The sequence below is a fragment of the Orussus abietinus genome, unplaced genomic scaffold, assembly GCF_000612105.2.
Source record: "Orussus abietinus isolate OABI.00-Male unplaced genomic scaffold, Oabi_2.0 scaffold192, whole genome shotgun sequence".
In the NCBI taxonomy this organism is placed as follows: Eukaryota; Metazoa; Arthropoda; class Insecta; order Hymenoptera; family Orussidae; genus Orussus; species Orussus abietinus.
Window position 1 is genome coordinate 37,276 of NW_019394461.1, and position 142,556 is coordinate 179,831.

The following is a 142,556-nucleotide window of genomic DNA, read 5'->3' on the forward strand; positions in this document are numbered from 1 at the left end:
GATGTTCATTTTTAGTATTTTCACCATATCCGTGTTACAGAATCGATCCCAAAAATATCAACCAATCACATGAACGTGTTCACCGCCAATTTAACTTACGTCGAATGGTGATTAGTTAATCGCGCTGTAAACAAATGTGGTGAACATTTACATTTTTAACCCCTGATTAACTTAGAGGTTAACTTAAACCTGCAGTTAGGTAATCGATGATTTAACTGAGGTTGGTGGAACCGGGCATAAATATCGTCTAATCCAACCCAATAAGAACACGCCTAATTTATTTATTAATTTTATACAGTCGTCTCTCTCGTAAACGAAAATTTGCGTTATGGGAAGTGGAACTCTAATCCAAGATTAACTTTAACCTACGGTTAGATAATCGATGATTTCACCAAGGTTGGTGGAACCGGGCATAAATATCGTCTAATACAACTCAATAAGAACACGCCTAATTAATTTATTAATTTTATATAGTCATCTTTCCCATAAACGAAAATTTGCGTTATGGGAAGTGGAACTGTAATCCAAGATGGCGGACACGGCGAGAGACGGGATACTTCTGAATAGGAAACGATCGGTCCTGCGGGCTCGTCAAGGTATGTAAATGGTACCCTAACCTCGAAAAGAGGTTTCCCCTTCATACCCTCGATCCTCCCAACAGGATTTGGCGAGATCTTGGCACTCGTGGACCGACCGAGAGCCCTAACCTAACTTTACACACAGGCGATCGGGAACTCCACTTTGTAGAACGTTTCTCGAGCGCTCGAGAGTTTGAATATTATGCGGTACTTGACTAAACTTAAGATGCGCCGGTTAAGGACTCGATTAGAGGTTAAGTGTCTAACTGAACGAGCAGGGAAAATAAGTATGAACGACGGTAGGTCGTAATGCTACGTGAAGGGGACATGCTGACGTGATTCTAGAACAAACTCTCTTTGGTCATACGATAGTGCCTCCCTCGACTGTTTCCGCGAGTTAGAGCGTACCCGAACGCATTCACGAGTCGATTTCCGGTTATATAGTACAGTGAGGTTAAAATTTGCCGGATTTTCCACCGCCAACGCATTCTCCATAAAAGATTCCATCGAAAACCCCTTTTGCAGAATCTCCGTACGACGAACGGTTACCGAGATATTAGCTCGGAATGATACCCAAGGTCACGTGACGGGAAAGAAGAGGGGGTAGGCCGTCACGTGACCTCGACTCCGCGAGCTGATTGGTCACAACTTCTACGCCGGATATCTCGGGAACCGTTGCTCCCACGGGAGTGGTGTAAAGGGCATTTTAGTCCAAACTCGGCACAAGGAATGCATTGGCGATGGAAAAATGACCTTTTCTCGTTATTCTGTACCGTAGGAATACTTTTTGTACGTATATGTGTGGTTTTAGGACGTCTGCCCGAATTCACGCGTCGTATGTGTTCCCCTCATGTTGTTCTGCATTCTTTCCGGAAATTGTTAGCGAGTAAGTCTTTCTTTTGAACACTCTTCGAGACGGGAGTCCACAGTCCGAAGAAAGTGTGGGACGGTTGCGTAGGCACGAGACTTCTCCACCTCCGGACTTTCCGACACACCGTATGCCTCCCTTAACTCTGGTAATAATAATTCGCTTCGTCCTTTGTCACATCCTTATACGCCGTGTGACTTCATCAGTCGGTCCAACCGACTAGGGACAGGTAGCGGTCATCTTTATAAAAATAAAGTCTCTTTAATCCGTAGAGCTGGAAGAAGGCGCTACTAAAAGAATTATTCCGACTCTCCCAGAGGGAGAATTCCGATCTATCGCGTTGCACTTTCCGAGGCGAGCAGATCCCAAATGTGTGTCGCTTCCATCCATCTTGCGGCATCATCCAAATCCGTAGACATGTTGGAAATGTCTGGCCAATACAATCAGACACAACGGGAGTTGACAATCTTCTGATGATCCAGAAATGGACAAGCCATCATCAAAAGACGTGATGGGGACGTTTAGCGGCGGTTTTTTTTTCAGAAGTGCAGGGTGAGTTCACTCCGTTGCTCGTAGGACTTGGACCATGATGATCATCAGATTATTTTGTCTCATCAAATTCCGTTGCTCGTAGAACTTGAACTAAGGTAATCATCAGATCATCAAGACCATTAGCTACGGCTGGGGCGGACAGTCCTTGGTTGTGTGATGCAAACGCTATGCAAATTAGCGACAACGACCTGTCCTCATCCTCTTCCATGAAATCATCATCCAAGGACCCATCACGTCTTTAGCTACGTCGATCTTGGTGATTGTAGGCCCAGACAGTCGCGTGATGCGTCATCCAAAATAGCGACGATGAACTGTCCTCATCCTCTTCCATCAAAATCATCAGCCAAGGTCCCATCACGTGATGCGTCATCCAAAATAGCGACGATGAACTGTCCTCATCCTCTTCCATGAAATCATCATCCAAGGTCCCATCACGTGATGCAAGCGTCATCCAAAATAGCAACAACGACCCATCACGTGATGTAAGCATCATCCAAAATAGCGACAACGCCCTGTCCTCATCCTCTTCCATCAAAATCATCATCCAAGGACCCATCACGTGATGTAAGCGTCATCCAAAATAGCGACAATGACCCATCCTCAGCCGCTTCCATCAAAATCATCACTCAAGGACCCATCACGTGATGCGTCATCCAAAATAGCGACAACGACCTGTCCTTACCCTCTTCCATCAAAACCATCATCCAAGGACCCATCACGTGATGTAAGCGTCATCCAAAATAGCGACAATGACCCATCCTCATCCTCTTCCATCAAAACCATCATCCAAGGACCCATCACGTGATGCGTCATCCAAAATAGCGACAACGACCTGTCCTCACCCTCTTCCATCAAAACCATCATACAAGGACCCCTCCAGCTCCAATCCCCGCAATCCTCAGAGACAATACGGATACTCCTGCAGGTAGTTCTTGATAAGAGGCGGCAGGTTATCAGTAGGCAGTCTGTTCTTATTAACAGCCAGTCTGGCCAGGTGCGAGAGCGAGCACACTTCCTTGACGAGGGGTTTGGTGAGATAGATCTGGCTATAAATCTGCCCACTATAATCCACCCAAACCTCGCGTTGTTCCTCCAGCCTCTTGGAGTACTCCACATAGTACTCCAGCATCTTGATAGGGCACTCGAAGAGCGGCATGGCCAGCGCCAACCTGGACTCGGCATCGAGTCGGAACCTCCCCAGGAAGTAGTGGACCCTGACGGAAGTGGGTCCCCTGGCAGTCTGGACGGAAACGGCGAAGGTGTACCTGGAGTCCGAGCTGTCCCTCAGGAGCCACCTTCCAACGGGTGCCTCCTTCAGCAGGTTCTCGCTCTGCTGCCAGCTGAGGCCCTCGTGGTACCATCCGGAGATCTGCAGGAGCCGCTTGGCCTCGCAGAGTCTGTTGACCACCTTGTCTAGGAGGTAGCTATCGAAACCCCAGGGACAGGGCATCAACCAGGAGACCGGGGTCGTGGGGGTCTCGTCCCTCCTGTTGTCGTTTGCAGCGGGCTGAGCCCCTTCTGGTTGCACCAGACCACCCCCGTGGAAGTTGTTGCGGTTCCGCGCGCTGCTGGCGTTGCATCCTGACTCCGTGGTAGCTGTGATGTTCACAGTGCACTGGCCGACGTTTGGCGGCAGCTGGACGGTGGCATTGACGCGGATCTGCACGGATGCCTGGCCATTCCCCGGGTCAATCCCCTCCAGACAGGAGGACACCTGCCCGGGCCCGCTGTGCACCTGGCACACCTTCTGCTGGACGACCCCACAGCAGCAACAACAGCTCCGCCGTTGTCCAGCACCCTGGTCCTGCGTGGACTTGTGTTTTCCTGGCTGCTGATGATGTTCCTGGAGCGATAGGTGGTCCTGGTTCCCATTCCGCGACCCGAAACGACCGGAGCAGCTGTTACTGCTGGAGTCGCCGCTTCCGGAGTTGGTGTAGCAGGGCTCCTGGAGCCGCAGAAGGTCCAGGCTCTCACTCCTGCAGCTGTTCCTGGAGCTCCTAGGCGATGGGCTCCTCCTGGTCCCCGGCAACTCTTGACAACCACTCGGCAGCGTGTAGGTCGCTGACTCCGGGCTTTGGAACAGCAACCCTGGGGAGCCTATGGAGGATAAGTGCTCAGGGGAGAGCGCCTCCACGTCCTCCTCGTCGCTCAGGAGGTTGTTATCTTCTTCTGGGTCCGAGGTGGACAGTCTCTTCTGCACAAAACAGCCGCCGTTCGTCAGTTTTGGCCTGATCTCTATCCTAGGGGCCTGGACCAGGATCCCGGAGTCGCTGGTCTGGATCAGACAGCCTCCGGATTGGATGCTGGGGGTTGTTATCGTCACGCTACCGCCGGTCAGGTCGCAGGTTGTCGTTATGTGGCATTCTGGAGCCAGCGGGGAGGAAATCGAGGATTTGGACTGCTGAGAATGGCGAGATCCTTCGGATTGGGTCGTTTGGTTCGACCTGGAGGCCGTTTCTTGGTACCGGAAGGCGTTTTGCCGATTTCCTCGGTCTTGATTGCTTTTGATTGACTCCTGGACACGCGAATTCTGGATGATCGCCGGACCGTGGATGATGGTTGGAGCGTTTATTATGCACCCTCCACCGCTCGTGTACCCTCGGGGGACCAGAAGTCCTCCTCCGTAGTAACCACCACAGTCCGGAGCTCCACCTACCAGCCGGTCGGTCGGTAAGGTAGAACAGCAACCTGGCGCCGGGAACCGGTGCCGGCAGTTCGGGCACATCACCGTCAGCATCCTGGATGGCGATTCGTCCCCTTTGGCATAACCTCGAGCCTGGATTGTGTACCCTGCACATGAGATGACATCCATCATTTTCAGTCTCTTATTAATTTGGTAGCCTTATAATTACAAATATTTTGTTATTGCTAATTATTCGGTCGGGTTTAACTAGGAATCACACTTGACTGCAGAAGGACCCCCTGCGCCATCTACGATTTCCGCGTCAAATAAATTTTCTCGCTCAAATGTATTAGCTCGAAACCGAGTTTATTCATTCAATACCCTTAAGGTGAAGTGAAACACCCTTAAAATCAGTCGATTCGAGTACAACACTTTTTTTTTAGGGTATTAGACCAAACTGCCCGAAACTTTGACACGTCACTCCTGATCATCTAAGAATTGTCCCGACACATTCAAAATTTGGATTTTTCAAAAAAATTTCTTAACAGCCCAGACCAGAACCAAAATGGCGTCGAGCTCTCATATTTCGATCGAAATACAATTATCGAATGCTCTGATATGAGAATCGAAAGGGTCAGGACAATTTTACGACAATTTAGAACACTCTGGTAATCGATAAACTCGCATTTGAACGGGATAAAGGCAAAAAAAGTGTTGTATGCGCTTCTATGCTAAAACGATGGGAATACGCGGTCTCGGAGTGAAGATTTAATTGACCTGGAAATCACAGATGGCGCAGGGGGTCCCTCTGCAGTCAATTAGGGCCCCAGAAAGCACGAATCCAGAGGATTTCTGGAGTTTTACTTCGATTTCTTTATAATTATTGTACGAAAACGACAGGTGGAGTATGCCATTTGGTACAATACCCAATATAATTCGACCCAGCTGTCGATATAAAAACCAACGTCGGCAACGTAGGCATTCAGAAAAATCTTCTTTATCGACGTCGAACAAGTTCCTCGACGTGTTTCACTTCACCTTAAAAAAAGTGTCTTATTCGAGTCGACTGATTTGAGGGGGGGTTCACTTCACCTTAAGAGACATTATAGGTATAGATTTCGACCGGACAAGAAAATACAGATAGGAGTTGAGGGTTAATTAAGTCGGCGGTGTAATTTTAGGATCACCGAGACGTCGCCTCGTTCTCGGAAAGAAAGTGCCGGGACAAAGAATGTCCGGCAGAGAAGTTGACCCTGAAGCGGAACGGAAAAGGGAAAGCATTCCCGACTTAACCTAAAACAGCTGGGAGCAGTTGGGAACAACTGGCAGCAGCTTGTACACGGACAAAAAAGGTGTTTGCAATTTGGGATACTGAACCATAATATTCGTTTAATTGGCAAAACGATTTTCTAAAATTAACAAAATGACAACCGAAGCACCGAGTTTGGTAAAGTGAACTAAAATTCGGTTAACTGTTGGTATAACAAAAAGGTTTCAAAATGTTGGTATAACAAAAATGTTTCTGGACAAAAGTGATGGCATAAAAAAAGTTTCATAATTTAAATGTTGAAAAATGGTGTAACAAAATGTTTCCGAACAAAAATGTTGACGTAAAAAACGTTTCAAAATTTAAATGTTGAAAAATGTTCGCGTAACAAAAATGTTAGTATAAGGAAAATGTTTCAAAATTTAAATGTTGAGAAATGTTGTTATAACAAAAATGTTTCAAAATTTATGTTTCAAAATTTAAATGTTCAAAAATGTTGGCATAAAAATGTTTCAAAATTTAAATGTTGAAAAATGTTCGCGAGAACCAAAATGTTCCAACATTTACATGTTGAGAAATGTTGGTATAACAAAAATGTTGGCATAACAAAAATGTTTCAAAATTTAAGTGTTGAAAAATGTTGGTATAACGAAAATGTTTCAAAATTTAAATATTGAAAAATGTTAGTATAACAATATAATGTTTCTGAGCAAAAATGTAGCAGTCCATTTTCAAGCATTCCCATTAGTTGCAACAAGTAAAATTTCTTGTTAGGATTGTGAATCCTTTTTTCTGCGTGCAGCAGCTGATAGTAGCTGATAGTAGCTGGCAGCAGCTGGCAGCAGACGGGAAGCGGCGATCGCCGCCCACGCACCGTCGGCGACGCCGACGTCGCCGACGACCGTGACGTCGGCCTCCGCGTCGTTGGACGTCAACTATTTTCACTGGTTCGTGCGTCAACTTCTCGCGAATTCCGAGTATATTTGGGGCTATATCCGTAAATGGATCGGCGTCACTTCGGGTCGCCTCGAGTCACCCAATCGGCAAACGCTCCAATTAGAAATTATATTTCCACGTATCGTCCCAATTAGAAATTGTATTTCTAGGTAACGTCCGAATTAGAAATTGTATTTCTAGGTAACGTCTCAAGTGGATATTACATATCGTGGTGACGACCCAATTAGAAATTGTATTTGGAGGCGACGTCCCGATTAGAAATTGTATTTCGAGGTGACGTCCCGTTTGGAAATTGTATTTGGCGGTAACGTCCCAATTAGAAATTGTATTTCTAGGTAACGTCTTCAGTGGACATTACATATTGTGTTAAGAACCCAATTAGAAATTGTATTTGGAGGTGACGTCCCGATTAGAAATTGTATTTGGAGGTGACGTCCCGATTAGAAATTGTATTTCGAGGTGACGTCCCAATTAGAAATTGTATTTCGCGATAATGTCCCAATTAGATATTGTATTTCGGGGTAACATCCGAATTAGAAATTGTATTTCTAGGTAACGTCTCAAGTGGATATTACATTTCGCGGTAACGAACCAATTAGAAATTGTATTTTAGGGTAACGTCCCGATTAGAAATTGTATTTTGCGGTAATGTCCCATTTAGATATTGTATTTCAAGGCAGTGTCCCAATTAGGAATTGTATAGCACAGTAACGTTTCTATTAGAAATTATATTTTGAGGTAACGTCCCCATTAGACATTATATTTCTCGGTAACGGTGCGCGATAGAGAAAAACGTTTCAAACAAACGTTGTTCCTCGTGTTGCTATGAAAAACTTTTGCGGGAAACATTTTCTTGCGTTACGCCTGCTTTTCGCGAGAAATTAGATTTCTCGTGAACATTCAATGGAATAAGGATGAGTTGCAACGCCCTATCACGTGACGTTTTTCTATTCAAATATCCACAATATCGAAAAATGTTTCTAACAAAATTTGTTCCTCAGTTTACCGAGGGAAACTTTTAGAGGAATCATTTTTCCATGTTAAGTCTACTTTTTGCGAAAAATTGAATTTTTCGTGAAAATTCGAAGGAAAAATGATGTATCTCAACGCTTCTCCAGTTTCGCCTGAGGATTCTCCGCTCAAGAATCCACAATATCGAAAAATGTTTCCAACAAAAGTTGTGCCACTCACTGTTCCGAACAACTTTTGTTTCACTTATTTTATTGCAAAGTGCATCGTTTGGTCGATAAACAGATATATCGAGTAGAGGCGCAACGCGCCGTTTGGAGGATGCGAGTCGTTCCATTTATCGCAAGGGAAGGTCGACAGCGAGAAGTACTTCTCGTTTAATATTCTAATGTCGAAAGAAGCTAACGAAGAAAGGGAAAACAAGAGAAAAAAAAAAGCAGATAAACGGCCGTGATTTTATACGAGTTCCTATATTCCCACTCGGCCCTGAACTGGATTCGAGCGATCGCTCGAAGTGTCCCTGAATCCGAGATCGATCGATCGATCGGCTGTAAAAACGATCAAAATGACGATTCCAATAATCGAGACAAGGCTGGACAAGGAACCAAAAAATATCACCGAAGAATATATATTTTTAAAAATTCACCTTCGAACTTTAACCAAAATTTCAACATTGTACATTTGCATTCTAACCATGACGCTTGAATCTCCCAGCACCGAATTTTGTAACAATTGCAACAATTGCGAGAAACTAATTTAGCAATTATTCGGTTAAAAATGTTATGTTGCGTTTTCTGGTTTTTTTTTGTTGTTAGTACGATCATTACTTTAGTAAAAGGAGAAGTTTATCGGCAAATCGTGTTTTTCCTAGAGAGTGGTTGCATTTTCCGCCGCGCGACGGCGCTGGCGCGCGGAGAACCTCTCAGTCGTCAACGAACCGCCGGACAGTGCGGACCTCCGTCTAAACTAACGATTAACCCCAAACGAAGAAGTTTTTTGAAAGAAACAGGACTTTGTCGCATTTGAATATTTCTTTTCTTCGAAATACGTCGAGTGATAACGGTCTAAACTGTTACAAACATTTAGAATCGTGAAAACAAGCACGCAAATGTCCCTATCTGGAATTCCGCGAACGTAAAACTCTAGTTTCACAATCTCATTTGTTTTCGATGTAACTTTTGTCTTATCGGTTAAACACTCCCGAGAGATAAGGTTAAACAAATTCCACTCGGCGAAGAAACGCGAACGTCAATGCCAACATTTTTTCACGTTCTCCCACAATTTGCAAGAATTTCGATAACCTCAATCCGACTCGCTTATGAATGCAAAAAAAAAGACAATTAATCGCGAAAATTTATTCGAGTCAAATAATTATTCTTTGAATTAACAAAATATTTCTTTGGCTCTGTTCATAAAATTATCTCTTCGAATAATAACAAAGAAATATCCTGTTAATTCAAATAACAATTATTTGACTCAAATGAACTAGAATAAATTGAATGCAACATTTATTCAAAATTATGACAATTTATTAGAGTCAAATAATTCCTGGAATTAAAAAAAATTTAACTTAGGTTCAATGAATTTCTTTTTTTATCAGTGTAGAATGACCCTTTCATATCATCTTAAACATTGCTAATAAATTGTAAATAAATTGGAATAAAACGATATTTAATCCTGAAGAAAGAATAAAGAATGTCAATTTATCAAAAGAAATTCCGCCCTAGAAATTAAAAATAAAAAACAGTATAAAAAAAGAATTACCTTTTCATATCACCTTAAACATTGCTAATAAATTGTAAATAAATTGGAATAAAACGATATTTAATCGTGGAGAGAGAATAAAGAATGTTAATTTATGAAAAGAAATTCCGCCCTAGAAATAAAAAATAAAAACAATATAAAAAAGAATGACCCTTTCATATCACCTTAAACATGGTAAATAAATTGTAAATAAATTGGAATAAAACGACATTTAATCGTGGAGAGGGAATAAAGTATGTTAATTTATGAAAAGAAATTCCGCCCTTGAAATTAAAAATAATAAACAGTATAAAAAAATAATGACCCTTTCATATCACCCTAAACATTTCAAATAAGTTGTAAATAAATTGGAATAAAACGACGTTTAATCCTGAAGAAAGAATAAAGGGTTTCGATTTATGAAAAGAAATTCCGCCCTTTAAATTAAAAATAAAAAGCAGTATAAAAAAGGAATGACACTTTCAAACCACCTTAAACATTGCTAATAAATTGTAAATAAATTGGAATAAAACGACATTTAATCGGGGAGAGAAAATAAACGATGTTGATTTATGAAAAGCAATTCCGCCCTTGAAATTAAAAATAAAAACAAGTATAAAAAAATTCCTCACGCAGAAATGAAGTTTATTTGGAGCGAGTAAACTTTCGGTCCAGATAAATCCCATGGTTGATTCATTTCCAGGATTTTTTACCAGCGCGTACACATGTCAGTGGCAATAAAAAACACGAGATAGTTTCGAGGTCATCATCTTAATGCCGCTCTAATAATAAATCTTACGGAGCGATTTCCTGACCGACCGACATCATCGAAACACTCGGCCGATAACCCCGACTTTTATCGCCCAGATTTAACCACGTCGAATTTATTAAACGTGACACTTCTCTCTTTTCTTTCTCTTTTTTGTAATCGTCGACCTCTTTCTCAACCTTTATACGTTATTTATGATCGGTATGGGAGTGCGAGAGGTCGTGTAAACAGCCTTTACGTCGATTTTCTCGTCTCCACGAAATGATTCAATTTTTGAAACCATTCCGCCATTTTTTTTAAATTAGTGAAAATCTCGACGAAAATTTACGCGATTTAAATTTGATAGTGTAAATTCCCATTGGGGATACTGTAAAAATGAGACGAGTCATGAAAATAGACTTTACGTCTATTTTTGCGTCTCCGCTAAATAATTCAATTTTTTAAATCATTCCGCCATTTTTTTATAGCAGCATTTTCAGAATTAGGGAAAATTTCGACGAAAATTTACGTGATTTGCATTTGAGACGGTAAATTCTCATTGGAGATACTGTAAAAATGCGACGAGTCATGTAAACAGCCTTTACGTCCATTTTCGCGTCTCTGCCAAATAATTCAATTTTTTGAAACCATTCCGCCATTTTTTTATAACGCCATTTTCGAAATTAGGGAAAATTTCAACGAAAACTTACGTGATTTGAATTTCATGGTAAAAGTGCGATGGCATTTGACGGTAAATTTCCACTGGCGAAAATGAGAGGGGTCATGAAAACAGCCTTTACGTCCATTTTTAGGTCTCCACGAAATAATTCACTTTTCGAAACCAAGTCCGCCATTTTCATATAACGTCGTTTTTAAATTTTATTAAAATTTTGACGAAAATTTACACGAATGAAATACTGTAAATTTTCATTGGCGAAACTGTAAAAGTCTCATGAAAACAGCTTTTACGTCACTCTTTTATCTTTGTCGAAACAATTACATTTTAATACCTTGACCGCCATGTTTGTATAACGCCATTTCTTAAATTGCTGAAACTTTCGACCAAAACAGTATACAATTAGCATGAAATACTGCAAATCTCCATCAGGAAAAAGCGCAAAAACGTTTTATAAAATCATCGAGCAATTTATGTTCCCCCTAAATTGATCGATAACCCCCGAATCGATTTTTTTCTCCTTGGCAGCGTCGAGTAATGATCGCGTGATCGCACGTGACACGTTTTTGCAATCTTCTAGGAACACAGTTGGCGAGGATCGCGCTGCTTCTGGGAAATTGCGGAAAGGCTTCGGAAATAATCGGGAAACGCAAGTGGGACGATTTCGCGCGGACTTCCGAGACGTGTCTGAGGTATTCTTTTTTTTTTTTTCTTCTCCGCGACGTGGGAAGGGGTGACGTGGTTTTACGATCGACGCGATTGGCACGGAACGCGGTCGCGTGCCGGATCGCATGCCAGACATTCCCTGCCGGAAGTACTCGCAACCTTTTGATTCATTCGAGGTACAAAATAGCCCAGGAAAATACGAATAGAAAAGTCCTTTGCAAGAATTCTCTGCGAGGGATGGTTCACGAGATATTGTGAAATGAAGTTGCTGAAACGCGTAATGAGTATATTCTCAAGGAGTCAATATGTCGATGATTTTGAGGTACGAAATAGTCTATGAAAATACGAATCGAAAAGTCCTTTACAAGAATTCTCTGCGAGTGATGGTTTGGGAGATATTGAGAAATGAAGTTGACCAATCAGGCGGCGGATCCAACGGAAAGAGACAGATATTCCTCCCGAAAGTCCTTGCAACCTTTTGATTCGTTCGAGGTATGAAATAGCACATGAAAATACGAATCGAAAAGTCCTTTGCAAGAATTCTGTACAAGGGATGGTTCACAAGATATAGAGAAATGAAGTTGCTGAAACGCGTAATGAGTATATTCTCAAGGAGTTAATATGTCGATAATGTTGAGGTACGAAATAGTATATGAAAATACGAATTGAAAAGTCCTTTACAAAAATTCTTTACGTGTGATGGTTTGGGAGATATTGAGAAATGAAGTTGACCAATCACACGGCGGATCCAACGGAAAGAGACAGATATTCCTCCCAGAAGTCCTTGCAACCTTTAGATTCATTCGAGGTATAAAATAGTCCACGAAAATGCGAATACAAAAGTCCTTTGCAAGAATTCTCTGCGAAGAATGACTAACGAGATATAGAGAAATGAATTTGATAAAACACCTAATGAGTATATTCTCAAGGAGTCTTTGCAATATGTCGATAATTTTGAAGTACGAAATAGTCCATGAAAATACGAATCGAAAAGTCCTTTACAAGAATTCTCTACGACTGATGGTTTGGAAGATATTGAGAAATGAAGTTGCTGAAACGCGTAATGAGTATATTCTCAAGGAGTCAATATGTCGATAATTTTGAGGTACGAAATAGTCTATGAAAATACGAATTGAAAAGTCCTTTACAAGAATTCTCTACGACTGATGGTTTGGGAGATATTCAGAAATGAAGTTGACCAATCAGGCGGCGGATCCAACGGAAAGCATCCCGGCGCCAACGGAATGTCAAGGCTGACAGAGAAACTGCATCGCGACCCGGCAAAGGTGAAAAGAGAAAGGAGATGCCATCAACTGCAGTTTCCAACTGAGCTAAGTCACATTTGCAATTGAAATCGAGTCCTGGAATCCCGTTTTACAAAATCCTTCGCGACAGAAATAACTCGAGGAATCTCGCTTCCAGATTCATTAAAAACAATCGCCCCCTTCCCATTCCAAGTAATTAGTTCCACTGACTACGTTTCCATATCTCTCCAATCCGGGATTTATCGGGTCTAGGATTTAGTAAATCGGAATTCAAGTGTCGATCGAGACGCTCATAATAGAATCTGCGTATTTATTAATGCGATAGAGACATGCGATTTACTAAATCCGGGATTCATCGGGTCCAAACTTATTAAATCGATATTAAACGTCGATAGAGACGCTCAGGATTGAATCTGCGTATTTATTAATGCGATATAGACAAGCGATGTACTAAATCCGGGATTTATCGGGTTCAAACTTAGTAAATCGGCATTAAACGTCGATCGAGACGCTCAGGATTGAATCTGCGTATTTATTAATGCGATAGCGACATGCGATTTACTAAATCCGGGATTCATCGGGTCCAAATTAAACGTCGATCGAGACGCTCAGGATTGAATCTGCGTAATTATTAATGCGATAGAGACGTGCGATTCCAAAATGGCCGCCGCGCCTCCATCAGATCCCAGTTCCTGGATTCTTCGAGCTTATACAGTTCTTCGAGTTTAATTGTTTCCGAGTGTTGCGGCCGTTTTTCCCTTGGTTCACTTTTTCCAATTGGGTTTCTCGCGGTTTTTGCCGTTAATTCGCCTTTAACGTTAACCCGCGGCCGTTTGTAGCGCCGAGGTGACGCGTAAAAACAACCGGCAGCGCTCGTTTTCGTCGAGTTCCACAATGACGAATGCGGTTCCGGAAAGCGGCGCTGCGACCTCGCGGCGTTTCGCGGAAGCTTCGCAATCGGCACAGCTGAGCATCCGCGGCCTTTCGTCCGACTTAAACTCGGCAAGAAGAACCTTCATTACCCAACTCCGCTCGGATTAGTCACGGTATCCTAGCGGCTGTCCTCTCTGGACTTTCCTTTTGGCCATTGCGACGGTTACCACGGAAATGGACGCCATCTTGACCGTTAATCCACCGACCGTGACCACGGGTCCATCTCTTATGCCCAACTACAAATATGATAAATTACGCCATAACCGTTCCCATGTAAACGGTTACCGAATTTATGAGCTAAATCGTTCGATTTGAACGATCGTCGTGATTGGGTTACATCTCCGTGGCAACGGTTGCTAGGATGATGTAACCAGGGATCGCCATGGCAACGGTTGTTAGGATGCTGTAACCAGGGATCGCCATGGCAACGGTTGCTGCGGAACTTGTAACCATAGCAACCGGGGTCTCTTAAGGGGGGTACCTTAAGGGGGTCTATTACGTAAAGTAAATTGAGTGAAAATGTGAAAAATGAGGAGCTTACGGTATTACGGAAGGTTTTTGGTGGTGAAAATGCGAGACCATTCATATAGCGAATAAGTAATTCGGCGAATAAACCCACGTGGGATGAAAGTGCGAGAAGTGAGCACTCTCGTCAAAAATACGTAATAAAGGCCCAGGTCACCTTAAAGAGGTCTATTACGTAAAGCAAACTGAGCGAAAATGTGAAAAATGAGTAGCTTACGGTATTACGGAAGGTTTTAGGTGGTGAAAATGCGAGACCATTCATATAGCGAATAAACCCACGTGAGATGAAAGTGCGAGAAGTGAGCGCTCTCGTCAAAAATACGTAATAAAGACCCAGGTCACCTTAAGGGGGTCTATTACGTAAATCAAATTGAGTGAAAATGTGAAAAATGAGTAGCTTACGGTATTACGGAACGTTTTTGGTGCTGAAAATGCGAGACCATTCATATAGCGAATACGTAATTCGTCGAATAAAACCCACGTGAGATGAAAGTGCGAGAAGTGAGCGCTCTCGTAAAAAACACGTTATAAAGACCTAGGGGGTCTATTACGTAAATTGAGCGAAAATGTGAAAAAGGAACATTTTCGGTGGTGAAAATGCGAGACCATTCATATAGCGAATACGTAATTCGTCGAATAAAACCCACGTGAGATGAAAGTGCGAGATGTGAGCGCTCTCGTCAAAAATACGTAATAAACGCCCTGGTGTACTTTTATAGTCAAAGATGTCCACGGGTTTCCCGGTAAGGTCGGAGCGTCGTGATTGGCTGGCCGTCAGCCAATCACAGGCCGGCTTGGGTTTTCGGAAGCTGGCGCGCTCTCGAGACGTCGATTTCGCCACCTCTCGATTCCGGTAAATCGTGACGAGGGAGAAAGAGAGAAAGAGAGAAAGAGAGAAAGAGAGAAAGAGGAGACTAGGAGAGGGGGCCTCGCGGCGAGTTTCCTGGTAATCGATCCACGGGCGCGCGCCATTTCCAGGAACGATCTATCGGGCCGAGAGAGCCCGAGAGAACGCTACGTCGGCCCGGGACTATAAAGATTCTTCGCACGCGATCGCCGCATCGCCGCCCGAGGCGAGGCGAGCCTAACCTCTCGCCGATTCGTTATCGGGGAACGCATGAAGTGCACGAATGCGCCCCCGCGCACCTCTTCCGAGAACCTAATTTTAACGGCTCCACCCAAAGACCTATCGAAGCGACTCGAACCTAACCTCGTTTTGCCGCTTTTCGATTCCACGCCGTAACGTTTCATTTTAATGTTGTAACAAGTTGCGACGTTTTATTTTTATGTTGTAACACGTTGGAACGTTATATTTTTATGTTGTGATAAATGGTAACGTTTTATTTTAGTGTTGTAATAAATGGTAATGTTTTATTTTAATGTTGTAACAAGTTTCAACGTTTTATTTTAATGTTGTAACAAGTTGGAACGTTTTATTTTAATGTTGCAACAAATGGTAACGTTATATCTTAAAGTTGCAACAAATGGTAACGGTATATTTTAGGGTTGCAACAAATGGTAACGTTTTATTTTAGTGTTGTAACAAATGGTAACGTTATATTTTAAAGTTGTAACAAATGGTAACTTTTATTTCAATGTTGCAACAAATGGTAACGTCGCCTCGATTATTGCTCCCGTGAAGTCTTTCGCGATGCGCTCTGGGGGTCTATTACGTAAAGCAAATTGAGCGAAAATGTGAAAAATGAGGAGCTGACGGTATTACGGAACGTTTTTGGTGGTGAAAATGCGAGACCATTCATGTGAACTGGCTCGGCACAAATTTTTAAGCGAAATGGGGAAGCATCGATATACAATTATCGAAGGCTCTGATATCAGAATCGAAAGGGTCAGGACAATTTTACGACAATTTAGAACAATCTGGTAATCGATAAACTCGCAATTTAACGGGATAAAGGCAAAAAAAGTGTCGTATGCGCTTCTATGCCAAAACGATGGGATTACGAGGTCTCGGAGTGAACATTTAATTGACCTGGAAATCACAGATGGCGCAGGGGGTCCCTCTGCAGTCAATCAGGGCCCCAGAAAGCACGAATCCAGAGGATTTCTGGAGTTTTACTTCGATTTCTTGATATTTATTGTACGAAAACGACAGGTGGAGTATGCCATTTGGTACAATACCCAATATAATTCGACCCAGCTGTCGATATAAAAACCAACGTCGGCAACGTAGGCATTTAGAAAAATCTTCTTTATCGACGTCGATCAAGTTCCTCGACGTGTTTCACTTCACCTTAACGAACGCATTTGAGAGGCGGAAAATCGTAAAATAACGGCGGAAAGCCGACGAAGGGAACGGGTCCAAGCGAGAGCCGCTTCTTTTGAGAAAGATGGACTATCTCCTTTCGGCGAATCCGACCGGCGAGTTTCCGCCGTTAAACGGAGACTCGGTGGAAACGGATTTTACAGGTCGCCTTTCCGAGGCGACGCTATCGGCGGGTTTATCGGACCTCCGGTAATAATTCCGAGAAGCTTTCCGGCTTCACGGTAATGCGACGGCGTTTTATCCAAAGCGGAAGCGGGAGATAAAAGTGGCGGGAAGCGTGTCGACGTGTTCGTCCAAGTGAGTGAAGATGGCTTCGGATCGATTATCGCTAAACTGAACGGGAATTTTCAAGAAATCGAAGTAAAACTCCAGAAATCCTCTGGATTCGTGCTTTCTGGCGCCCTAATTGACTGCAGAGGAACCCACTGCGCCATCTGTGATTTCCAGGTCAATTAAATTTTCCCTCCGAGACCTGGTATTCCCATCGTTTTGGCATAGAAGCGCATACAGCACTTTTTTGCCTTTATCCCGTTCAAATGCGAGTTTATCGACTACCAGAGTGTTCTAAATTGTCGTAAAATTGTCCTGACCCTTTCGATTCTCATATCAGAGCCTTCGATAATTGTATATCGATCGAAATATCAGATCTCGACGCCATTTTGTGTCTGGTCTGGGCTAAGTAATAAAATTTTATCCAAAAATCCAAATTTTGGATAAAATTTCAGGACAATTCTTAGACGATCAGGAGTGACGTGTCAAAGTTTCGGACAGTTTGGTCCAATACCCTTAAAAAAAAGTGTTGTATTCGAATCGACTGATTTGAAGGGTCTTAACTTCTCACTTAATCTTAATTTACGTACATTCCACTTCATGGGCTCCCTGGGTGTCCCCAAGGTTCCCGTAAACGCGGACGACATAGCCCTGTAAATTTGGGAATCCTCGAAGCGCGGCCGGCGGCCATCTTTATGCAAACGCGTCCGAGGTTTGCGGAAAAGGCTCGGCCGTGAGATTCCGCTCGGGGAGTTCGAGCTTCCCCGAAGTCGATAGAAATCGATCCGGGCCGAAGTTCAGGCCGATGAATCGCTCTCGGTCCTTCCCCTCCACCGGCGAGCGGCGATTCACGGTCGGGGTCATCGATTGGCGAACCTAACCTCACCCGGCGCACCTAACCCAACTCGGCGCACGTAGGCGCGACGTTGCCAAGCTTCCGCCATCATCGGATACGTCCGAGCTTACACGAAGCGGCCGCGTTTCCGCTTAATTCGCACATTTTTCAGATTGTTTATCGACGATCCATCGCGATTAAACGCCGATGGAAACGCGTCACCTCGATGACGCGTTGGCGATTAAATCCCCGAATTTTTCGTCAAAGAAATGGTGGGTCATGTTTTATCGAATCATGTTTAATGAACCTCGTTTCTAATTAAATTTTATTCAAAAGTAGATTGTTTAAATAAATAAATTACGTTCTACAGTGACGAGTGGGCTGTTTGATTAAGAATACGGATTTTTCCTTAAAAATAAAAAATGGTGGGTCATGTTTTATCGAATCATGTCTAATGAACCTGGTTTGTATCAAATGTTATTAAAAAGTCGATTGTTTAAATAAATTACGTTCGATGATGACGCGTTGGCGATTAAATCCCCGAATTTTTCGTCAAAGAAATGGTGGGTCATGTTTTATCGAATCATGTCTAATGAACCTCGTTTCTAATAAAATGTTATTAAAAAGTAGAGTGTTTAAATAAATAAATTACGTTCTACAGTGACGAGTGGGCTGTTTGATTAAGAATACGGATTTTTCCTTAAACATAAAAAATGATGGGTCATGTTTTATCGAATCATGTCTAATGAACCTCGTTTCTATTAAATGTTATTAAAAAGTAGATTGTTTAAATAAATTACATTCGATGATGACGCGTTGGCGATTAAATCCCCGAATTTTTCGTCAAAGAAATGATGGGTCATGTTTTATCGAATCATGTTTAATGAACCTCGTTTCTAATTAAATGTTATTAGAAAGTAGATTGTTTAAATAAATTACGTTCGATGATGACGAGTTGGTAATTAAATCACCGAATTTTTCGTCAAAGAAATGATGGGTCATGTTTTATCGAATCATGTTTAATGAACCTCGTTTCTAATTAAATGTTATTCAAAAGTAGATTATTTAAATAAATTACATTCGATGATGACGCGTTGGCAATTAAATTCCCGAATTTTTCGTAAAAAAAAAGGATGGGTCATGTTTTATCGAATCCAGTTTAATGAATCTGGATTATATTAAATGTTATTCAAAAGTCGATTGTTTAAATAAATAAATTACGTTTTACGGTGACGAGTGGGCTGCTTGATAAAGAATACGGATTTTTCCTTAGAAATAAAAAATGATGGGTCATGTTTTATCGAATCAAGTCTAATGAACCTGGTTTCTATTAAATGTTATTCAAAAGTCAATTGTTTAAATAAATAAATTACGTATTACGGTGAAGAGTGGGCTGCTCGATTAAGAAACCGGATTTTTCTTAAAATAACAACAACAACAATGACGACGACGACGACGACGACGACGACGACGACGACGACGACGACGACAACAACAACAACAATAATAATAATAATAATAATAAATGGGCCATGTTTTATCGAATCAAGTCTAATGAACCTGGCTTCTATTAGATGGTATTCAAAAATCGATCGTTTAAATAAATAGTCTACGATAATTAGTTGGGTGCTCGATTTGAGTCTTGGATTTTTCCTTTAAAAAAAAGTCGAATGAAAGAACCTGGGTTCTCTTTCGATTCGCCTACTCCGTGGCGAAACTTTTGAATTTTCTTTGTGTCAATTCAATTCTGATGAAAAATCGAATTGAAAAGCTCTTATGCGAAATTTCCAAATTTCCTCCGTGTCAATTCAATTCTGATGAAAAATCGAATCGAAAAGCCCTTTTGCGAAATTTTAAGAGATCATTACTTTTCGAAATATTCATTGTTAAGATTGACCAATCACGTGACGGCTCTAGGGGAAAGTAGAGAAGCGGTTCCGGGAAGCTCGAAGAACCGGACGCGCGTCTTCTCTTCCGTCAAACCGTGAAGGCCGACCCGGAGTTCCCGGATTTCCTTTCGCCGATTCATTCCACGGAGGAAATCGATTCGAAAAGCTCTTCCACGAAAGGTAATCCGGTTGACCAATCGCGTGACGGATCTAGGAGAAAGTTGAGCCCTCGGAAACGTGCCTTTCTGTTGGTCCGACAAAACGTTTCCAAAGGAGACCGTAACACGTCAGTTTCCACAAAAAGCGCCTTTGAGACGTTTTCAAATTCAGCTAAACGTCACAGATGGCGCCATGGGTCCATCAGAGTACAAAAAATCATGAACTCACGGGATTTCGACAGTTTTTCATCGATCTCTACATCGTTACTTTACCGAAACGATATATGGAACGCTTCAGTTCGTATAATTATCAACGTAGACTGCAAAAGACTTCAGAGGTCTTTAATTTCGCTTTTGAGAGGTTTCCAAAATCAGCTAAACGTCACAGATGGCGCCATGGGTCCATTAGAGTACAAAAAATCATGAACTCACGGGATTTCGACAGTTTTTGAATGATGAAACGATATATGGAACGCTTCAGTTCGTACAATTATCAACGTAGACTGTAAAAGACTTCAAAACACAAATATAAATGTCGGTAACGTGGCGCGCCAGCTTATGTTACCACTTGAGTATTCAAAATGGCGCGCCCACCAAAAAGGGTATAGATGAATTTCACTTTATCGACGTGGATTAAATTTCTCAGCGCCTTTCATATCCCCTTAAGGCTCTTATTTCCCATTTTTCTCCATGTAAGATAGCAAAGATATAGACATTTGACGAATTGCCGCGCTTTCCACAAAAAGAGAAAAGAGGAAAAAACGCCGCGTCAACGATCGGCTAGTTAAGAGATTCTTAAAGCGAATGGCCGCCAGTTTGCGTTTACCGCTATCGTTAAGGGGATCGCGGCAGAAACTACGCGGCCATGTAGACGGCGAATCGGCGGAAAACTGCCAACTGTCTGCGGAAGTCGGTAAAAGGACCTTTCTCGATGTCTCGAGAGCATAATGGCGCTCGTAAAGTCGACTTCTCCACGCCTACCTAACCTAACCTAACCTAACCTAACCTCTCCTCTCAGGCGCCGCTCAACGTGGAATATCCGTAAATTAATCCTATATAAATGTTTATTGAACGTTTGTAAGATATATATATCTATTAACTCTATTTTAGATACACTCAAAGGCAAGATGTCTGTACATGGTACGTAATATATACATATATCGTGGGTATCTATAATAGATAGTCTATAGATGTTCATATGTATTTGTAAAAAAAATTAAATTCATAACACTTTTTAAGTAGAATCTGTTTGAGGACTTGTTCAGTACAGCTATGCAGATAAATTCTACTATTTTTGTTAAGGAAAAATTTTTTTCCAATTGACGGGATTTGAACCTGGACGCTCATAAAGTCGACTTCTCCACGCCTACCTAACCTAACCTAACCTAACCTCACAGGCGCCGCTCAACGTGGAATATCCGTAAATTAATCCTATATAAATGTTTATTGAACGAATGTAAAATATATATATTAACTCTATTTTAGGTACACTCAAAGGCTAGTTGTCTGTACATGGTACGTAATATATATATACATATATCGTGGATATTTACAATAGATGGTCTATAGATGTCCATATGTATTTGTAACAAAAATTAAATTCATAACACTTTTTCACTTACTTATTGCATTTTGTCTTAGACTTATCCTTAAAATAAAACTCGTAAGTAATTATAAAATTGCGTCATACAAAAAAGTCTGACAGTATGTTATAAAACCATCTTTTATTTTATTTTTTTTATTTATTATTTTAATTTAAAAGTGTATAATAAATGTATACCGATTCACTTTCAAGATACTAAACTCATAATTTTAATACAACCTTATATACTAAAAGTGCTTGAATTTTATGAATATTATTTCCAAATTGAGTGCAATAAATAATTTGGAATTTCAGCACGTTCCCTGAGGAACAATACGATGCTCGTTAAAGTTTCATTTTTCGAACCTTTTTGTTTTTTATTTAGCCCAGACTAGAATCAAAATAACATTTTTTTTTTTATGAAAAATGAAATATCACGAGCATTGCGTTATTCGTTAGAGCCTCCATAATCACGTGTTAAAGTTTCATATAATTCGGTGCACCCAGTTTGGAGAAAAGTTTTCTAAATATTTAGACTTTCTCTTATAAATATATCACACTTTCATATCACCTTAATACCCGGTTATGCGTGGACATACATAAATAAAAAATAAAAGAAAGGATATACGAGTCGAATTGAGGACCTCCTTTTTCGAAGTCGGTTAAAAAGAGAGTGAAATAACCCACGCGAAAAAGATAGACACATTCGGAGTCGCGGTGGAGTGAGAAAGCGCGTGCGGGTAGGTGCGCGCGCATCCGCGCATGCGCGGCGGCGCGGAGGCGCACACTCGCGTCGGAGCGCGGCCGGCGGATTCGCAGTATTCGTGGAGTAGCGCGAAGGCGCGCTTCCGCGAACCGACGCCCCGAGCCGAGTGTCGCAATGCCAGAAGGCCAAGCCCCCATTTAGAAGTCGCGCTCGAGACTCGTGTGTGCCGGCCTACGTCTACTATCCGCCGTTTACCGTGTACAGGAAGCTACGTTACCGCTCGTTAACGTTTTCAGAAATCTCCGCTATTACTTTTCTAGCTATTCGACGCAGAAAGCCGGGACGACGGTTCCGGGAGCCGGCGAGGCCGTCTGGATTTTCTGGGAGTCTGAAACCCACTGCGAGATCCGAATTACCAGTTTAAGATGTTCATTGTGTACTATGAAATGCGTTACACGTGTATAAAGTTATTAATAAAGGAATAGGCACTCTTCAAGAGTTTCATTTTCCTCCACAATTTTTAACTTTGATGTGGGCTTTTTCCGAGCCAGGAATTACCATTTTAAGATGTATATTGTGTATGAAATGCATTACGTGTGTATGAAGTTATTAATAAAGGAATAGGCACTCTTCGAGAGTTTCATTTTCCTCCACAGTTTTTATTTTTAGTGTGGGCGTTTTCCAAGCCAGGAATTACCATTTTAAGATTTACATTGTGTACGAAAAATGCATTACGTGTGTATGAAGTTATTAATAAAGGAATAGGCACTCTTCAAGAGTTTCATTTTCCTCCACAGTTTTTATTTTTAGTCTGGGCTTTTTCCGAGCCAGGAATTACCATTTTAAGATTTACATTGTGTACGAAAAATTCATTACATGTGTATGAAGTTATTAATAAAGGAATAGGCATTCTTCGAGAGTTTCATTTTCCTCAGTTTTTATTTTTAGTGTGGGCTTTTTCCGGGCCAGGAATTACCATTTTAAGATGTATATTGTGTATGAAATGCATTACGTGTGTATGAAGTTATTAATAAAGGAATAGGCACTCTTCAAGAGTTTCATTTTCCTCCACAGTTTTTAATTTTAGTGTGGGCTTTTTCCGAGCCAGAAATTACCATTTTAAGCCGTACATTATGTACGAAAAATGCATTACGTGTGTATGAAGTTATTAATAAAGTTGACGTCCCTTAAGGTGATATATGAAAAGGTCATTCTATATATGAAAACGAGAAAATATTTATAAAACATTTCTCCAAACTGGGTACATCGACTCATTAGAAACGTTAACACGTCATTGTGGACGCCTTAAGTTATAAATTATAAAATCCATAGTTGTACCACAACCTAGTGGATTAAAAATGAACTAATTCAATGAATACTTTCGAAAGAGTAGAATATAGGTTAGGTGAAAAAAGTTGAGCCGCCCAAGAAGGTTGAATAAAGTGTTAAATAAACGACTCTCGTAATCAGTGTGATGTATACCTTTATCGCGCGTATCTATTTACGTGTATTATCGAGCTGGAGCATCTGTACATTTGACATCCATTAAGTGCGACCTGGCAAAATATTATCCCACTTGAATTTTTGCAAACAACTCAGCGGATAATAATTTCCCGATTTCTAAGGAATTCCAGAAGGCACACGAGAGTTGAATCACCGTTATCTGTATAATCATAGATTCCAGATCTGCGGAACTCATTCCAAGCGGATACGTCGAATTAACTAGGCATCTATTACGTTAATACCGGCCAATAAACAACGCAACGTCTGTTTACACAGCTCGTTTTCTCCAGCACTGAAATCCAACATGGCGTCGATGTCTCGCTTGACCGATCTCTATAATCAATTAATATCTCGGGAAATACTCGCCCCACGAGATTTCGACCGAGAACAAATTCCAATCCCTCCCTCGCGAGGAAGGTGTCAGAATATTTATAGATTTCCACGAGCGGCCAATAATGAGTAATTCGTAATTGAAAACGGCAAGTGGGTCGGCGAGCGGCGCAGCTTTCGACCGATGTTGATTATTAATTAATATCTCGGGAAATACTCGCCCCACGAGATTTCGACCGAGAACGAATTCGAATCCCTCCCTCGCGAGGAAGGTGTCAGAATATTTATAGATTTTTACGAGCGGCCAATAATGAGTAATTCTTAATTGAAAACTGCAAGTGGGTCGGCGAGCGGAGCTCCCGAAAATGGCGGCGGGCGAAGGTCGGTTTCGGGAAAAGTTAACGGTGGCTTGTTTCTCTAAACCGATCGAATTAAATCGCCCTGGGGAATCCTTCGGAAGATTCCTCGAAGGAGGTTAGAAACGGCGCGGCCTCGCGCACCTAACCTGTCTTCAAACGGTCGTGTTTAAAGCCGCGCGTGCGCGGCCGAGGCCAGTCCGTGGAACGGAACTGAAACCACTTATCTGTATTCTCTATTTTATTTCCATTTTATCCTAGAACTGAACGAGGAGAGAATATTGAAAAATTGTCACGTTAAGGGGATGCGAAAGTGGCGTCAAAGAGGTCTCGTTTACGAAACTTTTCTCTAAACTGGATGTACTGAATCGATTCAAACTTTACAATATAAACATAAAGGTTATAAGGAAGGTCCTGACACTCATGAAATTTCATTTTTTTTTTAAATAAAAAATGTTAAGAATATCAATTAATCAATAAAAAAAAAAACTGAAGTTTCATGGGTGTCCAGACCTTTCTTAAAGCCTCCACATTCGACTTAAGGTGTTATGAAAATGTCACATGCGTATAAATACATCAAAAAAGTCAAAATATCACTTTTTCTCCATACAGAGTGGACCGAATAATTTTAAACTTTAACACGTGACTATGGATGTCCGAACAAAAGTCTCGAAACTCGCGAAATTTAATTTTTCGAAAAAAAAAAAAAAAAACAGGCATTTAGAAAAATCTTCTTTACCGACGTCGATCAAGTTCCTCGACGTGTTTCACTTCCCCTTAATATACGTTGCGAGGCCTCGAAAAAGCGGGAAATTACCCAATCCTAACCTAGAAAGGAGGGAAAGCACTTTCGAGGCTCTCTAGATGGCGAACTCGACGACCCATTCGGAGCCCCCGTGACTGTTACGAGGTCGGCGTGGTCACGTGATAGAAAGAGAGAGAAGAGGTGAGGGGGAAGAGGTGAGAGGGAGAGAGACGGAGATACCTCGTTGCTCCTTTCCGCGAAGGCGCTGCAAGCAGCTGCCAGGAGTCTCTCCTTCTCTCTCCTTTTTTTTCTTTTCCCATCTGTCGGCCTCCGTCCCTCCCCTCCGGGGAATCGCCATGGACTATGGAGCGCACAAGGTGGCCCCCTCCCTCCGCGGCCAGGAATAATATCCCGTAAAAAGCCTCCGAATCCTCCATCCGCCATTACGGCCGCCAGGTGGCGGCAGTCGTTCCCGGAATCGAATCTCATTTCGAGCGTCCGTTGGACGCCCCCCGTCTCGTCTCGTCTCGTCTCATCTCTTCTGGTCAGGGGGTCTATTACGTAAAGGAAATTGAGCGAAAATGTGAAAAATGAGGAGCTCACGGTATAACGGAACGTTTTTGGGGGTGAAAATGCGAGACATTCGTGTGAACTGGCTCGGCACAAATTTTTAAGCGAAATGGGGAAGCATACAAGAAAAGATATTTATTTGGCAATATTACTAGACTGGAAGTGGTAGTGATCTCGTTCTTTCATATAGCGAATACGTAATTCGGCGTTTAAACCCACGTGAGATGAAAGAGTAAGAAGTGAGCGCTCTCGTCAAAAATACGTAATAAACGTCCTGGTGTACACTTTTATAGTCTATTACGTAAATTGAGCGAAAATGTGAAAAAATGAAATGTGAAAATGTGGAAATGTGAAAAATGTGAAAATATGAAAATGTGAAAAAGGAACGTTTTCACTGGTGAAAATGCGAGACCATTCATATGAACTGGCTCGGCACAGATTTGTATGCGAAATGATGAAGCATACAAGAAAAGATATTTATTTGGCAATATTACTAGACTGGAAGTGCTAGTGATCTCGTTCTTTCATATAGTGAATACGTAATTCGGCGTTTAAACCCACGTGAGATGAAAATGTGAGAAGTGAGCGCTCTCGTCAAAAATACGTAATAAATTATAAATCCTCATCAGTCGTAATTTTATGAACAAACCATTAACGTCAGACTTAATATTTCCAAATTTCATGTCATATCTCTAATTGCAGGCTTAATATACAAATAAATTGGATTGCAGAGGGTAAACGGTGCAGCAACGCAAGATGGCCGCCGCCGGGCGCTTCCCGCGCATTCTCATCGCTGGTTTAATTTCTAAATCCAATTCACTTCCCACCTCCGAAATCCGCAAAAATAGCCTACAATTCCGTATCCACCTATCCCCTCCCCGAAAGCCGTTTAAAAAGGCGCCAAAAACATGAAAAAAAGAAGAGGGAAGGTCAAGCATCCATTTTTCGGTAGTAAGGACATTAGTATGCGAGAGCTACCGGAATTGGCGTCGATTGGGCATCTATCTAGAATCCCTGCTCTAAGGTATCCTTAAAGAGGGTCTATCCCCCTCTCCGTCCCTCCCCCGGCCACCGGCTCGCTCCTTCTCTCTCTCCCCGGCTACCTGCATCCAACTTCTCGGCAACAATTATCTCGCTCAGCGGGGAGGTATCCCCCTCTCTCTCCAACGCCCTGGGCCCGGCATCGCTCGGTCTCTCTCGGTCCCACTCGGAGGGTCTCGGCTCGGCGCAGCAGGAATGCGGGAGGCGAGGGAGAGAGAGAGGTAGCGTCTTTTCTTCGACGCTCTCGACGGAGAGGGAGAGAGAGGGGGCTTCAGGGAATCGCGCCGACGTCGTTTCGTTTTCCAAGGAGAGAAAGTCCGTTCCGGGGATCGCTCTGAGGCCGCGGCCGGGAGATTTTCTGCTGGAAGACGCACGGCCCGAGAGTGAGGGAGGGAGAGAGAGGAGTTGAGGGGGCGGCCCGTAGGTGCGAGAGAGACGGAGCGAGGGACGGCGCGACTTTAGGAACAATTCCCTGGCACTGGGCTCGGAACAGGGTTAGGTTAGTATAATACGTCACGTAATATAAGCGTTTTTCTACGTGTACGTTACAACGTATAATACGTCTCTAGTTTTATACGCTATCGCGAAGTATATTACGGCCTTCCATTTCTAAGTAATTAATAAGTCCTATTAGAAGTTCGATATTAAACGGGGTTAAGTCGAAAGAATTTTCAACGCAAGCGTGATATTATTAGCTGTAAGGGAAAGTACTGTCGTTTTTAACACGTATAGTTCTATGCGCCTGAAATGACAAAATTTTCTCTTACACCTAATAATTAGTCCTTAAAAATGCTTACGTGTTTCCACGTGCACTAAAAGACGTTTATAACCTAAATCGTACATCTGCGGCATCATTTATATTGGAAACGTAAAATTCTAAACAACCATGGAAACCAGGGGGTCTATTAGGTAAAGCAAATTGAGCGAAAATGTGAAAAATGAGTAGGTCACGGTTTAAGGAACGTTTCTGGTGGTGAAAATGCGAGACCATTCATGTAGCGAATAAGTAATTCGGCGAATAAACCCACGTGATGAAAGTGTGAGAAGTGAGCACTCTTGTCAAAAACACGTAATAAAGACCTAGCGACCAGGGGGTCTATTACGTAAATTGAGCGAAAATGTGAAAAAGGAACGTTTATGGTGGTGAAAATGCGAGACCATTCATATAGCGAATAAGTAATCCGGCGAATAAACCCACGTGAGATGAAAGTGCGAGAAGTGAGTGCTCTCGTCAAAAATACGTAATAAACGTCCTGGTGTACACTTTTATAGTCTATTACGTAAATTGAGCGAAAATGTGAAAGAATGAAATGTGAAAATGTGAAAAAGGAACGTTTTTGGTGGTGAAAATGCGAGACCATTCATATGAACTGGTTCGGCACAAATTTTTATGCGAAATGGTGAAGCATACAAGAAAAGATATTTACTTGGCAATATTACTAGACCGGAAGTGCTAGTGATCTCGTTCTTTCGTATAGCGAATACGTAATTCGGCGAATAAACCCACGTGAGATATAAGAGCGAGAAGTGAGCGCTCTCGTCAAAAATACGTAATAAAGACCCAGATCACCTTAAGGGGGTCTATTACGTAAAACAAATTGAGCGAAAATGTGAAAGATGAATAGCTCACGGTATTACGGAACGTTTTGGTGGTGAAAATGCGAGACCATTCATATAGCGAATAAGTAATTCGGTGAATAAACCCACGAGAGATGAAAGAGCGAGAAGTGAGCGCTATCGTAAAAAACACGTTATAAAGACCTAGGGGGTCTATTACGTAAATTGAGCGAAAATGTGAAAAAGGAACATTTTCGGTGGTGAAAATGCGAGACCATTTATATAGCGAATAAGTAATTCGGTGAATAAACCCACGTGAGATGAAAGTGCGAGAAGTGAGCGCTCTCGTCAAAAATACGTAATAAAGACCCAGATCACCTTAAGGGGGTCTATTACGTAAAGAAAATGGTATTTACGTTCAATAGAAGTGGAATGGAATTCGTTATCTCGGTACATCGTTGTTTTGGTATTTATGTTCAATAGAAGTTGAGTGGAATTCGTTATCGTAATGGAATTTATTAATCATCCGCTTCTGCCTAATTTCGGTGCATCTGAGTACTCGATATTATTACTATACCGATCGATATGATCGATATCATCGGCATGCGGGGAACTAGAGCATCATCTAGAGTTCGAATCGCGATAAGGAATGATAAGAAAGCTGGGACCGAGAATGGAAAAATGTGTTGAAGGAACCATACAAAAAAAAAATATATTTATATACATATTATATATATAATGAATATNAACCACCATCCAGTCCATCATCGAGGACCACCCCTTCCGCGGACTTTTGTGGACTTAAGGTGAAGTGAAACACGTCGAGGAACTTGATCGACGTCGATAAAGATTTTTCTAAATGCCTACGTTGCCGACGTTGGTTTTTATATTGACAGCTGGGTCGAATTATATTGGGTATTGCACCAAATGGCATACTCCACCTGTAGTTGTGTGTGTATATGTGCAGTAGGCAATATTAGGTATTCGTGAATAGAATTATCAAAAATAGTTAGTTCTTAAAGGTGGGGAATATGTACGATAAAAAAATATTTGGAAATTTGGAGCAGCGAATTTCTGATTAACGAAAGATCGTCAGAAATAATTAATTCACGCTGGAAGTATATGTATTATAAATTCTTGGCAGCGAATTTTTTATGAATTCTCGATTTATTAACGACTTAATTGATAACAGCGGAAATGATTTGCATTTTAAATTTTCACGGCGAATTTTACGAATTTTTCACGATTACTATCGATTTCTCGCAAATTCTGACGATTTTCGATGATTATTGACGACTTTTGATGATATTGGAGAATTTTTGACGATTTCTATCGATGTCTGACAATTTTTTACGATTTTGGATGATTATTGACGACTTTTGACGATTTTGGATGATTAATGACGACTTTTGACGATATTGGAGAATTTTTGACGATTTCGAACATTTTCTACGATTTCCTATAATTTTTGACGATTTTTTACGATATTTGACGATATTTGACGATTTTCTACGATATTTTAGAATCTTCTACGATATTTTATAATCTTCTATGATATTTTATAATCTTCTACGCTATTTTATAATTTCCTACGACCTCGTACGGCAAACTACGCGGTTTACGTAATATCCCTGAAAAACCACTAAACCGCGAAGTTACCCAACCCTGAATAAACCTACCCAACCCTGGACATATGTAAATCGGCCCTAAGCGCCACCTTAGCGCGCGATAGGCCGCTTCCCCTGTACCGGGCGTTCCGATTGGCCGGTCCAGGGGAAAGAGCCTTGGGTTGCCGCGACGGTATACGGATTCTCCACGTAGGCACGTGAGCGGCCACCAGGCGCCGTCTTACCTGAGCGTTCTCCTCCGGGTCGAGGTTAGGTCCGGCGAGTAATCCCAGAGTGGCACAAGGCACGCGGAGAGACTCCGGCGAGGACCGTCCGGCACGGAGGGAGCGGAGCGACTGACGGGGACTCGGGGCCGCCGAGGGACGCGAACTCACGCGGACGGAAGAGGCACTTTCGTCGAGGCCCAGGAGGCGCGCGCTCCCACTTCGCAAATTCGGGGTGGAAGAACATGGACGTCCGTCCACGAGTGACGGCCCCCGAGTAACTGACGGCTTGCCGGGAACTGAATGAATCTATAATTACGCCCTGGCGGCGGTGGAAGTGCGAGGAGAGGGGGAAGTGCCGACCGACCGACGGTGGCGCCGCCCGCGGCGGGTGGCGGAACTGCGACTCTCTAGCGACGGCTGCGAGCCGGCAAAGAGTCCGAACTTGGGACGAAATGAAACTCAAGACACTGTCACCATTTTACTGGATTTTAAGGTGAAGTGAAACACGTCGAGGAACTTGATCGACGTCGATAAACAAGATTTTTCTAAATGCCTACCTTGCCGACGTTGGTTTTTATATCGACAGCTGGGTCGAATTATATTGGGTTACATAAAAAACGCGGATATCAATACATTGCAAAAACCATACGTATTTCGCTAGATAAACATACCACGAATAAAATAAAAAATGAATCAAGACAATTGATAGAAAATTGGCGGAGCTAGAATGCCCACCGATTTTTAAAATGCAGTTTAAAAAGAAACGCGTAAAAATGAAAGAGTCATTCTATATATATAAAACGTGAAAATATTTATAACATTTTTCTCCAAACTGGATATACCGAATTATTTTAATGTTTAACATGTGATTTTAGAGGCTATAAGGAAGAACGCGATGTCTGTGAAATTTCATTATTGATATAAATTTTCTCTCGAAAAATGAAATTTCATTGCGTTCTTCCTTACGGCCTCCATAACCTCGTGTTAACATTGAAAATAATTCGGCGCACCCAATTTGCATAAAATTTGTATACACTTTCATATCACCTCAAGGTGGTGACGTCGATAAAAATTCATTTAAATATCAATATTGCGAACGGATATAATATTTCACAAGTCAAGTGGAGATAGAACATTTCTACACATGACTCGTAAATACCCAGGAATTGTCCTGACATTTAAAAAAAATTAATTTTTCAAACAAATTCTTTCCCTTAGTTTAGTACCGAATATATTTACGAACAACACTCGTTTACAATATTTCACAAGCCAAGTAAAAAATCCACTTGACTCGTACTTACTTAAGAATTCTCTTGACATTTGTAAAATTTGGATATTTTAAAGAAATGTTTTTTCACTCCAGTTTGTTCATGTAAGAAATTAGTCGAGAGCGGCTCGACTCCATCGCTACTTGCTCGAAGGGAAGAGCAGTGGGGGGAGTGGGGGAAGTCGGGGGGTTAAGGGAGGGGCAGATCGTGGAAACGGCCAGACGGGCGGCGGGACTGCAGGGGAGCGGACGGAGGGGTTATTAAGTCGTATATTTAGGCGAAAATGTTCGTGCGTGCCTCGTGGAAAAGTCGATTCGACGTAACCGGCCGTTTCGCGGCACGTCGTCGTTTCGCTCGTTAGAAAGTTAACCGATGATCGCTCACCCTAACCCCGGATTCGGAAAGCCGGCTTAAGGTGGTATGAAAGGCGGTAAGAAATTCAATTGACGTCGATAAAGTGAAATTCATCTATACCGCTTTTGGTAGTAATGCCGTTTTCAATAAATTATTAAGTTAGCGGGGAGTTGTGCGAACCTAACCTTACTTAACCCTTTTAGTGCCGGAGCCGATATATCGGCCCGCACCTTGTAGCGCTTTACTATTCGCTTTGCGAGAGATCTCTATCTCAAAATAAATTTATAATACGTTATGAATAGTATAATTTCATCAGGAGAGAATTAAAATAACGATATAACAACATATAGCTCGTTAGAAAATTAACCGATGATCGCTCACCCTAACCCCGGATTCGGAAAGCCGGCTTAAGGTGGTATGAAAGGCGGTAAGAAATTCAATTGACGTCGATAAAGTGAAATTCATCTATACCGTTTTTGGTGGCAATGTTGTTTTGAATAAATTATTAAGTTAGCGGGGAGGTGTGTTAACCTAACCTTGTTTAAGGTGAAGTGAAACACGTCGAGGAACTTGATCGACGCCGATAAAGATTTTTCTAAATGTCTACGTTGCCGACGTTGGTTTTTATATTGACAGCTGGGTCGAATTATATTGGGTATTGCACCAAATGGCATACTCCACCTGTAGTTTTCGTACAATAAATATCAAGAAATCCAAGTAAAACTCCAGAAATCCTCTGGATTCATGCTTTCCGGGGCCCTAATTGACTGCAGAGGGACCCTCTGCGCCATCTGTGATTTCCAGGTCAATTAAATTTTCACTCCGAGACCTCGTATTCCCATCGTTTTGGCATAGAAGCGCATACAACACTTTTTTTGCCTTTATCCCGTTCAAATGCGAGTTTATCGATTACCAGACTGTTCTAAATTGTCGTAAAATTGTCCTGACCCTTTCGTTTCTCATATCAGAGCCTTGGATAATTGTATATCGATCGAAATGTGAGAGCTCGACGCCATTTTGGTTCTGGTCTGGGCTGAGTTAAACAATTTTTTTTTTAAATCCAAATTTTGAATGTGTCAGGACAACTCTTAGACGATCAGCAGTGATGTGTCAAAGTTTCGGACAGTTTGGTCCCATACCCTTAAAAAAAAGTATTGCATTCGAATCGACCGATTCGAGGGGGGCTTCACCTTAATTCCCGAGGTCCATATTCATAGTCCCCGGATTTGTGAGAACGAGCGAGGATCGGGATCCAGGAAGCGGCCATATTGCCGGGCCCGAGATGAGTCCCCCGAGATAAGGGTTCCTTAAATCCGAAGGGGGGCCATGAATATGGACCCGAAGCCCCCGGATCTTTTCTCGGAACGGTAGATCATACGTCCCTAAGGCGGGACTTTACGGCCGAGTTTTCGGAACTCGAAGCCCTCCGGCATTATTAAGACGTTCGAGCCCCGATTGCCCTTTTTTGCGCTTCTTTTCCCTCATTTCCTCCCTTTTTCATAACTTTTTTAATTTACATCCAGAGACGAGATGTATAACGTTAATCGACGCTACGAGGTTCTTACTGAAATGTATTTGGCTCGACACTCTACCGAGTTTCTTGATTGTATAGTAACGAAATCGTATAAAAATGGTATGCATCCAATTTAATTTCCAACTTATTCCTCCCTTTTTCATTTAAATCCAGAGACGAGATGTATAACTTTAATCGACACTACGAGCTTCTTACTGAAATGTATTTGGCTCGAAACTCTACCGAGTTTCTTGATTGTGAAGTAACAAAAACGTAAAAAAAATGGTATGTATCCAATTTAATTTGATATTTATTCCTCTCTTTTTCATTTAAATGCAGAGACGAGATGTATAACTTTAATCGACACTTCGAGAGTCTCGCTCAAATGTATTTGGCTCGAAACTCTACCGAGTTTCTTGATTGTATAGTAACGAAAACGTAAAAAAATGGTATGTATTCAATTTAATTTGATATTTATTCCTCTCTATTTTATTTAAATCCAGAGACGAGATGTATAACATTAATCGACACTACGAGCTTCTCGCTCAAATGTATTTGGCGCGAAATTCTACCGAGTTTCTTGATTGTTAAGTAACAAAAACATAACAAAAATGGTATGTATCCAATTTAATTTGATATTTATTCCTCTCTTTTTCATTTATATCACGGGACGAGATGTATAACATTAATCCACACTACGAGCTTCTCGCTCAAATGTATTTGGCTCGAAACTTTACCGAGTTTCTTGATTGTAAAGTGACGAAAACGTATAAAAATGGTATGCATCCAATTTAATTTCCAACTTATTCCTCCCTTTTTCATTTAAATCCAGAGACGAGATGTATAACTTTAATCGACACTACGAGCTTCTTACTGAAATGTATTTGGCTCGAAACTCTACCGAGTTTCTTGATTGTTAAGTAACAAAAACGTAAAAAAATGGTATATATCAAATTTAATTCGTTAATTATTCCTCCCTTTTTCATTTAAATCCACAGACGAGATGTATAACATTAATCGATGCTACGAGTTTCTTGATTGTATAGTAACGAAAACGTAAAAAAATGGTATGTATCCAATTTAATTCGATATTGATTCCTCCCTTATGCATTTATATCAAGAGATAATCTGTACTACGTTAATTGTAATGGAATATTACAGAGTCAGTACCTCCCCGCTAACCTAATAAATAATTCAATACGGCATTACCACCAAAAAAGAGTATAGATGAATTTTACTTTATCGACGTCGATTAAGTTCCTTAGCGCCTTTCATGTCCTCTTAATCAAGGTTAGGTTAGCGTACCTCCAGCTAACTTAATAATTTATTCAAAACGGCATTACCACAAAAAGAAGTATGGATGAATTTTACTTTATCCACGTCAATTAAATTCTTTAGCGCCTTTCATAACCTCTTAAGCAAGGTTTAGGTTAGGCAATTAGGTTAGCGTACCTCTCGGCTAACCTAATAATTTATTCAAAACGGCATTACTACCAAAAAGAGTAACGATGAATTTTACTTTATCGACGTCGATTAAGTTCCTTAGCGCCTTTCATAACCTCTTAAGCGAGGTTAGGTTAGCGTACCTCCCGGCTAACCTAATAAGTTTTATTAAGGTCGGTCCAAGTTTAAGGGCTCCTTAAATCTCTCCGTCTTACGAATATGGAGCCGAGCACCGCGCCTCCCTTTCTGGGAAGCGTAGATCAGGCGTCCCTAAGGCGGGACTTTACGGACGGAAGTTTCGAGAAGTCCGCAGTGGCGCAGACTTCGCGAGAATCCGAAAGACGTTGGCCGAGAGAGGGAGAAAAAGAGGGAAGGAGACAATAGATCGGTACGCGGCGGGGAATTCAGCCGAGAGACGCGTAGGCGTCCAAGAGAGGTTATTTCGGGCCTGGAGCCTCGCGGAGGTTAGGTTAGGTTTCCGCGAAGCGGTCTCCGTCCTTAAATTCCTAACCTCTCGGCGCCCGCCGAGGGATTCCTCTTCCTCTGGGCGAGAAAAATCGAGTCCGCCCCTCTGGGTCGGCTCTCGAAGTCTCGGGCCGGAGGAAGAGGAAAGTCTAGAGGGGACCTCTAGGTCTCGGAAGGAGCGAGTTCCGCGTAGCTAACCTGCTCTAAGTATAGACACCCGCTCGTGATGGAGGCCCGCAGGAATCTGGCACGTCCGTTGCCGGGAGAGCGAACTTATGCCCGCGCCGCGCCGACTGTGGCGCCATCTGTGGCGCGCCAGGCGGACTCGCCTGGAGGTTCCACTTTTGGGCGGGAACGCCATTTAACACTATTGCTACCAAAGGTGTCAAAAGACACCTTTTAAAATTTTAACTTTTTTTGCCTTTATCCCGTTCAAATGTGAGTTTATCGAATACCAGAGTGTTCTAAATTGTCGTAAAATTGTCCTGACCCTTTCGTTTCTCATATCAGAGCCTTCGATAATTGTATATTGATCGAAATATAGGAGCTCGACGCCATTTTGGTTCTGGTCTGGGCTGAGTTAAACAATTTTTTTTTAAATCCAAATTTTGAATGTGTTAGGACAATTCTTAGATGATCAGGAGTGTCAAGTTGTGTCATGATGTGTCAAAGTTTCGGACAGTTTGGTCTAATACCCTTAAAAAAAAGTGTTGTATTGGAATCGACAGATTTGAAGGGGAGTTTTACTTCACCTGAAATCCTCCGAGAGTTTCCTCCAGGAGGTCCGGCGCGATCGGGAGTCTCTTCCAAGACAGAGGAAGGGAGGGACGTAGAAAAGGAAGAAACGTTAAATGAGATCCCACGAAAACGAAACACATGGACCCCGTCTGACCGGTGGGCACCTGGTCCCTGGACCTTGGGTCCCTTTCCATTGACCACTGGGCGAATCATTCGGAGAAAAGGAAGAAGAAATGAAAAAAGTTGCCGGCTAAGGGGAACGGGAGAAAGGAACGAAAGGGGAGATGGCTCGCCGGAGGAAAGAAGGAAGATTCTCCTCCGACTTCGCCGTCTTCACCCAGGCAACCCATGAAGTGGAATATACGTAAATTAATCGTCTAAATTAGGTCTATAGGTATAGCAAATGTATATCGTCTATCATCCACGTAAAAAAATATCTAAAGGATATATATAAATATCTATGTCTATTGTAGATGAAAATTATATATCCACTATTGATCTACAAATATCTACTTTTTTCTTGACGCATACAAAATATATAATAGATCTAGTAGACATCTACCAAAGGTTAATCGACATCGTTGAAAATACGTTTAGATAAATAAAAAAAATACCTCATGTAACCTAACATTTTTCGTACATACTTAATGTTTATATCTAAATTCCAACTTGATAAAACTGTTAATTTCGTCCATACTCTGATTTTTTATTTACTTCCTCTTTGGCTGGGGATCATACATCATGATTTTTTACCACTAGGTAAATTATTATGTATTACCAGGCACCGTATGAAGTATAATATACTTATTGTGGACGTACATACAAATTAGGACATAAGTATAGAAAACATACATTATCTATGGTATGCCTAGTAAATTTTTCTGTTTCAAAAACAGCAGGATTTGTCTGCATAGCTGTACTGAACAAGTTCTGCTAAAAAAGTGTTATGAATTTAATTTTTTTACAAATACATACGAATATCTATAGACCATCTATTGTAGATATCCACGATATACGTATATACTACGTCCCATATCCGGACATCTACCCTTTGAGTGTACCTAAAATAGAGTTCATAGATATCTATATATATCTTACATACGTTCAATAAACATTTATATACGATTAATTTACCGATAGTCCACGTTCCTGGGGTATCACACTTTCATATCACCTTAACGATGGAAATACTGTCATGTAGAAGTTGGTAATACGAATTCGAAGGTATTTCTAAGTAATCTTGGGCATGGGATCTCCGGAGTGCGGAACGCGTGGGCGGGACTGCGTTGTCCCTCGTTCATCATGACTCACGTCCAGGTGTTCGCGATCATACGAAACCGGCCTGGTGGAAACTTCTGCATCATCGCCGAGGAACGTCTCGATCGATGCGCCGAAACCGAAGGATGCACGTTTATGGCTACGGGTCGTGAATGTCGGCCCGATTTTATATATATANATATATCGAGTGGCGCATATTCATCTCTCCAATCACTCGATCCGAAGAGGCGAGGAACAATTCCAAAAAATATTTCCCTGAAATTCCCCCCGTCATCGCGAATTCCTATGAATGTCATTTCTATGCTCGGAAAAAGTATGAGAAGGCGTTAATCGACTCGCTTTACGTGTATGATCGTTTAATTGAAAAGAATTCTTTCTTATATGTTCATCCCTCCAAGCGCCCGACTCGAGAAAAACGAGGAACGATTCCAGAAAATAATTCCCTGAAATTCCACCTGTCGTCGGAAATTGCTAAGAATTTTTTTTTCACCCTAGGAAAAAGTATCGAAAGGCGTTAATCCACTCGCTTTACGTGCAGGATCTTTTAATTGAAAGGTATCTTTTTTTTTCCGGCGGAAGATCATGCGGCGAGGGGTCAAAAATGGCGATCCAAGATGGCGGCCCTTCCAGGAAAACGTCGCGCCTCGTGGCGATCATTAGTCGGCAGGACAGCTATAGGATATTCCGAGTATAGGATATCAGGGATCGTTAAGTCGAAGGACGTGCATTAATAATCACTTCCGACTATCTGGGACCGCATTCGCGATTCCGCTCGCGAGCCGGATTAAAGCACCGTTTGACCGATCAGAGAGAAAGACTCGTTTCCTTCTCGCAATTGCGCCACGATTGCGACAACAAGTCGATCGATTTCCCTCGAGGAGCCCAGACACGGCGGAACGGGGAATATCCGTAAACTAATCGTATATAAATGTTTATTGAACGTATGTAAGATATATATGGATATCTATGAACTCTATTTTAGGTACACTCAAAGGATAGATATCCGGACATGGTACGTAATATATACATATATCGTGGATATCTACAATAGATGGTCTATAGATATTCATATGTATTTGTAAAAAAAATTAAATTCATAACACTTTTTTAGCAGAACTTGTTCAGTACAGCTATGCAGACAAATCCTGCTGTTTTTGAAACAGAAAAATTTACTAGGCATACCATAGATAATGTATGTTTTCTATACTTATGTCCTAATTTGTATGTACGTCCACAATAAGTATATTATACTTCATACGGTACCTGGTAATACATAATAATTTACCTAGTGGTAAAAAATCATGATGTATGATCCCCAGCCAAAGAGGAAGTAAATAAAAAATCAGAGCATGGACGAAATTAACAGTTTTATCAAGTTGGAATTTAGATATAAACATTAAGTATGTACGAAAAATGTTAGGTTACATGAGGCTTTTTTTTATATTTATCTAAACGTATTTTCAACGACGTCGATTAACCTTTGGTAGATGTCTACTAGATCTATTATATATTTTGTATGCGTCAAGAAAAAAGTAAATATTTGTAGATCAATGGTGGATATATAATTTACATCTACAATAGACATAGATATTTATATCTATCCTTTAGATATTTTTTTACGTGGATGTTAGACGATATACATTTGCTATACCTATAGACCTAATTTAGACGATCAATTTACGTATATTCCACTTGATGGGTTGCCTGGGTAATATTCTTATAGATATTTTTTTAGGTGGATGATAGACGATATACATTTGCTATACCTATAGACCTAATTTAGACCTTCAATTTACGTATATTCCACTTCATGGGTTGCCTGGGTAATATTCTTATAGATATTTTTTTAGGTGGACGATAGACGATATACATTTGCTATACCTATAGACCTAATTTAGACCTTCAATTTACGTATATTCCACTTCATGGTGTTGCCTGGGTAATGTTCTTATAGATATTTTTTAGGTGGATAATAGACGATATACATTTGCTATACCTATAAACGTAATTTAGACGATCAATTTACGTATATTCCACTTCATGGGTTGCCTGGGTAATATTCTGCAGAAAACGTTTTCCACATATTTCATATTACAAGATGTACGATATTTGTTAAAAATATTGAAAATATAGGACAAATTTTTTGTGCTAGGAGTCTCGGATGGGCGGAATGGATTTCTGCGGTCGGCGGTTTCTCCACGCGGGAATAATTCCGTCCTCGATGCACTTTGCGGAACGGTGCATTGCCAGCGGATCGCGATTCCCAGGAATCTGGTTAATGGTGGGATACAGCGTGTATTATTGTGCAACCCGTCGATTACTGGAACCGAACGGCGTCCTCGTGGAAGCGAGTCTAGTTTCTTGTAATTTCGTGCACGCACCTCGCGCTTCCCTCCAAGATGCATTCTTATCAACGCTTCTATGTTCTGCGATCCATTAAGGTGATATATACATACCAAGAAGTCAAAATATTAAAAAAAAACATTTACCTCCAAACTGGGTGCACCGAATTATTTAAAACTTCAACACGTGATTATGGAGGCTCTAAAAAAGAACGCGCTGCTCGTGAAATTTCATTTTTCAACAAAAATCTTGCATTTATCTCGGACAAGAACCAAAGAAAGATTTTTTTTTTTGAAAAATGAAATTTCATGGGCAGCAAGTTTTTCCTTAGAGACTTTTAAATCACGTGTTGAAGTTTCTGATAATTCGGTGCACCCAGTTTGGAGAAAAATTTTATATTTTCACTTTTTGGTACGTATACATCACAATTTCATATCACCTTAAGGTGGCATGAAAGAGTCGTTCTATGTATATATTAAACGTAAAATATTTTAAAAACTTTTCTCCAAACTGGGGGCACTGAAAAATTTGACACGTTAACACGTAATTATGAAAGCCTTAAGGTGATATGAAAGTGTGATATATACATAACAAGAAGTCAAAATATTCATAAAACATTTACCTCCAATTATCTGAAACTTTAACACGTTATTATGAAGTCTCTAAAAAAGAACGCGCTGCTCGTAAAATTTCATTTTTCAACAAAAATGTTGCATTTATCTCGGACAAGAACCAATGAAAGATTTTTTTTTTTGAAAAATGAAATTTCATGGGCAGCAAGTTTTTCCTTAGAGCCTTCATAATCACGTGTTGAAGTTTCAGATAATTCGGTGCACCCAGTTTGGAGAAAAGTTTTATAAATATTTTCACTTTTTGGTATGTATATATCACACTTTCATATCACCTTAAGGCACTTCTCTTGCGGACTTTTAACTGTCTGGTCATTCGTGCTACTTGTAAATATCCGTACTCCATGAATGAGAGGATAATTTATGTCCCCAGGGGAAGTGTCCCTCTAAATCGTAGTATTTAATGCCATTCTCTTTTCGCGAAGGGCCACGTGCTGCTTCCCAGAACAAACCCGGCACTTCCTCAATAAATGGCCGCCATTTATTTTTATTGCTCTCATTGCCTGGGAAACGAGGTGCTACGTTCCCACCTTTTCGTCGCCCCTCATTGAGTCTGCACTGTTAAAAATATTCGTATATTCGTGAATATACACTTTCGGTATGTTTGGTAGATGAATTCATAACGCCTTAATAAATTAAGTCGAAGAAAGAAATGTCGCGAAGGTGCGTTTTTAATTCCAGCACGACAAAACCAGTGATTGATAAAGCAAAAAAAATGTATTTAGGAAACGTAATTTGTTTTTTATAAAATAGGAATGACCCTTTCATAACGCCTTAATAAATTAAGCTGAATAAAAAATTGTCGCGAAGGCGCTTTTTTAATTCCAGCGTGACAAAACCAGTGATTGATAAAGCAAAAACAATGTATTTAGGAAACGTAATTTGACTTCTAAAAAATAGGAATGGCCCTTTCATAACGCCTTAATAAATTAAGTCGAAGAAAGAAATGTCGCGAAGGTGCGTTTTTAATTCCAGCACGACAAAACCAGTGATTGATAAAGCATAAACAATGTATTTACAAAAAGTAATTTGGAAATACCCGTGCGTTTGGTTTCCAGGAAAGAGCGAGCGGCCCTTGAGGAAAAATCGGAGGGAAAATGGCGACTTTCTTCCGAGCAAAAATCGGTCCCCCATTGACGGGCCGTACGCGATGCCTTATGACCTTAAGGTGATTAAGGGGCATTGAAAGGAGGCAATAATCGCTTCCCCGAAGCGACGGACGTCCGAATATAAATAAGGGCCAGGGTTCGCATAACCTGGACAGGTGGCTCGATCGGTATCCCTAGGGACGGCGAAAGGCCCGAATAATCGAGTTTCCCGGAAAAGTCCCTTCCGAGTAGAGGTGGTCCTTTCGGGTCGCTTCCAGAAATCCGAATTTCGAGTCTCCATTGAAGGACGCACCTCGTCCCGGCTGGATTTCCGGCACCGTTTCGGGGAAGGAAGGGAAAATCGGGAAAGTCCAGGTGACGGATGCCGACTGAGGCTGCATTTTCTCTCTCGATATGGTTTTCACCTTGGAAAGGGCGAGGGGCCTTAAGGTGATATGAAAGTCTGATATATACGTAACAAAAAGCGAAAATGTTTATTAAACTTTTTTTCTAAACCGGGGGCACCGATTTTTCCGAAACTTTATCACGCTGCTCATGAAATTTCCTTTTTATTGATAATTTGGTGCACCCAGTTTGGAGAAAAGTTTATTAAATATCTTTTACTTTTTGTTATGTACAATGGCGGACGTGAATGCCTTCCCTGCCGATACGGCATCGCCTGTGCAGGATGGGAGGGCATTGATGTCTCCCAGTGTACATATCACACTTTCAAATCACCGTCCCTTGTCCTTTGTAAGATGAAAACCATATCGAGAGGGAAAATAAAAAATCACCTTAACCACTTTTGGAAGAAGAGGTTCAGGGGGGATGACGAGCCCAAGGCAACCTATTAATAAATAACGAATTATATTGAATAATCTTGAATAAAATTCGACTTCTTAACCACTTTTGGAAGAAGAGATTCAGGAAAGATGATGATCCCAAGAAAGCCTGTTAATAAATAACAAATTTTACAAAATTATCTTTAATAAATCCCGAGACGTTAACCACCCTTAAAAGACGAGATTCAGGAGAGATGACGATCCCAAGAAAACCTGTTAAGTAACCAATTTTATTAAATGATTTTAAATAAAATTCGACTTCTTAACCACTTTTGGAAGAGATTCAGGAAAGATGAGGATCCCAAGAAAGCCTATTAATAATTAACAAATTGTACAAAATTATCTTTAATAAATCCCGAGTCCTTAACCACCCTTAAAAGAAGAGATTCAGGAGAGATGACGATCCCAAGAAAGCCTGTTATTAAATAAAAAATTTTATTAAATGATCTTAAATAGAACTTGACTTCTTAACCACTTTTGGAAGAAGAGATTCAGGAAAGATGACGGTCCCAAGAAAGCCTGTTATTAAATAACAAATTTTATTAAATGATCTTAAATAGAACTTGACTTCTTAACCACTTTTAGAAGAAGAGATTCAGGAAATATGACGATCCCAAGAAAGCCTATTAATAAATAACAAATTGTACAAAATTATCTTTAATAAATCCCGAGTCCTTACCCACCCTTAAAAGACGAGATTCAGGAGAGACGACGATCCCAAGAAAACCAGTTAAGCCGGCGTTCGATTTATGGACCGAGAATCGACGCGATGGCTTTTGATGGATCATATTTCGGGCCGGCTGAAGATTCGACTGGAAAAGGGAAAAATCGAGGGGACGAAAAAGGAGAAGTGTCTCCCCCGGGTGAGATTATTGGTCGGCGAAGAAGTGGAGGCGATCCCTTCCGAGAAGCAGATGCACTCTCCTGCCGGTCGGAGGACCATAGACCAAAATAAAGGAGAGACCCGCCTTCGCCATCGGGAATTCATTTCGCCTTTTATTTCGCCCTCGCGAGGACTTATCGGGAGATCCGCCGATCTCTTGGGGATCGTAATTGCTGCCCTTCCAAAAATTCATTATCCGACTCCTCGAGTTGATACTAACGATAGGTTGGTCGACATTTGCCGACCGATCGATGCTTTTCGGAGATGCGTGCATTTGCGTGTACTGGAAATGCGTTTCTACGTGTTTAAGGTGAAGTCAAACATGTCGAGGAACTTGATCGACGTCGATAAAGAGGATTTTTCTAAATGCCTACGTTCCCGACGTTGGTTTTTATATCGACAGCCGTGTCGAATTATATTTAGTATTGTACCAAATGGCATACTCCACCTGTCGTTTTCGTACAATATCAAGAAATCGAAGTAAAACTCCAGAAAACCTCTGGGTTCATGGTTTTTGAGGGCCTGATTGACTACAGGAGGACCCCCTGCGCCATCTGTGATTTCCAGGTCAATTAAATTTTCACTCCGAGACCTCGTATTCCCATCGTTTTGGCATAGAAGCGCATACAACACTTTTGTTGCCTTTATCCCGTTCAAATGCAAGTTTATCGATTACCAGAGTGTTCTAAATTGTCGTAAAATTGTCCTGACCCTTTCGATTCTCATATCGGAGTCTTCAATAATTGTATATTGAACGAAATGGGCATTTAGAAAAATCTTCTTTACCGACGTCGATGAAATTTCTGTGTCTCACTTCACCTTAAAGTGAAAAGTAAACGAAATGCGTCAATTCGCAATTTTGCCGACTTGACGCATTTTTTGTGCTCCAATATGAGGAACAAAAGTGTCAGGACAATTTTACGACAATTAAGAACACTCTGGTAATCGAGAAACTCGCATTTGAACGAGATAAAGGTAAAAAAAGTGTTTTATCCGCTTCTATGCTAAAACGATGGGAATGCGAGGTCTCGGAGTGAAAATTTAATTGACCTGGAAATCACAGATGGCGCAGGGGATCCTTCTGCAGTCAATCAGGGCCTCAAAAACCATGAATCCAGAGAATTTCTGGAGTTTTACTTGGATTTCTTTATATTGTACGAAAACGACAGGTGGAGTATGCCATTTGGTACAATACCCAATATAATTCGACCCAGCTGTCGATATAAAAACCAACGTCGGGAACGTAGATATTTAGAAAAGCCTTTTTTACCGACGTCGATCAAGTTCCTCGACGTGTTTCACTTCACCTTAAGGTCAATCAGATGCAAAGGCTGCCTAATTAATTCCACGAGCGGTACAAAGTTTCTCTCAATTGCTGGGCAAAAGTGGATTGAAAAAAGGAGTGGAGCCCGTAATCGCTACCCTTCGAGATATCAAACCTCCACCCAATTCCTCTCGCGGTAGTAATTCGCTGATCAACCAGTAATTACGCGTTTCGTGAGATCGCATCGAGAGGACCTGGGAGGCTGCGTGTTTCCAGGTATTTGCAAGAGAAAGAAAACACGGGGCCCGATGCGAAATTGACCTTAAATTAAGCAAGGTGGATGGTGTACATATAAACTCTGTATATCGGAGGTATGTACCCACGTGGCGATATTAAGGTGATATGAAAGAGTCAGCCTGTATATATCTGAGAAGTCAAATCGTTGGGGAAAGTATTCCCCGAATTGGGGGTACCGATTAGTTTCAAATTTTCCCACTGGAATATGGAGGCGCTAAGGTAGGTCCTAAACCTCATGAAATTTCATTTTTCATCTCAAATTTATTTATTTATCATGGACTAGAACCAACATGGCGGGGTCAAGGCACGTTTTCGATGTTTTACGCTTCTTGGAGGCTTAGAAGCGAAAATGAAGAGTTTAAGGACCTAGCTCGAACAATTAAAAATACTATAAAAACGGAATATTACAGAGACAGATGGGAAAATATGGAAAATACTTTGACGAACGATTGCGAGAGAATGCTGGCTTGTCTGGGGGCCAACGCGGGTTTTTAGAGGAAAAAGTTGCAGCTAAACGTCACAGATGGCGACGCTGGTCCTAAACAGTCTTTAGAATAATGATTTCCCGGGATTTCGACAGTTTTACGTCGATCTTTTCATCATTACTTTACCAAAAAGACATATGGAACGCTTCAGTTCGCATAATTATCAACGTAGACTGCAAAAGACTTCAACATGAATATAAATGACGGTCCTGGCACTCATGATTTCATCTCACTTTTTATAAAAAAATGTTGAAAATGTCTATAAACAAATTTTTAAGACCTTGAAATTTCATGGGTGTCAGGATCTTCCTTATAGTTTCCATCCTCACTTTGTCGCGCTTGTTTCTAGAGGAAAAATTTAGTTGCAGCTAAACGTCACAGATGGCGACGCTGGTCCTAAACAGTCGTTAGAATAATGAATTCCGGGGATTTCGACAGTTTTACGTCGATCTTTTCATCATTACTTTACCAAAAAGACATATGGAACGCTTCAGTTCGCATAATTATCAACGTAGACTGTAAAAGACTTCAACATGAATATAAATGACGGTAAAGAGGCGCGCCAGCTTAAGTCCCAACTTGAGTACTCAAAATGACGTTCCCACCAAAAAGGGTACACATCAATTTTATTTCACCGACGTCGATTGAATTTCTCAGCGCCTTTCATATTATCTAAATAAGCCCTTTAATCAACAAATTCCGGGAAAACTTTGGCAAATTTCCTCGAAGCGTCTCGGCGTTTATTGATTCGGGACTTTCACTTAAACGGCGTCAATGTCTTGTCTGAGAAAATGAAAAAAAAGAAAAAGGGGGGTAAATAAATGTCCGATGTGCCTAAAAAGCCGGCAGGAAAAAGAGTACCCTGTACCTCGTCTCGAATCCTATCAACTCTGGACTCATTAACCGTAATTGCGAATCCCATTATTCAGCCCCCGAGTTTTCGCAAAACCCGCTTGGCCTTCCCAGGACTCGATAATAGGCATTTTCTTGCTAAAGAATATTCGATAGTTCGAACTATGTCGTTTCCTCCGATTCGTGGAACGTTCCAGCGACCGTTTTCTCAGGATCGTAATCATTCCACGTGGAAACCTTGATCGCGTGACAATTTCTCTCGCCCCTGCTCGGTTTGCCGTATTCCATTTGTCGTATTCCCCCTGAATTATTCACCATTCTCGGGATCCTCCTGGAAGAGCTGACCATAGTTGACAAATCCTCGGAAGAGAACCCAGGCAACCCATGAAGTGGAATATACGTAAATTAATCGTCTAAATTAGGTCTATAGGTATAGCAAACGTATATCGTCTATCATCCACCTAAAAAAATATCTATAAGAATATTACCCAGGCAACCCATGAAATTGATCGTCTAAATTAGATCTATAGGTATAGCAAATGTACATTGTCTATCATCCACCTAAAAAAATATCTATAAGAATATTACCCAGGCAACCCATGAAGTGGAATATACGTAAATTGATCGTCTAAATTAGGTCTATAGGTATAGCAAATGTATATCGTCTATCATCCACCTAAAAAAATATCTAAAGGATATGTATAAATATCTATGTCTATTGTAGTTGAAAATTATACAATGTTAAGGTGATATGAAAGTGTGATATACACGTACCAAAAAAACAAAATATTTATAAAATTTTTCTCCAAACTAGGTGCACCGAATTATCTGAAACTTCAACAGGTGATTATAAAGGCTCTAAGGAAGAACGCGCTGCCGGCGAAATTTCATTAAAAAAAAAAAATATCTTTCTTTAGTTCTTGTGCGTAATAAGTGATCATTTTTGTTGAAAAATTAAATTTCACGAGTAGCGCGTTTTTTTTTAGAACCTCCATAATCACGTGTTAAAGTTTCAGATAATACGGTGCACCCAGTTTGGAGAAAAGTTTTATAAATATTTTGACTTCTTCGTATGTATATGTATCGCACTTTCATATCACCTTAAGTGGCTAGCAGATCCGTGCAAAAATTACGCAATCGAAGTGAATGGATTCTCACGCTAGTCGCTCCGGCGAAACGACAGTCGGCAACGTTTAATCGCGTATAATGCTTCCGGGAATCAGATTTTCCGATAGAGCGAGAGCTTTCAACGTCAATCAAGGAGAAGAACAGCCTGATAAAAGGCTCGCCCTCTCGATAAGAGAACTGCTCGGCTGGAGTGGCTCTCTCGAGTGATTCCATTATTCCAGTCATCTTATCGCCGTCGTCGAGACGGGAGTCTTTTATCGGGAAGTAAATACCGGCTTTTCGCGGAACCCGCCATTTTTTGGCAAAATCCGTTCCTGGAACGGGACCCGAGGATGCAAAATAATTCCCAATACCTCAGAATCGTTTCGACCTTTCGACCGGCGCGTCATTCTTCTCCTGAATCATTTTAAACAAATGCAATCCTTAAGGTGAAGTGAAACCGCTCTCAAATCGGTCGATTTGAATACAACACATTTTTTTAAGGGTATTGGAGCAAACTGTCCGAAGCTTTTTTTCATTCAATTGATCGGAATTATTGTACGAAAACGACAGGTGGAGTATGCCATTTGGTACAATAGCCAATATAATTCAACACAACTGTCTATATAAAAACGATTGTCGGCAACGCAAGCATTTAGAAAAATCTTCTTTATCGACGTCGATCAAGTTCCTCGACGTGTTTCACTTCACCTTAGTGTAATGCTTTATATCCATAGAATGACCCTTTCATGACACGTTAAGGTGATATGAAAGTGGCGTCAAGAAAGTCTCGTTTATGAAACTTTTCTCCAAACTGAGCGTACCGAATCGTATCAAACTTTACAATGTGAATATAGAGGTTCTAGTAAAGGTCCTGAGGCCCATGAAATTTCAATATTTAAAAAATTTGAATATAGACATTTTCAAATATTGTTAGAAAGATGATATTTCATGGTCGTTAAGACCTTCCTTATACCCTCCATATTCACGTTGTACAGTTTAAAATGATTAGGCACAACCAATTTGTAGGAAAGTTTCACAAACCTTTCAAACGGGACCTTTTTGACGCTACTTTTACATAACCTTAAATGTTATCGAGTTCCGGTTCGCTCGCAGATGTGCCACTGAAACTATTTACGTACCCAGCACTTTGTGCGTGGCATTGGGCGGATGATTTACTCGGAAAGTCTCTCGCTTTCATTGAAGACATTTCCTTTCGAGTGGCTTCGAATTCTTCTTAGACTTTGAGTTATGACTTCATTCATAAATCGTTCTTTTTACCGCGATGTTGCCGACTGACGTAATGACAGACATTGGCGTTATTCAGAAGTTCCTCGGTAGTCTAGTGGCCAGTATTCTCGCCTGTCAATCAGAAACTTTATTGCGAAACGCACTTCTGGACATGTTCTTCCCAAGAGCTGCGCACTTATCGGGAATTACTAACATCAGATGACAATGGTTCCAGTGAAGCTGATCTTAAGGTGAAGTGAGACACGTCGAGGAACTTGATCGATGTCGATAAAGATTTTTCTAAATACCTACGTTGTCGACGTTGGTTTTTATATCGACAACTGGGTCGAATTATATTGGATATTGTACCAAATGGCATACTCCACCTGTCGTTTTCGTACAATAATTATAATGAAATCGAAGTAAAACTCCAGAAATCCTCTGGATTCGTGCGTTCTGGGGCCCTAATTGACTGCAGAGGGACCCCCTGCGCCATCTGTGATTTCCAGGTCAATTAAATTTTCACTCCGAGACCTCGTATTCCCATCGTTTTGGCATAGAAGCACATACAACACTTTTTTTGCCTTTATCCCGTTAAAATACGAGTTTATCGATTACCAGAGTGTTCTAAATTGTCGTAAAATTGTCCTTACCCTTTCGTTTCTCATATCAGAGCCTTCGATAATTGTATATCGATCGAAATATGAGAGCTCGACGCCATTTTGGTTCTGGTCTGGGCTGAGTTAAACCATTTTTTCCAAAAATCCAAATTTTGAACGTGTCAGGACAATTTTTAGATGGCCAGGAGTGATGTGTCAAAGTTTCGGACAGTTTGGTCTAATACCCTTAAAAAAAAGTGTTGTATTCGAATCGACTGATTGGAAGGGGGTTTCACTTCACCTTAACAGGATTCTTAAAAAAATCCAGCTGCACTCAGAAAGCAAATATTGGGAGCAAAAACAGTTCCAAGATTCGAGATTGAAGATCAGGTTCTAGCAATGTAAGTAATTCTCCTGAATTACGTAAAGTGCAATTTTTCAATCTCCTGAAATGTTGGCTAAACATGCACGGATCTTATTATCAAGTGGCATGACTCTGAATTACTTACAATTAGAATGGGATCTCTAATAATATAAAGTCTTTTTCTGCACCCAGGTGATATTACCAAATAATTACATTACAATGTTCGTCATATTTATTAATAATTTCCTCGGTAGTATAATGGTCAGTATCCTCTTAGGACAGATATAAATATTTACCTAATCGTAATCAGCAAAATTCGTTATATCACTTCCAGTGTAACCGACTGCGTCTAGTGGACGCCATTAAAAATCCCCGATTATTCCGTGCACCGTGAGAAACGCTGAAGGAACCTAACCTAAAAAAAAATAAATAGAAAGCAGAATCGTTAATAAAGGAGAACGGGGTCTCACGTGGACAACCGAGATTGCAGGATTTTCTCCGAAGTACGTAAAATGTACTATTTGCAATTCGTGGAACTCGGATCGATTACACACGTGCGTACACCGCTGAATAAATAATGGACTATGAGAAACTTGGAAGCCTTTTGCGCCGATTAATTATTATTTTTTTGCTACCGTTAGAAAATACACCCCAACAGGATTTTAAATTGCCGGTAAATATATGTCTATATTAACTGAGCAATTACGAGTTCGTTTTATCGCGACAGTATTGCGACCGGCTCAATAGTCAACAACGTTCCAACTCTTGACGTCCGCTTGTAAAATAATTATCTTGAGTGGTATAGTCAATATTGTTTCAAGAATTCCAATAGTCTCTTTGACACTGCACGTGATTCAGTACGTCCTAATTATCTGCATTTAGAATAAATGAATATTACACTAAGAAAAAAAAAAAGAACTGGTCAACTTGACAATTTGACACTGTAGTGTTAAGTGAACCCCTCCCCTAATCAGTCGACTCGAAAACACTTTTTTTAAGGGTATTGGACCGAACTGTCTGAAATTTTGACGTCACTCGTGAGCTCCTAGGAATTATCCTGACACTTTCAAAATTTCTATTTTTTTTAAACAAATTCTTTAATTTAGCTCAGGCCAGAACCAAGATGGCGTCGAGCTCTCATATTTCGATCAATATACAATTACTGAAGGCTCTAATATGAGAAACGAAAGGGTCAGGACAATTGTCCGACAATTTAGAACACTCTGGTAATCGATAAATTCGCATTTGAACGGGATAAAGGCAAAAAAAGTGTTGCATGCGCTTCTATGCTAAAACGATGGGAATACGAGGTCTCGGAGAGAAAATTTAGTTGACCTGGAAATCACAGATGGCGCAGGTTGTTCCTCTGCAGTCAATTAGGGCCTCAGAAACCATGAATCCAGAGGATTTCTGGAGTTTTACTTGGATTTCTTTATAATTATTGTACGAAAACGACAGGTGGAGTATGCCATTTAGTACAGTACTCAATATAATTCCACACAGCTGTGAATATAAGTACGAACGTCGGCAACGTAGGTATTTATAAAAGTCCTTTTTACCGACATCGATCAAGTTCCTCGATGTGTTTCACTTCGCTTGTAATATACATGTATAAAACCACGTATGATACGTTGTAATATACAAAACCATATACATTACATGACGTATTGTACGTCGTAATATACACGTAGAAAACCATGTATGATACGTTGTAATATACACATAAAAAAACCACGTATTATACGTTGTGTTATACACGTAGAAAATCACATATATTACATGACGTATTATACCTTGTAATATACACATAGAAAACCACATATATTACATGATGTATTATACCTTGTAATATACACGTAGAAAGCCACATATATTACATGACGTATTACACCTTGTAATATACACGTACAAAACCACATATATTACATGACATATTATACGTTGTAATATACACGTAGAAAACCACATATATTACATGACGTATTATGTCTACCTAACCCTGGTTGGAGGCTCTTGCGACTCACCTCGCTCGTCCCCGCCGAGAGGGTCGTGTCGCGTCGCGGCGAACAAGCAGGAGCGCTGCTTCGCGTCCATCGGACCTCCTGGGGCGTCGTTTCCGCTCGCGGATGCATTCACTGGCCGCTCCCGGATGTCCAAGGGTCACGGTGTCGCGCCTCGACCGACCTCGGCGACTTGGGGCCCCGGGGCTGCTTCCGGCACGCGAAATCCGCACCTCGTCGCCTCCTCGCCGGACGCCACACTTCGCGTCGGGCGTCTCTGCCGCTACGAGCTTCGCCGCGGCGCCGCGAGATGGCGACACTGCGCGGCGCCTCGGTCGGCTTCGTAGAAGTGAAGAAATACATCAAGATCAGAGGGTCTATTACGTAAAGCAAATTATGCGAAAATGTGAAAAATGAGGAGCACACGGTATTACGGAACGTTTTTTGTGGTGAAAATGCGAGACCATTCGTATGAAATGGCTCGGCACAAATTTTTAAGCGAAATGGGGAAGCATACAAGAAAAGATAGAAAAATAAGCGCCGTGATCGCCATCTTCCACGGATCGTGACACCGAAATTCAAAATGGAAAACCTCCTGGGTGTTTTGATTTTTGCCAACGATCGTATTCGGGGACGTAATGATAACCTTATTAGAAGAAGAAGGGAATTACGTGATGCCTCGGACCCATTTTCGTTAGGAGAAAGAGAATTTACTAGGATATACAGGTTAGTTTTTGTTATTGCGAGGTTATATTACATTATTAAACATTGGAAACTGTTAAATAATTCATGCTTACATGACACGATAAGAAAATTATATCGTTGAACTTCTAATTATAGTACATGTAAATATGAATGTCATACGTATTTAAAAGATATAGATAGACTCGAGGCCTCTTCTTTACTTTTAACGGCTTTCCATCTTCCCGCCTTTCCTGCCTCTCAATTTACAAGGGCGTTATTCCTTAGGGCCTCCATAATCACGTGTTAATGTTTCGGATAATTCGGTGCGCCCAGTTGGAGAAAAGTTTTATAAATATTTTCGCTTTTTCTTATGTATCACACTTTCATATCACCTTAAGAAAACCGTTTCCTGGCCATTGTTGGCGAATCTTGGGGACCGTGAATTGTCGCGATGTGCGGAAAGGGGGAGAGCTCGTTCGCCGGACAGCACAGTGACTAAATACTCTAATTGTTTACGTGGAAACCGTAGGAGGTCCTTTCCCGTTTCCTGCGATCTCCTCGACCGCATCCAGTCCTTTCTTCTTCTCTCGTTCGGCCGAAAGAAACCGCAGAAAATGGTCGCGAGAGGAGCCACTCGTCGCTTCCCGATCGAACGGGACAATATTGCGATTTGTTCCGAAAATCTGATCCTTAAGGTGAAGTGAACTTGATCGACGTCGATAAAGAAGATTTTTCTAAATGCCTACGTTGCCGACGTTCGTTTGAAATTGATACAAAATATGAAATTTCGTGAGATTCAAGACCTTCATTAAAACCTTCATAATTAAGTGTTGAGGTTTGAAATTATTATGTGTACCCAATTTGGAGTAAAGTTTAAAAATATTTTAACGTTTCGAGAAACATAGAATGACCCTTTCATATCACCTTAATGAAATCTACATTGTTTGAACGTTACTGAAACGTTCGAAAGACTTCGTATTAATTTTCAAACGTTCCCTGAAAAGGCGATTTCATGATTGATATTGCATTGAAAATTATCGACATTAATCAGACCATGTTTTTATTTAAAAAATGAAATTTCGTGAGATTCACGACCTTAATTAAAACCTTTATAATTAAATGTTGAGATTCTAAATAATTCGGTGCACCCAATTTGCAGTAAAGTTTAAAAATATTTTAGCGTTACGAGATACACAGAATGACTCTTTCATATCACCTTAAAGAAATCTACATTGTTTGAACGTTACTGAAACGTTCGAAAGACTTCGTATTAATTTTTAAACGTTCCCTGAAAGGCGATTTCGTGATTGACGTTGCATGGGGAATTTTCATTAAGAATCAGACCATGTTTTTATTTAAAAAATGAAATTTCGTGAGATTCACGACCTTAATTAAAACCTTTATAATTAAATGTTGAGATTCTAAATAATTCGGTGCACCCAATTTGCAGTAAAGTTTAAAAATATTTTAGCGTTACGAGATACACAGAATGACTCTTTCATATCACCTTAAAGAAATCTACATTGTTTGAACGTTACTGAAACGTTCGAAAGACTTCGTATTAATTTTCAAACGTTCTCTGAAAGGCGATTTCGTGATTGACGTTGCATGGGGAATTTTCGCGTGCCCGTGAGCGTATAATATGCGAGCATTACGTAGTTGGCCACGTTCCGCGGGAACGTACGATAACACGCAGACAAATGATAATGGCGCGACTGGAAGCACCGCCACTCGTAATGACCACCTGCGTAAGTATAATTGAAAGATAGGCAGACGTTGGGAGTAGTAGATTGCATTAGTAACGCTAATGACACGGGGTAGCACACCGTAATCTTAACTAAGTGCTCGCGTAGGTCGTCGGTGCACTACCCCAGGCATTGTCTGCCTCGTTGAGTTTCCGCGAACGAGGACCGCCATCTTGGTCCCCGACTCGCGCTGGAGAACATTAAGGTGAAGTGAAACACGTCGAGGAACTTGATCGACGTCGATAAAGAAGATTTATCTAAATGCTTACGTTGCCGACGTTGGTTTTTATATCGACAGCTGGGTCGAATTATATTGGGTATTGTACCAAATGGCATACTCCACCTGTCGTTTTCGTACAATAAATATCAAGAAATCCAAGTAAAACTCCAGAAATCATCTGGATTCGTGCTTTCTGGGGCCCTAATTGACTGCAGAGGGACCCCTTGCGCCATCTGTGATTTCCAGGTCAATTAAATGTTCACTCCGAGACCTCGTATTCCCATCGTTTTGGCATAGAAGCGCATACAACACTTTTTTTGCCTTTATCCCGTTCAAATGCGAGTTTATCGATTATCAGAGTGTTCTAAATTGTCGTCAAATTGTCCTGACCCTTTCGTTTCTCATATCAGAACCTTCGATAATTGTATATTGATCGAAATATGAGAGCTCGACGCCATTTTGGTTCTGGTCTGGGCTGAGTTAAACAATTTTTTCAAAAAATCCAAACTTTGAACGTGTCAGGACAATTTTTGGATGGCCAGGAGTGATGTGTCAAAGTTTCGGACAGTTTGGTCTAATACCCTTAAAAAAAAGTGTTGTATTCGAATCGACTGATTGGAAGGGGGTTTCACTTCACCTTAACAGGATTCTTAAAAAAATCCAGCTGCACTCAGAAAGCAAATATTGGGAGCAGAAACAGTTCCAAGATTCGAGATTGAAGATCAGGTTCTAGCAATGTAAGTAATTCTCCTGAATTACGTAAAGTGCAATTTTTCAATCTCCTGAAATGTTGGCTAAACATGCACGGATCTTATTATCAAGTGGCATGACTCTGAATTACTTACAATTAGAATGGGATCTCTAATAATATAAAGTCTTTTTCTGCACCCAGGTGATATTACCAATTAATTACATTACAATGTTCGTCATATTTATTAATAATTTCCTCGGTAGTATAATGGTCAGTATCCTCTTAGGACAGATATAAATATTTACCTAATCGTAATCAGCAAAATTCGTTATATCACTTCCAGTGTAACCGACTGCGTCTAGTGGACGCCATTAAAAATCGCCGGTTATTCCGTGCACCGTGAGAAACGCTGAAGGAACCTAACCTAAAAAAAAATAAATAGAAAGCAGAATCGTTAATAAAGGAGAACGGGGTCTCACATGGACAACCGAGAAATCTTTTCATCGGTCATTTCTTCGATTTTTGTCCCACCGCATTGTATAGTAACCGAAAGAACGGTTGCGAACATAACCTGGAATTTTGTTTTTCGGAAGTGGAGGCACAGAATAGGAGAATGAAATTTCCGTTCCGGGAACCCGATACATTTCTTCGGCACGTGTCCTCCCCGAGGGGTCGTTCTTCTCTCCCTCTTCCCCAGAGAGGTTTTGGCGAAAGCAAATTGCATCCGCAGATGGTCCTTATACGACAGGGGAGCTCGACCAGACGCAATATGCCGTGGACTTCCCAGAAGACGTTCCATAAATAGCGCTTCAAGATCAATCCACAAGTCCAGCGCTACCTGGAATCGCCGTCATCTTCGTCTCCTAACGCGATCGCTTGCATAATAAGCACTTCCACGCACCTAACCTCAAACCGTGCAATTTTCGTCCCCAACGTGAAGTTGAATGTCTCTCGATTAAAGATTTTGAGCTGCGCGTTAATACAAAGTATGTAAATGGATATGTAATATAATATATTCTTGGTGCGAAACTCTACCGAATTTCCTGAAACACGAGAAATTTGTGCGCGAGAGGTAATTATTTTTAATTATTTTTAGGTTTATACTGTTAAAAGCTCGATGAAAAATTTTGAGCTGCGCTTTAATACAAACAACGTATGTAAATGTATATGTAGTATGATGTATTTTTGGTGTGAAACTGTACCAAATTTCCTAAACTCAAAAAACTTGTGCGCAAGAGGTATAATTTTTGATAAAATTGCGCTATTTTTTTTTTTTTTTATTAAATGTATGAAACTACTATTATTTTAAGGTAACTAAAATTATAACATTAATATAACATGTTACATAACATGTTACCTTACCGAGTGGGAAATAATAACTAACATCTAACTTCCATGTTACTTTTATACTACATTACATGTTAGTTTCAAAAACGTAACATTTACCCAACAGTTATATAACAGTGTTCACTGGGTGGGTGTTTTGATTTTTGGTAACAATCGTAGTCGGGGACGTAATAATAACCTCATTAAAAGAAGAAGGGAATTACGTGATGCCTCGGACCCATTTTCGTTAGAAGAAAGAGAATTTACTACTATCTACAGGTTAGTTTTTGTTATTGCGAGGTTATATTGCATCATTAAACATTAAAAACTGTTAAATAATTCATGCTTACATGACACGATAAGAAAATTACATCGTAGAACTTCTAATTATAATACATGTAAATATGAATGTAATACATATTTAAAAAATATAGACAGACTCGAGTCCTCTTCTTTGCTTTTAACAGTTTTCCATCTTTCCACCTTTCCTACCTATAACCCCCTACCTCTCAACAATTTTCGATTTACAAGGTATGTACCTTTATTTGCAAAATTACTAGACCGAAAGTGCTAGTGATCTCGTTCTTTCATATAACGAATACGTAATTCGGCGAATAAACTCACGTGAGCGCTCTTGTGAAAAAAAACCTAATAAACGCCCTGAGCGTTTCCAAAATTCGAACTTTCGCGGTCGAAGCGCGACTAGTTCCCCTCGCCGCCGCCGTCGTCCGCGCGCACTGCAGTCGCCGCTACCGCGCATACTTCACGCGTCGATATTCGGCCAAGTTCAGAGAGTCGCGGCTGATCACAGCCGATAATGGCGTCGGCCGAGCAGGTTGGCCTGAACAAAACCTGGGAATTATCGCTGTACGAGTTACACAGGACGCCCCAAGATGCGATCACCGACAACACGGAGATCGCCGTCAGCCCTAGGAGCCTCCACAGCGAGCTCATGTGTCCGATTTGCTTGGACATGCTGAAGAAAACAATGACCACGAAGGAGTGTCTACACCGCTTCTGCTCTGACTGCATTATCACTGCCCTAAGAAGCGGCAACAAGGTGGCGTTTATTCTATAGTTTCCTCTGTAACTACTCTTATCGCATGATAAACCTAACCTTACCTTGATTAATCCATCCGTTAAACAACAGGTTTCAACAATTGACGCTTTCGATGCCTCCGATGTCTTTGATGAATGGCTCGATTGGTTATGATAGGTTAAGTTTTTAATGATTTTGAATCACCGGAGCACTCTCAGTGGTCTTTCATGGTGTATTTTGAGGTTAGGAGGTGATACAGTGATAGTTGATAGTTATCGAAGCAGAAGGGATTTGTGTTTGGGGCATCGGAGAGACATAACCTTGAATGTTTGTTTTTATGCAGATAATATATTTTTCCGCGATATTTATCGCATTTATGGCGCCACTGGCGTTGATAAATGTATCGACTGGTTATGATAGGTTGAGTTTTTAATGATTTTGGACCACCGGAACACTCTGTTGTTTCTTGTCATGCATTTTAAGGTTAAGAAGTTATATAGTGGTGGTTGATAGTTATCGGAGCAGAAGGGATTCGTTCTTGGTGCATCGGAGAGACATAACCTTGAATGTTTGTTTTTATCGCTAATTGGGGGTTCGGTTGAGGATTTAGGGAGTTTATAACTGAGATATTTATAATTTAGACAGAAATGAAGAGTTTTAGGGAGAGAAATGTCTTTTATTGGAGATATATATTTACATTGGGTATGACAGAGACAACGTAATCGTCTCTTGAATGACGAGCAATTTTAGTGTTTATAAGAGGATTTCGGATCGTTAGAAGGTTCGATGGGTTTTTATTGTTACTTTGAGGTAAACGGATCATCTGATTAACGTAAAATGGAGTCAATAATGTGAAGCCTGAATTTCGGAGGCGATACAACTAATGTTTATTCCTATTCTTGGAGAGTAATTTTGATATTATCACCCTTATATATTCTTGTTACATGATTTTTCATTTATTTACAGGAGTGCCCAACGTGTAGGAAAAAATTAGTTTCAAAGCGCTCCTTGAGACCGGATCCAAACTTCGACTTGTTGATATCCAAGATATATCCAAGTCGAGACGAGTACGAAGCGCATCAGGAACGAGTTTTAGCAAAGCTTAATAAATCTCACTCTCAAGCCGCTTTAGTGAATTCTATTACCGAGGGCATTAAACTGCAGAGCCAGAACCGGCCACAGCGGTCCAGGAAAAATGCAAACGAGTCGGAGAATGCCAGCAATGCTACGTCTTATAACAACACACCAAATCCCAGTGCTCCGACTACGCCGAACCCTCCGGCGAATTCTGCCAACCAGAGCGACTCCTCGCAGAGTGCTACGGGACCACTTAACAACAGCGGAGCTGCCAGTGCGAATAACTCTGCAAATTCTCAGACTTCCGCCAATAGCTCACAGCCCGCCAGCAGTCCTGCTGTCTCTGGTAAGTATTTTTTGTCAATTACTTAGAATACTTTTAAATGTTAAACGGTTTTATCAACTTGTATTACAATGCTGCACAGACGATGAGCAAAATACAAAATGGGAATTTTCAGATCGTAGCTCGTATATTCTCGAATGGTGGAAAAAATTACACTTATTATACACAAAAATTACAATTATTATTAAGAATGATATCGATCGATGAACAATTCTGTTAAAATTGGTGAACATTGCTCTCGTCTCGCAGTTTCTGACTTTATCAACATTTTTAAGCTCCCAAAATTCTCGGGTTGTAAATTTTTACATAAATTATGCTCTAAATAATTAATATTGTGTAACAAGTGATTAAGTCAGTCGTTAATTCTTTAGCTACCACGTCTCGCAACTCGACAACTCCTTCGCCGAATCCTGCTAATCAGATTCCGAAACCTCCGAAACGACAGAAGAGTCTGCAGAACTCGGAGAATGACTCGTCGAGTGCAGAAGCGGAGACTGGAGGAGGCGATTCAATGGTGGACACCGAAGGCGAAGGACCCAGCGAGCCATTGATGTTGAACGAGATAGAGTTAGTCTTCAAACCACATCCCACGGAGATGGCTGGCGATAACTCGCTGATAAAAGCACTGAAGGAGAATAGCATTCGATATATCAAGACTACTGCCAATGCGACAGGTAACCGAGCCAGAAACAGAGACACTAGGGCTACGACGTAGCATGAATTTCCCACTCTATGAGTCTTTCTGGAAAATTCTAACCTCAAATGTCCTTGCTAAGTAATCTGACAGTAACACTAGCGACTCTTGCTAGAAAATCTAACATTAAATGTTAGATTTTTATGTGTTTTATACATTCATAAAGCTAATCCTTGGTTACGAGTTGCACGTTCCGTACGTATTAACGGCGGGTTAATTTCCATCAACCGCCGTTTAAATTAACCGGCCAAATTAGATCGTTTAGCTTCGGTTAATCAAACTTTAACCTAAAAACTGCACAAACGTGAGGAAACCATAGATTAGATTGAAGATGTATTAACATCTTATGACGAGAGTGAGGAAGACGGTTTTGATTTTAACCTAACCTAAAAACATTTTAACATAACTTAAAAACTGCACAAACGTGAGGAAAACATAGATTAGATTGAAGATGTATTAACATCTTATGACGAGACGGAGGAAGACGTTTTTGATTTTATTTACAATTTCTTAATTATCTAAGTACGCTTCAAAACATTTTATATTAATTCTTAACCGAAGAACTTTATTTGTCGAGGCTAGCGTCCGTCAAACAATTCTTATGTGTCAAAGTTTCGGACAGTTTGGTCTAATATCCTTAAAAAAAAGTGTTGTATTCGAATCGACTGATTTGAAGGGGATTTCACTTAACCTTAAACCACTGAGCGTTCTACGAAACCCTGAATCTTACAATGTGGTTACCATATTCATATTGTAAATTAATGTAAATATTTATTCCTGTCCACAGTCGATCACCTCAGCAAATACCTAGCGATGCGACTGACGTTAGACCTGGACACAGAGCTTTCGGAGTCGGACAGGCTGCTGAACTTTTGTATCTACATCGCACCATCTCCAGGCCAGTTGGTGGTACTAAGTGGCTCGCAGACCCTTCGACAAGTGAACGACAAATTCTGGCGTGTAAACCGACCTCTGGAGATGTACTACTCCTGGAAGAAAACCTAGGGAAGGCCCCGAAAGTCTTTGTCTGACGGGAGCTAGTCACCGAGAAACGAAGGAAACGTTAAAAAACGCGAAATTTCCGTCAACCCTGGGACCCGACCCTCGAGTTCACTCGATCAACTTTCGCATGAAGAGTTTACAATTTCGAGTGCGACTTTGAAATCTTGACTAATGAAATTTAATGTTGAATTTTTCATGGGAATGAAATTCGCGTGAACTCGAGAATTTAGCCCCAGGGACCTGATTATTAATTTCATTCGATCAACTTTCGCATGCGAAGTTAAGGTGAAGTGAAAGACGTCGAGAAATTTCATCGACGTCGGTAAAAAAAGATCCTTTTAATACCTACGTTGCCGACGTTGGTATTTATATCGGCAGCTGTGTCGAATTATATCGGGTATTGTACTAAATGGCATACTCCATATGAGTTTCCGTACAATAATTATAAAGAAATCGAAGTAAAACTCCAGAAATCCCCTGGATTCATGGTTCCTGAAGCACTAATTGACTGCAGATGGACACCCTGCGCCATCTGTGATTCCAATGGCAACTAAATTTTCTCTTTAAAATATGCAATGAAAAATATGGAAAATACTTTCGCCAAGGATTGCAAGAGAATGTTGACTCGTCTAGGGGATAACGCGGGTTTTTAGAGGAAAAATTTAGTTACAGCGAAACGTCACAGATGGCGACGCTTGTCCTAAACAGTCGTTAGAATAATGAATTCCGGGGATTTCGACAGTTTTATGTCGATCTTTTCATCATTACTTTACCAAAATGACATATGGAACGCTTCAGTTCGTATAATTCTCAACGTAGACTGTAAAAGACTTAAACATAAATATAAATGTCGGTCCTGGCACTCATGATTTCATCTCACTTTTTATAAAAAATGTTGAAAATGTCTATAAACAAATTTTTAAGACCTTGAAATTTCATGGGTGTCAGGATCTTCCTTATAGTTTCCATCCTCACTTTGTCGCGCTTGTTTCTAGAGGAAAAATTTAGTTGCAGCTAAACGTCACAGATGGCGACGCTGGTCCTAAACAGTCGTTAGAATAATGAAATCCCGGGATTTCGACAGTTTTATGTCGATCTCTTCATCATTACTTTACCGAAATGACATAAGGAACGCTTCAGTTCGTATAATTCTCAACGTAGACTGTAAAAGACTTAAACATAAAGATAAATGTCGGTAACGGGACGCGCCATCTTAAGTTACCACTTGAGTATCCAAAATGGCGTTCCCACCAAAAAGGGTATAGATGAATATTATTTTGTCTACGTCGATTAAATTCCTCGGCGCCTTTCATATCACCTTAACAGTTTCGCATATGACTTTAAAATGTTGACCAATGAGATTTCGCAATATTGCGAATTTGTGTAGGTTTCTACACACTGAAAACCGACGCGAGGGGGTGGGAATTTATTTATGCAGTTGGTACGAGTTTAGCCAATGTATTTTACAGTGGGACGAGACACTAGCCGTTTTTTAAACAATTGCGTAAAGAGGAGAGGGAACGCTCGTTCGCGTTTTCTTTTTAATTTAAATACAAAAATGAAAAAAAAAAAGAAGAGGATAAGCCGTACATGTACGTCTCTGTTACTGTATTTATATGTATATATATATATGTATTCGACGTTCACTCGTATTTTTTCTTATCGTAGTGCACTACATATGGCATAATTCGTATTTGCCAATAAATGAGAAATGTTCCTTACACCTTGGACATTATTCCATTAAATAATTTAGAATTTTATTCCTACAAAAGTTTGTTGCTAAATATGGGTATACATCCAATTTACTATATCATTTATTTAGTGAGATTATTTTATGAATATAGAAGAAATCAGCGATCGTTAGTAACAATTTCTGTGCTGAGTTAAATAACTCGCTTTTTTTTTTTTAAAGTTCTTAATTTGCAGGTTTTACAATGTGTTAACATTATCTATCTTTCCTTGTTTTAAAGTTTGCTTTCTGTTAAATCAGGATATATCATGCCAAATGTTGAATTAAATAAAAATACGACGATTTTTTTTTCGATCTAGTGCCGGGAGCGCCTCGATTCAATTTTGCAATTAATAATTATCGTCTGTTAGTGTTTATCACCTTAAAAACATCACATTCTGTATATTATCAATTATCGTTTCGCTTTACGTACCTTAATTGCAGAATTAAATCCATTTTAGGTCATTTACGTCGGTAGGAAATGTTTCAGTCACGTAGGATAAAGTTCCCTAATTTTCCGCTAGGAGCGCTCAGGTCATTACATCAGTAACCTTTAATTTTGCAATTAAAAATTATGGTTTGCTAGTGTTTATCGCCTTAAAAACATCACATTCTATATATCATCGATTATCGTTTCGCTTTGTATACGTTAATTGCAAAATTAAAAGCATTTTAGGACATTTACGTCGGTAGACAATGTTTCGATTACGTAGGATAAAGTTCCTTCATTTTCCGCAAAGAGCGCTGGCGTCATTACATCAGCGACCCTTAATTTTGCAATTAAAAATTATCCTCTGCTAGTCTTTATCGCCTTAAAAACATCACATTTTGTATATCATCGATTATCGTTTCGCTTTACGCACCTTAATTGCAAAGTTCAAAGCATTTTAGGTAATTTTACCTAATACACCATACCTAACCTGTCTGTGGGCCTCCCTTTCTCAACGTTCAAACCGCGCGCGCCCGTTCGGCTGCGCTCGGCCGACTTCGGCCGTCTCCGGCGCCGGCCGACCGCGCTCGGGTCGAGGCCTCCCTCGGTGCTCCCTCAGTCGCTGAGGCGCGCGAGTTCAGTGCGGCCGAGGTAACTTCGAACTGCGGCCGACCCTTATCGCGCACCGTGCCCGCATTGCTCGCCGAGAGAGACGGAAGTACCACGCAGCCCTGCGGTGGGAAAGAGAAGCAGAGAGACCGATCGCGCCGCCCACCGGTTTAACCTGCGCACCTGGCCGCAGGACGACTGCGCATCATGTGCAGGTCCCTCGGGTGAGTCGAAAATACACTCCCTTCGTTGTTTTTTTTTTTCCTCACACAAAAAATGCCCATAAGGCGCGGGTGCGTTTTATTTTCTTATTAATGGGCATATTGAGAGAATAAGACGAGATCTACGCAAGACATGACAATCCGGCGTTTAGTAAAACGTCATTTTTAACCAACTTAAGGTGATACAAAAGTGTGGTATATATATACTAAAAAATCAAAATATTTATAAAATTTGTCTCCAAATTGGGTCCACCAAATTATCTAAAACATTAATATGTGGTTATGGAGGTCCTAAGGAAGAACGCAATGCTCATGAAATTTCATTTTTCACAATAAAATGTGATCTTAGCTTGAGTCTAGGATAAGTAAACAAATTTTGTATTAAAAATGAAATTTCATGAGCATGGCGTTCTTCCTTAGGGCCTTCATAATTATGTGCTGAATTTTCAAATGATTTGGTACACCTAGTTTAAGGAAAAGTTTTATAAATATTTTAACGTTTTATATGTATAGAATGACCCTTTCATATCACNTTTATATATATAGAGTGACTCTTTCATATCACCTTAACTTTTATATATATATAGAATGACCCTTTCATATCACCTTAACGTTTTATATATATAGAACGACCCTTTTATATCACCTTAACGTTTTATATATATAGAGTGACTCTTTCATATCACCTTAACTTTTATATATATATAGAATGACCCTTTCATATCACCTTAAGTATTTATTACTTGGAAAGTTTATCAAGGGACTCTTCATCTCAGCTTCGAGGTGAAAAATGAACTGCAATTTACGTTAATGAGAGGTGGTGTAACGGAGATTAATAAGGTAACCGTGCTTGAAGGTATTTATCGATTCGAGATAATTCATGCGTAAAGTCGCTACTTGTATGTACGCCTTTTTTCGTTTTACTGGAAACCTGTACTGGTTAATCGCGTGGCTAATTGAATTACCGTGAGAACCTGGCAGCTTCATGTCACTGTAAGCCTACCGTTTAATGCGTAATAGTTGACTTCTCATTAATATGAATTAAAAGATTAATTTTTGGGGATAATACTTTTGCAAGGATTAAGAGAACCGTGAGGTTTGGTATCGGGAGGGAACGTTTAACGCCGGTCGAAGGAGGAGGTTTTTTGCCCTAATTACAGTCGCTATGCGAAAATGATTTAGACCAAAGTTGTTCCTCGTATTATGACGCACAACTTTTGTGGAAAGTGGTTTTTTATGCGACGTGTCGTTTAGACGGAAAATCCGAATTTTGGGGATTACGCGCTATCTTCGGGTCGCAGGTCGCGAAGTTTCTGATGTTGGATTACGGTTTTCCGCGTTAGCGGCGAAGAATATTAAGAAATGCTTCGGATAAAAGTTATTTCGCGTGTTACCTGCAGCAACTTTTGTGGGAAATATTTTTTAATGCGACGGACGGTTAAAGCGGAAAATCGGAATTTTGAAAACTCGCCGCTGGCTTTGTATCGCGTATTTCTAAGTCACTTCTTTCCTTAACGACAAAGAACATGAAGAAATGTTTCAGACGAAAGTTATTCCGCGTGATACTTGTTGCAAGTTTTGTTAGAAACATTTTTTTATACGATGGACCGTTTACACAAAAACTAGCACATTCGTTGGAGGGCACGCAGTGCAGTCACGGTTCTTCAGCACAGTACGAGAGACCCGATTCCTAAGTCTCTTCCTACCTTAACGACAAAGAATATAAAGAAAAGTTTTATACAAAAGTTATTCCGCGTAATATGTTCTGCAATTTTTGTAAAAAACTTTTTCTTATGCGATGCGCCATTTACCCAGAAATTTGCATATTCGTTGGAGAACGCGAAGTGCAGTCACGGTTCTTCAGCAGAACACGGCAGGCTAGACACGTTTCCGTTGGTAATAAAGACAGTGATGTCGAGTAGTTATTGATTTCCATAATTCAGGAGGGAGGCCCGCAGTAAGAAAATCGCCCCCTTAAATCAAATGTGTATCGATTTGGTATAATTCATGAGGGAATCTCCCTTTGATCCTCGGGGTCCCTTTCATCTTACTGGCCGACTGAACAAATCGATTCTTTCCGTAATTCTAATTGATTATTCTAAAGGAGGTGCACCAGTCTCTAAGTCTTATTTCGTTGTTTTTACTCTTTATACGCTCTCATATATTTTTCTGTGATACTTATCGCATTTGTTAACAAATTTATTCCTTTCGCGATTTAAATTCATTATTCTGAAGGAGATGCATTAATTTTTATATTTTATTTCATTGTTTTTAGTTTTTATACGCTCTTATATATTTTTCTGCGATATTTATCTCATTTATTAACTAATTTATCCTTTTAGCGATTTAAATTCATTATTCTGAAGGAGGTGTATTCATTTTTATATTTTATGTCGTTGTTTTTACTCTATACGCTCTCATATATTTTTCTGCGATATTTATCGCATTTATTAACTAATTTATCCTTTTCGCGATTTAAATTCATTATTCTGAAGGAGGTGCATTCATTTTTATATGTTATGTCGTTGTTTTCACTCTATACGCTCTCATATATTTTTCTGCGATATTTATCGCATTTATTAACTAATTTATCCTTTTCGCGATTTAAATTCATTATTTTGAAGGAGGTGCATTAATTTTTATATTTTATTTCGCATTTTTTACTCTATACGCTGTCATATATTTTTCTGCGATATTTATCGCATTTATTAACAAATTGATCCTTTTCGCGATTTATTATATTATATTTGATTAAATGTTGATGAATGGCAAAAATATTCCATAGAATAAATTACATGGAACATTTTGGAGATTATGTTAATAAATATTGTTCAACAAATGTCGATTAATGACAAACATATTCCATACAATAAATTATATGGAACATTTCGGAGATCATGTCGATAAATATTGTTCGACAAATATCAATGAATGACAAAAATATTCCATATAATACATTTTATTCCATATTATTCATTTCGGAGTTCATGTTAATAAATATTGTTCGACAAATGTCGATTAATGACAAAAATACTTCATACAATAAATTACATGGAACATTTCGGAGATCATGTCGATAAACATTGTACGACAAATTTCGATTAATGACAAACATATTCCATACAATAAATTATACGGAACATTATGTCGATAAATATTGTACGACAAACGTCGATGAATGACAAAAAAATCCATACAATAAATTATATGGAACATTATGTCGATAAATATTGTACGGCAAATGTCGATTAATGACAAACATATTCCATACAATAAATTATATGGAACATTTCGGAGATCATGTTAATAAATATTGTACGACAAACGTCGATGAATGACAAACATATTCCATACAATAAATTACATGGAACATTTCGGAGATCATGTCGATAAATATTGTACGACAAATGGCGATGTATGACAAAAATATTCCATACAATAAATTATATGGAACATTTTGGAGATCATATTAATAAATATTGTTCGACAAATGTCGATGAATGGCAAAAATACTTCATACAATAAATTATATGAAATATTTCTGAGATCATGTTAATAAATATTGTACGACAAATGTCGATGAATGACAAACATATTCCATACAATAAATTATATGGAACATTTCAGAGATCATGTTAATAAATATTGTTCGACAAATGTCGATGAATGTCGGATAAAGGGGATAAAACGGGTCGGATGTTTGCGGAGGAGCTTCTCGATTGAATCTGCAATATGTGCTGAATTTTCTATATATACATGGGTATACATATAATATACATATATACGNGGGAGAGAAATTTTCGAAAATTGGACTTTTTTCGATAATAGTTTTTTTTTTATAAGAGCGAGAATTATATTGGAACAATTGGACGATAGTTTTTTTTTTCGTCTGAAATTAAAAGTTTAGGCAGATTTGAGTAAAGTTTGAAAATTGAAAGAAGTCTCTTATCAATTTTATACATTCGACAAGGACACGCTTAGTATTCTTGTTATCACGGAAGTTAATCGTGAGTTTTGTTTAACTTTATAATATCAGCCATTGCAAAATGCTAGAATTATGAAACTCTATTTACCTGAGAAGTTTATTGTAAAACAATGTCTAATTATGGAATTACGAAATATGAGGGCTAAATACGGAAAATATCGTTGTGATTATTAAACAATATTGCGTAGTAACGATCCCTCGTATAGTTATGATACCATAAAAATTTCGACATCATCGCCGCAATCGTCGCAAGACGATGTCTCCTCTCTCTCGCTCCTTCGGCGGCGCGCCTCGCTCGGTCTCTCTCGCACTCGCACTCGACGTGTCGCCCAGTCTCTGAAGTTGGATAACGGTTTACCACTTTAACAGCGAGAAATATGAAGAAATACATCAGACAAAAGTTATTCCGTGTATTGTTTACTGCAACTTTTGTAGGGATCATTTTTTATTCCGACGCATCATTAACGCCGAAAATTGGGAATTTCGAGAATTCGGCGCTACCATCATGTCGCACATTTCAAACTCATTCCTTTCCTTTAAAGACAAAGAATACGAAGAAATGTTTCATACGAAAGTTATTCCGCACGTCATTTGCCGTAAGTTTCGTAAGAAACACTTTTTCATGGGATGCCCCGTTTAAAAAAGAATTGACATTAACGCGTTCACTGGCGCAACAAACGACGAGTACACCGTCGTAATTTGATTATTTAGATAATAATTCAATTCCATGCCACGTGGTACGGAATATATTAACGTAAAAATACGTTTTTCCAACAATGGAAGCTCCAATAACTGAAAACCCAACCTTCGTTCCCCTTTGAACGGGTTTCGAGGGAATTTCCAGGAGAATCCGCAAACGTGACATTTCTGATCTCGCGTTCGACCCTCGTCTCGTCTCTCTCGCTCCGCCGCGCGCGCGCATCGCTCTGTCTCTCTCGCACTCGCACTCGAGGGGTCGCCCACGCGAAGTGGCTCGCGTTCCCCGTTAAGGACTCCCTCCATGGTTAGACACATTAACGTCGGTAAGGAGGGGCCCTTCCGTCGTTGAAGGAGGAACGAAAGGAGAAACGGCCTCAAAGGGCCACTGTTTAAACAGGGGACAATGCCTGACTTTTTCTCCCCTTCTGCCGACCGTGAAAGCAGCCGTTTACTGTTGCAGATGCCTACGGTATACCTTACAAAAATTCGGTACATCACTTTGTGCCTTTTTCTCCTGCATCGCCATCATCAATTTTCGTTGCCATTAAGGGGATAATAGTGAGTAATAGTATGTATTAAATCGTGAAAATATTTATACAACTTTTATTCAAAATGGGTGCACCGAATTATCGGAAACTTTCTGTATTATTGTATTAAACTTGAAAGTATTATATTGGATTGCGTTCGGTAATTTCGGATAATGTTGGATAACAAAATGGCGGCGGCGAATAAAATGTATACCGTGTAACGATAGAATAATTTTTGTAATTTGGTATTTTTATCTAGAATAGGTCAGATTACATAAAAATGTGTTATATTAAATCGTATACGATAATTTCGAATAAAGTTGGATAACAAAATGGCGGCGGCGAATAAAACGTATACCGTGTAACGATAGAATAATTTTTGTAATTTGGTATTTTTATCTAGAATAGGTCAGATTACATAAAAATGTGTTATATTAAATCGTATACGATAATTTCGAATAAAGTTAGATAACAAAATGGCGGCGGCGAATAAAAAATACACCGTGTAATAATAGAGTAATTTTTATAATTGGGCATTTTTATCTAGAATAGGGCACATTACATAAAAATGTTGTATTAAATTGTGTATGATAATATCGGATAAAATTAGACAACAAAATGGCGGCGAATAAAAAATACACCGTGCAACAATAGAATAATTTATATAATTGGGCATTTTTATGTAGAATAGGTTAAATGACATAAAAATGTATTATATTAAATTGTGTATGATAATATCGGATAAAATTAGACAACATAATGGCAACGGCGGAGAATAAAAAGTACACCGTGTAACAATAGAATAATTTGTATAATTGGGCATTTTTATCTAGAATAGGTCAGATGACATAAAAATGTATTATATTAAATTGTGTACGATAATATCGGATAAAATTGGGTAACAAAATGGCGGTGGCGAATAAAAAGTACACCGTGTAACAATAGAATAATTTGTATAATTGGGCATTTTTATCTAGAATAGGGCAGATTACGTGAAAATGTTTTATTAAATTGTGTACGATAATATAGGATAAAATTGGGTAACAAAATGGCGGCGGCGAGTCGTCGTGGACCATTCAAGGTGGAACTTTTCATGGTGTTGCCGCGGCCCCCTTGGGTCTTGACATATTTATATTATTATGCATATATTTTCGGAACTTGGACGCATGAAAGAAAACTCGCTGGACCCGTTTGCGGAATTCCGGAGGCTGCGAGACGAGTATCGGAATTCAATTCCGTGTCCATGGGTAGGAGTAAAGTGCGCAACTGCAGTGTCGGCCATGTTGGATAATTTTGCGTTTTTCGAGGTTTCTCACGTATATTAGATAAACCATGTAGTTTGTAGCGTAAGCGATTTGTCTCCTTCTAGACTTACGATTCTTCACATTTCGCTGTTTGTCTTCTTTTAGACTCGCGATTCGTCTTTTTCTAAATTCGCAATTCGTCCATATCTAATTTTGCAACTCAAATTTTACTGATTTTGGAATTTATTTTTCCGTAATTTCCCGATCTGTCTTTTTTCAGACTCGCGCTTCATATTTTTCTAATTTCGCTATTCGTCTGTTAATAATTTCGCAACTCAAATTTTACTGATTTTGGAATTTATTTTTCCGTAATTTCCCGATCTGTCTTTTTTCAGACTCGCGCTTAGTATTTTTCTAATTTCGCTATTCGTCAGTTAATAATTTCGCAGTATAAATTTTACTGATTTTGGAATTTATTCTTCCGTAATTTCCCGATCTGTCTTTTTTCAGACTCGCGCTTCATATTTTTCTAATTTCGCTATTCGTCCATTATTGATTTCGCAACTCGATATTTTTCTGATTTCGGAATTTATTTTTCCGTGATTTCGCGGATTTGTCATCCGTTAGACTTGCGATTTGTGTCTTTCTAATTTCGCAATTTATTTTTACTTAATTTTGCGATTTGTCTTATTTTAGACACGTGATTCATTTTCTAATTTCACTATTCGTCATTTTCTAATTTCACTAGTCTACTTCTAATTTCGCTACTCGCGTTTTTCCTATTTCGCGATTTGTCATTTTCTAATTTCACTAATTCGAACGTCGGCAACGTAAGCATTTAGAAAAATCTTCTTTACCGACGTCGATCAAATTTCTGTCACTTCACCTTACAATGGTTGAAAAGTAATTGAAATGCGTCAAATTGCAATTTTGCCGACTTGACGCATTTTTTTTTTGCTCTAATATGAGGAACGAAAGGGTCAGGACAATTGTACGAGAATTTAGAACACTCTGGTAATCGATAAACTCGAATTTGAACGGGATAAAGGCAAAAAAAGTGTCGTATGCGCTTCTATGCCAAAACGATGGGAATACGAGGACTCGGAGTGAAAATTTAATTGGCCTGGAAATCACAGATGGCGCAGGGGGTCCCTCTGCAGCCAATTAGGGCCCCAGAACGCACGAATCCAGAGGATTTCTGGAGTTTTACTTCGATTTCTTGATATTTATTATACGAAAACGACAGGTGGAGTACGCCATTTGGTACAATATCCAATATAATTCGACCCAGCTGTCGATATAAAAACCAACATCGGCAACGTAGGCATTTAGAAAAATCTTCTTTACCGACGTCGATCAAGTTCCTCGACGTGTTTCACTTCACCTTAAGGGCGATTCGCATGCTTGCGACTTTTCCGCACGGACGAGCATTGGCGGTAGTTCCGCGTCGGCGGGCCAATTTGTCTCACGGCCAGAAATTGGCAATTCTCTTGCGCGTAGAGGTTAGGTCTCACGCCACGTGCGCGCGCACCATGGGAGAGGCGGCGAAAGGGGCGTCCTCAACAAAAAAGTTGAAGCACGCGACTGATCGCAGAGACACGTGTCCTCGTCGCATGCGAACGCGCCTTTCGCTTTTTTTCGGAGCTTTCCGGACTTTTGTGGAAGGGTGGCTTGTTTTCTGCGTAATGGCGGAATCGTGCACAGCGCTCTTAATTATTAACGGGGAGGTAATTGAGCGGTCTACGCCCGGCGATTACCGCCGGCACTTAACCTCTAAACGGCACAATGTACCCTAACCTCTAAAAAAGCGCGAGTTTGGGGGGAAATTAGATATGACGTCATTTCAAGTAAAATATGTTCATATTGGGGAATTAAGGTGATATGAAAGGTTCATTCTGTATATGTGAAATGGCAAATCTCACCTAACCTCAAAAAAAGTACGTGAGTTTAGGACCAAATTCAAGATGGCGTCATTTTAAATATAAAAAGTTCTCATTGAGGAATTAAGGTGATATGAAAGGTTTATTTTGTATATATGAAATGATAAACCTCGCCTAACCTCAAAAAGAGCACGTGAGTTTAGGACGAAATTCAAGATGGCGTCATTTTAAATATAAAAAGTTCTCATTGAGGAATTAAGGTGATATGAAAGGGTTATTCTGTATATATGAAATCGCAAATCACGCCTAACCTCAAAAAGAGCACGTGAGTTTAGGACGAAATTCAAGATGGCGTCATTTTAAATATAAAAAGTTCTCATTGAGGAATTAAGGTGATATGAAAGGGTTATTCTGTATATATGAAATCGCAAATCACGCCTAACCTCAAAAAGAGCACGTGAGTTTAGGACGAAATTCAAGATGGCGTCATTTTAAATATAAAAAGTTCTTATTGAGGAATTAAGGCGATATGAAAGGTTTATTCTGTAGATATAAAACGTCAAACCTTGCCTAACCTCGAAATGAGCTCGTGAGTTTAAGGTGAAATTCAAGATGGCGTCATTTTAAGTAAAAAAGTCACATTTCAGAATTAAGGTAAAATGTAAGCTCCCTCAAATTCGTCGAGTAGAATCTGACACGTGTTTTAAATGTCTTATAAATCCAATATGGCGTCGTGTACATAGAAATTCCAGTGAAAACCCATAGATTTACCCGTCAGATGATCGAAATTAAAGTTTGACGGGTTTTTCGTAATCTCTCACTCCCCAATTAGGGTTAAGAAATTTTCTTTTTCGTCCAAAGGTTCCCAGGAAATATATAATGAGGTTAGTAAATCCCAGGTGGTGAGTTGGAGTTACCGAGTCCCGTAATCTTGGCTTGCATTAGCTTGCATAGGCTTGCATTTGGTCGCCGTGGATGTTTAGAGACTCCGAGAGAAGCCTTCCGAAGATCCCGCGATCGCCACGGGGTAAATTGTGAGGTTAGAAGGGTATTTAAGATGCACGGCGCATGCGCGCTGCGTGTCTACGTGTCGTGAACATTCCCGGCATTCTCCGCGCATTCCCGTCGACCCCGCAGGCGAGGAAGAAGAAGCCGGTATTTGTCGCCATTTTGAAGGAGTTTCAACTTTGTGATAGTATTTCTTTTTTTTCTTCACTTTGTCTCCTTTACAAAGTCTCGTACTCAAGATATAAACAGTAGCGATTAACTGTAAAAATGTGAAATAAAACATCTTTGCGGTTACAAACTTCGGAAAATGTTCAGAGCCGCCATTTTGAAATCTCTTCAGCGGCGCGCCATGTTCGTCGCGCTCGTCCCTCGGACGCCGCCAAAGAACTGCGATTTTCTCAGCAAACGATAAGTTTTGGAAGAGAAGGTCAAAGGCAAAAGTTGTCGAGAAATGTACGAGGAGAAACTTTTGTCTAAGGAACTTCCCTCCATCGTGCGTTGTTAAGCCACCGTATCGCCTAGTAGGGCAACCGGGGCCCAGGAGCGCTCTCCACTGCCCCAAATTATGCGGTTTTCTTGCTTAACGGCACGTGACAGAAAAATGTGTGTCGTACGAAAGTTGTCGAGCACGAAGAGCGGAACGAGTTTTGTCTGAACCATTTTTTCGAGATTCCACGCGTTCGCGGGATAATTAACCCAGAACTAGTTCCACTTCCGGCCCGGTCGAGTTTGGGCACTTTCGATTAATAATTTACATGTCATCTTTTTGTTTTTGTTTAATATGGTAACGTTAGATATCTAGATTTTTCTCTTTTTCTTTATTAACACGGATGCAGTCTCCCTCGAGTCCGAATCTTTCCCACGGGTCGTTCCCATTAGCGGTACACACTTGCATCACAAACAGTGACATAATAGGCAAAGTTCCAGGCCGATGCACCGTTATGCAGAATCTATCCTCTATCTGAGGTCAAAGAGAGAGGGAGGGAGAGAAGGAAGGCTCGCGAGATAGGAGAACAGTGGGAAAGGAAGGGACTCGTGGAAGAATCCGGAATGGAAACCAGTGTTCCAGTGGATGCCCGTCCCACGGTTCCCATCTTATCGCCGAAACTCATCAGATTGAAAATCCCGACAGACCTTTGCAATCCTCTCGAAAAACCAAGCAAAAAAGCTCTTTTTCAAAATTTTGTAGGTCTGATACTTTCCGAAATATTCAAGAATAAAGTTGACCAATGACGAGGAAGTTCCAGCGGAAAGTCCGTGTATCTCCTTCCTCATTTCATATTTATTCAAAATTGCGACTAACCTTTGCAATCCACTTGAGAAACCAAGCAAAAAAGCTCTTTTTCAAAATTTTCTAGGAGTGATACTTTCCGAGATATTCAAGAATAAAGTTGACCAATGACGAGGAAGTTCCAACGGAAAGTCCGTGTATATTCTTCCTCATTTCATATTTATTTAAAATTGCGACTAACCTTTGCAATCCTCTCGAAAAACCAAGCAAAAAAGCTCTTTTTCAAAATTTGCTAGGACTGATACTTTCCGAGATATTCAGGAACAAAGTTAACCAATCACGAGGCGGCTCCAAGAGAAAGTTCACACATCTTTTTTTTTTTTATTGTTGAGGCATTAATTCGTTAATTATATATCTAAACAGTTTGATAACGTATAGGAACTCGTCCTTTCGCAAGGATCCACGAACTCTGAATTTCCCCTAGACCGCCGGGACTTTCCGTTAGAGCCGCCGCGCGATTGGTCGACTTCACTTTAAAATATCTCGTGAACCGGAAGTCTCTCAAAAATGTGCAAAAGAGCAAATCGGCCCCATTTTTAATGTAGATTGCACTGGACTATCGTTTTCATAGATTACATGGTCGAGAATTTGTTTTGCAGCGGTTTTTCCGTTGGAGCCGCCGCGCGATTGGTCGACTTCACTTTAAAATATCTCCCGAACCGGAAGTCTCTCAAAAATGTGCAAAAGAGCAAATCGGCCCCGTTTTTAACGTAGATTGCGTTGGACTATCGTTTTCATAAATTCCGTGGTCGAGAATTTGTTTTCCAGCGGTTTTTCCGTTGGAGCCGCCGCGCGATTGGTCGACTTCACTTTAAAATATCTCGCGAACCGGAAGTCTCTCAAAAATGTGCAAAAGAGCAAATCGGCCCCATTTTTAACGTAGATTGCGTTGGATTATCGTTTTCATAGATTCCGTGGTCGTGTATTTGTTTTGCAGGGGTCTTTCCGTTGGAGCCGCCGCGCGATTGGTCAAACTTCACTTTAAAATATCTCGCGAACCGGAAGTCTCTCAAAAATGTGCAAAAGAGCAAATCGGCCCCGTTTTTAACGTAAATTACGTTGGATTATCGTTTTCATAGATTGTGTGGTCGAGAGATTGTTTTTCAGGGCTTTTTATAATCAATGGGGAGGTATTCTCCGTTAGGGCAACCGGGAAGAGTCGGCTATGCGCGATGGGCATCGGGTTGCATAAATTGTCGATCGCAATGCGAGATAGTGCAAATTGCCGGTTCACGATCCTTTGAGGTTAGCGTCGCTGAATAATTCATAAACTGCTTCTCGGCCATTCACAATTCGTTCACCGGTCGAGATCACGATCGCCGATGTCGTATTTCTAGCACGCCTCTCTCTAACCGAAAGTCAAAGGCAGAAAACAAAAATTAACATCAATTGTCGAATCGAACGATGCAATTCTCTCTCTTTAAGGTTAAGTTGAAACATGTCGAGGAACTTGATCGACGTCGGTAAAGAAGTTTTTCCTAAATACCTAGGAAAAAGTGTCATGAACGATTGACTCTTCAGATGCCACTTTCACATCCCCTTTAAATGAGGCTTTTTCACCCCTTTTTAACCCCTGGGGACTTTAAGGCTTCGCTTTCAACCCCCTTAAGAATCGGAAGCCGGTTACTTAATTACGCCTGAGTTGGGATACACTTCGATTTACAATTAAGGTACTTTTTTTTCAAGCGACTTCTTTTCTGCAATCTCATTTTACACGGGCAAATGATCAATAAACATGGCAGAGTTTCGCTCCAAATACATTAAGGCAAAGTATACTTCGATTTAGAATTAAGGTACTTTTTTTAAAAGCGACTTCTTTTCTACAATATTATTTTACACGGTCAAATAATCAAATAAACATGGCAGAGTTTTGCTCCAAATACATTAAGGCGAAGTACACTTCGATTTAGAATTAAGGTACTTTTTTTAAAAGCGACTTCTTTTCTACAATCTCATTTTACACGGTCAAATAATCAAATAAACATGGCAGAGTTTTGCTCCAAATACATTAAGGCAAAGTATACTTCGATTTAGAATTAAGGTACTTTTTTTAAAAGCGACTTCTTTTCTACAATATTATTTTACACGGTCAAATAATCAAATAAACATGGCAGAGTTTTGCTCCAAATACATTAAGGCAAAGTATACTTCGATTTAGAATTAAGGTACTTTTTTCAAAAGCGACTTCTTTTCTACAATATTATTTTACAACGTCAAATAATCAATAAACATGGCAGAGTTTCGCTCCAAATACATTAAGGCGAAGTATACTTCGATTTAGAATTAAGGTACTTTTTTCTTTAAGCGACTTCTTTTCTCTGCAATCTCATTTTACACGGTTAAATAATCAAGAAACTCGGCAGAGTTTCGCTCCAAATACATTAAGGCGAAATACGCTGCGATTAAAATTAAGGTACTTTTTTTTCAAGCGACTTCTTTTCTACAATCTAATTTTACACGGTTAAATAATCAAGAAACTCGGCAGAGTTTCGCTCCAAATACATTAAGGCGAAATACGCTGCGATTAAAATTAAGGTACTTTTTTATAAGCGACTTCTTTTCTGCAATTTCACTTTACACAGTTAAATAATCAATAAAGTCGACAGAGTTTTGCTCCAAATACATTAAGGCGAAGTACGCTTCGATTAAAATTAAGGTACTTTTTTTTTTAAGCGACTTCTTTTCTACAATCTCATTTTACACGGTCAAATAATCAATAAACATGGCAGAGTTTCGCTCCAAATACATTAAGGCAAAGTATACTTCAATTTAGAATTAAGGTACTTTTTTTTTCAAGCGACTTCTTTTCTAAAATCTCATTTTACACGAAACGACATATAGAACATGTCATTTAGTCCAACATTCAATATAATTCGACACGACTGTCGATATAAATACAAAAATCGAAAACGTAGGCATTTAGAAAAATCTTCTTTACCGACGTCGATCAAATTTCTGTCTCACTTCACCTTAAAATGGTTAAAAAGTAAACTAAATGCGTCAATTCGCAATTTTGCCGACTTGACGCACTTTATCCTTTTCAATTTTCGGGAATTGACGGATTTTCATAAGTTTCGCGTATTCGAGCTTTTTGGCGTAATTTTCGGGAAGAAGACAAAGAGAGGGAGAGGGAGAGGAGGAGTTCGGTTTATTGCAGTGTTTTTCGAATCCGCAGGCCGGTTAAAATTGAAAATCGAAGACGGGGAGTCCAAGGTCGGTAAGAGAATTCCCTCTTTATCGCCGGCCAAACGCGCCTCCCGGTTAACTGCGGCAAAAAGCCGAACTAACAACTAGTTCGCACTTTGTCCGGATTCTTTTTCTTTTTCTTTTCCTTTTCCTTCGCATTAAACGCCTTCCTGCTCTCGGCGCTCACTTAGCGTAATTTCTACTGCATTACCGGCAAGATTATATTATTCCCGGTATTATTGTTATCAGGGCTGTGATTAAAATATTAGCCGCGATCGCCGGGCTAAGTATCGCACTTAACTCGCCGATCGTTGTTATCAATCGAGATTTGCGGGCTGAGATTAAATTATTAGGGCAGATCACCGACATCATTGCCTCAAGAATTGCTCTCGATCGCTTTTCAGTGATTTTCTTTATTCTTATCATCGTTAAGGTGATATGAAAGGGTCATTGTATATATGTACAACGTTATGATAATATACAAGGGTCATTTTATATACAACGTTATGATAATATGCAAGGGTCATTCTATATATATACAAAGTTATGATAATGTGCAAGGGTCATTCTATATATATACAAAGTTATGATAATGTGCAAGGGTCATTCTATATATATACAACGTTATGATAATGTGCAAGGGTCATTCTATATATATACAACGTTATGATAATATGAAAGGGTCATTCTATATATATACAACGTTATGATAATATGCAAGGGTCATTCTATATATATTACGTTTCATGTTCGGTCATAAAGTCATTAATAAACATTTACAAGATTTGAAAATGTTCCGTGGTTTAAGTTGCAAAGAAAAAGGAATGCGTTTTCACGGCGCGGTTTTAGGATTTACGAGAATATTAAGGCAATCTATTACTCGTCGAACCGTATCAGATGAATAATGACATAAAGAGGTCATAAAATCATTAATAAACCTTTACAAGCTTTGAAAATGTTCCGTGGTTCAAATTGCGGAGATAAAGGAACGCGTTTCCACGGCGCGGTTTTGGGAGTCATGAGAATATTAAAGCGATCTATTACTCGTCGAACCGTATCAGATGAATAATGACATAAAGAGGTCATAAAGTCATTAATAAACCTTCACAAGATTTCAAAACCTTTCCAGGTTAAAATTGCAAAGAAAAAGGAACGCATTTCCGCGGCGCGGTTTTAGGAGTTACGTGAATATTAAGGCAATCTATTACTCGTCGAACCGTATCAGATGAATAACGACATAAACTGGTCATAAAGTCATTAAAAAACATTTACAAGATTTCAAAACCTTCCCAGGTTAAAATTGCGAAAAAAAAGGAACGCGTTTCCACGGCGCGGTTTTGGGAGTTACGCGAATATTAAGGCAATCGTATGAGATGAATAATGACATAAAGAGGTCATAAAGTCATTAATAAACCTTTACAAAATTTGAAAATGTTCCGTGGTTTAAATTGCGAAGAAAAAGGAACGCGTTTCCACGGCGCGGTTTTAGGATTTACGATAATATTAAGGCGATCTACTACTCGTCGAACCGTATCAGATGAATAATGACATAAACTGGTCATAAAGTCATTAAAAAACATTTACAAGATTTCAAAACCTTCCCAGGTTAAAATTGCGAAAAAAAAAGGAACGCGTTTCCACGGCGCGGTTTTGGGAGGCTCGCCCGCGGCGAGACTGTGGCGCCGTTTACGGCGCACCATGTACACTAAATTATCGGGGCCGAGAGGGACCGTGCTTTCCGTGTGCGTGGAACGTGTAATCAGGCCTTTATTGCCGGGGGTAATGGCAGGGCTGGCCTAGTACGAAATTAACGATGTAGGAAACGTACTTTCGGCCGATTTTTTCCCCCACACGAGCGCCCTCTGCACGCGCGCCTGCGCACCACGTCCACATATTCGTAATTACGTTTACATGCACAACACCGAGGCGGAATTAAATTCCGGATCGGCCGATCGTTAGCCCTCTAGCGGGCGAATATTGCGGCGAAATCGAAAAGGAAAAAAGAAAATTATCGGCTGGTGCGAAACCGCCGGCGAAAAAAATCATACCCCCTCGAATTTGCATTCGCGTGTGCCGAAATGATTGGAGGGTTCGTCTTTCTGGGCTGTTATTGCCGAGAAATCTCCCCCATGGGATTATATAGATGGGAAACTCCACCGAAATTACCTGCCGGGGTGGCTATCGCTTATCGACGCCATCTTGGATTTCTAGAACGGCTACTAATCGCCGTTTTGATAGTGCTTATCGCGAAGTGCACTGAAAGAAGAAGAACTGCTAAACCGCACAATTTGACACCGTTTTAAGGTGATGTGAAACACCTCGAGGAACTTGATCGACGTCGGTAAAGAAGATTTTTCTAAATACCTATTTTGCCGACGTTGGTTTTTACATCGATAAATGTTTGCTTTGGAATATTGTTCTTATAATATTTGTGTAAGATTAGCTCTACGTGTTTTCGTAATAGCTTTTTTTTTTTTTAGATATATGAAACATTTCGTATCATTTTAATATAAATATTTTGTTAAATATTATCGGAACACATTATAAACGTTTTAAAAATACTTTATTTATAAAAATCACACGTTTTGCTCCCATTATATTAGTTATGACTTAGCCAAGACCAGAACCATAATGGCGTCGAGCTCTGATATTTCGATTGATATACAATTATCGAAGGCTCTAATATGAGGAACAATTGTCGGGACAATTGTACGACAATTTAGAACACTCTGGTAATCGATAAACTCGCATTTGAACTGGATAAAGGCAAAAAAATTGTCTTATGCGCTCTTATGCTAAAACGATGGTAATACGAGGTCTCGGAGTGAAAATTTAGTTGACCTGGAAATCACAGATGGCGCAGGGGGTCCCTCTGCAGTCAATTAGGGCCTCGAAAACCATGAATCCAGAGGATTTATCGAGTTTTACTTCAATTTCTTGATACTTATTGTACGGAAACGACGTATGGAGTATACCATTTAGTACTCGTGTATTTCGATCGATATACAATTATCGAAGGCTCTGATATGAGAAACGAAAGGGTCAGGACAATTTTACGACAATTTAGAACACTCTGGTAATCGCTAAACTCGCATTTGAACTGGATAAAGGCAAAAAAAGTGTCTTATGCGCTCCTATGCCAAAACGATGGCAATACGAGGTCTCGGAGTGAAAATTTAGTTGACCTGGAAATCACAGATGGCGCAGGGTGTCCCTCTATGTCTAATAAACATTAAAAAAATATACGATATTCGTTAAACATATAGAAAATATAGGACAAACATTTGGTGCCACTAGGATAGATTCCCTGGTACTTAATTTCACTATGAAAAGTATTAATCTATTTCGAGCTATGAAGACTAATTAAAAAAAAAATAGTTAATTTTGGATTTTTTTTTACCGCGTAGGTTTTTGACCCCCGCGACGAACAAAAAATCAAATCCACGATCTGGGAGAAGTGTCAGCACATTTTAGCACTTTTTTTCTTATCTTTTCACCTGGCACCCAAATAAAAAAAAAAAACAAAAAACGGGCATTACGAGTCCTGACAAATTGCAGGTTATCTCCGTCCCCGTAGCGGGTAGTACATCACCGTGGCGATGGAAATCCGGTGTTTCGGCTTTCTTTTTCTGCCCGGAGTTGTCAAGGTGAACCGTTCCGGGATATTAGCACGTGGGCCAAGGTCCTTGACCTTGGGTACCGAGTTCACGGTCACGTGTGAGTGCATTTAGGAAGTCCTAAGAGTCGAGTCGCACGTTGGCAGGGAGAATTTACCTATTGTGGGATCCTCATTGAACGTACGATCCGCCCGAGGCGTTTGCATTGCCGCAAAGTAATCCGTAAGGCACCTGAAATGCAAATACGCTTCTGCGAAATGCTATTCCAAGAGCGGTTACTTCTAAAACTGCAAATATTAAATAATAAGTCGTCGTCGTACCGTGAAGATGGAATAAATTTCGATTTAGAGGTTACTTATTTGAGTAACAGCGATTCTGCGTGTCGTTTTGCATTCTCTCCACAAAAGTGAGCAGAAAAGTTCTGAACAACATTTTCGTACGACCTCTAGTTCCCAAGATATTCGATCAACAAATTGCGAGGTGAGTCGCGGCATGGTTTTGGATGCCTTCGGCCGCCATCTTGGTCATCACGTATTCAGGTTCCTTATAAAACTGCAAACGTTGAGTAATAGACCGTCGTCGTATGGGAGAGGTCGAATAAATTTCGATTTCGAGGTTACTTATTTGAGTTACCGCGATTCTGCGTGTCATTTTGCATTCTCTCCGCGAAAATGAACTTAAAAGGTCTTTACAATATTTTCGTACGACCTCTAGTTCCCAAGATATTCGATGTTCAAATTGCGAGGTGAATATCTGCGCAGTTTTCGATGCCTTCGGCAGCCATCTTGGACATAACGTCATCGGACTTCTTTTGAACCCACAAACATTAAGTAATATTCCATCCTCATTCCATAGAGGTCTCATAAATTTCGTTTCAAGGTTACTTATTCAGGTTATCACGATCCTGCATGTCACTTTACATTCTCTCCACAAAGATGAACTAAAAAGCTCCGTACAACATTTTGATACGACCTCTACTTCCCGAGAAATCCGCCGAACAAATTGCGAGGTGGCACTCCCTAAGATTCCATCTCCGGCGGCCATCTTGAATACCGCTTCCCACCCCGCCAAGTTTGTCCCCGAATATCTCGGAAACCGCTGACTTTTCGAAATTCCCGCAAAGAGACATTTCGGTTAGTTTTTAGTCCTACAAATGTTTCTCAGGCTTTTCAGTCGCGAAGGGTCGCCCGAAATTCCATCTCCGGCGTTGCGTGCGCAGCGAACACCTCGGCAGTCGCCTGAGCTGAATACTAACCTAACCTTTTTTTCTTTCTCCCGCTTCCCTTTCTTTTTCTTCATAAGGCTCTTATTCGGGCTTCGGACGAATCGCGGAGTACAGTCCAAAGTCACAGCGCGAATTGGCTCGCCTTTGCAGTCGCGGCACTCTTTGTGCGAACCAGCCATTAATCACCCATCTCTTTTTACCGGCCACGGGCATTGCCGGTCAGCCCTTGGACCTCCAAGTATTAAATCCTCTTTAATGTCTCTCCGTGACGCGAAGAAGCAGGTGGTGTGATCCGTAAAAGACGCCGAATGTCAATCCATTTCCTCTTCCGGGATCGGATGGAACAGAAGTAGGGTTAAGTTCATATGAAAGTGTGAGATATGCATACTTCCTCCATCATCACGTAATAAAGTTTCAGATAGTTCGGTGCACCTAGTTTGGAGAATGATTTTATAAATATTTCGCCTTTTTCTTATGTATATATCACACTTTCATATCACGTGGGCGTTTATTATGTATTTTTGACGAGTGCGCTCACTTCTCGCACTTTCATCTCACGTGGGTTTAATCGCTATATGAATGGTCTCGCATTTTCACCATCAAAAACGTTCCGTAATACCGTGAGCTCCTCATTTTTCACATTTTCACTCAATTTGCTTTACGTAATAGACCCCCTTATTGTAACCTGGGCCTTTATTACGTATTTTTGACGAGTACGCTCACTTCTCGCACTTTCATCTCACGTGGGTTTATTCGCTGAATTACTTATTCGCTAAATGAATGGTCTCGCATTTTCACCACCAAAAACGTTCCGTAATACCGAGAGCTCCTCATTTTTCACATTTTCACTCAATTTGCTTTACGTAATAGACCTCTTTAAGGTGACGTGTTTCACTTCACCTTAACAACTAAATTGTACAGATGAAATGTCGCGGCATTACTTTTGCGGCACTCCAGGAATTTCTTCCCAGGAAAAGATGTTCTCTGGAAGGAAGTTCGAAGTGGTTTTCAGATTTTTCCGATCGTGATTAAGCCTGGTCGATCTTATAAGGTCCATCAGGACAAATCTTCGCCGCCATTTTTCCACCTTCAGAGTTTTTGCTTCCGCGGCTAACCTCCCCTCGGATCGGTCGGATTTCCTTTTTCTTGCATTTCTTTTTCCCTCCTTGTTCCTCCGACGTGGTAGCCACCTGGGTTCAGGTATTTCTCGGCGATCTGGAAATGGCCACTGGCCACTTTCCTTATATAGACATTAACTGTCGACGACCCAGGGATGCGTCGCATCGATCTCCCGGATGTGCCGCCATATTGGGATGCCAACTTTGTCTAGAACGCTTCCAGCCTGGGAACGGGCGATTCTTTTTTATTTTACATGGTTCTAGGGATAAATTATGAACCATGAAATAAGGGGATTAACCATGAACCTAGAAATAAAGGGATAAGCCATGAACCTAGAAATAAAGGGATAAGCCATGAACCTAAAAATATGGGGATTAACCATAAACCTGGAAATAAAGGGATAAACCATGAACCAAAAATAAGGGGATTAACCATGAGCGTAGAAATAAAGGGATAAACCATGAACCATGAAATAAGGGAATTAACCATGAACCTAGAAACAAAGGCATAAACCATGAACCTAGAAATAAAGGGATAAGCCATGAACCTAGAAATAAAGGGATAAACTATGAACCATGAAATAAGGAGATTAACCATGAACCTAGAAATAAAAGGATAAATCATGAACGTAGAAATAAAGGGATAAACTATGAATCATGAAATAAGGGGATTAACCATGAACGTAGAAATAAAGGGATAAACTATGAATCATGAAATAAGGGGATTAACATGAACGTAGAAATAAAGGGATAAACTATGAATCATGAAATAAGGGGATTAACCATAACCTAGAAACAAAGGGATAAACTATGAACCATGAACCTAGAAACAAAGGGATAAACCATAATAGAGCTTCTTTAGATGCTTTTCATTTACATTTTCCTTATTCTACTTTTTATTTCAGAGTCACGTGAGAATTATCATCGATATCCATTACCGCAACTCGGCTAATTATCTCGCAGTCTGCAATGTCATTAAATTGTCAGGTGCAGCGAGATACATTATCGCAGCTGCCAGTCAGTCAGAAAGAAAATTCAAGCAAATAAGATTCAGGACAAGGGAAGAAGTGGAAGAAGTTGAAAAGGAGAGAGAGAGAAGATTGACGTCGATTTAATGGCGGGTCAGGAGAGCGGGATTTAATGCCACGTCGGAATTAAACGAAAAGAAAAAATGGCCGCCCTCCGGCTTAGCGAAAGCGACGCCATTTTGTTTTTACGCATTTCATTGGTGGTTAGAAAAATCGTTCCTAATCCTGACTGGTACATTTATTACACACATTTAGTACATAGTAACAAAATGGCGTCGCTTTCGCAAAGCCGGAGGGCGGCCATTTTGTTTATACGCATTTCATTAGTGGTTAGAAAAATCGTTCCTAATCCTGACTGGTACATTTATTAGTTATTAAATTTAATTAAATATTAAAACATTTATTAGAGTTATTAAAATTGTATCACTGAGAAGGTATTTAGGTGATATGAAAGTGTGATATGGACATAACAAAAAGTGAAAATATTTATAAAACTTTTCTCCAAACTGGGTGCACCGAATTATCTTAAACTTTATCACGTGATTATGGAAGCCCTAAGAAAAAACGCGCTGCTCATTAAATTTCATAATTCGTAAAAAAAAAAATCTTGCATTAATCTCGGACAAGAACCAAAAAAAGATTTTTCTTCGAAAAATGAAATTTCACGGGCGGCGCCTCCATAATCACCTGATAAAGTTTTATATAATTCGGTGCACCCAGTTTGGAGAAAAGTGTTATAAATATTTAGATTTTTTCATATGTATATATATGTTACAGTGAAACACCGAAATCTGGAGAACGTCGACTTTCACCGGTGAATGTCAATCTTCACATAGTCGCTTCGAGTATGTCCGAAATATTTGCTAAATACCCTTATTTCTGACTTACACCGGTAAATGTCGACATTCACCGGTGTGTGATTGTCGACACACACCGGAGAGGGTCCGAACATACAACAATGTAATGAAATATTCGATCTTTCACCGACGTACTTGGTATCTGTTGACATTCACCGGTGAAAGTCGACATTCCCCAAAATTATATATATCACACTATCATATCACCTTAACTAAACCGTCCCCGGGAAGTCGTCGGTAGTTTCGCAAAGGGGTTTGTTGCTCCCCTTGGTGATTTACTCGGCCTCCTCCCCGCGGGAGTGTTTCGGACAGCTCGAAGGCGAGGCTGCGGCCATTCCGCGCGGCCTTGGCCGTGCGGAATTGCGATTCGATGGGCCGGAAGATAAATCCGAGCCGCGGACTCGCGCGTTGTCGCGGCGCGAGTTTCGCTCCCCTCCTGGTTCCGATTCCGCCCCCGCGTTTACACGGATGGATTTAATGGCTGCGCGCGCATGTGGAAGTAAAACGGCGCGGCATAATGGCCCCGACCTTCGAGGGGCCGAAGATACGAGGGCAGGAAAGGGAGCCGGCCATCTTTTCTTCTCCATTATTCCGTCTCGCTCCGGCGCGTCTCTCGAATCGACGAAATGTTGCAGAGAAGCGAGTAGCTTCATCGCAGGGATTTCTGTACATAACCTTAAATTGCAGACAGTGGGAGCCCAGGCACCGCTGAACGTGGAATATCCTTAATATTACATATGAAGCCTATAACTTTATTATCGTTGTACGACCTTAAGGTGAAGTGAAACACGTCGAGGAACTTGATCGACGTCGATAAAGAAGATTTTCATAAATGCCTACGTTCCCGACGTTGGTCTTTATATCGACAGCTGGGTCGAATTATATTGGGTATTGTAGCAAATGGCATACTCCACCTGTCGTTTTCGTACAATAATTATAAAGAAATCGAAGTAAAACTCCAGAAATCCTCTGGATTCATGCTTTCTGGGGCCCTAATTGACTGCAGAGGGACCCCCTGCGCCATCTGTGATTTCCAGGTCAATTAAATTTTCACTCCGAGACCTCGTATTCCCATCGTTTTAGCATAGAAGCGCATACAACACTTTTTTTGCCTTTATCCCGTTCAAATGCGAGTTTATCGATTACCAGAGTGTTCTAAATTGTCGTAAAATTGTCCTGACCCTTTCGATTCTCATATCAGAGCCTTCGATAATTGTATATTGATCGAAATATGAGAGCTCGACGCCATTTTGGTTCTGGTCTGGGCTGAGTTAAAAAATTTTTTTGAAAAATCCAAATTTTGAATGTGTCAGGACAATTCTTAGATGATCAGGAGTGATGTGTCAAAGTTTCGGACAGTTTGGTCTAATACCCTTAAAAAAAAGTGTTGTATTCGAATCGACTGATTTGAAGGATGTTTCACTTCACCTTAAACGCTCCATATAAACGCCTAAAAGACCGAAATATCAGTTTCAGAATGTTCCTGCTGGCGAGTATCGTGCTCTCGAGTCTGCTGTTTCGTGAGACCATCGCCGAGGAAGTGTCCGCCTTCCAAACCGTCCACAACAGCAACGCGGCCATCTTGAATCGCCTAGGCCTGACACCACTTCGTTTCCCAGACGGACACCACAAGAAGCGTCTAGCAGGTCCAGAGCCACCAGCAGACCACCAAAACAGGATCCACCAGCCATACAGCAGACGCCATGGCCACCGAGACAGCCACGTCTACATCGTGAAGCTCCCAGCAAGTCCGCCCTACTACACCCTAACAAAACCACACAAAAAGGAGGAGAAGACAAGAAACAACCTGGGCCTCCCGGTGGGATTCCACAGCAACGGGAAGCCTGGGAAGATCTACCACTGGAACCTGCCAGTGATGAAGAAGATGTCCGAGAAGAGGAGAGTCCTAGCCCAGGACCAGCTGAAGCAGCTGAGGAAGCGGCTCCAGGAGGAGAAGAAAGGACCCAAAGAGCCCAACCCCGCTGCAGCATCCCCAGGAAGAGTTAAGACACCCGTGGAGTCGAAAGGGTCCAGCAAATACGCGGTGGCGAATCTCCTGGACGCCGAATCCAGGACCAACAACAGGAGACTGACCCATCTGGAGGTTCCTGGCGAGAAGCGGCCCAAGAACACCACCAACAAGATGTTCAGGCTGGAGGATGACTCCGTTGTGTACAGGCTGGATGCTCGGAGGAAGGATAGACCTAGGTGGCCCCATCTAGGGAATGATCTTCATGGGTTTAGGAGTGACCTGGAGCCGGGCCAGAAGGCCAAGAAGCATAAGAAGAAGGCTGCCATGTCCTATTATGCTCCCATGGCCTCCAAGACCAGCACCACCAGCATTCAGAAGAACTTTGCTGGAAATGGGAAGCCTAAAGCCTTCTATGTCATGGAGAAGAGCCGGAAACCGGTGTATTATCATCCGTTGTTGCCGTAAGAGGTGTTGGGGACGTGATGACTAGGGATGTGGGGTTCAGAAGCTGTTTAGAACTTCAGAGGGAACAGGGAACGTATAATGTTGGTTAGGGAGATGGTTTTGAAGGTTCTGGGGGTGCTTTCAACGATTCGGGGGAGGAATTGATGTTTGCTGGTTGCAAGAGTTCGCGAAACCGATGGACAATCATCCGTTGTTGCCGTAAGAGGTGTTGGGGACGTGATGACTAGGGATGTGGGGTTCAGAAGCTGTTTGGAACTTCAGGGGGATCAGGGAACGTAAGATCTTGGTTTAGTTGATGGTTTTGAAGGTTCTGGGGGTGCTTTCAACGATTGGGGGGAAGAATTGATGTTTGCTGGTTGCAAGAGTACGCAAAACCAGTGGACTATCATCCGTTGTTGCCGTAAGAGGTGTTGGGGACGTGATGACTAGGGATGTGGGGTTCAGAAGCTGTTTGGAACTTCAGAGGGATCAGGAAACGTAAGATGTTGGTTAGGGAGATGGTTTTGAAGGTTCTGGGGGTGCTTTTAACGATTCAAGAGCGAAGATGATGTTTGCTGGTGTTTGCAAGAGTTTGAAGGTGTTTTCAAGAGTTTGCAGAGCTTTGCAAGAGTTTGCAGAGCTTTGCAAGAGTTTGCAGAGCTTTGCAAGAGTTTGCAGAGCTTTTCAAGAGTTTGCAGAGCTTTGCAAGTGTTTGCTGGTCCTAGGAAGAGTTCTATGGTCTTTACAAGAGTTTGCAAGAGTTTGCTGGGTTTTGCAAGAGTTTTATGGTCTTTACAAGAGTTTGCAAGAGTTTCCTGGTCTTTGCAGAGCTTTACAAGAATGGTCGTCAAATGTCGATTGGACCTTCTACCTTAGGATTCGATCAGTTGATTTTCTCTTGTTGGGAGGAGACGTGATGGGAAGACGGAATGCTTCTGCTGGATGACTCAACGATCATCTTCGCGCGTTTGGGTTTCCTCTACCTGACTCAGCTGAAGAATTTAGAAGAGTTGAGGAAGTTGAAGAACGCCTCCAACAGGTTCAGTCTCAGAAAGTCGATGATGATGACTATGGTTTTAGAAATTAGCGTTGAATTAAGGCATTAAGAAATGTTCATACTAAATCATTTAATGATGATCATAGCCCGTTTATGATTCATCCGGAAAATTTTGATGAATTAAGAAAATCGGGAAACAAAACCAACCATTAATCATCGAAAATCGATCATGATGATGACTATGGTTTTAGAAATTGGCGTTAAAAAATGTTCATATTGGATCATTCAATGATGATCTTGCGCGTTTATGATTTATCCAGAGAATTTGCATGAATTGAAAAAGTCACGAAACGACAATCATCGAAAGTCGATGATAATGACTATAGTTTTAGAAATTGGCATTAAGAAATGTTCATACTGGGTCATTTAATGATGATCTTTGCTCGTTTATGATTCATCCGGAGAATTTGGATGAATTGAAAAAGTCACGAAACGTCAATCATCGAATGTCGATGATGATGATGACTATGGTTTTAGCAATTGGCATTAAGGATTGTTCATACTGGATCATTCAATGATGATCTTTGCTCGTTTATGATTCATGCAAAAAATTTGGATGAATTGAAATTCTCAGGAAATGACAATCATCGAAAGTCGATGATGATGACTATGGTTAGCAATTGGCATTAAGAAATGTTCATACTGGATTATTCAATGATGATCTTTGCTCGTTTATGATTCATAACAAAAATTTGGATGAATTAAAAATGTCAGGAAACGACAATCATCGAAAGTCGATGATGATGACTATGGTTTTAGAAATCATCATTAAGAAATGTTCATACTGGATCATTCAATGATGATCATTAGGCGTTTATGATTCATCCAAAAAATGTTGATGAATTGAGAACATCGGGGAACAAAACCAACCATTAATCATCGAAAATCGATGATGATGTCTATGGGCTTAAAAATTGACATTAAAAAATGTTTATATTGGATCATTCAATGATGTTCTTTGCGCGTTTATCATTCCTCCGGAGAATCTGGATTAATTGAAAATGTCAGAAAACGACAATCATCGAAAATCGATGATGATGACTATAGTTTTAGCAATTGGCATTAAGAAATGTTCATATTGGATCATTCAATGATAATCTTTGCTCGTTTATGATTCATCAAAAAAATTTGGATGAATTAAAAGTGTCACGAAATGACAATCATCGAAAGTCGATGATGATGACTATGGTTTTAGAAATTAGCATTTAATTAAGACATTAACGAAATGTTCAGACTGAACCATTAAACGATGATCTTCGTTGATCTCCTCGAATCATTAAACAACACAGATCATCCCGTTCATCATGAGAAATGACTGATTGGAATCATTTGAAAGAACTGTTATCAATCGACATGAAAACGATTTTCACGCGAAAGGACTGATTAGAGTACTTTTCTTCGAAGCGCATTCCCTTTTGCTATACATATGTTTTATATAGACGCGAAACATATTTTATATACACATATAAATAAATATATATATATAAATATAAATGTACACAGGGCATGAGTATACACGTAACGCAGAATAATTAGATATATCTTTCCACATTCCTTTGTATTTTAAAAAATATTACATTATGTAATGATAACGAAATTTTATGACGATTATTTTATGCCGTGATAACGAGGCAAAGTATTAACAATTAAGTATTTATAGGTAAATGTCGAATGTAGATCCGTTTCTTTTTTATTAGCGACGTCTTTTCTTCATCTTAGATTCTCCGCCATTTTGTTTAAGCCTTGATTTTCGATTTAAGTGAAATTTTCAGTTATTTGCATTACTGATTAGTTATTAAAATACCGTAACAACAAAATCTGCAACGATCGGCCCCACTTCGAGAGATTGTTGCAGATTTTTAAGTTTATTCTGGATTTTTCTGTTAAATATTAATTATTATTATCTAGTTAAGTTTAGTTTTTATGTCTGTTAAGGACAAATTACTATAAAAAATGCAAAATCGATTGGCTATCCGAAAACGCTTTTTTAACAATGTACTTAGAAAATCGTAAGATTAATTAATTGTAAATGCGTAGAAGTATTATCACTCCATTATTAAGGTATTTATGGACAATTAAGGTGTTATCAAAGGATCATTCTATATACATACCAAAACCTCTAAATATTTGTAAAACTTTCCTATAAACTGCATCGAATAATGTTTAACTTTAACAATTTATTATGGAGGTCCTATTGAAGGTTTTAAAACTCGCGAAATTTCATTTCTCAAGAAAAAAAAATGTATTCATCCCGGACATGGACCAAAAAAGAAATTTTGTGATTTTTGAAACCTTCATTAGGACCTGCTTAATTACTCGTTAAAATTTAAAATTAATCGGCGCGTCCAATTTAAAGAAAAGTTGTTTTATAATCGTTTTGTTGACGTATTGCATATATGAAAATGTTAAAATATTTATAAAACATTAACGCGTAATTATCGACGCCCTAATGAAGGTTTTGAAACTCACAAAATTTCATTTTTCAAACAAAAATGTCCGACATAAATGCACAATTTTTCATTGAAAATTGAAATATCGTGATTTTCGAAACCTTCATTAGGACCTCTATAATTACTCGTTAAAACTTAAAATAATTCGGTGCGTCCAATTTAGAGAAAAGTTGTTTTATAAACATTTTGACGTATTGCATATATGATAATGTGAAAATATTTATAAAACATTAACGCGCAATTATTGAGGCCCTAATAAGGTTTTGAAACTCTCGAAATTTCATTTTTCATACAAGAATTTCCTTTTTTGGTTCTTGTCCGATATAAATAGCAAATTTTTCTTCGAAAATTGAAATTTTATGATTTTCGAAACCTTCATTAGGACCTCCATAATTACTCATTAAAATTTTAAATTATTCGATGCATCCAATTTAGAGAAAAGTTGTTTTATAAACATTTTGACGTATTGCATATATGAAAATGTTAAAATATTTATAAAACATTAACGCTCAATTCTTGTACGATATAAAAATCAAATTTTTCTTCGAAAATTGAAATTTTGTGATTTTCGAAACCTTCATTAGAACCTCCATAATTACTCAATAAAATTTTAAATTATTCGATGCATCCAATTTGGATAAAAGTTGTATTTGTTTATATATTTCGACGTTTCATATATATAGAATGATCCTTTCATAAAGCCTTAACGATGTTAACGTAATTTTTTATCGTCTTATTATCGTTTTCCCGAGTTTTTCTTTAAGCATTCCAAGTCATCCTACGAAAATCAAACAATTATTTTAACTAACAATTGCGAATTAAGGCTGAAATTGTATTAGAGTACTTTATAAATAATACAGGCGAAGTACGGTTAATGGAAAGAATGTTTTTAAACATACGAGACGTATAAGATAAGCGATAGAAGCCATTTTCAATTTTTTAAGGAACCCCCAATAAGTCGATGAAAAATAAAATATTAATAATTGTTTACAAATTCAGGAAATATTTTTAAAGAACAATGAACGAACCATTTTAATAATGCAAACGAAAAATTCGTAAAATAATGTTTGTCGACAATTATAAAGAGAGTTCAGTTGATGGGAATTATTTCTTCTCATTTTTTACATGGACTGTAATTTTTCATTTATTGTTATTAATAATTTAGGGTGACATTGGGGATTCCTTAAAACCGAAGTGCAATTTTTTTCATGAAATCTGAGTGACTGTTTTACTCGTTTCGGATGTCTCTGTAAATGTTTAAATTTCGGCTTTGTCCGAATAAAAAACTTTTATAAACATTTTCCTAAGCGGAGATAACTTTTTTATATATACATATACATATTGTATCGTGATTTTTTGTACACAGATCGCAGAAAAGTGAATAAATACATAGTTCGATAGAAGTGGAGTTAACAATTGTATTCCGTATAAACTTCTGGATTAACAATGGCGTCAATAATTTATCCTATTTTTCTTTATTTACTTGCAAACGACAAAACTTTTATAAAGACATAAACAATCTTAAAAGCAGAATGTGCGATTTTTATTTTAAATATTTTTAAAACATTTATTACGTATTCGGCAGATAATTTATAAAAAAACACTTACATCAAAATGAAACAAAACTTTTTTTTATATTTATAAGAAAAATATGACGAAAACACGTGGAGTTAATATTACAAAAATAATATTCTAAAGTAAATGTTTTGCAAATATTTCAAGTATCTAGTAAATATTAAAAAATGTGTGATATTCGTTAAATATATAGAAAATATAAGACAAATATTTTGGGCTGATAGGAGTAGTTTATTTATTTTTAGGTTAGAATTTCATTCAGATAATATTTAAAAAACATATTAAAATGAAACGAAACTTTTATTATATTTATAAGAAAAATATGACGAAAACACGTGGAGTTAATATTACAAAAATAATATTCTAAAGTAAATGTTTTGCAAATATTTCAAGTATCTAGTAAATATTAAAAAATGTGTGATATTCGTTAAATATATAAAAAATGTAAGACAAATATTTTATGCTATTAGGGGGTACTTTATTTATTTTTAGGTTAGAATTTCATTCGAGCGTTGGGGACAAAGTCAGCTCATGAAACATGAATTATTTATTTCCGTTCGGAAAAACGTGAAATAAAATATGTCGATACTTTATTGGAATTTTTATCGGAATTGATGATCCATGAATTGACCCAGAATTCGGAAACGTTGGAATGTCCGGCAAGACCGAGCCCACTAAAAACAGGATTCTCCCACCAAAGATCATTAAAAAAAGCTCGTATGCCGATGATAATTAGAGAAATTTATTTCAACTTGTTCCGTTATGCGAAGACACTTTATGGATCCATCAGTTAAGACGGGATTTCGCCGATGTGGTGGTCTTAACCTAAGATTTCTTAACCTAGGATTGCTTAACCTAACCTAATCTAATCTAACCTAATCTTCTATATAAAAACGTCCCGACTGAGTGATCAATGGAGTTTAAACATCTTTTATATCGAGAACATCAGTTGTTTCTCAAAGAAGACGCACTCAAATTCGACCTAGCAATGAGTATGTTCTACAAGCATTGACAATTCCAAAGTAAACATCACATAAACACCTTTTACATCGTGAACATCAGTTGTTTTTTTAAGAAGACCAGCCCAAAGTCAATTTAACAATGAACATCTTCCACGAGCAATGATAGTTCCAAACTAAACATCGCATAAACACCTTTTACAACGAGAACATCAGTTGTTTCTCAAAGGAAACGCATCCAAATTCGACCCAGCAATGAGTATGTTCTACAAGCATTGACAATTCCAAAGTAAACATCCCATAAACATCTTTTATGACGAGAACATCAGTTGTTTCTCGAAGGGGACGCACCCAAATTCGACCTAACAATGAGTATGTTCTACAAGCATTGACAATTCCAAAGTAAACATCACATAAACACCTTTTACATCGTGAACATCAGTTGTTTTTTTAAGGAGACCAGCCCAAAGTCAATTTAACAATGAACATCTTCCACAAGTAACGGGAATTCCAAACTAAACATCCCATAAACACCTTTTATGACAAGAACATCAGTTGTTTCTCAAAGGAGACGCACCCAAATTCGACCTAGCAATGAGTATGTTCTACAAGCATTGACAATTCCAAACTAAACATCACATAAACACCTTTTACATCGTGAACATCAGTTGTTTTTAAGGCGACCAGCCCAAAGCCGACTTAACAATGAACATCTTCCACAAGCAATGGGAATTCCAAACTAAAAATCCCATAAACACCTTTTATGACGAGAACATCAGTTGTTTTTCAAAGAAGACCCGTCCGAATTCCACCTAGAAGTCCTAAATCTCCAGTCTTACCCATCTCATCCTAGACAACATTCATTATCAGCATTAAACATCTATAAACAACGAGAATTTCGTCTTAAACATCCCATAAACACCTTCTATATCGAAAACATCAGTTGTTTCTCAAAGAAGACCCGTCCGAATTCCACCTAGAAGTCCTAAATGCCCAGTCTAACCCATCTCATCCTAGACAACATTCATTATCAGCATTAAACATCTATAAACAACGAGAACTCCGTCTTAAACATCCCATAAGCACCTTTTATATCGAAAACATCAGTTGTTTCTCAAAGAAGACCCTTCCGAATTCGACCTAGCAATGAGTATGTTCTACGAGGATTGATAATTCCAAAGTAAACATCACATAAACACCTTTTATAATGAGAACATCAGTTGTTTCTCAAAAGAGACCCGTCCGAATTCCACCTAGAAGTCCTAAATGTCCTGTCTAACCTATCTCATCCTAGACAACATTCTTTATCAGCATTGAACATCTATAAACAACGAGAACTCCGTCTTAAACATCCCATAAACACCTTTTATATCGAAAACATCAGTTGTTTCTCAAAGGAGACCCGTCCGAATTCGACCTAGTTGGGTAGGTCCGACGACTGGGAGAGGCTGGGAGAGACTGGGAGGGACTGCGACGAAGTGACCCAGACCACTCGAATGCACTCCAGGTCGTCGACTGACCCAGAGTCTGCCAGCAGCCCGCCCGAAGCAGAACGAGACGAGACAGTCTCTTCCCGCTATTCGATTGGTGCACACCCCGGTTGCTCCGAGTCTCTGACTCATTAGAGCCATCTGCATCCTCTCCTGCATTCGTTCCGGCATACTTCGCCTTCATTCTTCCGAACCGATGTCGGGAAAAAGTCGAGAAGTTGTGTTGTCGCCTCCATCGGACGACTCTCTCTTAGTCGCCCACCGGTCGGCGACCATACCGTGACTTTGGACTGGGTGAGTCAGTCGCAGTCGGACGCGGTTAGGAGCTGGTGGACCTGGGACTTGGGGATGCGATGGTAAGAGTTAATGTGTGATGGTGGTTTTGAGGGATGGGTGGTAAGAGTGAATGTGTGATGGTGATTTTGAGGGATGGGCAAATTGGGGATGGGTGGTAAGAGTTGATTTGTGATGGTGGTTTAGAATTGGTAAGAGTCTCGCGACTCGTTCTTGGTAGCCCACTGGTCGGCGACCATACCGTAAATTTGGACTGGTTAGGAGCTGGTGGACCTAGGACTAGGGATGCAATGGTAAGAGTGAATGTGTGATGGTGGTTTTGAGGGATGAGCAAATTGGGGATGGGTGGTAAGAGTGAAGGTGTGATGGTGGTTTAGAATTGGTAAGAGTTTTGCGACTCTTTCTTAATACCCCACTGGTCGGCGACCATACCGTAAGTTTGGACTGGTTAGGAGCTGGTGGATCTGCGACTTGGGGATGCAATGGTAAGAGTGAATGTGTGTTGGTGGTTTTGAGGGATGGGCAAATTGGGCATGGGTGGTAAGAGTTAATGTGTGATGGTGGTTTAGAATTGGTAAGAGTTTCGCGACTCTTTCTGAATAGCCCACTGGTCGGCGACCATACCACAACTTTGGACTGGTTGAGTCACTCGCAGTCGGACGTGGTTAGGAGCTGGTGGACCTGGGACTTGGGGATGCAAGGGTAAGAGTGAACGTGTGATGGTGGTTTAGGTGGGATGCACTGGTAAGAGTCTTGCGACTCTCTCTTAATAGCCCACTGGTCGGCGACCATACCGTAACTTCGGACTGGTTGACCCAGGCAACCCACGAAGTGGAATGTACGCAAATTAAGCGTCTAAATGAAAAATTGAGTGATTGAATCGAGAAGTCGCGACTTCGCTCGCGATATGAGCCACGTATTGAAAAACGAACATAACCTCCCCTGCTCGAAGATCCACAATATGAAAACGCAGTCATAAAAGTGCCACATTAATGACGGCTTGAAGGAAAAGTGGAACATCTGATGCTAAACGACTCAGAAAATTAGCGTAGCTGATTCCCTTGTTGGGATTCTAATTAATTAGGAAAAGTGGAGCAATCTGGCGCATTCTACAAAATGGATGCTGCTCTTAAGAGTGAATTTCTCTTCTCGATATTCTTTATGAATTATTACCTGTTATTTGAGCTGGAGCCATTTACGCTATATGAGAAAGTTCGGTAGAGTTTCGCGCCAAGTACTAACACATTAATAATTAATTAATTATGAAACTCAAAGCAAGATGGCGCGTTTTACAAAATGGACACCCTCGAGAGTGAATTTCTTGTCTCGATATTCTTTATGAATTATTACCTGTTGTCCAAGTTAGAAGTAAAGAACACGTTTATTAAATTAATAATGAAATGGATTGATGAACACATTAATTAATTAAAAAATGGATCAATGAGCGCGTTCATTAATTAATTATGAAAAGGATTAAAGAACACGTTCATTAAATTAATAACGAAATGGATTGATGAACACAGTAATTAATATATTATAGAATGGATCAATGATCGCGTTCATTCATTAATTATGAAATGGATTAAAGAACACGTTCCTTAAAGTAATAATGAAATGTATTGATGAACACATTAATTAATTAATTATAAAATGGATAAATGAACGCGTTCATTAATTATTTGTTAAATGGATTAAAGAACACGTTCATTAAAGTAATAATGAAATGGATTGATGAACACATTCATTCATTAATTATAAAATGGATCAATGAACGCGTTCATTAATTAATTATGAAATGGATTAAAGGACGTGTTCATTAATTAATTATGAAATGGATTAAAGACCATTTTCATTAAATTAATAATGAAATGGATTGATGAACATATTAATTAATTAATTATCAAATGGATCAATGAACGCGTTCATTAATTAATTATGAAATAGATTAAAGAACACGTTCATTAAATTAATAATGAAATGGATTGATGAACACATTAATTAATTAATTGTGAAATGGATCAATGAACGCGTTCATTAATTAATTGTGAAATGGATTGATGAACACGTTCATTAATTAATCATGAAACGTAAAGCAAGATGACGCGTTTTACAAAATGGACGCCCTTGAGAGTGAATTTCTCTTCTCGATATTATTTATGAATTATTACTTCTTGTCCGAGGTAGAGCCATTCACGTTATATCGTTCATTCGTTCCGGCATACTTATGAACATTGAGGGCAGATGGTGGGAAAAAGTTGTATTGTGTTGTCACGCGGCTCTTGCAGACAAGATTCTTTCGCAACTGGCAACTACATGTTGGCTACATCGTAATCTGGGAACAGTTGAGTCATTCGGAATCGGAAGCTGGGATTTCAAAGGAGAGAGTGATGACGGACGAAATACAACCCTAGTAGCACAAAATATTTGTCCCATATTTTCTATATATTTAACGAATATCGTGCATTTTCTAAATATTTACCAGACATTTGAAATATTTGCCAAACGTTTACTATAGAATATTGTCTCTATAATATTTATATAATATTACCTCCATATGTTTTCCTAATATTTTTCAGATATACAAAATATTTCGTCTCATTTTAATACAAGTATCTTTTAAATATTATGTGCCGAATACGTTATAAATGTTTTAAGAATATTTAAAATCAAAATCACACGTTTTGCTCCCATAATGAAATAAACGTTTATAAAAAGTCCTGACACTTCCTTGAAAATATATTTTCTCCAAATCTTGGCCGCCATCTTGCTCGACGTTAAAAAGGTATGGCCGAAGTCTTTCATCGTCTGGCACAGAAATCGCGAATGAAGTTTCCCACGTCTCGGTAGAACGAGCCGAGTGGTTTCCAAGCTACCGTGTTTTACAGTTATTACACCGAGCTCAGTCTTCCTAGCAAGGATCACCGTAAACCAGTCCGCTAATTGGACACGTGTAAAACTGCAAACGTGTCGCTCATTCGTAGGAGGCTTAGGCGAGGCGTTGTCCCACTTCCATACTTGGCAGAAATTCGAATAAAGCTGCCTTGTATTTTTACTCGGCTCCGTTATCCTCTTTTATGCCATTACAATGTTCTAATAACGATTAAAAATGTCAAAACTGCATTCACTTAGTTCGATTATTCTCTCTTAAGGGAAATAACAAACGGTGCCATGGTACTTTCCATTATTTCATTTTAATAATTATTAACAAGTAAAAAGTTAAATAACATTGCTCGGTGCCTTTCACGTGAAGACATTGAATAATTTAACTGGAATACTTGTTAATAATTTATTTCACTCTTTTATAACAATATGGATAAGCTAACGTGTTTCCGTTTTACTTCGGTGAAGGTAAATAAGAAACAGTACCACTTCCCAATGTTTTATTTTAATAACTATTAACAAGTAAAAATTGACAAATGTAACTAGAAGGCTTATTAATAATTTATTTCACTCTTTTCTAACAATATCGATAAATTCATGTGTTTCCGTTCTTCTTCTGTGAAGGTAAATAAAAAACAGTACCACTTCCCAATGTTTTATTTTAATAACTATAAACAAGTAAAAATTGACAAATGTAACTAGAAGGCTTATTAATAATTTATTTCACTCTTTCCTAACAATATCGATGAGCTAACGTGTTTCCATTCTTCTTCTATGAAGGTAAATAAAAAACAGTACCACTTCCCACTGTTTTATTTTAATAACTATTAACAAGTAAACATTTTAAAACCTAACTAGAAGACTTATTAATAATTTACTTCACTCTTTTCTAACAATATCGATGAACTCCTGTGTTTCCGTTCTTCTTCGGTGCAGGTAAATAAGAAACGGTACCACGATACTTCCCACTGTTTTATTTTAATAATTACCCCTAACCTAAAAAGTATAATCATATAGTGGCTTCAGTGCAGGTACGTCGACTGGTTTGACGAAGGAATCCGCTTGTTTGATTTAAGGCCGGCACTCCTCGGGGAAGCTTGCCGTTCCGGAAGAGCGTTCGGTCAATATCCCGGGGGAGAGTGAAGGAAGGAGAGAACCGGACTGCGGATATCTCCGCTTCGAGTGTCGTTGGACGAGGCGAGAGGAGGATCACGCCCTAGGAGGAAGTAGCGGTCCAGAATCTTCGACCCCGCCGGGTCACGAAGCGGAAGGTACAACCCGTGAGCGTGAAGTGACGGCGAGTTGCAGGAGCATTGCACCAGTCACGTGACTGAGGCGGTTGGAGCAAGGAAGGCGACTGTGGCGCCATCGGACGGGGACTCGCGGAACTCGCGGTTGAGCCGGTAAAGAAGAAATTTTCTTTGACTTCACCATCTTAGTAGTGAAGTATCAGAGAGAGAAAAACAGTGAATATGAATATAAGAGAAATATAAGAGAAGGAGAACTTAGTGAAGTATTAGAGGGAAATGGTGAAGATAGAAAATATCGTTAACTGGATTTTTTAGTTGTCAAAATCGGAATGAAAAAAGGGTAACGAGAACATTGCACGTTTATTAGTGCGATAACATGAAGCAAGGAGGATAAAGGATGGATACTGTCGTTAATTTGCATTTTTAACTGCAAATTATCAGGAAGGAAAAGGAAGTGACAAGAACGTTACGCTTAAAGAAAAATGGAGAAACATACTTAGCGTCGCCAAGCGGGGATTTTCGAAACTATCTACGTTTCGATTAAGTTGGTAAAGAAGGTATCTGCTTTCAGTTCAATCTTATCACTACAAGACCATTATCAACTGTCGAGATTACGTTCGTAATGAAGTATACACAACGTATCTCCGCGTCTCAACGAAGTAGATGAAGTAAATTATTTTATACAGTGATAATAATTACCATGATCATGAAATGAAAGGTACGTGGCGTGAAAGTTGGGTATAGAAGAAATTGCTAGAAATTTGTTGCCGGGACGAATGCTGGCGCCATCGGACGGCGAACGAGGGAGTTTGTGGCTCAGGTGATAATGGGGAACTCTAAGTCGCTTCCTTACCGGCGGAACAAACTCTCGGTTTTGCTGTATTATATTCAACGCACGTGGCATGCTGGCGTCGGTAAAGAAGAACGGTTCGAGGTTATCGATGGAGATACCGACACTTCCTCCAGGTGTGAAGGATGCAGAGGATGCGGTTATCATGGGGCGAGTCTTATGTTCGACAGGTAAGCACGATTTAAGTGGCATGCAACTTTATTACATGAAATGTGGAATTTTATTAGGCTTGGTTTAGCTGTAGAGCTTAGAAATATTAAAAGTATGGGTAGCCAGAAGTCTGGAGGTTCAAGATAGTTTTTTATTCACATTGGACTGTTCACATTCTAGTTTTAACAGAACTGTAAAAATGTTCACATTCAATGTTGGCAAAATTGTAAAAAAGGTTCACGTTCAATTTTTGACAGAACTTCAAAAAATGTTCACGTTTAATTTCTGTAAAAACTGTAGATGTTAATTTTGAATTTTTTACGAAACTTTAAAAGTGTTCATGTTCAATTTGTAAAAAAGTTCTACCAATGTTCTCATTCAATTTGTGAAAAAGTTTTACCAATGTTCACGTTCAATTTTTGACAAAACTGAAAATGTTTACATTCAATTATTGACTAAACTGAAAATGTTCATATTCAATTATTGACAAAACTGAAAATGTTCATATTCAATTATTGACAAAACTGAAAATGTTCATATTCAATTTTTGACAAAACCAAAATTGTTCACAATCCATTTTTAGCAAAACTAAAATCGTTCACATTCAATTTTTGACGAAACTAAAAATGTTCACATTCAATTTGTGAAGAAGTTCTAAAAATGTTCATGTTCATTTTTTGACAAAACGCAAAATCGTTCATATTCAATTTTTGACAAAACTGAAAATGTTCATATTCAATTTTTGACAAAACCAAAATTGTTCACATTCCATTTTTAGCAAAACTAAAATCGTTCACATTCCATTTTTGATGAAACTTTAAAAATGTTCACATTCAATTTGTGAAGAAGTTCTAAAAATGTTCATGTTCAATTTTTGACAAAACGCAAAATCGTTCATATTCAATTTGTGGAAAAAGTACTGAAAATATTCACGTTCAATTTTCGACAGAACTACAAAAATGAAACATAAAAGCTGTTACCAAAGACATGGAACCTCCTTATAACCTCACATTCGAAATGTTCATATTCAATTTGTGGAAAAAGTACTAAAAATGTTCACGTTCAATTTTCGACAGAACTACAAAAATGAAACATGAAAGCTGTTACCAAAGACATGGAACCTCCTTATAACCTCGCATTCGAAAAGGCGTTGAAAATAAATACGAAACAGTACATTCGTGAGACATTACGAAACTCGATGTTCACTGAAACGCGTAATGGTCACCTCGGAAATTCCGAGCGCCGGTTTCAAATGGATACTTATTCCCACCGGAATTTGGAACGTGACCATGCGACGCCATCTTGTCTGATTTATTTAACGGGATTCCACTCTTCGGAAGAAAATCAACGCTTTAGAAATCTCCTTCCCACAATACTTCCTCTCCGAGACGACGTTTCATTACAATCTGAACTATGAAACTCTACTTAACGGTACCCCCGATTTTTTTATTAATTATAATAATTTCGTATTTTCATTACCGCGTCCCACATCCACGTTCGTTAAATTGTCTTTCACCTGCGATTGTTTATTGCGCTTTTCTCCTCGGTGCGATATTTCTCCATGAGGTGTTATGAAATTATCATTAGGAGACCCGGTAGAGTTTCGCGCCAAGTATACATATTTGCAGATTGTTTATTGCGCTTTTCTCCTCGGTGGGATATTTTTACTAAAGATTTTATGAAATAATCATTAGGAAACTGGGTAGAGTTTCGCGCCAAATATACATATTTTCATATTGTTTACTGCGCTTTTCTTCTATTATATACACTTGCATACGTTGTATACGCATGCGCGACGCCATGACGAATATATATACAAAAGTTAAAATATTGATAAAACATTTCTCCAAACTGGGTGCACCGAATAATTTTAAACTTTAACATGTGATTATGAAGGCCTTAATGAAGGTCTTGAAACTCACGAAATTTGATTTTTCCGAAAAATTTCTAATTTTGATTCTTATCGGGGATACACTAATTTTTTTTTTCGAAAAATGAAATTTCGCGAGTTTCAAGACCTTCATTAAGACCTCCATAATCACGTGTTAAAGTTTCAATTAAATTGGGTGCATCTAATAATTATACATGTATGACCCTTTCATATCACCTTAAGGCGTTATCGTTACACCGAATAATTTCAAACCTTAACACGTGATTATAGAGGTCCTAATAAAGGTCTTAAAACTCACGAAATTTTATTCCTCGCCAAAAAAAATTCATTTTTGTTTCTTGTCAGGGATAAACACTAATTTTTTTTTTTTCGAAAAAAGAAATTTCGGGAGTTTCAAGACCTTCATTAAGACCTCCATAATCACGTGTTAAAGTTCCAATTAAATTGGGTGCATCGAATAATGATATTTGTATGAACCTTCCGTATCACCTTAAGGCGTTATCGTTACACTTTCCTCCGCACTTCGCCGTTTTATCGCTCACGTATTTTTTTTTCGAGCGTTGCCGGAGCCAAGGGGAAAAAATGGCATTCCATGTCTGGCCGGAACTCTCCTTTTGAGGCCTTCGACGCTTAAAGTACATCGTTCGTCCTGGTGAATATGCGAGCATGCGAGGTCAAGGGAAGTGGTTTTTCAAACTCTTTTCCCCGAGGCCATGTTTCCTTTCCTCCCCTCGGCGTGCTTCTCTTTCCGCCATTTTTCACGGTCTGCGCGGAGGAAAATATAATAAAAATGGCGGCGTCTATCCCTTGGAAGGGAATTTTCGACGTATACCGCCTATCTGTACACTTGGAGACATCGATGCCCTCCCATCCTGCACAGGCGATGCCGTATCTGCAGGGGAGACATTCATGTCCGCCATTGCACCGAATCGCTTCAAATTTTACAACGTGAATGCTTAGGCTATAAGGAAGGTCCTGACAATAACAATATAACAAATAGTAATGAGATAAAAGCAAGTATTATGTAGTAGGAACGTGCACTGGGAGACATCGATGCCTCCCATCTTGCACAGGCGATGCCGTATCTGCAGAGGAGACATTCATGTCCGCCATTGTACCGAATCGCTTCAAATTTTACAACGTGAATGCTTAGGCTATAAGGAAGGTCCTGACAATAACAATATAACAAATAGTATTGAGATAAAAGCAAGTATTATGTAGTAGGATCGTACACTGGGAGACATCGATGCCCTCCCATCCTGCCAAATTTTACAACGTGAATGCTTAGGCTATAAAAAAAATCCTGACAATAACGATATAAACAATAATAATGAGATAAAAGCAAGTATTACGTAGTAGGAACGTACACTGGGAGACATCGATGCCCTCCATCCTGCACAGGCGATGCCGTATCCGTAGGGGAGACATTCATGTCCGCCATTGTACCGAATCGCTTCAAATTTCACAACGTGAATGCTTAGACTATAAGGAAGGTCCTCACAATAACAATATAACAAATAGTAATGAGATAAAAGCAAGTATTATGTAGTAGGAACGTACACTGGGAGACATCAATGCCCTCCCATCCTGCACAGGCAATGCCGTATCTGCAGAGGAGACATTCACGATAGTCACACGACGATATACATTTGCTATACCTATAGACCTAATTTAGACGATTAATTTACGTATATTCCACTTCATGGGTTGCTTGGGTTCCTTCGCCTCCACTCAGGTGGAATAAAAATATTTTCAATGACGTCGATTAACCATTGGTAGACGTCTACTAGAGCTATTATATATTTTGTATGCCTCAAGAAATAAGTGGATATTTGTAGATCAATAGTGGATATATAATTTTCATCTACAATAGACACAGATATTTATATATATCCTTTAGATATTTTTTTAGGTGGACGATAGACGATATACATTTGCTATACCTATAGACCTAATTTAGACGATTAATTTACGTATATTCCACTTCATGGGTTGCTTGGGTTCCTTCGCCTCCGCTCGGGTGGAATAAAAATGGCGGCGCCCTTCCCTCTTCAGGGCGACGCACGGAGTGCATCGGCACTTACGCGGCGTGTGCATCTGCGTACCCGTTACCCATCTCCCCTCCACTCGTGACGCATCTCTGGTAAACTCCTGGCTAATGTTACAACCGAGCCGAAGAGGTTATACCGGTACCCCGTTGTCAGTAAACGCCGAGCCAGCGCGACGGGCGCTGCGTCCCCGTGCGCCTCTCGATTAACTTTTCCCTAAATACCAGAGATTCCCTAAATTCCCTAGAATGCCCATCCCCGAGTCTCTAGTTTCTCCTCTCGAGTCGCCGAAAACGACGCCTTGAGGAGGACCTCGACCCTGCCCTTGAAATCCAGAGACGGGATTTTTTCAAGTATGTATATTTTACGGGAGTTGTTAATGTTTAAGTTTACGCCTTTTTCGACTTTATTTTTTCATTTAGAATTGGACTAAAGCGAATAGTTTGGAAGAAGTGGGTTCTTAAGGTGGTATGAAAGGGTGATTCTATGTGACGGGATTTTTCAAGTATGTATGTTTTATGGGAGTTGTTAATGTTAAAGTTTACGCCTTTTTCGACTTTTTCATTTTTAAGTAATCGCGGATTAATTTAGAAGTTGAGTAAAACGAATAATTTGGAAAAAATTAGTTATTAAGGTGGTATGAAAGGGTCATTCTATATGACGGGATTTTTCAAGTATGTATGTTTTATGGGAGTTGTTAATGTTAAAGTTTACGCCTTTTTCGACTTTTTCATTTTTAAGTAATCGCGGATTAATTTAGAATTTGAGTAAAACGAATAATTTGGAAAAAATTAGTTATTAAGGTAATATGAAAGGGTCATTCTATAAGGCATCGAAAAAGATGGCGGAAAAACGCCATATTGTATTAAAAATTCACGAATCTTCATCTTAAATAACATGAATAGACATAACACACGAAAAGGGAAGAAAAGACGTCGAAAAAAAATTTCGGAAAGATGCCATAATGTTTTAAAAATTCACTAATCTTTATCTTAAAAAACATAAATAGACATAACACACGAAAAGGGATAAAAAGACGTCGAAAAAAATGCGAAAAGGTCCCATAATGTTTTAAAAATTCACTAAACTTCATCTTACATAACATAAATGGACATAACACACGAAAAGTGATGAAAAGACATCGAAAAAAATTGCGGAAAGATGCCGTAATGTTTTAAAAATTCCTGAATCTTCATCTTAAATAACATAAATGGACATAACACACGAAAAGTGATGAAAAGACATCGAAAAAAATTGCGGAAAGATGCCATAATGTTTTAAAAATTCCTGAATCTTCATCTTAAATAACATAAATGGACACAACACACGAAAAGGGAAGAAAAGACGTCGAAAAAAAATTGTGGAAAGATGCCATAATGTTTTAAAAATTCACTAATCTTTCTCTTAAATAACATAAATGGACGCAACACACGAAATGGAAAGAAAAGACGTCGAAAAAAAATCGCGGAAAGATGCCATAATGTTTAAAAAATTCCTGAATCTTCATCTTAAATAACATAAATAAACGCAACACACGAAAAGGGAAGAAAGGGTACCGAAAAAGATGGCGGAAAAGTGCCATAATGTTGAAAAAATTCCTGAATCTTCATCTTAAATAACATAAATGGACGCAACACACGAAATGGAAAGAAAATACGTCGAAAAAAAATTGCAGAAAGATACCATAATATTTAAAAAATTCCTGAATCTTCATCTTAAATAACATAAATGGACGCAACACACGAAATGGAAAGAAAATACGTCGAAAAAAGATGGCGGAAAAGCGCGAACAAGTCTAGAGAAGAATTCTTTTTCTCCATGGCGAGTAAAGAAGCGTCAATTAGCCGTAACGGGGAAACCGCTTAGCGTTCCCGAGCGGAGCAATTAAACGACTCTTAGAGCCATTTTCTCGTGTGAATCCGTCCCGACAACGTCCATTAAATGCAAGGCACGCCAGCGACCTCTCGAGACGTTTTTTATTCACTTTACGAGCTCCTTCCCAAGGGATTATTCAACGGGATATTAATCCAACAGATGCGTCACTTTGTTATTCTTTCCACGACATATCTACACAGAGCATGTACGTATCATATACGTATAATATCCATACCATATACGTATGTTATTTGCGCCCATAATTATGAAAGTGGTCTACGTCAAAATAAAAAAAAAATGAATTTATCAGTTATTTCACGCCATATTATTTCAAACGAAATTAATTCAATGTAATTTAATTAATGTAACGAAATTAATTCAATGTAATTTAATTAATGTAACGAAATTAATTCAATGTAATTTAATTAATGTAACGAAATTAATTCAATGTAAAAAACGAAACAAAAAATATATGACTTAGACCACTTTCATAATTATGGGCACATTTATCCCGGACAAGAACTAAAAACAAATTTCCTTAGTCTCATTGACCCTTTTATATCACCTTAAGGCGATGTGAAACACGTCGAGGAACTTGATCGACGTCGATAAAGAAGATTTTTCTAAATGCCCACGTTGCCGACGTCGGTTTTTATATCGACAGCTGGGTCGAATTATATTGGATATTGTACCAAATGGCATACTCCACCTGTCGTTTTCGTACATTAAATATCAAGAAATCGAAGTAAAACTCCAGAAATCCTCTGGATTCGTGCTTTCTGAGGCCCTAATTGACTGCAAAGGGACCCCCTGCGCCATCTGTGATTTCCAGGTCAATTAAATTTTCACTCCGAGACCTCGTATTCCCATCGTTTTGGCATAGAAGCGCATACAACACTTTTTTTGCCTTTATCCCGTTCAAATGCGAGGTTATCGATTACCAGAGTGTTCTAAATTGTCGTAAAATTGTCCTGACCCTTTCGTTCCCCATATTACAGCAAAAAAAATGCGTCAAGTCGGCAAAATTGCAATTTGACGCATTTCATTTACTTTTCAACCATTTTAAGGTGAAGTGAGACAGAAATTTGATCGACGTCGGTAAAGAAGATCTTCCTAAATACTAACGTTGCCACTGTTGGAATTTATATCGACAGCCGTGTCGAATTATATTGAGTATTGGACTAAATGGCATACTCCACCTGTCGTTTTCGTACATTAAATATCAAGAAATCGAAGTAAAACTCCAGAAATCCTCTGGATTCGTGCTTTCTGAGGCCCTAATTGACTGCAAAGGGACCCCCTGCGCCATCTGTGATTTCCAGGTTTAAGTAATCGCGGATTAATTTAGAAGTTGAGTAAAACGAATAATTTGGAAAAAATTAGTTATTAAGGTGGTATGAAAGGGTCATTCTATATGACGGGATTTTTCAAGTATGTATGTTTTATGGGAGTTGTTAATGTTAAAGTTTACGCCTTTTTCGACTTTTTNTCGATATTTTTATATCGATCGAAATATGAGAGCTCGACGCCATTTTGATTCTGGTCTGGACTGAGTTAAACAATTTTTTCCAAAAATTCAAATTTTGAATGGATCAGAACAATTCTTAGATGATCAGGAGTGACGTGTCAAAGTTTCGGACAGTTTGGTCTGATACCCTTAAAAAAAAGGGTTGTATTCGAATCGACTGATTTGAAGGGGGTTTCACTTTACCTTAATGAGATTCACGAATCCCAAAACCGTTTTCCTTTCCGGCTAGGGTTTTCCTTTCCTCTCTTTCCTCCGTGAGAGGAAAAAGAGAAACAGAAGGATGAGAGTCCGGCCTCTCGTGTGCCGTTATGAGTCGCTCGTTACACGAAACGGGTCCCATATCCCGAAGTCGAGTGCATAACTGTATCCGTTGGGCTCGCTCGGTCGCGTCTCGAGAATCGAGTCGAATCGAATCGAATCGAACCGAATCGAGGGGGCCGAAAGACGGACGAGACTCGACGAGACGTAAAGCAGGGCGTCTATTATGTATTTTTCACGAGAGCGCTCCCTTCTCGCACTTTCATCTCACGTGAGTTTATTTGCCGAATTACGTATTCGCTATATGAATGGTCTCGCATTTTCACCACCGAAAACGTTCGTTTTTCACTTTTTCACATTTTCGCTCAATTTACGTAATAGAGTATAAAAGTGTACACCAGGACGTTTATTACGTATTTTTGACGAGAACGCTCACTTCTCGCACTTTCATCCTATGTGAGTTTATTCGCCGAATTATGTATTCGCTATATGAAAGAACGAGATCCTTAGCACTTCCGGTCTAGTAATATTACAAAATAAAGGGTGTTTATTACGTATTTTTCACGAGAGCGCTCACTTCTCGCACTTTCATCTCACGTGAGTTTATTCGCCGAATTACGTATTTGCTATACGAAAGAACGAGATCATTAGCACTTTCGGTCTAGTAATATTGCCAAATAAAGGGCGTTTATGGCGGATTTTTGACGAGAACGCTCATTTCTCGCACTTTCATCTCACGTGAGTTTATTCGCCGAATTACGTATTCGCTATATGAAAGAACGAGATCCCTAGAACTTTCGGTCTAGTAATATTGCCAAATAAAGAGCGTTTATGGCGGATTTTTCACGAGAGCGCTCACTTCTCGCACTTTCATCTCACGTGGGTTTGTTCACCGAATTACGTATTCGTTATATGAAAGAACGAGATCATTAGCACTTTCGGTCTAGTAATATTGCCAAATAAAGGGCGTTTATGGCGGATTTTTGACGAGAACGCTCACTTCTCGCACTTTCATCTCACGTGAGTTTATTCGACGAATTACGTATTCGCTATATGATAGAACGAAATCATTAGAGATGTAAATGAATATAATGTTGAAATATAGCGAAGAAAATGTAAAGAAAGGACGAAGAAAGAGATGTTTACAGGAAAATCATGGGAAATGGAAGGAAATTGCGTTCCCAGAAAACTCTCAAAGCCTCACGCTGTACAGCTGGTTAAATAACGGTCTTCAAATTAACTCGAAAGATAATTGAATTCATTGCGCCGATCTCGAGATACGGAAGAAAAGGCGAGAACCGAATATATTAATATTAGACGAAGCAGAATCGTATTGAAAAGAATTAAAAAAAAAAAAGAAGGGTCAATGGCCGCGAGGAAACGCGATCCAATTCTTATGAGAATGGACTTAATCAGAATCGCAATAAATCGTTATGAGAATATCGTCGCCATTTTAAAACTCCTAACTTAACTAAAATCTCGCGGATGATGAAAATAATTTTATTACAGATAATAAATAATTTCCAGGTTAATTAAATTTTCACTCCGAGACCTCACATTCCCATCGTTTTGGCATAGAAGCGCATACAACATTTTTTTTGCCTTTATCCCGTTCAAATGCGAGTTTATCGATTACCAGAGTGTTCTAAATTGTCGTAAAATTGTCCTGACCCTTTCNATAACGGTAAAATTTCATGCGATGAAATTTTAAATCATGTGGGAAAGTGACAGTAAAATTTTAACTATTCTAATGAAATGAATATGCAATACAATATTAATAATAATGACTTTTTCCAAGAGAAAGAACTGTCGTTCTCATTAGAACAGATTTCACGGTTAAGTTAGCTAATAATCAAAACATGGACGACAGGTTTATTTACCGGTAAAGAAAGTTGGACTTTCACGGTGTCTAATAGATGAAAGAAAGTATAATAATTTATCTGAACTCGTTAACAAACCAAAATGGCGTCACTTAGTGAATCTCCGAGATATACTACCGATTTTGTAGATAAGGGTATTAGACCAAATTGTCCGAAACTTTGACACATCACTCCTGATCATCTAAGAATTGTCCTGACCCATTCAAAATTTGGATTTTTGGAAAAAATTTTTTAACTCACCCCAGACAGAACCAAAATGGCGTCGAGCTCTCATATTTCGATCGATATACAATTATCGAAGGCTCTGATATGAGAAACGAAAGGGTCAGGACAATTTTACGACAATTTAGAACACTCTGGTAATCGAGAAACTCGTATTTGAACGGGATAAAGGCAAAAAAAGTGTTGTATGCGCTTCTATGCCAAAACGATGGGAATACGAGGTCTCGGAGTGAAAATTTAATTGACCAGGAAATCACAGATGGCGCAGAGTGTCCCTCTGCAGTCAATTAGGGCCCCAGAAAGTACGAATCCAGAGGATTTCTGGAGTTTTACTTCGATTTCTTGATATTTATTGTACGAAAACGACCTATAGAGTATGTCATTTAGTCCAATACTCAATATAATTCGACACGGTTGTCGATATAAATTCCAATAGCGGCAGCGTTGGTATTTAGAAAAATCTTCTTTACCGACGTCGATCAAATTTCTGTCTCACTTCACCTTAAAATGGGTGAAAAGTAAATGAAATGCGTCAAATTGCAATTTTGCCGACTTGACGCATTTTTTTTTGCTCTAATATGAGGAACGAAAGGGTCAGGACAATTTTACGACAATTTAGAACACTCTGGTAATCGATAAACTCGCATTTGAACGGGATAAAGGCAAAAAAAGTGTTGTATGCGCTTCTATGCCAAAACGATGGGAATGCGAGATCTCGGAGTGAAAATTTAATTGACCTGGAAATCACAGATGGCGCAGGGGGTCCCTCTGCAGTCAATTAGGGCCCCAGAAAGCACGAATCCAGAGGATTTCTGGAGTTTTACTTGGATTTCTTTATATTTATTGTACGAAAACGACAGGTGGAGTATGCTATTCGGTACAATATCCAATATAATTCGACCCAGCTGTCGATATAAAAACGAACGTCGACAACGTAGGCATTTAGAAAAATCTTCTTTACCGACGTCGATCAAGTTCCTCGGCGTGTTTCACTTCACCTTAACAAATTGTTTATCATTTATTACACAGCGATTAGTATATTCGCATCACCGTGCTCAGAAAGTCCAGGAGAAAACAAACGTTGGACGGAAATTCTTCTTATGCGATTTGTTTATTTATTTTGTTTAGCGATCGTGTTAATGCGAGACGCTGCTCCACTTGTGTCAAGTGAAATCGGGGTAATAAGTAAATGTCATGAGCAGGAATCTTCGCTTAGGGGATAAACGGGAAAGCGCGTTGGAAATTGTTTGAAATTCCTACGTGGAAAGAGCGTCAAGTCGTTATCTCGTTTCCGGCATAATTACGATAAAGAAAAGGAGAAAAAAAATGGCGAAACCGTTACCACCTGCTCGTGATTTCCTTGGCGTCACGTTTGCACGTCTATTTTGTATGTAAACATGTCTTCGTCTATTTTCGTCCCCTAGTGACCGACAAGGATGCACTTTCATTCTAGTTCTACTTTCCTGGCGCTGCGATCGCGTGGGTGGTAGGGACGATTTCGCGTCTCCGTAAATCTCAATCTATGGACGTGGGATAGAAATGGAAACTTACGTGCGATAGCAGCGACGTTAAGATTCAATTATATATTTCCTCCACCTCTCATTAAATTCTCTAGAATTTCCCTTTAATGCCCTAATTTCCCTTTTCACGTTTCCTTCATTCTGGTATTAATAAGAAGTATTATTAAGTATTAATGAGAAGAAAGAAACACCCACAATTGTGGTTTTCCTAGCCATTCTTTCTTTCACTCCTCTACGTAAAACATCATTTTTACACTTTAATATGCTAAAAATGGCAAATTGTACATACTTCGATCACTATTTATCAGTTTACAGTTCGCAGCGACCTTTGCTCGGTACTTCTAAGGTGGGGACTAAATCTCAGCCAATCAGGAACCTGAAATTTTGGCTGACCAATATGGCTGCCTCCCTATTGTACCTACGTGTTAGCCCCTAACTTACTTCCTCGCCCGTCTGGCTTGGGCTTCCTTTATATATTCTTACGTTTATGGCTCCATATATATCCTACGTCCATGGCTCCATATATATCCTAAGTCCATGGTCCATTTATCTCACCATAAAATACTACCGGAAGCTGTAATGCCGCTCCTATCGCGCAAAACTCCACTGGCTTCGATCGGGTTCATCCGATGGCCAGTAGGTCGGTGGCAGAAATCCGCAACAGTAGTCTCCGCTCTGGCATCCCGATAACCTATGGAAAGATTCTAGATCTGTGCTTAGATTACGAGAATCGTCAAGTTGGCAGCATAATCGCAAGCGGTATTCAGAAATCTGGACCGTGGCTCGCTCGACCGAGACCTAACCAATAAAACGAATCGCTGGCATACATCCGATCACACATTTATTATCCCGCACCGGCAACTCTTTTTTATCCTCTACTCCATCATCAATGATCTTACTCGATGGTCAGTGAGTAACCAGACGTGAAGCGTTTCTATATATCGGGATCAACTTGTAACGGGGTTCTCCTGAGATATGTGCATAACGTATCGCCGACTTCGTCTTTACCGGACAGATGGCGGCACTGAACAAATGGGGGGGGGAAGTCTAGAAACGACTTACTGGAATACAATAAAACCCTTACTGGAATACAATGGAGTACAATAAAAAAAGGATACAATAAAACCCGAATTTAGGAGTATAATGAAGATGTAGTCAATGTATTTGGCTTGGAACTCTACCGAGTATGTTGCTAAGCATGATTTAGTTGATGGTGGATTAGTTGATCGTGGATTAGTTGATCGTGGATTACTTAATCGTGGATTAGTTGATCGTGGATTACTTGATCGTGGATTACTTGATCGTGGATTACTTGATCGTGGATTACTTGATCGTGGATTACTTGATCGTGGATTACTTGATTTGATCGTGGATTACTTGATCGTGGATTACTTGATCGTGGATTACTTGATCGTGGATTACTTGATCGTGGATTACTTGATCGTGGATTACTTGATCGTGGATTACTTCATCATGGATTACTTTATCATGGATTACTTTATCATGTATTACTTTATCATGGATTACTGTATCAGGGATTACTGTATGATGGATTACTTAACCGTGGATTACTTAATCGTGGATTACTTGATCGTGGATTACGTTATCATGGATTACTTTATCATGGATTACTTTATCATGGATTACTTTATCATGGATTACTTTATCATGGATTACGTAACCGTGGATTACTTAACCATCGATGACTTAATCGAGGATTACTTAACCGTGGATTAGTTGATGGAGAAGCTGACGAAGTGAAGAAAAGTCGTTCAAAAATACGTTCGGTCAGGAAGGTTCCACTTTTAAGTATCCTCTTCCATGAATACAATTTTTAACTAAGATGTTGAACTTTGTATCACTAAAGATAATACTTAATCATTCAAATGTATGGTACTAGGAAAAACATCGAATATAGAGAGGTTTTGTAATAATTGTAAATCAGTCGCGCGGGTTTAACGGCGCGTTCGAATCTAAAGTGGAACCCCATCCTGACGCGGCACTTCTGGGAACCACTTCGACAGATTTCACAAGACCTGATTTTACTGGAGAACGGTCAAGTGTTAGAAAGATGAGCCCCAGATAAATTGCGTTAAGCCAAGGATCGATTTTCGAATTGAACTACACGCGAGCTCGGTAATTACACGACCCTCAGGCCGCTTAATGATTATAAAACGTACAAACTATGATTAGGGTAATTCATCAGAGCTCTATACCGCGCTGGAATAAAAAGTGGAACTCTAAGATGGCGCGGAACTTCACGACGCCACCTCGTTAGCTCTTTTTCGATTTTTCTTGATCTCACCAACACTTATTTCGTAAAAAATGAAAATACACTTTGGCAAACATTAAAAATGGAAAAAATGGACTCAACGTTGAGTTCCACTTCCGATTTGCGGTCTGACACGGACATCCGATGAAGGTGGAACTTAAGCTTACGTTCGTGGCCATGAAACCTCAGACCAGATGGTAGAAATTGTTTGCCTCGATTGAAAGTAACCGGCAATATGATCTACTTTCTGACAAGTGCAGTTTGAGACCAGAGAGAGTGTTCCTGTATGCAAAATTCTGGGAAATAGCGTCGTTACGAAGACATAATTTGACGGTTTCCTTCTTTATTCTTCTTCTTCTTTATTCGCATTATAAATGGAATTTTATATTTTTCTTCGTAGTCTCACTTTGTAAATGACATTTTGATTGCACTGCAACAGTACAGTTGCAATTCTCCATTTCCAAAAACTTTAAAAAAAATATATGATATCGATTCATTGATTCAAATATCGCGCCACAATATTCGCATCGACAATCACGGTTTAAATCTTCTTTATTCGCATTATAAATGGAATTTTATATTTTTCTTCATAGCCTCACTTTGTAAATGACATTTTTATTGCACTGAAACAGTACAGTTGCAATTCTCCATTTCCAAAAACTTTAAAAAAAAATATATGATATCGATTCATTGATTCAAGATGGCGCCAAAATCATCGCATCGATAATCACGGTTTCCTAATCTTCTCTATTAGCATTATAAATGGATTCTATTTTTCTTTTTCATAGTCTCACTTTGTAGCTTACATTTTGCACTGCAACAAAGTTGCAATTCTCCATTTCCAAAAAGTTAAAAAACAATATATGAAAGCGATTCTGCGATTCAAGATGGCGGCAAGATCATCGCATCGACAACCACGGTTTTCCAATCTTCTTTGTTCGCATTTCAAATGGAATTCCACATTTTTTCACATAGTTTCTCATGTTATTGCAACAGTACAGTTGCAATTCTCCATTTCCATAAAGTTTATGAGCAATACATGAAATCGCATGATTCCTCGATTCAAGATGGCGTCCAAATTTATCGACGCCGACAATCGCAGTTTGAAGGATTTCTCGAGATGATTACATCTAAAATGAACGATACCAACAAGCGCAATTTCCTAACCTTCTTCCTCTCCTACGCCTCACATGAAACCGTACATTCTTTTTTTAAAACACCGCACAAAATTCATTTCTATAAGACGTAAAAACCTGCACATAATGGTACAGAATTTCTATATTTTCCTCCATTTTCTTGTTCATTGTTCCTCACGTTACAATAAATATTTCGTGATTTGAAAGGGTCATTCTACATATATAAATCATTATTTCATGGCGTATTATACTTACCCAACCCTGGGGGTCTATTACGTAAAGTAAATTAAGCGAAAATGTGAAAAATGAGGAGCTCGCGGTATTACGGAACGTTTTTGGGGGTGAAAATGCGAGACCATTCATATAGCGAATAAGTAATTCAGCGAATAAACCCACGTGAGATGAAAGTGCGAGAAGTGAGCGCTCTCGTCAAAAATCCGTCATAAACGCCCTTTATTTGGCAATATTACTAGACCGAAAATGCTAATGATCTCGTTCTTTCATACAGCTAATACGTAATTCGGCGAATAAACTCACGTGAGATGAAAGTGCGAGAAGTGAGCGCTCTCGTCAAAAATACGTAATAAACACTCTTTATTTTGTAATATTATCAGACCGAAAATGCTAGTGATCTCGTTCTTTCATATTGCGAATACGTAATTCGGGGAATAAAGTCACGTGAGATGAAAATACGAGAAGTGAGCGCTCTCGTGAAAAATACATAATTAACGCCCTGATCATGGCGTATATTTCGTCCTTATCGCAACAGAGTCGCTGCAAGCGGTCACTCCGTATATAAAAAAATTCAAACGCTACGTACACGCATACGGAAACGCGGGATTCCTCGATACATAGTAAGGCCGTTTCCACGGTCCCTATTCACGAGGTGGCGTGCGTGCGCCCTTCTGCGTACCCGCGCGCCCCCTGGTGGGAGGCGCGCCGTGTGAGTGCGCATTGTGTGCGCGCGCAGCCGCGCACGCGTGGCCCGGGGCTACGTGTGTACGTGAGACTAGCCAAGGCGGGTCAATGCCTCTCCTGTCCTCCGGCTGCACCGAGCTACCTCCGCGTTATGTCCTCAGGCGGAGTTTTTCAATTCTCCAGAATTTAAGGTTAAGTGAAACACCCTTCAAATCAGTCGATTCGAATACAACACTTTTTTTTAAGGGTATTAGACCAAACTGTCCGAAACTTTGACACGTCACTCCTGATCATCTAAGAATTGTCCTGCCACATTCAAAATTTGGATTTTTGGAAAACATTTTTTAACTCAGACCAGACCAGAATCAAAATGGCGTCGAGCTCTCGTATTTCGATCGATATACAATGATCGAAGGCTCTGGTATTAGAATCGAAAGGGTTAGGAGGATTTTACGACAATTTAGAACACTCTGGTAATTGATAAACTCGCATTTCAATGGGATAAAGGCAAAAAAAGTGTTGTATGCGCATTTATGCTAAAACGATAAGAATACGAGGTCTCGGAGTGAAAATTTAATTGACCTGGAAATCACAGATGGCGCAGGGGGTCCCTCTGCAGTCAATTAGGGCCTCAAAAAGCACGAATCCAGGGGATTTCTGGAGTTTTACTTGGATTTCTTTATAATTATTGTACAAAAACGACATATAGAGTATGTCATTTAGTCCAATACTCAACATAATTCCACACGGCTGTCGACATAAATTCCAACATCGGCAACGTAGGTATTTAGAAAAATCTTCTTTACCGACGTCGATCAAATTTCTGTCTCACCACCTTAAAATGGTTGAAAAGTAAATGAAATGCGTCAAATTGCAATTTTGCCGACTTGACGCATTTTTTTTGCTCTAATATGAGGAACGAAAGGGTCAGGACAATTTTACGACAATTTAGAACACTCTGGTAATCGATAAACTCGCATTTGAACGGGATAAAGGCAAAAAAAGTGTTGTATGCGCTTGTATGCCAAAACGATGGGAATACGAGGTCTCGGAGTGAAAATTTAATTGACCTGGAAATCACAGATGGCGCAGGGGGTCCCTCTGCAGTCAATTAGGGCCCCAGAAAGCATGAATCCAGAGGATTTCTGGAGTTTTACTTCGATTTCTTTATAATTATTGTACGAAAACGACAGGTGGAGTATGCCATTTGGTACAATACCCAATATAATTCGACCCAGCTGTCGATATAAAAACCAACGACGGCAGCGTAGGCATTTAGAAAAATCTTCTTTATCGACGTCGATCAAGTCCCTCGACGTGTTTCACTTCACCTTAAGATGATGTAAAAGTGTGATATATACATAATTAACAACTGTTCTCTTCTTTTTTGTTGCAGCGAATCGGATATGGTGCCCAACGTGGAAGAAGAACCTCGTATGGTGAAGCCATGGGGATCTCAAATAGAAAAAGTAAGAAAATGGCAACATCAAACAAAACTATGATTTATACTGTAAAGCATATTTAACATGCACTTTTTATTATNTTAACATTTCATTATGTGGATTTTACTTGCAACAAATTTACTTGTTAATTTAGCAACAATTCTTTCTAAAGAAAGCTTTCTCATCGCCATATCTATAATTCCAAACATTTTTATTGTTGATGCGATTATTTCTGCAGTAACTGCGAAACTTCAACAATGCTCTCCTTTGTTAAAAGTGCAAATCTCTTTTTCTTTTTATTGTAAGAAGCGATATGAAAACAACCATGAAGGATTCTTAAGAAGGGGCCTTTTTTACATTTTTACTGGCGCACATAAAGTAATGAAAATATTGCCGAAACCGCGCTCATTGTCCACCATTGTTGTAACGGGTTCTTTACGCAACCCTAACGGAACTCGGACATGAACGACCTAAGTGCTCCTGCAAAATGTAAATTTTACTCAACAGTATTGCAGTATTACAGTTATCTCGTCACACTTGCCACAGAAGCGAATTAAGTCCGTTCAAATTGCGAATTTACGCTATGTATACATCACACTTTCATATCACCTTAATCCGTAATACCTCATAACGTATTAATCCCTGATTAACTTTTTGTTATGTATACATCCCACTTTCATATCACCTTAAGGCGTAATTGCTCACAACGTGATAATCCCTGATTAACTTTTTGTTATGTGTACGTCACACTTTCATATCACCTTAAGGCGTAATTGCTCACAACGTGATAATCCCTGATTAACTTTTTGTTATGTGTACGTCACACTTTCATATCACCTTAATCCATAATACCTCACAACGTGATAATTCCTGATTAACTTTTTGTTATGTATACATCCCACTTTCATATCACCTTAAGGCGTAATTGCTCATATCGTGTTAATCCCTGATTAACTTTTTGTTACTTATACATCACACTTTCATATCACCTTAAGACGTAATTGCTCATAACGTGTTAATCCCTGATTAACTTTTTACTATGTATACATCACACTTTCATATCACCTTAATCCGTAATACCTCATAACTTGTTAATCCCTGATTAACTTTTTGTTATGTATACATCACACTTTCATATCACCTTAATCCGTAATACCTCATAACTTGTTAATCCCTGATTAACTTTTTGTTATGTATACATCCCACTTTCATATCACCTTAATCCGTAATACCTCCTAACGTGTTAATCCCTAATTGACCTTTTGTTATGTATTCATCACACTTTCATATCACCTTAATCCATAATACCTCCTAAGTGTTAATCCCTGAATAACTTTTTGTTATGTATACATCCCACTTTCATATCACCTTAATCCGTAATACCTCATAACGTGTTAATCCCTAATTGACCTTTTGTTATGTATACATCCCACTTTCATATCATAACGTGTTAATCCCTAATTGACCTTTTGTTATGTATACATCCCACTTTCATATCACCTTAATCCGTAATTGCTCATAACGTGTTAATCCCTGATTAACTTTATGTTATGTATGCATCACACTTTCATATCACCTTAATCCATATTACCTCCTAACGTGTTAATCTCTGATTAACTTTTTGTTATGTATACATCCCACTTTCATATCACCTTAAGACGTAATACCTCATAACGTGTTAATTCCTTATAGGAACGCCAGAGGCCGCCCACGTACAACGCCGAGGACTATGCACTGGCCTTAAGAAGATGGGGAAGGCGATCGTTGGGGTCGACCCAGGATTCCCAGAGTACGTTGCCTTCGACCGCCAGCTTCAGTTCCGGATACGCATCCGGAAGTGGCGAAATGACTCTGCGGCAATTCACCTCGGTGAGCGAATTGCTCAACAAGCTCAGGGCAGACCTCAGGCTGGCATTTCCTAGGTAAGCCTTTCCCCTAACGAGTTCCTAGACCACAAGAAGGTGTTCCATTTCCTCGGTTGGTGTTTCCCCTAATAAGTGCTCAAGCTACTGCAAAGCTGCCTCGCTTATCGTCAGAGGTGCCGACACCTGGCCAGGTGTTGCTCCTCCAGTTTTTCCTGCTAAATACATAATAATGTAGCTAACGGGACGTGAACGGTTTGTTGTTGTCTTTGTTTTCCCTAATAAGTGCCCAGGTCACTGCAAAGATGCCTTGCGTATCATCAAAAATGCCGACATGAAGTGTTGCCACTCTGGTTTTTCCTGCTGAATTGTTAAATGCATAGTAATGTAGCTAACGGGTCGTGAACAGTTTGTTGTTGTCTTTGTTTTCCCTAATAAGTGCCCAGGTCATTGTAAAGATGCCTTCCGTGTCATCAAAAATGCCGACATCAGGTGTTTCCACTCTGGTTTTTCCTGCTAAATTGTTAAATACATAATAATGTAGCTAACGAGACGTGAACGGTTTGTTGTTGTCTTTGTTTTCCCTAATAAGTGCCCAGGTCACTACAAAGATGCCTTGCGTATCATTAAAAATGCCGACATGAGGTGTTGCCACTCTGGTTTTTCCTGTTGAATTGTTAAATGCATAATAATGTAGCTAATGGGACGTGAACGGTTTGTTGTTGTCTTTGTTTTCCCTACTAAGTGCCCAGGTCATTGCAAAAATCATCAGAGGTGCCGACACCTACCCAGGAGTTACTTCTTCAGTTTTTCTTGATAAATGCTCAATAATGTACGGAACGGTACAGGAACAATTTATTGTTGTCTTTGTTTTCCCTAATAAGTGCCCAAGTCTCTGTAAAGGTGCCGCCACCTGACCTGGTGTTGCTCCTCCAGTTTTCCTTACTAAATTACTAAATACACAATAACTTATCCAGAGGAACGTGAACACTTTCTTGTTGTACCTGGGTCGGTCTTCAGGAATCGTTTTGTTTCCACCAGACCGGGATTTTCTTGTTTCCTAACCCTAGCAGCGGGATTCTGTGTGATGTATCCAATGGACCGTGTTCCAATGAGCTAACAAAGTCAAAAGAACCTCAACCGAATTGATGTACAAAATCCCACCAAAGTGATGGTAAGAACGATTCCTTTCCAGTTTCGTCCAGGAATTTGCTTCGCCACCAGCTGACGGGATCACCCTTCTACTGGAGACTTTAAGGGGCGTCCAGCTGGCGCAAACTTTGCCACCTTCAGGGCACACAAGATCGAAAGTGAAGACCAGAAGAGCCGCTTTAGACGAGCTGGGATGCGTCGAGTGTCTGGTGGCCTGTGGAGAAAGATGTGCCGATGCTCCAAGACTTTTGGCTCAAGCACAACCCGGACTTTTGGCCCTAGCAGTTTGTCTGACCAGCAGCCTTAATCGCTCTCGGGTGTTGGCTTTGCAGGTGCGCATGATGCTTTGAAGTCCCCACCCAAAATGAAACAAGCGACATTGCTGAATCTCTTAAAATGAACCCCAGAAACTCTGATGGATCGCTAACCTTGATGCTTTGAAGTCCCCACCCAAAATGAAACAAGCGACATTGCTGAATCTCTTAAAATGAACCCCAGAAACTCTGATGGGTCGCTAACCTTGATGCTTTGAAGTCCCCACCCAAAATGAAACAAGCGACATTGATGAATCTCTTAAACTGAACCCCAGAAACTCTGATGGGTCGCTAACCTTGATGCTTTGAAGTCCCCACCCAAAATGAAACGAGCGACATTGCTGAATCTCCTAAAACGAACCCCAGAAACTCTGATGGATCGCTAACGTTGATGTTTTGAAGTCCCCATCCAAAATGAAATGAGCGACATTGCTGAATCTCCTAAAATGAACCACAGAAAACTCTGATGGATCGCTAACTTTGATGCTTTGAAGTCCCCACCCAAAATGAAATGAGCGACATTGCTGAATCTCCTAAAATGAACCCCAAAACACTCTGATGGGTCGCTACCCTTGATGCTTTGAAGTCCCCATCCAAAATGTAATGAGCGACATTGCTGAATCTCCTAAAACGAACGCCAAAAAACCTTGATGCTTTGAAGTCCCCACCCAAAATGAAATAAGCGACATTGCTGAATCTCCTAAAAGGAACCCCACAAAACTCTGGTGGGTCGCTAACCTTGATGCTTTGAAGTCCCCATCCAAAATGAAATGAGCGACATTGCTGAATCTTCTAAAATGAACCACAGGAAACTCTGATAGATCGCTAACCTTGATGCTTTGAAGTCTCTACCCAAAATGAAATGAGCGACATTGCTGAATCTCCTAAAGCGAACCCCAAAAAACCTTGATGTTTTGAAGTCCCCACCCAAAATGAAATAAGCGACATTGCTGAATCTCCTAAAATGAACCCCAAAAAACCTTGATGCTTTGAAGTCCCCACCCAAAATGAAACAAGCGACATTGCTGAATCTTATCTCATATCACCACAAGTGCCGGGATTTCTTTATCGCAGCTGCTGACGAAGGTCTGCCAATCTCCAATCGGACACGCGGCAGTATCCGAGGCAGTGTCATCCTTGAGACTGAAATATGGCGAAGGTGGGAGGTTCAGGTTCCTGGCAGGCTCGCTTTTGGCACCAAGAGCCGCAACCGCCCTTCGAGTTGCTGGGATTTCGTTCCTGAATGCTTTCCTCAAATCTGCTCCACGTGCACAGGCTAAATTGTACATACAGGTAGGCATCCATTTACCGAATCGCAACCTAACCTGAAAAGCAATTGCCTTTTTTACGAAAACTTGCAATTTTTTTAAGGAAAAACGAAAACATTACAAGACGAAAAAAAGTGATTTTTCAGTAAGCCCACTGCCATTTTCGTAAAAATCGGAGTTTCAAAAAATCCTTTGTTCATTTAGCAGTCCTTCTTGTGTGGAATGAGCCCTAAAAATTTGAAGCTGATCGGTGAAATACTTTTTTATGAGATATCGTGGTCACCGCAAAAGAAAAACTTTTTCAACGAACTGCTATACCTCGTCAATTTTTTTCTATATCTTGACAAAAAAATTATATATCAAGTTCAATAATTGTACTATGGAATTGCGCTCTGTTTTCGATTAAAAAATGCACTTTAGTGATGGAACAAAAATCCTGAATTTCGCCTATGACAATTGCATATAACCCCTTAAGGTTGTTTCCATGAGAATGCGTAAAAAATTCATGAACTTCTTTCAGGCAGAGGCTTGCGAGGCGGGGCTGGAGCCGAAGGCCCTCCAAGAATGGCTGACCGAACAAAAGGACCTGCAGGAAAAAGGGTTATCCGAACTGCTTCACCGAGAGGTCGAAGAATGGACGCACAACTGCGTGGACGTGGAGGCGCTCCAAAGTCGTGCGATTCAGGTTGAAGAGACCTGCCGAGTCCTCAGGAAGCAGATTTCCACCCTCCAAACCCAGATCCAGAAGTTGAGGTTAGAAAGCCGCAACGCGTACAACCTAGAAGACCACAACAAAAAGACCACCACCAGACAAAAGGGTCAAAAGTTGTCGTCCAACGTCGAAGACGAGGGCATCAGCTCCTCCGAGCAGTCCAGCAGCTCCGACGAGCTGAAGGAGTCGCACCAGGTCCACCTGAAGGGGACCGAGAACGACCAGGAAACGACCATAGACGACGTGATCGAGGAGCTGCGGATCATAGTGAAGGACGCCGAGCAGGAGTTCGAGGACAACAACACGAAAAACAAGAGCCAGGCCAGGGAGAAGTGCAGTTTCGCCTCGGAGCCTCCTTCATCCCACCTCTACAAGGACATCTACGCGACGGAGGTGATCTCCGGGTCCAGGGACTCCAAAGTGAACGGGGTGACCGCCAGCTCAATCCCCTCCAGCGACAGGAAGACGCCTCTGACTTACTTCGGCGGCCAGGAAGGCGACTACATCCTGAACCCTGGGCCCAGGAAAGCGAGCCTGGGTCGTTCCAACACCTCGGAGACGTCCAGCTTGAAGATCCTGGTCAAGGGCCCCGAGGAAGAGGTGGAGGACGTCATCGTACCGGCAATTCTGCACCCCCAGCCGCCCAAGAAGAGTTCTCCCTGCGTTCCCACCATCTTCGCGACCAGGGATTGCCTCTTCGCCGACCATGTAGAGCCGTACGATGAGGAAGTCGAGGAAGGCACTCTTGGGGACGGTAGCGATTCCCTTCTGAGCGCGTCCAGGCTTAAGTACACCAAGAAGGACGACCTGAATCCACATAACGACAACACCCAAGACAAGGTGGAGGGCTCAGGAGGAACTCACAGATTCAGGGACCTAGAGGAGACGAAGAGTGAGTTCCTCGTAAGCTACTCCTCGCTCAACTTCGACGGAGATGAGGCAACCCACCCCAAGGGCGAGAAAAAGACCATCAGAAACTACGACGGAGGAGTCTTTAAGCCCAGGAACGTGTCTGATCAACCAATAAACAAAGAACCCCAGCCCAAACAATATAAACCGGTGTCCAGGCAGCTCAGCGTTGTGCAAGTCGGAGAAAGGGTCCAGAGGAACGGGATGAAACATCTCAGCGAGGTCGAGAAAAGGAAGATGCTGAGGAGATTCTCCAGCCAGGACTTCCTGGAGGATGCCCACCAGCGGAAGACCGACAACAAGATCAACAACTGCATCAGGAAATTCGAGAGTCTCTCGACGTTTGAGAACGGCAGTCTGCAGAACTTGTCCAGGCAGAGCGAGGGGATGCCCCAAAGTCCATCCTGGACAGAATCCTCCAGATCCAGGATGAAGAGGTCGGAGTCTTTCCACCACGTCCCGTTCGCAGCGGGCAGGGACCAGTTGTCAACGAAAGGAGGAAGTGATAGTGGGTTTGTCTATGTCAGAAACACCAGCCAGGACCTGGTGAGGTCTGAAAGCTCGGGTTCCCCGAGCCTGGCGACCAAATCCTTGGACAGGATCGACGAGGGGCTGGACTCCATGGTGGACATCGTTATCACCAGGAAGGAACAGCGGAAGCAGCTGGCTAGGAGAGGTCGAGAGACTCTCTCCACGTCCTTCAGGGATCATCTGGACCCTGCCCATCAGGAAAAAAATGCGGTGAGGTTCGGGGATTCCCTCCTTGGACTCAATTTTCGGGATCAAAGGATCCTCGGCAAGGAGAACCTGGGACTGGGGAATGTCAATGGACTCTACGGCAATCATGGCGTGAAACCGCTGATGAATGATGAGCTCTATGAAAGCGATCCGGCAAGGCGATGCAAGAGGAAACCCTCCTCCAAGAAGACGCAGGACTTATTTGGAGAGGTTAGGAGGCAAGAGTCCTTCTCCAGGGAGAAGATCCTCTCCAGGTCAATCGAACAGGGAATTTTCATGCAGGTTGTCAAACCTTATGATGCGTTTGGCATTGGGAAGAGCCGGTCTAACGCCGGGAAGTACTCTGGGGATTATTTGCCAAAAGAGGGAGGGGTTCCTAGGGATATTTCCTCCAAGACTCCGGTGAAACGGGGGAAGGTCACGGACATACTTTCTGGACTCTATTGAGACTAGGTTTATTGTGTTTCTGCAAACTGAGAGGTCACTGGGCAGCTATAAAAGCGGATGACTACCACAAAACGTGGGAAATCCCTGGCGATTGTTTTAACGGGCAGTTAGATATTTGTAACCTGGATGGCGACGTTGGTGGGACTTTTTGATCTGGTTTTCGTTGATACAGATATGTCTGACATTTTAAATTTGCTCATGAGCTCTGGAAGAATGAATGCAATTTATCGCGTGATTTCTGCAGATTTTGGGATCATTAGGCAGCTATGAAAGCGTAATTTTTGCAGGTTTTGAGGTTATTAGGCAGCTATGAAAGCGTGATTTCTGCAGATTTTGGAATCACTGGCCAGCAATATAAACATGATTTCTGCAGACTTTGGAATCATTAGGCAGCTATAAAAGCGTAATTTTTGCAGTTTTTGAGATTATCACGGGCCAGTTGTGAAAGCCTGATTTTTGAAGATTTTAGAGCCACCAGCCAGCAATAAAAGCGTGATTTCTACAGATTGTTGGATCACTGGCCAGCAATAAAAACGTGATTTTTGAAAATTTTGGGATCATTAGGCAGCTATAAAAGCGTGATTTTTGCAGTTTTTGAGATTATCACTAGTCAGCTATGAAAGCCTGATTTTTGACAATTTTAAGACCACCAGCCAGCAATAAAAACGTGATTTCTGCAGATTGTGGGATCACTGACCAGCAATAAAAGCGTGATTTCTGCAGATTTTGGGATCATTAGGCAGCTATAAAAGCGTAATTTTTGCAGTTTTTGAGATTATCAATAGCCAGCTGTGAAAGCCTGATTTTTGAAAATTTTACGGCCACCAGCCAGCAATAAAATCGTGATTTCTGCAGATTTCGAGATCACTAGCCAGCTATAAAATCAAATGGCTACCACGAATCGTAAAAAACGCACACGGGAAGAAGATCCAATTTTCTACAAATGTTAAAAGACGAAGTAGAAGATCTGGGACTTCCCTTTTTTTCCACCATGACAAATCAGCTAAGCGTCTGGATTTTCTCCTGGGAGTTTCGTGATGGAACAGCTGACTGATTTTTCTGAAAGAAACATTCCCGGTATGTAGAGTTTCGCGCCAAGTACATTTGCAGAAAAATCTCTCTTTGCCGAGTGATGATTGATCGAACTTGGATGATGATGGGAAGAGGACCCAATTCTCTACAAATGTTAAAAGACGAAGTAGAAAATCTGGGACTTCCCTTTTTTCCACCATGACAAATCAGCTAAACGTCTGGATTTTCTCCTGCCAGGAAGTTTCGTGAGGGAACAGCTGACTCATTTTTCTGAAAGAAACTTTCTCGGTACGTAGAAACGGAATAGGAGCACTTGAAAGAACGCGTGGACCTTTTTCATGCCTTGTAAAGGTTTGACGATGAAGTCACCAGCCTTTTTATAGACACAAGGCCAGATCAAGAAGCGTTTTTAGGAAGCTGGTCCTTGCGAAAGAATCGCCGGAACACCTAACACCAGAGGAATCCTTTTTTTTCGAAGGACAACGCCTAAACGTCCAGAAAAAGGCACCGGAAATACTTACGAGAAAGGATAAAATCACTTTTTACCTCATACCAAACCCTGGAAATAATATCCTTCCCGTGAAAACCAAGAATTAAACTCCTTAAATATTATTAAAAAAAAAGTTCATATCAGAAAGACAATATTTCGAAACTTTTGTTCCGTTTTGTGCAGGGAATAATTTTAAAATTTAACACGTGATTATGGAGGCCCTAATGAAGGTCTTGAGACTCGGGAAATTTCATTTTTTCATGAAAAATTATTTATCCCGGGCACGAACCGAGAAAAATTTTAACGAAAAATGAAATTTCCCGAGTTTTAAGACTTTTATTAGGACCTCCTTAATCACGTGCTGGAGTTTCAGATTATTTGGTGTACCCAGTTTGGAAAAAAGTATTATTTATTAATATTTTGACGGTTTGGTGTATATAGACCCTTTCATAACTCCTTAAAACGGTTATAAAAAATATACCCTCACTTGTACCGAAGCCTTTTCATAACCTATAACACTCTCCTTTGCTTCAGTCAGGTTCAGAACACATTTGTCAATATTGACATTATTCGTCTTTATGATCTATGGATTAAAACGAATACTTTTAGTATACCGGCGAAATATCTCAGGGTTCGGCCTTCGGTTTGGTGTACAGGGCTGTAGCTGATAAACACGTCTTATCATATATGGTGTACATCGCGTATATATGCGAAATAAAGTTAATACATTGTGCAATATATTCTGCAGGTGAACAGTAGAAAATAAAATTCCTATAAACATTGTTTACGTTTGAATTTCCCGCTTCTGATCTTTCGGTTCCACAACTCTAGTTAATCGGCGTTTAAGTGATTTATAGCAAGTTTAAACCGGGTATAAACCTGCTGTAAACCAATTAAACTCCGGTTAACTAGAGTCATGGAACCGAATCTTAATATTACATTTACTAAATCTCCACCGTCGGTATTTATTCGATATTGAATTTAATAATTCCCCCATCAGGTTTTGTTGCTATAATATATACACACGTATATGTGTCAAAAGGAGGTTAGGCAGAGAAAGGAACCTTCTCATGACGCCATTTTCAGCTAAAAAAAGCACCTTACCACCATTACCTTATTAAAATCAATAAATTATTATAGATACAAATTCTCAGAGTTCTCTAAAATTCTCCTAAATTCTCCAAGGATTTTTAAATTCCCGTAACATCCTCGGTTTTATCCCTGGCATCGTATAATGGTACGTGTCCATGCTAAATGTGAACCAACTTCACCTTCGCGCCGCTAGATGGCGGCACATCATACATTTGCTTTGCGTAAGACCTATCCCCTCCACTACTATCCACTTCCCATCGATTCCTATACGTGACCGGCAGTAAAAAGAGAAAATGCCAACAAAATGTCGGTAAAGGTCGTCGATGGCGTAATCGCTCGAGATTAGTGCCTCACAAAATTAGGTCCGCTCCACCGACGTCGATATCGAGCCGCCCCTCCTACGTCTCCACCGCCGCGATCGGCGCGGCGAGTGTGTACACTAACGAACATAAATGTCTACCCATCATGGCCCAGTCTCACTGTCCACAGACTATGCATTCATGTCCATCAGTGTACATACGGACGCGGTCGGAGTCGAGTCGCCGATCCGCGTCCCTGGTATTTTTTCATACCAAGTCACGTGACTCCATAATCTCTGACACGCGTAAATTTTCACTTAACGGTAAAAACCGGTTTTCGTGATTCCTCGAGAAACGTGCGTCCCGACTAATTCGGTAAATTGAGGTTAGGTACGTAATCAGGTGCGGTTTTTGGCCTACCTGGAAACGTATATAACCTAAATGCGCTGATGCACTCTGGTATGTCTCGAGTGAGGTTAGGTCATTAATGAGAATTCTTTTTGGAGGTTAGAGGTAGTCAGACGACATAACCTCAACATCTTTACTCTTGTTTGATAACCGATGCCAATGAACTTAAATAATATTAACATTGATTTGAATAAATGTCTTAAAACGAGGTAAATGTTTTATCGAGTCAGGTTTGGATAAAGTTACTAAAAATAAAAAAATGATGTTTTAAAGGAATGAGTTTCTTGAATAATATTCCACGATATTCCACATGGTCAGGGATAAACATTGTTTACATTGAGATTAATCGTTATCAACGGGAATTCATTAACATACTTAATGTACATACGAGTGAGATTAATCTTTTAATTGCGCATGTTTTTCATGTTTCAGAGAAAATGTGGCACAGTTATTACTCCGACTTTTATGATATTTAGACAATGCATGTTATAATTACATTACGATACAAGGAAGAAATTTTTTAAATGCAATTTGGACGTTAATATGTAATTGAGATTATTCGGAGAGTCATTTACTGACACGATAATTCATTAACGCCTTATTAACGCTGATTGGGCAACAATACTTTGATTAAACGTCTACGTTAGTAAATAGTAAATAAGTGTACATACTGCGTAAATAATTAAATAATAATTACTCTGTAACTCGTGTTGCACATGGCGACATGAATTACTGCGATGAATTTCACAGAATTGTTAAACGATTCCCTCTTATCAAAAGAGATTATTAGAAACGTTCTACTAACATTTATGAATTTTTTATCTGGCATATTACAATTGCTGATTTCATGTTGTCGGAACTCAAAGCTCGTTAGGTAATTCTCAAGTTCGCAGGGATTAAAACATATTCGCAACCCACTAACCTACTTAAATAAGAATGAAAGTAAAGTAAAATTATGTTAATAATTGCGAGGCAGAGAGAGACAGGAATTAAACGGGGGATTTAAATTTCCGTTGGATCCCCTGCTACTTTCCGTTGGAACCGTCGCATGATTGGACAATCGCTATTTAAAATATCTCGATAACCAGGAATCTTTCGAAATTTTGCAAAAGGAACTTTTTCTTCAGTTTAAAACGGGGAACAAAATGGCCGATCGACTTTTGTAATTCTGATTTTAAAAAGCGAATTTTCAGGTTAAAATAATTTTGCATTTATCTTAAGCGCGAAACGAGCGAAATTTAAAATTCCTTGCTAAATGAGCAAATTATCGGTAATAAAATGAAGGTTTAAAATTTCCGTTGGATCCGCTGCTACTTTCCGTTGGAACCACCACCTCATTGGACAATCGCAAATTAAAATATCTCAAAAACCAAGAATCTTTCGAAATTTTGCAAAAAGAACTTTTTCTTCAGTTTCAAACGGGGAACAAAATGGCCGATCGACTTTTGTCATTCTGATTTTAAAAAGCGTGTTTTCAAGCAGATATAGTTTTGCGCGAAACGAGCGAAATTTAAAATTCCTTGCAAAATGAGAAAAACTGTTGGTAATAAAATGAGGGTTTAAAATTTCCGCTGGATCCACTGCTACTTTCCGTTGGAACCGTCGCATGATTACAAAACGCAACTTAAAATATCTCGAAAACCAGGAATCTTTCAAAATTTTGCAAAAGGAACTTTCTCTTCGGTTTAAAACGGAGAACAAAATGGCCGATCGACTTTTGTCATTCTGAATTTAGAAAGCGAGTTTTCAGGCGGAAACTGTCCGTGCGCGGAACGAGCGCAAGAAAGCCGCTCCAGTTTTTCCGGAGCGAACCGAATCGGCGGTCGAGAAGAATTGGTCGCTTGTTATGCGGCGAAGAAAAAAAAGGAAAAGAGTAGGAGGCACTTATCTCCGACTAGCGTTACGCGAAATGTACAGAGAGCCGGTGGAGAGGTGGACGGTCTAATGTAAGTCGGCATGTCGTCCACCAGGCCAGTCACAAATCCGACCGTTCTCCGATTCGACCGACTCTTTGCGCGATTGTGCACCGCAAAAGTGAATGGAGAAATTGCAAGGCATTTTCTTTCGTACTTATCGAAGCCGAAGAGATATCTGGCAGGTGCATAAATTATTTAAAATAGTATATTAATTTACGAATTGTGATTAATTTTCCTGGGGCAGGAAATAATTCGGTGCGACTTTTCTTTCGCAATTTTCATATCNTTCTGTTGTTTATTATACAAATATTGCTTAATAAGAGTGAACGTACTACGCCGCCATCTTGAAAGAGATTCAAGGAATTCGAAATTTAGAGTTGCGTGCAATATTTACCAGCGAAATTTCATGGTGTCTCTGAAATCATTCCCAGATTCGTGGAGAAAATATATTTGAAGTATCTGGAAATTGCTAGGCATTTTCTTTCGTACTTATCAGAGCCGAAGAGATATCTGACAGGTGCATAAATTATTTAAAATAGTATATTAATTTACGAATTGTGATTAATTTTCCTGGGGCAGGAAATAATTCGACGCGACTTTCTTTCGCAATTTTCATATCGGTTAGGATGGAAAGTGTATAAATGTTTTATATACCAAAAATTATACCAAAAAGCTTGGTAGAGTTTCGCGCCAAATATATTTGAACGAAATGCAGGTAGAGTTTCGCGCCAAATACATTTCACGCGACTTGGACACTGCAAAAGTAACTGGAAAAATTGCTAGGCATTTTCTTTCGTACTTATCAGAGCCGAAGAGATATCTAACAGGTGCATAAATTATTTAAAATAGTGCATACATTATTTTAAATAGTCCATTCATTATTTAAAATAGTCCATAAATTTACGAACTGTGATTACTTTTCTTGGGGCAAGAAATAATTCGACACGACTTTTCTTTCGCAATTTTCGTATCGGTTAGGATGAAAAGTGTATAAATGTGACGAATTATACCAAAAAGCTTGGTAGAGTTTCACGCCAAATATATTTGAACGAAATGCAGATAGAGTTTCGCGCCAAATACATTTGACGCGACCTGGACACTGCAAAAGTAACTGGAAAAATTGCTAGGCATTTTCTTTCGTACTTATCAGAGCCAAAGAGATATCTGACAGGTGCATAAATTGTTTAAACAATTTGCACGACTTGTGATTAACAATTCCTGCTGAGGCAGGGAATAATTCGGCGCGACTTTCTTTCGCCATTTTCATATCAGTTAAGGCGGAAAGAATGTGTAAATATTTTGAATTATGTAAAGAAACATGGTAGAGCTTCCCGCCAAGTACATTCTACGAAAAATGTTTCTTAACAAGAAATTTGGTAGAGTATCGCGTCAAATGTCCGCAATTACACAATTGTGCATGAAATTACGCTATTGTGGTACAAAATCGCATGATACTGGCAATGATCTCGTCTTAATTGAACCTATTGACAAATTAACCTCTACAAGTGTTATTCAAGCACGTGATTCTTCCATTGAATGGACCATTAAATAAAAACCCACTTTGCAGACAATACGACGTCAAGGAACTTTCGCAAACCAACATTATGTCAATTAATGACACTTTCAATTCCTACAATCCCTTTTTAAAATAAAATCTTCAACAACAAAAACTTCAAGCTTCACACACATGGAAATTTCTACGCAAATATAATTGAAAACTGTTCTTAACATTCAATTGTTTTCAACGTTTACCTTTTACTTCATTCGCGCATTAAAGTAAATATTAAGAAAAATCATAAACAATAACTGACTTAACAAAATATTCTCGAAATTGGGATAAATATATATAAATCCAGATTTTCTTTCGAAATGTTCATAATAATAATTCAAGCTTGAGCGTGTAAAAAAAAATAAACGAATTTAATAATCGTTATTTTTTGTTCTCCCTTATCGCATGGCATTTTCTTATTCGAAAATGTCAAAGGAAATCTCGAAGCACGACATATCGTGCTCGTGGCCTAGAAAGGTGAAATTCATGTAGTCGATTTGCGTAACAGTTGCAAATAAAAAGAGAAGGTCGTTGAGCAGGTAAACCTCTGCAACAACATCCGCCATGGAAATGCATTCCTCAATGCTTCGACCCTGTCTTCCATTTTCTGCCATTCCGGATAACTTAGCTCGTTATCGTTAACAAAAACCCCATGGAAGACATTTAAACCTTTCCTTGAACGGACTCAGACTCGTGAGACATAAAAAGGCCGCACAAGAAAACCTGAGTGTTCGCTCTTAAGCCGCCATCTTGAAAGACGCTCTAAGCTAACCTACCCCATGAAGTGGAATATACGTAAATTAATCCTCTAAATAAGGTCTATAGGTATAGCAAATGTATATCGTCTATCATTCACCTAAAAAAATATCTAAAGGATATACGAGGGCTGTCTCAAAAGTAAGTTTCACTATTTTTTTAAGGTGAAACACCCTTCAAATCAGTCGATTCGAATACAACACTTTTTTTTAAGGGTATTTGAACAAACTGTCCGAAACTTTCTTGATTTCTTCGAAATCAATTCTGGATTCATTTAAAAATATATTTCAAGTATCTTAATCGCGTTTCTGTTGTTTATTATACAAATATTGCTTAATAAGAGTGAACGTACTACGCCGCCATCTTGAAAGAGATTCAAGGAATTCGAAATTTAGAGTTGCATCCAATATATACCAGCGAAATGACATGGTGTCTCTGAAATCATTCCCAGATTCGTGGAGAAAATATATTTGAAGTATCTGAATCGTGTTTTTGTTGTTTTTTCAAACAGATATTGCTTAATAAGAGTGAACGTACTACGCCGCCATCTTGAAAGAGATTCAAGGAATTCGAAATTTAGAGTTGCGTGCAATATTTACCAGCGAAATTTCATGGTGTCTCTGAAATCATTCCCAGATTCGTGGAGAAAATATATTTGAAGTATCTGAATCGTGTTTTTGTTGTTCTTTCAAACAGATATTGCTTAAACGAAACGAACGTCCAATTAATGTGCCGACATCTTGAAAAAAGCTTTCAGAGATGAAAAATTCCTATTACACGTATAATTTACTATAAAAATTCTTTGATTCTCTAAAATCATTAACAGATATATTCAAAAATTCGTTTTAAGTATCCAGAGTGCTTTTCATTTCGTTCTTTTTCTTACCAAATGTCGCTTAAGCATGATGAACAAAAAATTACTGCGCCGCCATCTTGAATAAAATTCTGAAGGTTTAATGAATTCAAGCACAGCCAATATTCCTACATTTCCAGGTTTAAATTTAGTAATCATAGTACATTATATTAAATATAGTCCCTCATATGGCATAAAAATGTCTTTTTGTGGCAGGCAAAACCGATGTCGATTTTTTTAAGGAACATCGAAATGGATTACAAGTTTCTTCACAAAGATTGAGACTCAAGACGACTCTACATAAGTGAGGCCACTGATAGTCCAAAACTTCAGGTGAAAACTATTTAATACTTTAAATTATTACATATATTCAAACTCTATGAAAAATAGAAAATCCAAAATACTTTTACGTTTTTATTTAACCCTTTTAGCGCTTGTAAAATGGCGTCATATCATTGACTGTCACTAAAAGGGTTAAAATACAAACTAAAAAATGCTATTTTACATTTAAGATGCATTTCAAATGGATTCGATTGAGATAATTACCCAGCTCTGCACATACTGGGTGGATGCATAAGTAATGACATTTTTTAATACGTAGCGTAACGTATAAAAACACGTCAATACTTATACATCCACCTAATAGAATTTGTTGGTGAAAAGCGTAAATGCGTTTTCCTATAACTTCAATCTTTCTTCCAGAAGACAGGGGACACCAAAATGGCGGTCAAGGAGAAGCCTCGATTAAAGACGAGCGTAAATTTCCGGAAGCTCGTTAAGAAACGAGTTCCGATTTTCTCCTGGCTTCCGCAATACGACTCCGAAAAGTTCTTCAGCGACATAATCGCCGGCATTACGGTCGGCCTCACTGTAATCCCCCAAGGACTCGCTTACGCCACTTTAGCAGGTCTAGAACCTCAGGTGAATAAATAACCGACCTAAATACATATATTTTACGGAATTCCGCTAAACTAATAGATCACCGATGCCGGCATATATTCCTTGCCAGAAGCCAGACCCTGAATCCGCAAACAAAAAATCCCCAACGCCGTTAACTTGCCCGCAAATCGCGTTTCAATCGCTGAGGTGAGACCTAGTGGGCGTGGCCTGGAGTGACCTTGAGCGGCGCAGCGCTGCGATTGGCTGGCGCGCCGGTCACGTGCTACGGAACTAAACGGCGTTTTGTAGCCGAATTAGCCGCTCGATTCAATTCGCGCAAAGGGATTAATTGTTCAACTTTTTTCGGGGAATGCTGTTGCGCGATTATTAACCCCAAATTTTGAGGTTTTACGAACTTAAGATGAAATTTTTCTCTTTTTCGGGGTTCTTTCTTTTTTCACGTTTCTTAGGTTTATGTGATTTGCTATCTTTTCGCAGTATGGCCTCTACTCCGCTTTTATGGGCGCCATGGTGTACGTCCTTTTCGGCTCCTGCAAGGACATCACCATTGGTCCTACCGCACTGATGGCTTTAATGACCCATGAGTATGTTCAAGGTCGAAATGTTGACTTTGCCATACTTTTGGCATTCCTGACCGGATGTATGCAACTATTGATGGCTTTCTTGAGGCTCGGTATGTTTTATCGCCAAAACACAATATTGTCTGACTTCTTTAGTATTTCATAGCTTAAGGTATTTTGAAAATAGCATCAAAGAGATCTCGTTTTTAGCACTTTTCTCCTAACTGGGTGCACCGAATCGTTTCAAACTTTACAAAACGAATGTAGAGGCTATAAGGGAAGTTCCGACACCCGTGAAATTTTAATTTTTTTTACAATTTGTTTATAAATATTTTTCAAATTTTTATCTTTGGAAAATATTTTGTTTTATAGGTGTACTTATCGATTTCATATCGATACCAGTGACGGTGGGCTTTACGTCGGCAACATCGGTGATCATCGTCGTATCCCAACTGAAAGGGTTACTGGGTCTGAAAATCACGGCTTCAGGGTTTCTCGAAACCCTGGCGAAGGTTTTCCAAAATATAGGACACGTCAACCTCTGGGACACTGGGATGAGTTTGTCATGCATCATCGTTCTCTTACTTTTTAGGGTAATTATGTCATGCATCCCTCCAATTCCACAATTTATGCTCATATTATACAATAAAAACGATTAATAAGTCCGACGACGATGATACTGGTGATGATGATGATTATGACGATGACGATGACGAATATAATGAAGGTGACGACGATAATGATAACAATACTGACTATCAAATTACATTGCTAGCGTCACAATATTCATTATGACTATAATTAAGTTCAGTACAGACGATTAAAAATATTCATCGTGATGATGACGATGACGATGACGAATATAATGAAGGTGACGACGATAATGATAACAATACTGACTGTCAAATTGCATTGCAATCGTCACAATATCAATTATGACTATTATTAGATGGAATAAAGACGATTAAAAATAGTCATCGTGATGATGACGATGACGAATATAATGAAGGTGATGACGATAATGATAACAATGCTGACTATCAAATTGCATTGTAAGCGTCACAATATTCATTATGACTATAATTAGGTTCAATACAGACGATTAAAAATATTCATCGTGATGATGACGATGACGATGACGAATATAATGAAGGTGACGACGGTAATGATAACAAAACTGACTATTAAATTGCGTTGCAAGCGTGACAATATTCATTATAACTATAACAATATTCAATAAAGACAATGTATTATTATGATTATAATCATCATCGTCATCGCCACCATCACCGTCATTGTCATTGTCACTTTAACTGTTGTTATTATTATTACTATCATTCATCAGATACATCATCATCATTATTATTACTACAACGACTATAATAATCATGATAACAACGAATACCATAAACTTTTCCAGAAAATGAAAGACCTGCGACTATGCAAACGTGGAGAGAAGCCAACGAGACGTCAGCAAGTGGCTATGAAGACAATATGGCTGACCTCGACGGCAAGGAACGCGATAATAGTCGTCGTCTGTTCGACTATCGCGTACAAAATGGAGGGCAACAGCAGAGCACAGGCGTATTTCGCCCTGACGGGCCCCGTTAAATCCGGACTTCCGCCCTTCGGGCTGCCGCCGTTCACCACGGAAGTGCGGAACAGGACCCTCGGCTTCCTGGAGATGTGCACCGAGCTGGGCCCCTCGATAGTCCTGGTGCCGATAATCGGAGTCCTCGGGAACGTCGCCATAGCCAAGGCCTTCGCCAACGGCGATAACGTCGACGCCACCCAGGAGTTGCTGACTCTGGGGATCTGCAACGTCCTCGGGTCCTTCGCCAGCGCCATGCCGGTCACCGGGTCCTTCAGCAGATCCGCCGTGAACCACGCAAGCGGCGTCAGGACGCCCATGGGGGGCATCTACACGGGGCTCCTCATACTCCTGGCTCTGAGTCTGCTCACTCCATACTTCCATTACATTCCGAAAGGTTCGCATGCATCTCGCAAGGGTGTTGGAACATCACCTTAACCCTTTGAGCGCTGTCGACGCATATGTGCGTCCGACGTTTGGTCGAATATCCCTAGTACGCCCTGACGAAATTCGCCCTTACGCCGAAAGTACTTAGCGCCCAAAGGGTTAAGGTGAAGTGCCCCCCTGAAATCCCAATTATTTCCCTCCTATTTCTCGGATCACGATGATCAGCTGTTCTCATTTTGTCCTTCCAGCTTCCCTGGCCGCGGTGATCATTTGCGCCGTAATCTACATGATTGAGTACGAAGTCGTCAAGCTGATGTGGCGCTCCAGCAAGAAGGATCTAATCCCGACTTTTGCTACCTTCGTCTTCTGTCTGATCATCGGAGTGGAGTACGGAATCCTGGTGGGAGTCAGCATTAATCTCATGTTCCTGCTCTACCCTTCTGCAAGGCCAACGATCCACGTCGAAAAGTGTCTCGTAAGCCCTCCACCGTGAAACGCGCGGAGTAAAAGAGGCGACATAGGCTATCCAACCTAACCTAACCCTTTGTTTCTTTTTTTTACGAGGAGAAAATCCCTAACGGACTTGTGTAGGACTTGCACCCACTAAAAACTCCTCGGTGGCCACTTTTGACGATCCACGTCGAAAAGTGTCTCGTAAGCCCTCCACCATGAAACGCGCGAAGTAAAAGAGGCGACATAGGCTATCCAACCTAACCTAACCCTTTGTTTCTTTTTTTTACGAGGAGAAAATCCCTAACGGACTTGTGTAGGACTTGCACCCACTAAAAACTCCTCGGTGGCCACTTTTGACGATCCACGTCGAAAAGTGTCTCGTAAGCCCTCCACCATTAAACGCGCAAAGTAAAAGAGGCGACATAGGCTATACAACCTAACCTAACCCGACGTTGCCCCTGCGTTGCCGACGTTCGTTTTTATATTAACAGCTATGTCGAATTATATTGTTTATTGTACCAAATGGCATACTCCACCTGTCGTTTTCGTACAATAATTATAAAGAAATCGAAGTAAAACTCCAGAAATCCTCTGGATTCATGATTTCTGGGGCCCTAATTGACTGCAGAGAGACCCCCTGCGCCATCTGCGAATTCCAGGTCAATTAAATTTTCACTCCGAGACCTCGTATTCCCATCGTTTTAGCATACAAGCGCATACAACACTTTTTTTGCCTTTATCCCATTCAAATGCGAGTTTATCGATTACCAGAGTGTTCTAAATTGTCGTAAAATTCTCCTGACCCTTTCGATTCTCATATCAGAGCCTTCGATAATTGTATATCGATCGATATACGCGTGCTCGACGCCATTTTGGTTCTGGTCTGGGCTAAGTTAATACATTTTTTTTTTTAACCAAATTTTCAAAGTGTCAGGATAATTCCTAGGTGTTCACGAGTCATGTGTTTAAAGTTTCGGATAATACCCTTAAAAAAAAAGTCTCTTATTCGAGTCTACTGATTTGAGGAGGGTTTCACTTAACCTTAAAGTACCTCGAGTAGAGCCGCGTATTATAATTCCTTTTTTTTTCTTTTTCATTTCAGACAGAGGCCAACGCAGAATATTTATTAGTGACTCCCGGAAACAGTATGTATTTCCCTGCTATTGACTTTATCAAACAATGTGTCGGCCAAGCAGGCAGAAAAGAAGGTTCCAGCCAACTTCCGGTCGTTGTCGACTGCCGATACGTTTTAGGAGCTGATTTTACAGCTGCAAAGGTATGCAAGAAAATTTCAAAGGAACAATAATTCTCTAGCATTTTTTAATACGACTTGAAAAGTAAATAAGCGCATCTGAAGTATCAGTAAAGAACTCGGCAGAGTTTCGCGCCAAATACATACGCACTTGCACATTTGAGTAAATACCCAGGCACCGCAGAACATGGAATATTCGTAAATTAATAATAATAAATAAATATATATTTTATATGCGTAAAGAAATAAGTGGATATTTGTAGATCAATAGTGGATATATAATTTTCATCTACAATAGACGTAGATATTTATATATATCCTTTAGATATTCTTTTAGGTGGATGATAGACGATATACATTTGCTATACCTATAGACCTAATTTATACGATTAATTTACGTATATTCCACTTCATGGGTTGCCTGGGTAAACGAATCGGTATTAAAAATGAATTGAATAATTTCTTAGGCTGTGCAAATATTTAATAAGTTATTATTTCTCCCCTAGGGAATCTCCGCTCTGATAAGCGAATTTAAGAATCGCAAACAAGGACTCTACTTTTACAATCCTCGATCGGACGTTGTTGCAGTAATGAAAGGAGCCTGTGGGGAAGACTTCCAATATGTTTCCACGCAAGAGGAATTATCTTACTTGCTGAATGCAACTGCAGGTAATTAAATATTATCTTTCACTTTGAATTACCAATTGAAGTAAAGAAACCCAGAATTTGAGGCGCATGAACTTGTCTGTGACGCAACCACTTCTCTTTACGTAATGCATAAAATTGATCGTTCACCTTTTATTTTATCATTAATATATGAATTTATTAAGTACTCCTCATAACCATTCTTCAATTAATTTCAGACAAATTATGAACATTTACCTTCTCGTAACCATTCTTCGATTAATTTCAGACGAATCATAAACATTTTCCTCCTCGTAACCATTCTTCGATTAATTTCAGACAAATCATGAACATTTTCCTCCTCGTAACCATTCTTCGATTAATTTCAGACAAATCATGAACATTTACCTTCTCGTAACCATTCTTCGATGAATTTCAGACGAATCATAAATATTTTCCTCCTCGTAACCATTCTTCGATTAATTTCAGACAAATCATAAACATTTTCCTCCTCGCAACCATTCTTTGATTAATTTCATACGAATCATAAACATTTTCCTCCTCGTAACCATTCTTCGATTAATTTCATACGAATCATAAACATTTTCCTCCTCGTAACCACTTTGCTTTTAATTTCAGACAAATCAAGGGAGCTCCAGATTCCACGAGACCCTTCAAATCTGCCTCTAATGGCGATTAATTGCGATCTAATCCACCGAAGTGTTCATTCTTCATGCCACGATCTCAGCGAAGTGACTTCGACATTATTGCATGCGACACAAAGCTAGGATCTAAATTAAGGACTTTTTAAATCATATAGCAAGACTCGTAGACATTATTTAATTGAATAAGAATATTTAAACCTTTGTGCTCTCATTTTTTTTTATATTTAGAGTGTCTCAGACCTTGAGGACAAAAAATATATGGCGATAATCTCTGTTTAATTCTGAAAAGGAATGTCCGATGCAAACTTGACTCCGAATTGTAGTTTCAAACACTGCAGTAGTTTAAGACGAAATGAAGACGGTTCGGTACAATATCCGTAGGAAAAAAGTGTCTTATTCGAGTCGACTGATTTGAGGGTTATTTTCACTTAACCTTAAACTACTGTAGTTTTAAAACTACAATTGGAATCCAAGTCTGCGTTAGATATTATTCTTCAAAATTAAATAGATTTTATCGTCACGTATTTCTTGTTCACGAGGTCTGAAACACCCGGCATATATTTTAAACTTCACATGACTCAATCTCGCTCTCTATTCATTATCTCAGGTTGCTCAAAGGCAAATCGTTAAACTGAACGCACTGCGGAGTAAAAAAGTTCCATTCCTTCGAATATATTTTTCATTCGTAGTTAAGCGTTTCCTTTAACCGTAAGAAATGTTTACCAAATTCCAATTTGTACATGACTTTTTGTGAATAATTCCTTAATGAACATTGCAGGAAATTGTAAAGGCACGAGCAAAACTTAATACGATTGTTTTTCTAGATGAATACAACAGAGTATTATTTATTTAAAAAAACGGTGTCATAATTTCTCTCAATAATTATAAAGGAATTAAAAACGAAACTCAAGAAATCATAAATTAAAGAGGAACTATTTTCAGCTAAAACGTACCTTGATTTTATGAATATTATTTATTGGAGGTAATAAATTATTTTTAAAACTTAATTTAAATAGAAGTTTTCCAGGGATCTTTAAATTACCGTAACATTTTCGATTATACTACTCGAAATTAAACTCTTTAAAATTTATAGACACTGCCGTTTTATAACAATTTATAAAACCGATACAAGGACCGGTTCCACAATTTGAGTTAACCCGAGTTTAAGTGGTTTACAGGAGGTTTAAACAGTGTATAAATCAATTAAACTCGAATTAACCAGAGTTAAAGTGGTTTACAGCAGGTTTAAACCGAGTGTAAACCAAATAAACGCAAGTTAACCGGAGTTTAATTAATCCACGGCAGGTTTAAACCTCGTATAAACTGGTTAATCAGAGTTTAAGTGGTTTACAGGAGGTTTAATCAGTGTATAAATCAATCAAACTCGAATTAACCAGAGTTAAAGTGGTTTACAGTAGGTTTAAACCGCATATAGACCAATTAAACGCAAGTTAACCGGAGTTTAATTAATCCACAGCAGGTTTAAACCTCGTATAAACTGGTTAATCAGAGTTTAATTGGTTTACAATAGATTCACACCCGGTGTAAACAAGTTGTGGAACCGGACCTAAATGTACTAATGATTAACTACGTCTCCATCGTACTCAAAATCCAGGATTTGTTAAAACCAAACCTAGTAAATCCGAATTTAAGAGTCGATCGAATCTGCGTATTTATTAATGCGATAGCGACGTACGATTTACTGAATATCCAGATCCGATAAATCCCGGATTTAGGAGCACGATGGAAACGTAATCATTTAAACCGTGGACAAAAATTTTGTTACACCTTGTATACTTTCTTTGCTTTCCTTAGCGTCCATAATCGATCAACTTCAAATTCATCTAACTATTAAACAAACTAAATTGCCAACGTGTCAAAATTTGTCAAAATTTTCAAATTCTTGAAACATACATTACAGTTATCAAAGACTAATGCCTTCGGAGAGACTAACTAACTTAGTTACAACTAATAGTCTTAATTACTAAAGTAACCTGCTTGGTTTAGTAAAGGAGGAAGAAATTAAGTGAGGTTATGAACACCCTTATATTTCCTAATACAGTAAATCCGTTCTTTTAGAATTCTGCTATGATCTCGATAAAGTCTCGACGCGAAAAAGCTTCCTCGAAAACGTTCACGAAATCCCCACCAGGGAGAAATAAAACCCTAGGGAATTTCGAGGTCGACACTCCTGGGGGAAAACCCTTGGAATTCCCTAGCAGACTTTCTCGGGAGAGTTTCTCCTTCTCGTCTAGACGGCAGATCTTATTCCCTAAGGATTCAACGCGAGGTGGAAGTTTTTCAAAACGCAGCAGTGAAAAACTTAAACTCCAGGGACGCCACAAAAGGTGAGATATCAGACAGAAGTTTCATGAAAATCGCCATAAAAAAGAAATTCCTCTACGTTTCAGGAAGTCTAATCCTTTGGAAACTCCTGAAATTCGACTCCAAAAGGACGAAATATCCTCCGGAGATTTCGGAAGAAGTGGCGCCACTGGCGCGCGGAAGAGTCGAGAGTTAAACGGTTCTCAAGACGCGACAATTGGCGAACCACTTTCGAAATTCATGAAAGCAACCCTGAAAACTCATGAAATAGACACTAACGTCCAGAGCGCTGTTCATGAAAACGAAAAAGAGAAAAATGTAACCCCTTCGCACAATTTAAAAAAAAATTCTGGAAGAAAAATCGAAAATGGCCTGAGTAAATTGAAAGATTACATAAGCAATGACGGAGTACCAACTGTACAATCAATTGTTAACGCTGTACATGAACAAAAGAAAGAGAAGGATACAAATTGCCGGAATAATTTTGGGAAAAATCCAGGGAAAAAAATGGAAAATGATTTTAGTACTTTTGGGAATTTGGGGATTCCAACTATACAGTCAAATAGTGGCGCCACCATTAACAAAGTGCCAATAAAGAATGTAAACAACGATGTCAATCATTCTTCCGAAAGAGATGTGAGGTTCTTGTATAAAGACAAAGACAAAGGAGACATCTCGCCGACATATTCCTGGCAGGATGCGGAAAATTGGACGCCGCCATTGGAACGTTTAAAAGGTTACGAGGACTTTTACGAGCTTCTAGGAAGATCTAAAGAGGAAAGAGAGTGTCGCGTCAAGTACTCCTGGCAGGTAGAGTTTATAAATTGCCAAGCCCTACCTTAGCGCCTCCATATTCCTGTGGGAAAATTTGAAACTAATCGGTACCCCCAATCCAGAGAATACTTTCTCCAACGATTTGACTTCTCATATATGTGCCCATAATTATGAAAATGGTCTAAGTCATATATTTTTTGCTTCGAAATTACATTGAATTAATTTCGTTTGAAATAATATGGCGTGAAATAAATGATAAACTCATTTTTTTTTTTAATTTTGACTTAGACCACTTTCATAATTATGGGCACATATATACA

The 142,556-nt window shown here is 39.7% G+C and overlaps 6 protein-coding genes across 11 annotated transcripts; 5 read left to right on the forward strand and 1 right to left on the reverse strand.

Annotated features, from left to right (window-relative positions):
• Nucleotides 1-2,620: 2,620 nt before the first annotated feature.
• LOC105695960 lies at nucleotides 2,621-51,321 on the reverse strand. 2 transcript variants are annotated; one of them, XM_012418040.1, is made up of 2 exons: nucleotides 51,097-51,321; nucleotides 2,621-4,788 (listed from the first exon to the last, which is right to left on the reverse strand). In XM_012418040.1, the coding sequence occupies exons 1-2, from the start codon at nucleotides 51,164-51,166 to the stop codon at nucleotides 2,897-2,899; spliced, it is 1,962 nt and encodes a 653-aa protein (XP_012273463.1). In that variant the 5' UTR covers nucleotides 51,167-51,321; the 3' UTR covers nucleotides 2,621-2,896. The 2 variants fall into 2 exon arrangements, with proteins under 2 accessions (XP_012273463.1, XP_012273464.1); XM_012418041.1 differs by lacking the exon at nucleotides 51,097-51,321 and adding an exon at nucleotides 30,049-30,293.
• A 5,234-nt stretch (nucleotides 51,322-56,555) lies between these two features.
• On the forward strand, nucleotides 56,556-60,206 carry LOC105695946 (E3 ubiquitin-protein ligase RING1). Its single transcript, XM_012418021.1, has 4 exons — nucleotides 56,556-56,798; nucleotides 57,744-58,200; nucleotides 58,569-58,871; nucleotides 59,679-60,206. The coding sequence occupies exons 1-4, from the start codon at nucleotides 56,556-56,558 to the stop codon at nucleotides 59,894-59,896; spliced, it is 1,221 nt and encodes a 406-aa protein (XP_012273444.1). The 3' UTR covers nucleotides 59,897-60,206.
• Nucleotides 60,207-62,800: 2,594 nt separating this feature from the next.
• Nucleotides 62,801-87,511, forward strand: LOC105695952. Its single transcript, XM_012418029.2, has 2 exons — nucleotides 62,801-62,885; nucleotides 86,018-87,511. Exons 1-2 carry the CDS (start codon nucleotides 62,869-62,871, stop codon nucleotides 86,982-86,984), a joined length of 984 nt encoding a protein of 327 aa, XP_012273452.1. The 5' UTR covers nucleotides 62,801-62,868; the 3' UTR covers nucleotides 86,985-87,511.
• Nucleotides 87,512-99,744: 12,233 nt separating this feature from the next.
• Nucleotides 99,745-124,310, forward strand: LOC105695939. Its single transcript, XM_023432456.1, has 6 exons — nucleotides 99,745-99,938; nucleotides 116,863-116,935; nucleotides 118,601-118,830; nucleotides 119,966-120,254; nucleotides 121,311-121,529; nucleotides 122,025-124,310. Exons 1-6 carry the CDS (start codon nucleotides 99,745-99,747, stop codon nucleotides 124,308-124,310), a joined length of 3,291 nt encoding a protein of 1,096 aa, XP_023288224.1.
• A 3,158-nt stretch (nucleotides 124,311-127,468) lies between these two features.
• LOC105695982 (sodium-independent sulfate anion transporter) lies at nucleotides 127,469-139,995 on the forward strand. 5 transcript variants are annotated; one of them, XM_012418075.1, is made up of 10 exons: nucleotides 127,469-127,613; nucleotides 132,922-133,038; nucleotides 133,411-133,626; nucleotides 134,083-134,278; nucleotides 134,538-134,758; nucleotides 135,586-136,153; nucleotides 136,392-136,618; nucleotides 137,699-137,872; nucleotides 138,355-138,517; nucleotides 139,112-139,995. In XM_012418075.1, the coding sequence occupies exons 3-10, from the start codon at nucleotides 133,426-133,428 to the stop codon at nucleotides 139,258-139,260; spliced, it is 1,899 nt and encodes a 632-aa protein (XP_012273498.1). In that variant the 5' UTR covers nucleotides 127,469-127,613; nucleotides 132,922-133,038; nucleotides 133,411-133,425; the 3' UTR covers nucleotides 139,261-139,995. The 5 variants fall into 5 exon arrangements, with proteins under 5 accessions (XP_012273498.1, XP_012273499.1, XP_012273500.1 ...); XM_012418076.1 differs by having other exon boundaries at nucleotides 127,469-127,598; XM_012418077.1 differs by lacking the exon at nucleotides 127,469-127,613 and adding an exon at nucleotides 129,051-129,729 and having other exon boundaries at nucleotides 133,415-133,626.
• Nucleotides 139,996-140,073: 78 nt separating this feature from the next.
• On the forward strand, nucleotides 140,074-142,352 carry LOC105695983. Its single transcript, XM_023432454.1, has 2 exons — nucleotides 140,074-141,485; nucleotides 141,549-142,352. Exons 1-2 carry the CDS (start codon nucleotides 141,226-141,228, stop codon nucleotides 142,303-142,305), a joined length of 1,017 nt encoding a protein of 338 aa, XP_023288222.1. The 5' UTR covers nucleotides 140,074-141,225; the 3' UTR covers nucleotides 142,306-142,352.
• Nucleotides 142,353-142,556: the final 204 nt, after the last annotated feature.

Excerpts from the sequence above, each read along its gene's own strand:
- LOC105695960 (XM_012418040.1), bottom strand. The coding sequence starts at position 51,166 with ATGGACGCGAAGCAGCGCTCCTGCTTGTTCGCCGCGACGCGACACGAC. Across the intron at positions 4,789-51,096 it reads TCTCGGCGGGGACGAGCGAG|GGTACACAATCCAGGCTCGA; the intron begins GTGAGTCGCAAG and ends TCTCATGTGCAG.
- LOC105695946 (XM_012418021.1), top strand. The coding sequence starts at position 56,556 with ATGGCGTCGGCCGAGCAGGTTGGCCTGAACAAAACCTGGGAATTATCG. Across the intron at positions 58,201-58,568 it reads CAGCAGTCCTGCTGTCTCTG|CTACCACGTCTCGCAACTCG; the intron begins GTAAGTATTTTT and ends TTAATTCTTTAG. Across the intron at positions 58,872-59,678 it reads GACTACTGCCAATGCGACAG|TCGATCACCTCAGCAAATAC; the intron begins GTAACCGAGCCA and ends TCCTGTCCACAG.
- LOC105695939 (XM_023432456.1), top strand. The coding sequence starts at position 99,745 with ATGGGGAACTCTAAGTCGCTTCCTTACCGGCGGAACAAACTCTCGGTT. Across the intron at positions 116,936-118,600 it reads GGGGATCTCAAATAGAAAAA|GAACGCCAGAGGCCGCCCAC; the intron begins GTAAGAAAATGG and ends AATTCCTTATAG. Across the intron at positions 118,831-119,965 it reads CTCAGGCTGGCATTTCCTAG|TTTCGTCCAGGAATTTGCTT; the intron begins GTAAGCCTTTCC and ends ATTCCTTTCCAG.
- LOC105695982 (XM_012418075.1), top strand. The coding sequence starts at position 133,426 with ATGGCGGTCAAGGAGAAGCCTCGATTAAAGACGAGCGTAAATTTCCGG. Across the intron at positions 136,154-136,391 it reads CTTCCATTACATTCCGAAAG|CTTCCCTGGCCGCGGTGATC; the intron begins GTTCGCATGCAT and ends TTGTCCTTCCAG. Across the intron at positions 137,873-138,354 it reads CTGATTTTACAGCTGCAAAG|GGAATCTCCGCTCTGATAAG; the intron begins GTATGCAAGAAA and ends TTTCTCCCCTAG.
- LOC105695983 (XM_023432454.1), top strand. The coding sequence starts at position 141,226 with ATGATCTCGATAAAGTCTCGACGCGAAAAAGCTTCCTCGAAAACGTTC. Across the intron at positions 141,486-141,548 it reads CTCCAGGGACGCCACAAAAG|GAAGTCTAATCCTTTGGAAA; the intron begins GTGAGATATCAG and ends TCTACGTTTCAG.